At 44.6% G+C, this 129489-nt stretch overlaps 26 protein-coding genes across 26 annotated transcripts; 14 read left to right on the top strand and 12 right to left on the bottom strand.

Annotated features, from left to right (window-relative positions):
* Positions 1-404: 404 nt before the first annotated feature.
* MYCFIDRAFT_83245 (uncharacterized protein) lies at positions 405-1267 on the top strand (the record flags this gene model as incomplete). The annotated part of the gene is given in 5 exon segments (XM_007933880.1): positions 405-557; positions 677-806; positions 989-1012; positions 1242-1254; positions 1265-1267. Coding segments are annotated over 5 exon segments (323 nt in total), but the record flags the coding sequence as incomplete, so codon positions are not given.
* Positions 1268-6634: 5367 nt separating this feature from the next.
* MYCFIDRAFT_83246 (uncharacterized protein) lies at positions 6635-7353 on the bottom strand (the record flags this gene model as incomplete). The annotated part of the gene is made up of 3 exons (XM_007933881.1): positions 6635-7021; positions 7130-7215; positions 7266-7353. 3 exons carry the CDS (start codon positions 7351-7353, stop codon positions 6635-6637), a joined length of 561 nt encoding a protein of 186 aa, XP_007932072.1.
* A 501-nt stretch (positions 7354-7854) lies between these two features.
* Positions 7855-22704, bottom strand: MYCFIDRAFT_179882 (uncharacterized protein; the record flags this gene model as incomplete). The annotated part of the gene is made up of 6 exons (XM_007933882.1): positions 7855-7893; positions 7924-9557; positions 9594-9665; positions 9696-9770; positions 19295-19314; positions 22694-22704. 6 exons carry the CDS (start codon positions 22702-22704, stop codon positions 7855-7857), a joined length of 1851 nt encoding a protein of 616 aa, XP_007932073.1.
* Positions 22705-32469: 9765 nt separating this feature from the next.
* MYCFIDRAFT_146616 (uncharacterized protein) lies at positions 32470-34416 on the bottom strand (the record flags this gene model as incomplete). Its single annotated transcript, XM_007933883.1, is given in 6 exon segments — positions 32470-33820; positions 33880-33934; positions 33983-34027; positions 34066-34067; positions 34082-34222; positions 34274-34416. 6 exon segments carry the CDS (start codon positions 34414-34416, stop codon positions 32470-32472), a joined length of 1737 nt encoding a protein of 578 aa, XP_007932074.1.
* Positions 34417-35165: 749 nt separating this feature from the next.
* MYCFIDRAFT_42344 (uncharacterized protein) lies at positions 35166-36710 on the top strand (the record flags this gene model as incomplete). The annotated part of the gene is made up of 1 exon (XM_007933788.1): positions 35166-36710. One exon carries the CDS (start codon positions 35166-35168, stop codon positions 36708-36710), a length of 1545 nt encoding a protein of 514 aa, XP_007931979.1.
* A 17302-nt stretch (positions 36711-54012) lies between these two features.
* MYCFIDRAFT_53278 (uncharacterized protein) lies at positions 54013-55063 on the top strand. Its single transcript, XM_007933806.1, has 2 exons — positions 54013-54465; positions 54516-55063. Exons 1-2 carry the CDS (start codon positions 54098-54100, stop codon positions 54973-54975), a joined length of 828 nt encoding a protein of 275 aa, XP_007931997.1. The 5' UTR covers positions 54013-54097; the 3' UTR covers positions 54976-55063.
* Positions 54013-56310, top strand: MYCFIDRAFT_209314 (uncharacterized protein; the record flags this gene model as incomplete). Its single annotated transcript, XM_007933884.1, has 2 exons — positions 54013-54465; positions 54516-56310. Exon 2 carries the CDS (start codon positions 55003-55005, stop codon positions 56308-56310), a length of 1308 nt encoding a protein of 435 aa, XP_007932075.1. The 5' UTR covers positions 54013-54465; positions 54516-55002.
* A 5-nt stretch (positions 56311-56315) lies between these two features.
* MYCFIDRAFT_42149 (uncharacterized protein) lies at positions 56316-57343 on the bottom strand (the record flags this gene model as incomplete). Its single annotated transcript, XM_007933775.1, has 4 exons — positions 56316-56683; positions 56732-56944; positions 57052-57140; positions 57180-57343. The coding sequence occupies 4 exons, from the start codon at positions 57341-57343 to the stop codon at positions 56316-56318; spliced, it is 834 nt and encodes a 277-aa protein (XP_007931966.1).
* A 295-nt stretch (positions 57344-57638) lies between these two features.
* MYCFIDRAFT_83253 (uncharacterized protein) lies at positions 57639-58792 on the bottom strand (the record flags this gene model as incomplete). Its single annotated transcript, XM_007933885.1, has 2 exons — positions 57639-58449; positions 58599-58792. The coding sequence occupies 2 exons, from the start codon at positions 58790-58792 to the stop codon at positions 57639-57641; spliced, it is 1005 nt and encodes a 334-aa protein (XP_007932076.1).
* A 1065-nt stretch (positions 58793-59857) lies between these two features.
* On the top strand, positions 59858-61211 carry MYCFIDRAFT_90525 (uncharacterized protein; the record flags this gene model as incomplete). The annotated part of the gene is made up of 3 exons (XM_007933886.1): positions 59858-59868; positions 60125-60874; positions 60962-61211. 3 exons carry the CDS (start codon positions 59858-59860, stop codon positions 61209-61211), a joined length of 1011 nt encoding a protein of 336 aa, XP_007932077.1.
* A 398-nt stretch (positions 61212-61609) lies between these two features.
* On the top strand, positions 61610-63257 carry MYCFIDRAFT_83255 (uncharacterized protein; the record flags this gene model as incomplete). The annotated part of the gene is made up of 6 exons (XM_007933887.1): positions 61610-61690; positions 62036-62150; positions 62231-62297; positions 62481-62637; positions 62702-62879; positions 62956-63257. The coding sequence occupies 6 exons, from the start codon at positions 61610-61612 to the stop codon at positions 63255-63257; spliced, it is 900 nt and encodes a 299-aa protein (XP_007932078.1).
* A 617-nt stretch (positions 63258-63874) lies between these two features.
* MYCFIDRAFT_72425 (uncharacterized protein) lies at positions 63875-65463 on the top strand (the record flags this gene model as incomplete). The annotated part of the gene is made up of 3 exons (XM_007933820.1): positions 63875-63920; positions 64078-64694; positions 64765-65463. 3 exons carry the CDS (start codon positions 63875-63877, stop codon positions 65398-65400), a joined length of 1299 nt encoding a protein of 432 aa, XP_007932011.1. The 3' UTR covers positions 65401-65463.
* Positions 65464-65823: 360 nt separating this feature from the next.
* MYCFIDRAFT_212684 (uncharacterized protein) lies at positions 65824-66675 on the bottom strand. Its single transcript, XM_007933888.1, has 3 exons — positions 66477-66675; positions 66230-66428; positions 65824-66173 (listed from the first exon to the last, which is right to left on the bottom strand). Exons 1-3 carry the CDS (start codon positions 66667-66669, stop codon positions 66071-66073), a joined length of 495 nt encoding a protein of 164 aa, XP_007932079.1. The 5' UTR covers positions 66670-66675; the 3' UTR covers positions 65824-66070.
* Positions 66676-67305: 630 nt separating this feature from the next.
* MYCFIDRAFT_60126 (uncharacterized protein) lies at positions 67306-69235 on the bottom strand (the record flags this gene model as incomplete). The annotated part of the gene is made up of 8 exons (XM_007933815.1): positions 68962-69235; positions 68846-68866; positions 68661-68788; positions 68446-68604; positions 68091-68363; positions 67821-68032; positions 67586-67765; positions 67306-67527 (listed from the first exon to the last, which is right to left on the bottom strand). The coding sequence occupies exons 5-8, from the start codon at positions 68206-68208 to the stop codon at positions 67306-67308; spliced, it is 732 nt and encodes a 243-aa protein (XP_007932006.1). The 5' UTR covers positions 68209-68363; positions 68446-68604; positions 68661-68788; positions 68846-68866; positions 68962-69235.
* Positions 69236-69398: 163 nt separating this feature from the next.
* MYCFIDRAFT_205464 (uncharacterized protein) lies at positions 69399-73759 on the bottom strand (the record flags this gene model as incomplete). Its single annotated transcript, XM_007933889.1, has 1 exon — positions 69399-73759. One exon carries the CDS (start codon positions 73757-73759, stop codon positions 69443-69445), a length of 4317 nt encoding a protein of 1438 aa, XP_007932080.1. The 3' UTR covers positions 69399-69442.
* A 690-nt stretch (positions 73760-74449) lies between these two features.
* MYCFIDRAFT_191472 (uncharacterized protein) lies at positions 74450-75873 on the top strand (the record flags this gene model as incomplete). Its single annotated transcript, XM_007933890.1, has 3 exons — positions 74450-74711; positions 74765-75729; positions 75808-75873. The coding sequence occupies 3 exons, from the start codon at positions 74450-74452 to the stop codon at positions 75871-75873; spliced, it is 1293 nt and encodes a 430-aa protein (XP_007932081.1).
* A 976-nt stretch (positions 75874-76849) lies between these two features.
* On the top strand, positions 76850-79257 carry MYCFIDRAFT_158186 (uncharacterized protein; the record flags this gene model as incomplete). Its single annotated transcript, XM_007933891.1, has 2 exons — positions 76850-78253; positions 78383-79257. The coding sequence occupies 2 exons, from the start codon at positions 76850-76852 to the stop codon at positions 78683-78685; spliced, it is 1707 nt and encodes a 568-aa protein (XP_007932082.1). The 3' UTR covers positions 78686-79257.
* Positions 79258-79963: 706 nt separating this feature from the next.
* Positions 79964-80803, bottom strand: MYCFIDRAFT_83261 (uncharacterized protein; the record flags this gene model as incomplete). The annotated part of the gene is made up of 2 exons (XM_007933892.1): positions 79964-80410; positions 80504-80803. 2 exons carry the CDS (start codon positions 80801-80803, stop codon positions 79964-79966), a joined length of 747 nt encoding a protein of 248 aa, XP_007932083.1.
* A 1904-nt stretch (positions 80804-82707) lies between these two features.
* MYCFIDRAFT_83262 (uncharacterized protein) lies at positions 82708-83330 on the bottom strand (the record flags this gene model as incomplete). Its single annotated transcript, XM_007933893.1, has 2 exons — positions 82708-83210; positions 83297-83330. 2 exons carry the CDS (start codon positions 83328-83330, stop codon positions 82708-82710), a joined length of 537 nt encoding a protein of 178 aa, XP_007932084.1.
* Positions 83331-83695: 365 nt separating this feature from the next.
* On the top strand, positions 83696-84154 carry MYCFIDRAFT_83263 (uncharacterized protein; the record flags this gene model as incomplete). The annotated part of the gene is made up of 1 exon (XM_007933894.1): positions 83696-84154. One exon carries the CDS (start codon positions 83696-83698, stop codon positions 84152-84154), a length of 459 nt encoding a protein of 152 aa, XP_007932085.1.
* Positions 84155-84471: 317 nt separating this feature from the next.
* Positions 84472-85760, top strand: MYCFIDRAFT_53286 (uncharacterized protein). The gene is made up of 3 exons (XM_007933807.1): positions 84472-84766; positions 84822-85303; positions 85371-85760. The coding sequence occupies exons 1-3, from the start codon at positions 84530-84532 to the stop codon at positions 85639-85641; spliced, it is 990 nt and encodes a 329-aa protein (XP_007931998.1). The 5' UTR covers positions 84472-84529; the 3' UTR covers positions 85642-85760.
* Positions 85761-85923: 163 nt separating this feature from the next.
* MYCFIDRAFT_83266 (uncharacterized protein) lies at positions 85924-87018 on the top strand (the record flags this gene model as incomplete). The annotated part of the gene is made up of 1 exon (XM_007933895.1): positions 85924-87018. One exon carries the CDS (start codon positions 85924-85926, stop codon positions 87016-87018), a length of 1095 nt encoding a protein of 364 aa, XP_007932086.1.
* Positions 87019-88470: 1452 nt separating this feature from the next.
* MYCFIDRAFT_5699 (uncharacterized protein) lies at positions 88471-89340 on the top strand (the record flags this gene model as incomplete). Its single annotated transcript, XM_007933769.1, has 3 exons — positions 88471-88809; positions 88857-89123; positions 89174-89340. Coding segments are annotated over 3 exons (773 nt in total), but the record flags the coding sequence as incomplete, so codon positions are not given.
* A 392-nt stretch (positions 89341-89732) lies between these two features.
* Positions 89733-90494, bottom strand: MYCFIDRAFT_200624 (uncharacterized protein; the record flags this gene model as incomplete). Its single annotated transcript, XM_007933896.1, has 2 exons — positions 89733-90275; positions 90327-90494. 2 exons carry the CDS (start codon positions 90492-90494, stop codon positions 89733-89735), a joined length of 711 nt encoding a protein of 236 aa, XP_007932087.1.
* A 474-nt stretch (positions 90495-90968) lies between these two features.
* On the top strand, positions 90969-92218 carry MYCFIDRAFT_179898 (uncharacterized protein; the record flags this gene model as incomplete). The annotated part of the gene is made up of 3 exons (XM_007933897.1): positions 90969-91069; positions 91096-91300; positions 91328-92218. 3 exons carry the CDS (start codon positions 90969-90971, stop codon positions 92216-92218), a joined length of 1197 nt encoding a protein of 398 aa, XP_007932088.1.
* Positions 92219-92259: 41 nt separating this feature from the next.
* Positions 92260-92802, bottom strand: MYCFIDRAFT_179899 (uncharacterized protein; the record flags this gene model as incomplete). The annotated part of the gene is made up of 5 exons (XM_007933898.1): positions 92260-92341; positions 92378-92403; positions 92431-92483; positions 92512-92737; positions 92785-92802. The coding sequence occupies 5 exons, from the start codon at positions 92800-92802 to the stop codon at positions 92260-92262; spliced, it is 405 nt and encodes a 134-aa protein (XP_007932089.1).
* Positions 92803-129489: the final 36687 nt, after the last annotated feature.

Below are 129489 nucleotides of genomic sequence, written 5' to 3' on the forward strand. Positions count from 1 at the left end.
GCAATGGCACTGACGGCAGATGTCAACCGCCCAAGAAGATTCCCTACGTACACGTATCCTCAGGATGACCCGAGTCACCAGCACGAGCTAGCATCATTGGATCTGCCACTGCGTACTACCACCACTTCTCACGAGGCCCTACGAACGTACACCCCGACGGCCGAAAACAGCAGATTCACTTAATCCGAGGCAGCCCGAAACTATTCGCCTCTGCATCGGGCAAGAGTGGAGGGTTCGTTGCGGAGGATTGGTTCGGTCCAGCGACTGCTTCCCCAGGTGAGCTGACGTTTCGTCTGCACCAAGAGTTAGCGAGCGAGCATGATGGGTACAAGGATTGGGGATATGGTCGAAGCACAGGTACTAGCCTCGCTGTAAAAGACATCGGCGGCAAAAGCGAAGAATAGATGGATCAAGGCGGTCCTGGAGCACAAGTTGCTAGCAGCAAGGTGGAGCAATATACAGACGGCGTCAACCCTGCCTGGCTCAGAAAGCGCAACGGCGATAATATCGACGTGATCAGTGAGGACGTCGGTGTTGCTCAAGTTGATCCGTTGCTCGTGAGTCTATTCTTCCTGCGACAGAGCATTTTGCAAGGCGCTACTCTTCATCATCTGGCAAAGCCGATCTCACGAAGCATCGACGATCACCACAACTTCCCATAGCAGCCTTGGCATAGACACCGAAGGTCTTCAGCACTCTACTTCCTACCTCTGGTCTACGAGTGCCTGTCTCACCCTACGCCGTGCACAGCCTCGTTGTGAGGAGCCCGCTTTGGACGCAAGAAGCTGAGGCCAAGCATGGTCTAGGTACGTGACCATCATTCACTCCTGAAAGCCTCGGGTGTCGCGCTTGCACTTGCTGCTCTACTCTCGCCATATGCATGTGCATGTGCAGGGATGTGGGAAACTTTAAACTTTATTCCAAGTGAAGGTAGGAGGGCAGGACTTGGTGCATAGTTATTGATTGTTGATTAATCACAATCACATAGCGAATATTACAATCACAACTGATTGTGAGTGATTAACTATATAATCAAATCATACAATCAGTGCTAGTAGTAGTTATAGTTAAGAAGGAGGTATATTTATATGCTCTTAGCGTAGTTAACGATTAATACACTGTATCTAGCCGCTAGGTCGTTGTCTTCCGCCTCTTCTAATAATGCTAGCTCTTATAATAGTATATCTACAACGAGGCCTATTCTTAGCCAATTCTTTAAATACTTACTTATCCGAATATAGTTACTACTAAGTTGTAAGCGCTCCTATAATATAGTACGGCGGCTCTAACTAAAGGTCCGTTCTAACTCGGCTAACATACTAAAGGCTAACAATACATTAATAGCTAGTTGTACGAGCGCTCGGTTTGAAGGTCGTTATTACAGCTACTACTTAATAGCGGTTATATAGACTAGCCTGTTCTTGCTATCCTTGCCTATAATAGGTAATATAGTAGGTATCGCTTAAATAAAGGTCTCGAAGGGGTCTTTATTAGTAGCAACTAGGTTAGTTTAAGACTTAATTTGCTATCGCTCGAGAGCAGTAAGACCTTCTAAATTACCTTTAGAAGTAGACGGCTAAGGGCTTCTATAGCGGCTATTATAGTCTTTCTATAGCAACCTTCTAAGGTCTAATAAGGTCTCAATATCTACCTCCGAGCGCTTCTTAAGCTAGGTAAGTCGACGAGTTAGATATAGAAGTACTGCTATTGTATAGACGGCTGTCTGTTAGTTAAGACTGTAGTACTTGTTAAATAGCTGTCTTGTAAGGCGGATTAAGCGGACAAGAGGCTTACGCCGTACGTTGTATTCGGCTAATTGAGTAAGATAGCTTCTTATATATTCTATAGCTTCTTAATATAAATCTAGTATAACAGTATAGCCTTGTAGCTTAAGAGTAACCTCCTTAAAGGGCATAAGGAAGTTATAAGTATACTATAGAACCGAGTACTCGTCGCTAGTAAGCTAAGCCTCTCGTAGATACGGCATCCTATCGAAGAAGCTATTTAGAATTAGCCTTGTTTAAAGGGCTTCTTCTATTATAAGAAGCTATCTATTCTAGCGCGTCTCTCCTAGAATCTTAGGTGTTAAATAAGGCAGTTAAGGCTACGATTTACACACCTCCTTAAAGACGTTAAAGTTGTCGTTCGTCCGTAATAGCTTAGCGAGTGCGAATAGCCGTTATAATAGCCCTTATTTAGTAAAGGAGTCTACGTCTATATCTAACTACCTAGAAATAGACATAGTATTGCTGTCCTCTATTACTATCTAGTTAAACTCTTTACTCTTAGTAGACTCCTTGTCCTTAGCAAACATAAAGGCTTATATTATCCGATTAATAATATAGCTAATATAGCGGAGTTGACGGTCCTTCTAGTAGTTGAAGCTAGCCTGTCGTATATAGCCCTCGATGGATTTATAGAGCGTACTATTAGCAGAGGCATTGTTAGCAGTTAACTAGCTAATCTTGCTAGTTATACTAAAGACCTAGAAGCAAGGTATAATAAGCTAAGCGAGGAAGTTACCTATATATAAGCCGACCGGAAGTTGTAGCAAATCTGGTAGTACTTGAACGAGCCTGCCCTTCTTATCTATATACTAGCAATTAATAGCTTAGAAGTGCTTCTTGCCGTATTAAGCCTTCTATGTATTAGTACTAAAGTAGAGACAGCTTATAGCACTAAGAAGGCGCTGTTTAACTCGTTCTCGCTAGCTCTCGAAGTTGTAAAGAATATAGGTATATAGCGACGTATACGAGCGTAGAAGTGCGTAGTCGGCTTATAGATTAGCCGTTAGAATAAGGTCTCTAAACTCCTTAGAAACAAGGGCGTTATAAGAGATACTAAGTCCTATAGCAAAGCGAGCGAGGGCATAGCGGAAGGCCTTCTTATCGATAGCGTTCTTAAGGATATTAATCGTCTTCTAAGCCTCTATATCCTCGTTCTTCCGCTAGACAGACAAGAAGTTAAGCTATATCTGTTTCTTGCTATTGTCTTCCTTCTCTTTTATACGACTAACGATAATCTAATGCTTATAGAATAGGTGTTTAGCGGCGTTACTAGATTGTAACTAAAAGCGCTCTAGATCGTTGTCCGAATAGTGTCTATAATAGAATACCTTATAGCGGCTGTTCTTTAGTCTCTTAGGCTCCTTATCCTTTAGAGGCCGCGAATAAGACTATAACTCCGGATCGCGCCTATTGCTCGCTCTTTTCCTTTTTCTAATAGTATCGGGGTCGGTGTTAGCTATATAGGTATTACTAAGGACGATAATAACTATATAGGAAGGAATAATAGGTTAGGTATTAGTCGAGGTAGTAGTTGACTTAGTAGCGTAGGATTTAGTACCTCTCCGGCTTTATTATCTTCGAGGTCGCTAAGATCGCTAGAATCTTGTATAAATAGTATCCGTTGTCTATCGTGCGTTTCCCGTTATATTTCTTAGCTTTTACGGAAGTTTTCTAAGCGCCGCTATAAAGGCTTAGGGTTTTTGCGTATCTCTACTATAGTAAGGAAATAGTAGAAGTTATAAAAGAATAGAGGTTTGGAAAATTTAAGTTTAGCAGTGCTTACTAAGGTTCAAGGCGCGAGCCAAAGCCGCTCGGTTAGTAGACTCCGGAGGCTCCTATTAGGCTTCAAAGACCCTGAATAATATAATTAATAGGAACAGGCAACTAGAACACCGACAAGTCCTACTATTCTACTATTCTAATCCTTTATAATACCCTTAATACTACTATTACTACTACTAATACACTCCTTTCCGAAAGCTTCAATAGCTAAGGCATTACGAGTACGTTATATAGCGAGCTCGACCTTTAATTCGCATTCCTCGCCCGTACGTAGTATATACGACTAGCAAGCATAGGGGTTACTAAATCTGAAGTGCTTCGCCCTCTCTTCGACCCTCTATATACGCTTATAATAGACCTCGCAGCGACAGTCGGTTAGATATACGGCTATATAGTTGCCCTTCTTGCGGATATAATTATCGAAGGCTTCTTACTTCTTAGCAAAGACGTCGAGCTCGGCATTCTTCGTAATTAGTCGGTATTCTACGCCTTCGTATTCCTTTAGAATAAGGCGAGACTCTTATAATAACCCTTCTATAACCGTCTGCTAAGCCCCTATTTCCTTATACTATTAATCGAGCTAATCCTAACCTTTTACCGTCTTCTTAGGGTTCTAACGAAGCCTCTTAGTAACCGGTTGTTCTTGTTCTTTATTAGAAGCGCTAGATATACTATTAGCGATAGACGACTTCTCGATAGGCGGCTTGTTATCTACTAATTAAGTCTAAGTCTATAGCGGCGGTAGCGGTAGTAGCGACAATAAGGTATCTATAACCTCCGATTTAGGCTCGCTATCCGATAGCTATACGATTAGCTATAGTAATCGCTAGTATTCGCTATTTACCTACCTCGATTACTTCTATGCGCTTCTAACCTATCGTTAGTACGAGATTGTATAAGGAAAGAGGTAGAAATACGATAATTTGTAGGATCTATATACGCCGTAGTATTGCTATTCTCTCCCTAAGAAACACCGAGTAATTGACTGATTATAATCACAATCACATGCTTAGCAATCACATTCACAATTAATGTAATTGTAAGTGATTATGTGATTAATCCAATCAACAATCAACAACTATGACTTGGTGGGATTGCTTGCCGTCGCTTCTCTCTTCTCTCTCTATAAGGCACCGCAAGACGTCGCGCGACAACATCCAGGCCATCACAAAGCCAGCCATGTAAGTGCTGACTGCATTGACATGGACGGCACGACACGGCATGCTAACGTCCTGTAATCAGAGACCTCCAAACGAAGGTATGTATCCCAAGCCTACCTTACCATACTCACCGGCTGCATAGTCCACGCGTACGTTTCTTGGTTCATGCAATGTTTCATGCATAAGCTTACAGTGGGCTCTCCCAGAGCATCTCGTCAAGCAATGCCCGGTATGTGGGTCACTGTCTCTGCATGAGGCATGCTTACACGCTTCGTTCAGAAGGGCAGAGATCATGTAAGCGTGCTCGAAAATTCCGCTCGAGCTGGACCCTGACGTTGCCGTGTTGTAGCCAAAAATCGTTCAGCCAGCCCTCGCAAGTCTTGTCCTTACCCAATACCGCCGTCCCCCGGTGCCCAGAGCGCCACCCTCGTTGAGGCGACAATCGCTCTTGTCCGTGCTACTCAGTCAAGTGAGGCGTATATAGAGGAGTCGATTGAGAAAGTCCCCGCATCTACTTCGAACTCCTCCTCGAGCGAACTTTCGGGGCACCTACCTAGACAAGAAGCGCATCTTCCAGTCTGGCTCTTTTTCAGCCAGCTCAGAGACCATCTACCGTGTAACCAGAGCTAACGTCTGAACCATAGAAGAAGAAAAAGATCGAGTATCGTAGTCCGCTGCAGCTTTTTGTGGGAATTACTAACGCTATGGAGGAGCGAGGAGATGCCCAAGTGGGCCAAGTCGGAGGAAGGTTACCTCCGTGACTTGATCAAGGTCCTCGTATGTCACTCATGGATTGGGAGGTCTTGTGTTTGTCAGACAGGCTGATATTATAATATCTTTTTAGAAAGAGAGGGGCGCGCTGTGGGACGACAAGAGTATGGGCTTTGCTTCTCATAGTGGATCTTTACTGACTGCTCACCAGCCCAGCTTCTCTAGGACAATGGTATGGTCTCTTCCTGAGATTGCCCTTCGAGTTTGTGATAGCTGACTCAGTCGCAACGCTTTACAGCGAAGAAGGATGCAGAGCTTGGTATGCAATTGGTTCGATCACAGTCATTGCCTTTGGATGCTGACTATTTGCGCAGTCGACGTCAAGCGAGAGCTTGGTATGGCTTGTAGTATCGCGTTATCAACTTCTGCTGATTATGGACACAGCCACTCTTCGTGCCGAGATGGGTAAATGCGCAATGCAGATCACGTCTATAGTCAAAGTCCTATGCTAACACTGCTTAAGCTTCCCTCCAGGAGGAGCTCAGTACGTATCAAGACTCTACTGGTTCTATTTAGCAATGCTGTACTAATTGTATCGCAGACCTGCTAAGTTCGGTCAAGGTACATATCTGCTGTCGCCAGATCTTGCTCGCAGACTAACAGGCGTGATCTAGATTGAGACCTCTTAGGTCGCTTCGCCGTCCGTGACATGAGGCAGAGAGTGTGCCGTTCTTCTTTAACCTAGAAGTCTACTTCTCTATACTGACAAACTATGCAGCAAGAATCAATAGCGATATGGGCGCTGGTAAGTTGCTGCGATCCTTGTCGAGAATACTCTAGACTAACATCGAAAAGTGCCCTCAAATGCAAGCTCTTGGAAGACACTATCGCTTACTACCTTGATTCGTTCAGGTGCCACTAATCTGTTACTTAGGACACATTTATTTATGCCTTTTTCATCACTGTCGTAGCTACGTAGCATGGCGTGGAGATGACAGTATAATTCTCCCACTCAGCCTTCATTGGCACGCTCTACCACAATACGAAATCAACTTGCGAAGTGTGTTCTGATACATTCTCGAATATGACCGCAAAGCTTAAGGCTACTTTTGTCAATCACTCAATTCAAGCTGTCAACTTTCAAGTGCCTTCCAGTCTTCCTGCCTTTACAAACTTCCACCACGGCATCCCAATCTATGAGAAGCCTCGAGCATGGCTCCTCTTCGAGCTGTTCGAGCCCGCTAGGGTGAAATCGATACAGCTCTGATAAGTCTGGTCGACCGGCGGTGGAGCGTTCCAGTGCATCTGAATGACACACTCTCCTGCCGTGGCACATTTCCCGCCCAATGTATCCGGCATTGTGACCGTGAAATTTTGCCACTCAGCCTTCAGTGGCACGCTGGTAGAGGCATATTCGTCCCAGCTGGTCAAGTTGGCTGCTAGGATGCTGTTGGTTGCAGTGTCGACCACAGACACGTTGGCATAGCCAGTGTGTGGTGCGACGATTTGGAAGTACATGGGAATCTCTTCGCCGGCAGAGAATGAGTGGACAGTGGCAGTATTTTCATCGTATTCCATGCCCTATGTAATCTGATATTAGCATCTGAGGATTATTATTTGAGTGAGTTTGCTTGCCTTGCACATCCAAAGATTGCACTTGGAGGCATCATAGTCGTCTTGGTTAGCTACAAGTGATTCCAGTGCTTGGATATTGCCGTTGATGTCCGAGTTCATCATGTTGTAGGCTTGCTCGCCGCATGCAGCGGAATAGGCCTCTGATCGCGTTCAGTCATGATCTAAGGCTGTATTGCTGGACATGACTTACCGCCTGGTTTGCGAGGAGCTGGCGTCTGGTAGTACCCGTGAGCGGCCGCCAGGCCAACCAGGGCAGACACAACAGCAAAACTCTTCATGGCGCCGGTGGGATATGCAATTTCTGTATTTCTGAAATGGATGTGTGAGCAACCAGTGCTCGGTCAAAGCCGAATGTACAGAACGAAAGTGATGCTCGCGGAGCAGGAGGAAATGAGCGGTAAAAAGGAGTAGTAGGTCGACACTGAGAAATTCGGGAGGCGTCTATATATGCCCATTCCAAGGGTTCTTCTCGCGGACCACTATGCGGTCGATGTCTCACATAGACGTTCCTCGCGCCTCGTTGGTTCGATGGCGAGCGGATTAAAGGCCAAGGCGAGATGGTGTGCAGTAATCAGCCGCCATCATCTAATTTGCGATATAGCGGCTCATCAAGCATTCTTAAAATTTGATTAAGCATATATGATATAATCAAGTCGAAGTCGAACACGACGGCTCGGTGTGTCGTTGTATGTCAATCTGAAACATGTGCAAGCGAGCCCACCCTCCGTCTCTTGGCGGTATGACAAGTCAATTATCCGAGAACGAACTTTCATACGCATTTATTGGTGGTTCTTCCTTGGTCGGCTTCGGAATTGATTCTTCGAACATCAAAGCTTCAGGATGTCAACGCTTTTGGCCACAGCCTCCAGCTTAGGCCAGGTCTCCTTGATCATGTCTTTCATATCTTTCAGAAGGATGTCTGTATTTGCCATCGTCTGAGCGTACATGCTTTCAACGACTCGGCCAAAAGGTGACCCTTTGCCGTACGACTTCTCAATGTTGTCCCTGGTCTGGAACAGGAAGCCCGTGAAGACAACTCGAAGGTCGAGGCCTGACTTCATAGACTCCTGAAAGATCTCGCGAGCGTGAGGGTTGTTAGGATTGCAGAGCTGATTTGTGATGTTGGTCATTAACCAGAGATCCACTACGCGGTCGGGGTAAAATGACCGATTCTTGTAGAGGATTGGCGCGATCTCGAAGTACATCTTCAAGCCTAGACGCCATGCCTGATATGCTCTACCTGACGAGATGTTGCAGACCAGGAGTTGACGTAGCAAGTGTGGTACAGGTTGCCGGGTGATGGACCACAGACCCGAGTTTAGTGTGAGTTTGAGAGCATCCTTGATCTCATCCTCAGATGCCTCCTCGTTGCCTTTGTTGAAGTCGAAAGTGATACCCGAGACAGAGAATGCCTGTGCTTGGAGAGCAGCAGCTCGTCTTTGCGCAATCTCATCCGATATGGGAAGATAGAACTTGCTGAGTTGCTTCTCGTGCCTCTTGATCAGACCATCGGCAACTTTAACAAATTCGGGCGAAAGTTCCGTCGGCGACTTTAGAAATTTGTCTTCGTCAAAGATTGCGCCCTTCTTGCACTTGCTACACCGACATGAGAAGAAGTATGACTCCTTCAGCTCTGCTTGGCGCACCGAGAAAGGATTGCTGACGTCGATGTACTTCATAAAGATCTCCTCGCCTTTGCTGATCGATCTCAGGGCTCGAAGCACCAAACGCGGCTGGTTGAAGACGACAGCCGCGTTTGGATCGCAAGAGTGGTTCGAGGAATTCAAGATGGGGTCAAATCCGATACCGAGTTTAGTGTCGTCGATGGGATTGCTCAACTGCATAAGATTGCTGATCACATTGAAGAAGAATGCCTTTGCCGTTGCCTCTCCTGAGTTGCTGAGCTTTACACCAGGACTGTTCGGATGGGAGAACTCGGGCTCTCCTGCATACTTCCAAGCACCGTAGCCAAGCATATTGAAGTCCTCGAATCGTTGCGGATCGTGCTGCTTGATGAAGTCCAGAGCCTTGCTGTCGGCAGCGGGCTTAAATTGAAGGATTGAGAGGAGCAATTCATCCTTGCCCTCCGGATCGGCCTTGAGTCGCCCAAGCAGCTTGATGACAGCGCGGACACCGTGAGGAAGATCCGGCCTGTTCGGGTGCTTGAGTACATTGCACTCATATTTGTGTTCTCGTTTCCAGGATCTGGCTTGGCATGTTTTGGAGCAGTAACGAATCTTCTTGCAGCCAGCGCATGCCTTGGTGTCAATGACCGCGGACGGCAATCCCAGAGCAGCAGCTTTCTTGCGCTCTTCTGCACTCACCGCGCCCCTTTGGAAACACCAGGCGCAGGAATCATGCATGCGGTCGATGTCCAGCTCTGCGACATATGGCCTGTCTAACGTGAGGACGGCATCGCCAGGCTGGAAGTCCTTTTTGGCGAAAAGACCTCGACCGGCGCCATCGATTGCGGAATTCCGAACTTCAATGTCGGTGGCCATGGCCTATGAGGAAGGACGATGGGATGTGTTGATGATGTGGAGCTTGCGGGCTATGGCCATAAGTTTCGAGCTCTCTAGTACAAGGGGTACTTGATGTGTGTGTGGGGTGTCTCTATTACGTGCATAATGCCTGAGGCTGAAACTGCATACTTCATTTTTAGGCTTCCTATAGAAAAGCCTTCTTCTGAATTCATCTCAGTTGCAGCAAGTGGTTATAAGCCCCCTGCGTTTCTAATACGCATTTTAATACTTCTAGTAGGTAGTCTAACTACTACGTAGCTAGCGCTCGTTACTAAAAATTACGCTAATACTATTACTATCGCCGCTACCTTTACTACCGCCGTTAAGTATTCTAGTAGATACTAGCTCGAGTCGGCTACTATAATAATAGTATTAGCTATTCGCTATATAAATATAATATAGGCGCGCCTATTAGCGGCCTTTTAAACTAAGTCTATAGTCTCCTTTTATCGCTACTATTACTATCTATAATAGCTCCTTCTATAATATTAAACGCTTATATAAGTAACATTCCTAAGTTAAAGAAGAAGGAAAACTATCTAGTATAGGCCTATACTACTAAGGGTGCCCTTAAAGGTATATAGATATAGCGCTAGATCTAAGGGACCTATCTAAAGCCTAAAATTAAGTTCTCGTCTAAAACTTAGAAGGAGTTTAAAGACCGCTAAGATAAATTAGAGGTAAAAGACTAGTTAGCGCGTATATAGATATTTACTAACTATTTATCGGAGATCTAGTAGTCGTTATTTAGACTCGATACCTCTAAGGTAGTATATAATTACCTATATAAGAAATATACTAGCAAAGGTAGGTCTACTAAATTTATACTCTTCTAGGACTATACTACCCTTTGTTATAATAGCAAAGATATCGAGAAGTTCTATAATAAGTATAAGAAGAAGCTTAGTACCTTAAAGGAGACTAAATTAGCTATTAGCTAATATTAGGCTATCTATATGTTTATTACATAGATCGCTCTATTCTACGAGATATTCGTATAGATACGCTATAAGCAAATACGCGCCTCGGAATATATAATTAATAATAGTACCCTTAGTAATATTATTAGCGCGTTACTTAATAAGAATATAGCTTAATTAAACTAGGCCTAGTATAATAGCTTCTTTAGTCTTTAGCGCTAGCTACTATAGCAAGGCGGCAATAGTAATAGTAATAGTCGAGGTAACTCGAACTATAGCGGTCGTAGTAGCCGCGGAAATAATAGTAATAGTCGAGGCCGCGGTAGAAATAACTAGAATAGTTAAAATAGTTACTAATCTAACCGTAAGAAATGCGCCGATTATTAAGGCTCGTATCCTTCTAACCGCTACTATAATAAGTACCTATACCTAAAAGAGGAGGACTGTCTCTACCGTAAATAATAGAAGGCTAAGAAGAAGGGGGTATAGTAATAGCAATAGTAGTATAAGCGTAGGCTAATTACTTAGTAATAATAACCGCCCTAGCCTAGTATACTAGTATAGGGCCTATTTACTAAGAATATACTGCCCTTATTCTATAACAATCTACGTCCGGATTTAGCGCCGCTAGTATCTAATTCTAGTAGTAACTATAGCTTTACTATAATAGTTACTATTAGCGACTAGGTGTCTATAGCCCTTATAGCGGCGACTCGTACTACTAACTAGGTTATCGACCTAGAAATAAGTATATATATAGTTAATAACCCTATACTGCTAATAGAATATATAGGTTGCTATATTCCTATCTAGTTTAGAGGCAAGTAAGTATATAATCTACTTGTCTAACTAGTATAAGGTTGTCGCGTCTAAGGATATCTAGTTTATTAAAACAGCTAGTAAATCGTCGCTTCCGGAAGATATAAAGCTATATACTAATTCTAACTACCTATTATAGGTAAGTAACGCGTACGTAGATACTAGATATAAGACTTAATAGGTTCGATAAAGAGCTAAGTCTATCTACGTAAATCCGAATAGTTTTATACGGTACGCTAAGCGCTAAGTAGTAGGTTAGAGTCGCGTAGGCCGAATGCCTAAGGCTAGCGCTTTCTACCTAGGGCGTAGCCCTTTATATTATCCCCGTTCTCCTCCCCTTCCTTAGCGGGAATAGAAAGCCCTTCGTAGTTTCTATCGCTATTACTTTATCCGTTAGATCTGTACCTATCTAAGCTTCTCTAAAGCAACGCGCTTATAGTTTCCTTCTTTACAATCGGGGTTTCCGCTACTTTCCGGTCGGGGTTGCTATACCTAGGGCTTTAACGACTATAACTTTCTTCGCGACTACTAAACCGCGCTCTTTTACCTGCTTACCGCCTTCTAGAACGCGTCGTAACTGCGCTTTTAAACGCTTTACTTATAATCGCGCTTTCCCTTACTTTTGCGCCCTTTACTTCGGCGTCGCCTTCTAGGAGTATTAATATTTCCCTCTTCTTCTTCTTCTTCCTCTTTTCTTTATATATACCCCCTACTACTACTACTACTACTACTATAGCAAGTCCCTCTCTATACCCTATAATTTCCTTCGCAAAATTAACTTGTTCTAGATAGCCCGCCGAATCTACTATATTAGTTGCTATAACTCCGGCGAGGACTGCGTCGATTAATCTATAAGGTTCCCGCCCTATTTATCGTAGGGTCTGCTAACTTCTTTTTAGCCCGCTAGCTCGAGGGCCTACGCTAATTGCGCTCGTAAGAGAATCGCTTACGCTCTACTATAAGTTTTCGCGATTTTCGTACTAAAACCCTCGCTAACTATTTAGTCCTTAAATAGCCTACGTAGCCTACGCTAGCTATACCCGCGCGACCCGTAGTAACGTCGCCGAGAAGCACTCCGAGCTTCTTAAGGTTCTTAAGGTATAGAAAGCTCTTAAGTCTCTCTAGCCGTAGGGATTGCTATCTAGGTAGGATTTCCCGTTTCCCGCGATAAAACCCCCGCTAACTATTTCCTTTAGCGCTATCGCCTCGGAGGTAACGAATACCGTTACTAATGTCGTAGTATAACAAACTTAGACGTAAGTTTACCTCTATCCTTAGATTTTCTCTCGCTAATCTTCTTTTTCTTAGGAGTATTCCTACTACTCTCCGTCTCGGTACTAATCGTATTAGTCCGCCGGATTAGCTAGGTTAATAAGGGTTTCCGTAGGTTTTCTAGTAGGCTCTAGGTAGTTTCGGAGGTAATATTATATCCTTTTTTTTTCTAGTCCTAAGAGGACCTCTTAATTTCGGGCAGAGACCCGATACTTACTTATAAATACCTAAATAAAACTTTTTCTATCTTAAATTATATTCTCTAGTGTTTCTAGTAAACCCTAAATATATCGTAAACAAAAGCCCCTAAGTTAGTAAACAAACTCCTAAAGTTAGTAAAAATCCCTAAAGTCTATAGATTAACTACCGTTACTCCGCGGAAAAACTCTAGGCTACTACGTTATTTCCTCCGTTTCCCTTTCTTCTCCTAGTCTTTTAAAGGTCCGTCGTTCTCCTCGATTTATCCGTATCTCGCTTCGAAGTCGTTAAGTGCTAAGGTATCCGCAATATAGTCTAGGGGTTCCTACGTAGGTTTATAGTATCTGCGCTATTTTACGAGCGCTTCTCGTCCCCGGCCTCGCTTCCTTTTCTAAGTATATAAGATTTCTTCGACCTACTATTCTTTATACGTCTCGAATAAAATAGGGTCCGGCTATTCGTCGTCGATTACCTACCCTAGTAGGGGGTCTCTACTCGCAAGTCTTAGAAGGTCGGTATAGAATACTAGGTAAATATTACTAGGTATCCCCGAGAGTTATACTAAGATAGGCGATAATACCTCTTCGACCGTATACTTAGCGTATCTCGAGTCGAGGCTCTTCTTTAGTCTATCTGTCTAGTAATTCCTTAGGTTAAGCTAGACCTTGTCTCCGATATAGTATACCGGCGCCGGCGTCCTAGTCTTATTCGCGCTTTCCTCTTATTTCTATACTGCCTCCGCTATTTATACTTAGTATAGGTCTAAGATCTTCTTAATCTTGCCTACGAATTCCTCCGCTCGTTTCGCCGCGGTTAGCCGCCTATCGATAGCTAGGTCCTCTTCTAGCGGAACGGGGGAGGTAGATTCGTAGCCGTAGGTCGCGAAGAAAGAGCTTATTCCTAATCCCGCTTAGTATCTCCCGTTAAACGCGAGTTCTACCGTAGGAAGCTATTAGTTCTAGTCGGACTATATTTAGTTAATATAGTTCCGTAGGTACGCTTAAATATCTTAGTTTACGCGCTCCGGGCCTCGTCGGTTTATAGATAGTAAGCGGAGCTTAACCTCTGTTTTACGCTAAGTAGTCGATATATTTCCCTCTAGAAGGTACTTATCTAATTTATACCTCTATCGCTAGTAATAGTACGAGGCAGTCCGTAATGCCTAACCTAGTATTTTAGAAACAAAACTGCGTATTCCTCCGCTTTTATAGAGGGAGTACCGATAAGGGCAATCTACTTACTAAGGCGGTCTTTAATTACCTAAAGATATCGATTCCCGTCTAACTCCGGTAGGTTAGTTATAAAGTCTATCGAGATTTCCTAGAAGAAACGGTCGGGTACCGGTAGTAGCTTTAGGAGGCCGTATTTATACTCCCTCTATACTTTATTACGTCTATAATAGTTACAATTTCGTAGGAATTGTCGTACCTGCTTCGACTATAGCGGCTAGTAGAATTCGCGACCTAGTATAGAAGCGGTAGAATCCCGGCTAGGGTAACCGTAGAGCGGTAAGTCGTAGATCGATTAGATAATCTTCGTACGTAGTATATTCTATTATAGTTCTTCGGCTTCTATATCTTTATATTCGGCCTCCGTCGTAGCTCGGGCTCCTAGTACCTAGAGTTTGCCGCAATAGCGTAGGAACCCCTTAGGGTCTATTATACAATCCCCGATCTGAATTTTCGCTTTAATTTCCGGTTATAATATCCTATATCCCTTACGGACTTTCCGTAATACCGTCTAGTATACCGTATCCTTCTCGATAATGCCTTTCTATATTTCGTTTATCTCTAGGTTCTAGAATAGTTTAGCGCTTTCCGGCGGGGCTTACGCGGGTTCCGTCTCGTTCGCGAGTAAGGATAACGGGCCCGCCTTAGTAGTACGTAGGAAGCTACGGATCGTAGTACTAGAGATTTAGACGTTTTCCGGCTAGTTTAGAGAGAGGTCCGGATCTAGAAATCTCCGGAACCTCGAAAGCTTATCGTCTTAGCCTAACGTATCTTATTCTCTCCTCGATAAGGTATCTAGTAGGATAGCCTCGATTCCCGGCCGGTAGACTAGGGTAAACTAGTATTTTGCTAGTTCTTCCTACTATCGGATTTGTCTCTCGGATAGCTAGCGCTTAACTATAAAGTATTCTAGGTTCTTATAGTCCGTCTAAATTGTAAAGAGGCTATATAATTTTAGCTCGGAGTCCTAAAACTTAATACTAGATACGACCGCGAGTATTTCTTTATTATAGATATCGTAGTTAATCTCCGCCTTATTTAGTTTCTTCGAAAAGAAGCCTACTAGTCGACGGATCCCCTCCTTTTCTTAGATAAGAGCGCCCCTAATCGCGAACCTACTATAGTCCGTTTTAAGGAAGGTAGGAAGGGACGGGTCCTACTAGGCAAGTACCGGGGCGCGGTAGAATTTGTCCTTTAGCGTCTCGAACGCTTTGTCCTACTCTTCCCCCTAAGAGAATAGAGTTCCCTTACTAGTTAGCGCGGTTAATAGTGCGGAAATCTTAGAATAGTTCGGTACGAATATACGGTAATAGTTCGTAAATTCTAAGAAACGACGAACTTCCTTCTAGGTCTTAGGTACTACCTATTTCTATACGGCTTCTACCTTTTCGGGATCTACTAATACTCCCCCTCTATTAGCGTAGACGATAAATCCTAGGTACTTAATCTTTTTCTAGGCGAATTCGCTCTTTTTAATATTAAGGTAAAGGCCTCCGTCCTAAAGCTTCTTAAGAACGGCCCTTACCTTACGGAAATAGTCTTCCCTTATCCCGCTCGAGTAGATAACTACGTCGTCTATATATACTAACGCGAAATCGTCTAGATACTCCTATAGGAGAGTGTTAATATACCGTTAAAACGTAGCCGGGGCTCCGGACAAACCGAACGGGTATACTAGCTACTCGAACGAGCCTAGCCTAGTACGGAAGGCCGTTTTATACTCGTATCCTTTTGCTATTCTTATCTTATAAAAGGCCGAGACTACGTTAACCTTAGTTAACTATCGGGCCTCCGTTAGGTTCCTTATAGTATCCGGGATTAGTAGAAGGGGATATCGGTCTTGCTTCGTAAGGGCGTTAAGCGCCCTATAGTCGTAGTAGAACCGTAGTCCTCCCCTAGGTTTCTTAACGAATAGTACGGGCGCCGCCGCTTCGGAGTTCGTAGGTTTTATAAATCCCTTCTTTAAGAGCTCGTCTAGCGACTTCTATAAGACTAAGAGTTCTTATTTCGATATACTATAGAGCGGGCCCTAAAGGAGTTAAGGCTAGGATCTGTCTAGTTTCTTCCGGAGTTCTATTATATAGTCGATACTAGGACGATAGGGCGCTAACTTATTAGCTTCTCTTTAATAAAATAGCGCGGCTATATCGCGAACCTTCGGGGGCAATTTCTTCTTTAGCTCCTCGATCGTCGGGTATTCCTTCGTCTTTAGGGCCTTTTTAATATCCTCGGCAATTGTCGCGGTAAGTAGGCTTCTTACGGTATTAATCGTAGTAATGTTCCTATTCGTATCGACTTCTTAGTAATAGCGCCCTTCTTTAATCTAATACCGAGCCCTCTCGTAGTAGTACTATCGTTTCTCGGGCGCGGTCCTAACCTTATTATATACCTTCTATAGGTTCCCTAGGATAAGGGGAAAAGCTAATCCTAGTACGACGTAAGCGTATACCGTTTGTTAGAATCCGTTAATTTCTATCTAGAAGGCGACAACCCCTATAATTTTCGCGTCTTATATCGTAGACGACGCTCCTTTTACTTCTCGGGACTTACGGCTAATATAGCTAAGTCTAAGGCCTTTAGCTAGGCCTATATTAATTATAGCGTAATACTAGTATCCTTCGTCGATAAGAGTAGAAGTTCCGACGTTATTTTCGAGGACTATATCGGTATATATAAGATTCCCGTTTATATCCTTTTTAACTTCTTCTTATTTCTTTACCTATACTCTATCTACTCCTAACTCCTAACTACGAGTAAGAGTTACTCTTTTCCTAAGTCGGAACTACTTAAGTCCGACTATTCTTCCGTATTCTCTAGAATAGGTTATACGGAGGCGACGCTAATCTTAGTAGGCTAAGCTAGCGGGGTATACGGGCAATCTCGAATATAGTATCCGCTCGCTCTATAGTAGAAGTAGAGTCTTTTCTTCTTACGCTTCTCTCTTTCTATAGAGTCGACCTATTTAGCCCTAGGTTTCCCCGCCGTCGATTGTTAGCCTCTACGGTTCTTTCTATAGGAAGTATTAGTTTAAGCGGGGTTTATAACTACGTCTCTATTAGAGTCGACCTTCGGATTTACCGTAGAAGCTATATAGGGGGGGACGACGACCGTAGAACTCGCGGCTTCTTTCTTCCTTTCTTACTAGCGTTTCGCGGCCTATTTAAACTAATCTATCGACTCGAGGTTCGTTATAATCCGCTTAACCTCCTCTATATAGAAGTAGTAATCCTTAATCTTCGGTACGGCGGTAGTATAGGTTTTAGCCGCGTTCGAGAAGGTATTCTTTAAATACCTAATTTTCGTATCGTCGGTCTAACGGTCTCTACCTACGCTTAGTAGGAGGCTATCGAATTCTAGCTAGTAGTCGTACTAAGGTTATCCCTAGGAGTGCTTTAGGGCTTAGAGTTGCTCTAGCGCCTTTATAGCTTCGTTACTATCTACGAAGATATCCTCGAGTTACTAGAAGAAGGCTTCGGGGTCCTTTCCTTTTATAAAGCTTCCTCTTTCCTAGAAGTAGCGTATCCTAGCGCGTTCCTTTATTGGTAGGGTATCGTATACAGTATCCTAGTAGTAATCTTCGGAGAGCTTCGGTTTTAGCCTAGAACGAACTCGGTACGAACTTCTTAGTCGTAGTAGGTAGTCCCGGAACGACTCGGCTTTCCTATTCTACGATAGTAGCTTCTACTCGCGGGACGCCGTTACGTTTTAGCCGGTAGCCGAGAGAGTTTCTAGGAGTCCCTTTAGGATCTCGTTCGTAGACTAGTCTCGTACTAAACTAGCTTCGGGAGGCCCGGGCTAGCGAGACGCTTCCGTATATTAGAGCGTAGAGCGAGTAGCTTATAGCTAGGCTTCTATCGTCTACTATCTAGTATAGAGACTCTCGAAGGTACGATAAATCTCGTCCCTAGTTATCTCTAGTATAGTAGGGGTAGCGTTCCCCTAGCTATCTTACTCGGGTTCCTAATAAACCTTAGCGTTTCCTATATTAAAGATCGAACCTAATATTACGGGTAAGTAACGCGTACGTAGATACTAGATATAAGACTTAATAGGTTCGACAAAGAGCTAAGTCTATCTACGTAAATCCGAATAGTTTTATACGGTGCGCTAAGCGCTAAGTAGTAGGTTAGAGTCGCGTAGGCCGAATGCCTAAGGCTAGCGCTTTCTACCTAGGGCGTAGCCCTTTATAACTTATAATTGCGCCTTCCGTTACTTTCGCGACTTTTACTTCTATATCGCTTTCTAGGAGTATTAATATTTTCCTCTTCTTCTACTTCTTCTTCTTCTTCTTTTCTTTAAATATACCCCTATACTACTACTACTACTACTACTACTACTACTACTACTACTACTACTACTACTACTACTACTACTACTACTACTACTACTACTACTACTATAGTAAGTCCCTCTCTATCCTCCGCGATTTCGTTCGTAAAATTAACTTATCCTAGATAGCTCGTCGAATCTACTATATTAGTTGCTATAACCCTAGCGAGAACTACGTCGATTAATCTATAAGGTTCCCGCCTTATTTGTCGTAGAGTTCGCTAACTTTTCCCTAGCCCGCTAGTTCGAGGGCCTATATAAATTGCGCTCGTAAGAGAATCGCTTACGCTCTACTATAAGTTTTCGCGATTTCCGTACTAAAGCCCTCGCTAACTATTTAGTCCTTAAATAGCTTACGTAGCCTACGCTAGCTATACCCGCGCGATCCGCGGTACCGTCGCCGAGAAGCACTCCGAGCTTCTTAAGGTTCTTAAGGTATAGAAAGCTCTAAAGTCTCTCTAGCGGTAGGGATTATTATCTAAGTAAGATTTCCTGTTTCCTGCGATAAAACCCTCGCTAATTATTTCTTTTAGCGCTATCGCTTCGGAGGTAACGAATACCGTTGCTAATATCGTAGCTTAATAGACTTAGACGTAAGTTTATCTCTACCCTTCGATTTTCTCTCGCTAATCTTCTTTTTTAGGGATATTCCTACTACTCTCTATCTCGGTACTAATCGTCTAGGTCCGCCGGATTAGCTAGGTTAATAAGGGTTTCCGTAGGTTTTCTAGTAGGCTCTAGGTAGTTTCGGGGGTATTGTTATATTTTTTTTCTAGCCCTAAGGGGACCTCCTAACTTCGGGCGGAGATCCGATACTTACTTATAAATACCTAAATAAAATTTTTCTCTATCCTAAATTATATCTCCCTTCTCTAGTATTTCTAGTAAACTAAAATGTTTCGTAAACAAAACTAATAAGTTAGTAAAAACTCCGAAAGTTGGTAAAAATCCTTAAAATCTATAAATTAATAATCGTTACTCTACGGAACAACTCTAGGTTACCGCGTTATTTCCTTCGCTTTACTCTCTTCTCCTAGTCTCCTAGAGGTCTATCGTTCTCCTCGATTTGTCTATATTTCGCTTCGAAGTTATCTAGTACTAAGGTATCTACGATATAGTCTAGGGGTTCCTATATAGGTTTATAGTACCTACTCTATTTTACGAGCGCTTCTCGTCCTCTATTCTACTTTCTTTTCCGGATATATAGGATTTCTTCGACCTGCTATTCTTTATACGTCTCGAATAAAATAGGGTCCGGCTATTCGTCGTCGATTACCTACCCTAGTAGGGGGTCCCTAACTCGTAAGTCTTAGAAGGTCGGTATAGAATACTAGGTAAATATTACTAGGTATCCTAGAGAGTTATACTAAGATAGGCGACAATACCTCTTCGACTATATACTTAGCGTATTTCGAGTCGAGGCTCTTCTTTAGTCTATCGGTTTAGTAATTCCTTAGGTCGAGCTAGACCTTGTCTTCGATATAATATACCGGCGCTAGTGTCCTAGTCTTATTCGCGCTGTCCTCTTGTTTCTATACTACTTCCGCTATTTATACTTAGTATAGGTCTAAGATTTTCTTAATCTTATCTACGAATTCCTCCGCTCGTTTTGCCGCGGTTAGCTACCTATCGATAGCTAGGTCCTCTTCTAGCGTAATAGAGGAGGTAGATTCGTAACTATAAGTCGCGAAGAAAGAGCTTATTCCTAACCCCGCTTAGTATCTCCCGTTAAACGCTAGTTCCGCCGTAGGAAGCTATTAGTTCTAGTCGGACTATATTTAGTTAATATAGTTCCGTAGGTAAGCTTAAATATCTTAGTTAGCGCGCTCCGGACCTCTGTCGGTTTATAGGTAGTAAGCGGAGCTTAACCTCTACTTTACGCTAAGTAGTCGATATATCTCCCTCTAGAAAGTACTTATCTAATTCGTACCTCTATTGCTAGTAATAGTACGAGGCAGTCTATAATACCTAACCTAGTATTTTAGAAACAAAACTACGTATTCCTCCGCTTATATAGAGGGAGTACCGATAAGGGTAATCTATTTACTAAGGCGGTCTTTAATTACCTAAAGATATCGATTCCCGTCTAACTCTAGTAGGTTAGTTATAAAGTCTATCGAGATTTCCTAGAAGAAACGGTCGGGTACCGGTAGTAGTTTTAGGAGGCTATATTTATATTCTCTCTATACTTTATTGCGTCTATAATAGTTGTAATTCCGTAGGAATTGTCGTACCTGCTTCGACTATAGCGGCTAGTAGAAGTCGCGACCTAGTATAGAAGCGGTAGAATCCCGGCTAGGGTAACCGTAGAGCGGTAAGTCGTAGATCGATTAGATAATCTTCGTACGTAGTATATCCTACTATAGTTCTTTAGTCTCTATATCTTTGTATTCGGCTTCCGTCGTAGCTAGGGCTCCTAGAACCTAGAGCTTGCCGTAGTAGCGTAGGAACCTCTTAGGGTCTATCGTATAATTCCTAATCTAAATTTTCGCTTTAATTTCCGGTTATAATATCCTATATCCCTTACGGACTTTCCGTAATACCGTTTAGTATACTATATCCTTCTCGATAATGCTTTTCTATATATCGTTTATTTCTAGGTCCTAGAATAGTTTAGCGCTTTCCGGCGGGGGCTACGCGGGCTCCGTCTCGTTCGCGAGTAGAGATAATAGGCCTGCCTCGGTTATATATAGGAAGCTATAGATCGTAGTACTAGAGATTTAAACGTTTTCCGGCTAGTTTAGAGAGAGGTCCGGCTCTAGAAACCTCCGAAACCTCGAAAGCTTATCGTCTTAGCCTAACGTATCCTATTCTCTCCTCGATAAGGTATCTAGTAGGATAGCCTCGATTCCCGGCCGGTAGACTAGGGTAAACTAGTACTTAGCTAGTTCTTCCTACTATCGGATCTATCTCTCGGATAGCTAGCGCTTTACTATAAAGTATCCTAGGTTCTTATAGTCTATCTAAATCGTAAAGGGGCTATATAATTTTAGTAATGCTGTTACTATTAAAGATCGCTATATTCGTATTATAGAGGGAAAAAATGGTAGCGAACAATCAGAGACGAAGGGAAGATAGTTAAGAAGGAAGGGAGGACGAATAGAAAGCACTATATACTAGGGCAGAGGAGGTGCTAAAGGCGGAAGATAGAAGAACCCCTAAGAGGGCATACAGGATAATAATCTTAGAACTCCTTAGAGGACTGAAAGCAATCTATAACTAGGCAAGCTACGTTATCACAAAGGTAGCTAATACAGTCGCAGCAAAGATTACGAAGAAACAATAGGAGACAAGCCTAAACTACCGTACCTAGGCAGCAGTAGCTAGTTAGGAGGCGCTAAAACCCCCGAAGACAGTAGTTAGAGTCTACATTACGGACCTATAGGAGCAAAAGGAAATCTAAGGACTTATAGGGAAAGAGATTGTAGAAAGAATTATAGTTAAAGAGGTAATTAGGGCCAGGAACGAAGGTAAAGGGGTAATCAAGCTATTTATAGTATAAGAGCAGGACAAAAAGAAGCTAGAAACACAAAAAGAATAGATAACTAAGATAGGGAAAACAGTAAAGGTCTCCTAATAGCAATTTATAATTATAGCCTATAGTATAATAAGAAGCTTTAAGGAAGAATAGGATATTAAGAGCCTATAGAGACAAAACCAAGCTATATACCTAGGCCTTAAGATTACAAAAGTGGTATAGATTAAAAGGAAAATCGAAGAGACTAAGAAGCAGTCTTCCCTAATTATCTAGGTAGGGAGTGCAGAGTAAGCTAATATAGTGCTAGACTAGGGGTTGTTTTAGGACTTTAAAAGATTGGAAACAGAGATATATAGAAGCAACTATAGGATAATATAGTACTTCAAATATCAACACTATAGACACTTAGCAGCTAAGTATACAAAAACAACCAATACCTGCTCCTATTATATAGGGGATTACTAGGTCAAAGAATATAAAGCATACAAGGGAGAAGTAAGATGTATATACTATACCAAAAGACACCCCTCTTAGGCGAAGGAATGCCTAGTAAGAATATAGGCAGCTAGGAAGGTAAAGGAAGCTAGAATCAATATACTAAAAAGATATATAATAAGCTAGGGCAGCTAGGTACAGAAGCAACCTAGCTAAGTGCTACAAAAGAGGTCTAGACAAGATAATAGGTTCATATTTAGGGCCTTACTAGCACAAGAGAGTTACTAGCAACTAGGGAGACCAAGATACCTTAACATTATAGGAAAGGAAGCAGGGCAGACAAAGCTTAGTTAAATGTTAGTCTAAAGTAAGGGAAGACTAAAGGAAAACCTATAGGGAAATAATATAGATAAAACTCAATGAACATTACAACATTACTAAACATTATATAGTACAATATTAATAAGAGCAAAGATAAGGTATAGAGGAGCTTCCTTTAAGCACTGAACCTAAAAGAACATTACATTATTGCAATCTAAGAGCCCTAGCTTAACCTATATACAAAGAGACTAGCAACAGTTAAAGACCTAAGATACTACCTAATTATCTACAACTAGGGAGCCCTAAGGATATACATCTATATTAGTAAGGAGATAGATATAGAAACCTAGCAGGCTATACTATAGGAGGATAGGGACCTAATATTAGTTCAAGTAGAGACATCCTAAGGTACACTCTAAGTCTACTATATATACAACCTACTACTAGACTTAAGAAGCAGTACCTAACTAAAAACCCTAGAAAGACTACCTAGAGTTATCTAGGGGAATACCTACTAAATCCTACTTAGGGATTTCAACCTCTACTACCCCCTCTAGGGCTTAGACTTTACCCTAGCTTACTACTTCCTAGTAGGAAGACTAATTAACATATTAGAGAGGGAAGGAATAGAAATTGTTACCCTAAAGGGACTAATTACTTAGGAGGCAAGAGGAAGCAGCAGTATACTAGACCTATACTTTATATTACATTAGATTAGGAACAGGATTATAAGATACAGGGTTAACTAGGAACTAGAAGAATCATTAGACTACTTCCCGGTATAGATTAAGCTAAATGTCTAAGCTAATTAGGAAAGGGAACTAGAGGAGAAGCTTAACTAGAAGGGTACCTAGTAGGACAGGATTAGGGAGGAACTAGAAAGGGACCTAAAACTAGAGGAACTCTTAATAAAGTACCTACTAAGGCTAGAGGACATTAACGAGGCAGTAGAAGAACTAATAGGAATCCTAAAACAGGTAGCTAGAAAGCATACCTTAGTAAAGAAACATTTACTATACTAGTAACTATACTAGACTAGTAAGTATACAAGGAAAGTTAAAGTAGCAAGGAAGGCTAAGAGGCAGTAGATACAAACCTATACCTAGGAAGCATAGGATAACTATAACAAAGCCTACTAGGAAAAGAAGATCTAAATTAAGAAAGACAAGATATAAGAATAGAGATCTATAATAGGAATAATTACAAAGAAACTAGAGGAGATATAGAGGATAGCTAAATAGGTAAGGAGACCTAAACAGGATAAGGATATACTACTACAATTCCCGGACATTATAGACTAATAAGGACAAATGTAGACTATAATAGAAGGGAAAGTAAGAGCCCTAGGCTAACACTTCTTCTATAGAAAAGTATAAGTAGACCTATTAGACATAAAGGAGGAAGAATAAGAGACTCTACTACTAGGCATACTAAGAGACACCTAGGTTAAACCCGAAACTATTAAAAGGATCCTAAAGAAAATTCTAGGCAATAAGGTACTAGGAGAAGACAAGATCTACAACAAACTTCTAAAAGTATATAGGAAGGGGCTAGCCCTAGCACTCGCTAATATCTTTTTATAAAGCCTAGTACTAGGACACTACCTAAGACTATTTAGGAAGTCCCTAACAGTAGTGCTAAGGAAGCCCTAGAAGGAAGACTATATATAGCTTAAGGCCTACAGACTAATAGCCCTACTTAATATAATAGGTAAGGTACTAGAAAAAATTGTCGCTAAAAGGCTAATAACCTTTACCGAGGAAAGGAACATCCTTCCTAAAGGCTAGATAGAAGGAAGAAAGAAGAGGTTAACACTAACAGCTATAGAACTAATTATAGAATAGATCAAGCATATTTAGCACTATAGTTAAAACTAGGTAGCAACCCTTCTTTCCCTTAATATCTTAGGAGCCTTTAACAATATCTCCTATAAAAGGCTCCTATATATACTTAAACAGAAAGCTATACTAAACTAGATAGTCTAATTTATCTAGTCCTTCCTATAGGAAAGATTAATACAGCTCATTCTAGGCAAATTCAAATCAGACCTAATACTAACTAAAAAGGGAATCCCCTAAGGATTAATACTCTCCCTAATCCTCTTCCTTATCTTTATAGCAGACCTACTCCTACTCCTAGAATTAAAAAACACATTAGTATTAGGGTTTATAGATAATACAAACATCCTAGCCTAGTCTAAGACAATAGAAACTAACTATAAGATCCTAGAAGAGAAGCACTAGGAGTGTAAAAAATAGGTAAGGAGGTATAGAGCAAAATTCGCCCTAGAAAAGTATTAGCTTATCCACTTTAGCAAGGCTAAATCAACCTATAATATAAAGCAATCAATTACTATCTAAGGCTTTGAAACCTAACTATTAGCAGAGCTTAGGGTACTAGGGATCTAGCTAGATCCAAAACTGAATTAGGGACTATAAGTAAAAAAGGCAAAGCAGAGGGCAGATGCTAATATATAATCCATCAATAGGCTTATAGCCTCTATATAGAGGGCTATATTCGAGAAAGCTAAAGTTATATACAAAGCAATTGTCAAGCTAGCAATGCTATATAGAGCACAGATATAGACAGCCTAGGAGAAGACACTAAAGAGGATTAAGCAACTAGTTAGTAGGTCCTAAACCTAAAGCCTAAAGAAAATCCTAGGAGTATATAAAACTATACTAATAAGGGTAGTAGAGATAGAATTAGGGATCCTACTAGTTAAACAATACTTTAAGGGACTAAGACACTAATATACAGTAAAGACAATAGAATACCTAGCCTAATAGACTATCTAAAAGGCACTAGACAAGATAAAAGCCTAGTGCATTAGGACTAGGAGGCGAGATAGACTATAAATAACTCCCTAGAAAGTCAAAGACCTAGAGCAATATAGAGTCTTAATAGGAGAAATGCTAGAGAAAGAGCTTTAGGGACCAAATATAAGGCTAAAGGAAGATAAGCTAAAGGGAGAGAAACAAAGCCTAGTAGAATCAATTGCTAGACACCTATAGGAGTAGGAATAGAACAAAACACAAGTCAGACTAGGAACCCTAAAGGCACTAATCAAATTTAGTTAACATAACTACTAGCTCTATAAGGACCTAAATAGGGCCGAGGTAAGCCTAGCTATCTAAATCAGATCTAAACACATTAGACTTAGATCTTACCTGTTTAGAAGAAACGTCCTAGGAATTGAAAGTAGAGCTTGCTAATATAGCTACTAATCTTAGAACCCTAAGTATATACTGCTAGTCTACCCCTAATAGTTAGAAAGCAGAAGTAATTAGAGACTAAAAGCAATGGAAAGGGAATACGACAAGCTAATCTAGAGTAAAGAAGACTTAAAGAGGATAGTAAAGTAGATTATTAAATAGGGATTTGTACAACAATTCGTATTAGTAAGGGAAACTAAGGAGTAGATAAGAAGAAGGGAAGAAGAGGGGGAAAGAAGGGTAGGGCAGTAGGCAAGGTAGTTAGAGGGTAACAACTATAACACTAGTATACCCTAGAGGAAGGAAAACAAGAAAACGAGGAAGATTAATACTTATAAATAGGATAGGAGGGAGGTTTTTACTAACTAAGTTGGTTTCCTACCTAAAACAATACATAGAAACAGACCTGTATAGGCCGAAAGGCACTATAACAGGCAAATGAAATATCTATCTATCTATCTATATAATTTTAGCTCGGAGTCCTAAAACTTAATACTAGATACGACTACGAGTATTTCTTTATCGTAGATATCGTAGTTAATCTCCGCTTTATTTAGTTTCTTCGAAAAGAAGCCTACCGGTCGATAGATCCCTACCTTTTCTTAGATAAGGGCGCCCCTAATCGCGAACCTGCTATAATCTATTTTAAGGAAAGTAGGAAGAGATAGGTCCTACTAGGTAAGTACCGGGGTATAGTAGAATTTGTTCTTTAGCGTCTCGAACGCTTTATCCTACTCTTCTCCCTAGAAGAACGGGGTTCCTTTACCGGTTAGCGCGGTTAATAATACAGAGATCTTAGAATAGTTTAGCACGAATATATAGTAATAGTTCGTAAATCCTAAAAAACGACGAACTTCCTTTTAGGTCTTAGGTACTACCTATTTCTATACGGCTTCTACTTTTTCGGGATCTACTAATACTCCTCCTCTATCGGTATAGACGATAAATCCTAGGTACTTAATCTTTTTCTAGGCGAATTCGCTCTTTTTTATATTAAGGTAAAGGCCTCCGTTCTAAAGCTTCTTAAGAACGGTCCTTATCTTACGGAAATAGTCTTCCCTCGTTCCGCTCGAGTAGATAACTACGTCGTCTATATAAGCTAACGCGAAATTGTCTAGATACTCCTATAGGAGAGTATTAATATACCGTTAAAACGTAGCCGGGGCTCCGGATAAACCGAACGGATATACTAGCTACTCGAACGAGCCTAGCCTAGTACGGAAGGCCGTTTTATACTCGTATCCTTTTGCTATTCTTATCTTATAAAAGGCCGAGACTACGTTAACCTTAGTTAACTATCGGGCTTCCGTTAGGTTCCTTACAGTATCCGGGATTAGTAGAAGGGGATATCTATCTTACTTCGTAAGAGCGTTAAGCGCCCTATAGTCGTAGTAGAACCGGAGTCTACTACTAGGTTTCTTAATAAATAATACGGGCGTCGCCGCTTCGGAGTTTATAGGTCTTATAAACCTCTTCTTTAAGAGTTTGTTAAGTAACTTCCGTAAGACTAAGAGCTCCTATTTCGATATACTATAGAGCGGGCCCTAGAAGAGCTAGGGCTAGGATCTATCTAGGTTTTTATAGAGTTCTATCGTATAGTCGATACTAGGACAATAGGGCGCTAACTTATCGGCTTCCTTTTAATAAAATAGCGCAGCTATATCGCGAACCTCTAGAAGTAGTTTCTTCTTAAGCTCCTTAATCGTCGGGTATTTCTTTATCTTTAGGGCCTTTTTAATATCCTCGGCGATTATAGCGGTAAGTAGGCTTCTTATAGCGTCGATCGTAGCAATATTCCCGCTTATATCGAATTTACGGTAGTACCGCCTTTCTTTAACCTAATACCGAGCCCTCCTATAATAGTACTATCGCTTCTCGGGCGCGGTTCTAACCTTATTATATACCTTCTATAGGTTCCCTAGGATAAGAGGGAAAGCTAATCCCGGTACGACGTATATATATACTATTTATCGGAACCTGTTAATTTCTATCTAGAAGGCAACGACTCTAATAATTTTCGCGTCTTATATCGTAGACGACGCTCCTTTTACTTCTCGGGACTCTCGGCTAATATAGCTAAGCCCGAGGCCTTTAGCTAGGCCCGTATTAATTGTAGTATAGTACTAGTATCCTTCGTCGATAAGAGTAGAAGTTCCGACGTTATTTTCGAGGACTATATCGGTATATATAAGGTTCCCGTTTATATCCTTTTTAACTTCTTCCTATTTCTTTATCTATACTTTATCTACTCTCGACTCCTAACTATAAGCGAGAGTTACTCTTTTCCCGAGTCGGAACTACTTAAGTCCGACTAATCCTCCGCGTCTTCTAGAATAGGTTATATAGAGGTAACGCTAATCTTAGTAGGCTAAACCGGCGGTACGTATAGGTAGTCGCGAATATAGTACCCGCTCGCTCCGTAGCGGAAGTAGAGCCTTTTCTTCTTACGTTTCTCTCTCTTTATAGAGTCGATCTATTTAGCTCTAGGCTTCCCTACTATTCCTTATTAATCTCCGCGGTTCTTTCTACGAAAAGCATTCGTTTAAGTAGAGTTTATAACTACGTTTCTATCGGAGTCGACTTTCGAATTCGCTATAGGAGCCGTATAGAGTAGAATAACTACCGTAAGGCTCGCGGCCTCCTTCTTCCTTTCTTACTAGCGTTTCGTAGCCTATTTAAACTAGTCCGTCGTCTCGAGGTTCGTTATAATTCGCTCGACTTCCTCTATATAGAGGTAGTAATCCTTAATCTTTAGTATAGCGGCGGTATAGGTCTTAGCCGCGTTTAAGAAGGTATTTATTAAGTATCTAATTTTCGTATCGTCGGTCTAATAGTCTCTACCTACGCTTAGTAGGAGGCCGTCGAATTCTAGCTAGTAGTTATACTAAGGTTGTCCCTAAGTATATCTTAGGGCTTAGAGTTGCTCTAGCGCCTTAGTAGCTTCGTTACTATCTACGAAGACGTCCTCGAGTTACTAGAAGAAAGCCTCGGGGTTCTTTCCTTTCGTAAGGCTTCCTCTTTCCTAGAAGTAGCGTATCCTAGCGCGTTCCTTCGCCGGTAGGATATCGTAAATAGTATCCTAGTAATAGTCTTCGGAGAGCTACGGTTTCAATCTAGAACGAACTCGGTACGAACTTCTTAGTCGTAGTAAGTAGTTCTAGAACGTCTTAGCTTTTCCGTCCTACGATAGTAGCTTCTATTTACGTAACGCCGTTACGTTTTAGCTAGTAGCCGAAAGGGTTTCTAGGAGTCCTTTTAGGATCTCGTTCGTAGACTAGTCTCGTATCGCACTAGCTTTAGTAGACCCGGCCTAATAAGATACTTCCGCGTATTAGAGCGTAGAGCGCGTAGCTTATAGCTAGGCTTCTATTATCTATTACCTAGTATAGAGACTCTCGAAGGCGCGATAAATCTTATCCCTAGTTATCTCTAGCGTAGTAGGGGTAGCATTCTCCTAGCTATCTTACTTAGGTTCCTAATAAACCTTAGCGTTTCCTATAATAAAGATCGAACCTAATATTACGGGTAAGTAACGCGTACGTAGATACTAGATATAAGACTTAATAGGTTCGATAAAGAGCTAAGTCTATCTACGTGAATCTGAATAGTTTTGTATAGTACGCTAAGCGCTAAGTAGTAGGTTAGAGTCGCGTAGGCCGAATGCCTAAGGCTAGCGCTTTCTACCTAGGGCGTAGCCCTTTATACTACCTATCTAAGAACGAGTTTGTTACGCTTAAGTCTATTATGCTAGCTTTGTTTAATTCTATAAGTAACGAGGCTCTAATACTAGTAGAGGCTACTAGTATAGTCTATCTAGCTTAGTAGGAAGAACCTCTAGAAGAACCTACGTAGGGTATAGAATTAGCTAATAAGGCTATTAATCTATTACTAATCGAGGATAACCTTCTAGCTATTTAGCTTCCTTTAAGTAATAAAGATAGCTTCTAATTAGCTAAAGAAGAACAGCTAGTATACGATCTATAGGCTAAGAAGGGCGAGCCTAGCTAGTTACCTAAATTCGAGCGACCTAACTCTATTAGTAATCGTTCTATATATAAGATACGAAGTAATAAGAGCGCTTATAACCTATTACGTAGTTATCTAGTCGACTATAGCGTTAAGCGCTTAACTCGACAAATAATAGCTAATATATCGATAGCCTATATTAAGGGCTTTATACCCTCTAACTATATTGCTAAATAGGTAGCTAAAGAGAGTATTCTACTTCCGAAGAGCTATAAGGAGGCGACTTAGTCGCTATACTAGCTATAATAGAAGGAGGCCTATAAGCCTAAATATAAGTCCCTAATCGATAACTATATATAGATTTATGTTTCTTAACTAGAAGTACCTAAAGATCGTAAGGTTATTCGTAGCTAATAGGTATTTACTACTAAGCGAGATACTAATAGTAAGGTAAGCGGCTATAAGCCGATTTAAGACTCGATAGGTCGTCTATAGCTTTATATAGGTTAAAGGACAGGATTATAATAAGACCTATACGGCTATTACTAAGCTATGTATACTACGAGCCCTATTTAGTCTAATTGCTTATTACGACCTATAGGCTAAGTAGTATAATATTCTAACCGCCTTCCTTAATTCGCTAATTAGTAATAAGTAGAAGATCTACTTTAAACAACTATACGGCTTTAAGGGCCGCGGTAGTAGAAAGGGCATAGTTTGCCTATTACTAAAAGCACTATATAGTCTAAAGCAGTTACTAATGCTATAGTATAAATAGTCTAAAGCAGTTACTAATGCTATAGTATAAATAGCCTTAGAAGTACTTAAAGAGCCTAGACTTTATACTAATAGTAGCTAACTTATATGTGTTTAAACACGTCGTTAGTAGCTCTGTTATCGTTATCTACGTAGATAATATAATTATTATCGCCTATAGCCTATTAGTACTAGAAGCTATTACTTAGCTACTAAAGGAACGCTTTAGTATACGAGAACTAGGTAGCTTATACTACTATCTAGGTATACGGATTATCCGTAACCGTAACTAGCGCACTATATACGTTAATAGTAACGTTGTTTAGAATGTCTGTTTAAATAGGTATAGCGAGAAGTCTGAAGTACGGTATATAGGGCCGTATAGCATATACTATACTATTAGCGCCTCGTTACGTTAAGATATCGATTTAACGCGCACGTAAGGGCTATATAGCTAGTACTACCTTTACGACTTAGTATTAAGAAGGTGTTAGTAAAGCACTATAGCTAGCGATAATTACTCGACCTAATACTTACTATACCGTAGGCCTATTATTATAATTGATTTCTAATCCGACTAAGGAATACTATACCGCGCTTCTTTAGCTTATTAAGTACCTAGTTAGTACTCTTAGCCGTAGCTTGCGTTTCTAAGGAGGTATATAGAACGATAAGCTTAACTTTACTAGATACTATAACGCCTCGTAGGCTAATAATCTAGTTACTCGCTACTCTACTAGCGGCTTCTACTTTACTCTCGCTAGCGGACCTTTATTGTATAAATTAGGTCGCTAAATACTAGTTACTCTATCTTTTATAGAGGCTAAGTATATTTAGTTAATAACTAGCGCTAAGAAAGCTATTACTCTAGCTCTATTATTAGAAGAGATTAGTTATAAGGGCACTATTAAGCCTATTACGCTATACGAAGATAATTAATTAGCTATCGCTATTACTTAATCGATAAGTATTAATAGCTATACTAAGTATATAGATACTAGAGTTTACTATATCTATAAAAAGATTACTAATAGTACTATTATATTTACTTAGATTAGTATATACGATTAGATCGCTAATAGTTTTACTAAGCTACTAGATAAGCTTAGGTATAGTCGCTTTGTTTAATAGTAAAACGTAGTAGACTATAAGGCCGCTATTAAGAGCGCCGCTTAGCCTACTACTAAGTATTACTAAATAGATTAAAGATATAGGTTATTATTAAGTTTAACTACTTATTTGCTTTATTTTAAATAACTAGAGAGTAGTCTAGTTACTTCTACTTACTTTGTTTAGATAATATAACTTATATAAGAGTAGTCTAGTTCTAATGCCTTTTTATTTGCTTTATTTAGCTATATATACGCGATAAGGGGGTAACTTAATATATGTGTATAGTGTCTCTATCACGTGCATGATGCCTAAGGCTGAAACTGCACACTTCATCTTTAGGCTTCCTATAGAATAGCCTTCTTCTGAATTCATCTCAGTTACAGCAAGTGGGGTTTTTCGACCCGGGATGCCAGCCACCAGCCACTCTCCACATCTTCCTTCTGAGCGTGATTCAACCTCTTTTCTCCAAGCACCTCACAACAATCATTGTCACTGAAGGAATACATGCTTCGAGTTATGATCTGAGCTTGTAGGCCGACGCTTGAAGCACACTTTTGCAGCAGTGTGAACGGTATGCAGAAGAACTCTTGTTTCGGCGCCCCATATCGTAGTCATCTGGATTACAACTCAAGAAGGCGTATCTATCTTGCGCTCAATTTTCAACCTGAGAGCTTGAATGACAAGACAACCGGCAGGCACAATGCCAGCATACCAGCATACCAGCACGCGCACCGCAGCCGCACTTTCACCCAACAGGAAACCTGGAATACATGAGCTGTTCAAGCTACGCGAAGACACGCCGAAATTGTGTCATCCGGCCATCAGGACACTCTGGGCTTCACAATCCTCTTCCTCTTCTTTGTCCTAGGCTTCGTACCATTGCACGCCAACACAGGCCCATCAATGCTAGGATCATTAGTAGCATTCGTCGGCACCACCTTAAATTGCACAGTAGCATTACCCTCCCGATATTCGCTCTTCGCCGTCCCAATACTCTTATACCCGCAACCCTTCTGCACCGGAATCTTCCCAGTGGCAATATCCAAACCATTGATCGCCCGCTCAAACAACTCCAGCGAAGCTAGAGGCTGATAGAACGGAACCTCATGGCCAGAGTCATAGATCCTCCCATACGCAAAGTTCGCAGACTGCTTGACTTGACCATGGACAACCTTGTCAGAAGTGCTGATGTTGACATACCCTGCCTGATGGAACCCTGGTGCCTCGACATGCCGGGAAACGACTTCACCACCGCGCCAGTTACAAATATAATCCGCATCTCCTGCGTAGAGAACAACATAAACACTTTGATCTACCAACTTCCTGACATCTTCGACGATGTTGAGCTCGCTCGCGTCATCTCCAACAGAATTGAAAGCATTTCCAACCGTATTGCTAGATTCCGAGAAATTCGTGTACGCGCCGATCGCTTTCTGGAGTTTTGGGGTGTTCAGGTAATCGACGTAGAATTCCGGTAGGAAAGAGTCGGGAATCAGTTTCCGAATATCATACCCGTCCCTGCCCAAGATCTCATCGTAGGGGGCCTCGGCCTCGCTGGTGCAGAATTGACTTGCGTCTCCACAGACAGCTTTATCGCCGCTCGTGTTGCATTTCACAACTTTATCGTGACAGTTTCCTGGACCCCATGCGGCATTGAGCCACTGGTCGCGGATACTCTGGGTGCCAACTGGAACATCGTAGGTGTTATTGACGGTGAAGTTGTAGTAGGTCGGATATTGAATGCGAGCGTCAAACCAGCCATTCCCTATCAGGACTGTTTTTAAGTTGATATGCTTAGCGCCGGGTAATGTCTGCTTCTGAATCAAAGCGTTCTGAGATTCGATGTAGGCATTGAAGACTGGACCGTAATGACCACCGTAGCTTTCCGTAGCGAAGTTGAACTCGGTCTTCGAATACTGCGGAAAAGCTCCCATGAAGCCTTGGAGGGCTTTCCATAGACCTGGTGCAGCATTTTGCGTGGAGTTTGCCGTCCACGAGGGGTCGGGATACGAGTATGTGCCGCAGGTACCAGTTCTGGCAGCGTAATCTGGACACTCATTCTTTGGCAGTTGGATGATGTCTCCAGAGTCCGATTGGTAGCCAGAGATGGGTCGTGAGTACGAAAAGCCGACTTGGGCTGGCTGATCGATGAAGATCACGTTTGAAACATTGCTGAGGAATTTCAAGTCAGTCTCATTGATGATCATTCGTCGGATCACTGGATCTCTCACTTCCAAGCATATGGGTTGTCGACGACTTCACCATCCTCATTGACACGACAAGGACCTTTCGCAAATCAATATTTTGTCAAGCAGCCGAAGAATGCAAGCTTACCCAGTTCTTGGAATAGACCGATCATTGAGGAACTCCCAGGTCCACCTTGATTGACTGTTAGCAGGATCTCATAGCACTGCCACTGCTTCAAGCTGATACATTCCATTGATCCATACTGTAAGCTCAGCATCCTCTGGCTTCTTGTTGCGTGCTTCGAAGAACCAGAAAAAGATGTGTTGGTCACTCGCTATGTCGACGTATCCGCTGTATGACTTGACGTTGGGATTGAGCTCGCATGTTCTGACAAGACTTAGCATCAACAAAGGGCGAATGATTGCTAGACTGATTCACCCTATTGGGACCTCTTTCCATCGGACGGGTAAGTTGAGATATCCTCTGCTAGTCTTTAAATCGGTAGGCGGCGAGATGAATTGTCCCTTTGCAGCACCCAAAAGAGTGTGAAGCAACACAATGGAACTTGGCAACGATCGCATGGCATATGGCTTGTGCTCCCAGCTTGAAGCCAAGATGAGACAGTTCATGGACAGAAAGGACTTGTACCTGACGTGGATTTACCTTGATATCTCTTGGCTTCTCTGGACCATGGTTCTACGACCTTGCGATGTAACGTGACCTCGAGTGAGGCCTCTTCTCAAGACGTGATAGAACTAGAAACTAGTTCTAGTGCATCCCGAGCCCGCATCTGCCACCTTACCTGCAAAGTCTATTGACTCGCGGACAATATTGCTCGATGTGGCAGGTGGGCGGGTTCAGTATGCTTGCTAGTGCAGATGTAGCATCACACAACGTGTCTACTGAGCCAGATGTGGTGAAACGGACTACTGTATGGTCTGATAAAGAATGTTGCCATCCAAGACCGCCGTCGCCGCGCGTGGCCGTCGACTTCCCGACTGACGTCATCGCCGCATACTGTAGCTGCTGACTTCCCGCTCAGGCAGCTTCAACAAAGATCATGTCCATCAACCACCATCTCTTGGACCTGATATCATGTATATCCTAGCGCGACATGCCACAGTCCACTCCCTATCATGACGATTTTGAGCTAGAGCCTTTCGACGATGACTTTGTTGACTTCCCTGACGATCCGGATGCACCCCTGCCCGAGCCGAGTGACAACCGTTCCAGCATAGATCACGGCACAGCATCACTATCCGCACAGCCAAGGTGGCTTCAGCGCGCCTCGCCCTGGACTAAATCGTGGCTGCGGAGAGCTAACCACACAATGGAGACCCTGAGACCCAGATGGCTTGTTCAAAATCAACAGTCCTGGACAAGAACATGGACGGAGAAAGCAATTGTTTCGATCCGACCCAGGCTTACCGTTGGCTATATACTCTGTTCCGCCATCGCCATCTACATTCTTTACTGCTACGTCGTATGGTCACCTCTCTTCGCCTCGAAGCTCCCAAAATACACGGGAACTTACGGCGTTGGGGCTATCGACGTTGAAGTTCCTGTTCAGGAGCCTCGCCAAGTCGTCGACGCAGTCTTCAAGAAAGATAAAACTCCTGCTTTTCAACTGGATACTGTACTCTTTACGCTGTACTATCCTGTCGAAAAACGAGTCAAGAGTGCCAAGGCCAACCATAAGTGGTTCCCGAAGCCTCTTAGTCTCATTGCGGAAGGCTATGCCACCGCTGCCCATTTCAATAACTTCCTCTCGAGGCCACTGTTTACTGCTGTGCTTTGGTGCTTAGCAGGGTCGATCGACATTCCTGCCAAGGTTGATGTACCTTTAATGCGCTCAGGAGATGAAAAGGTAAAGCAGTATCCGCTTGTAGTGTTCTCTCATGGCGATGTCAGTTCTCGCACAGACTACACAGCATACTGCGGTGAGCTTGCAAGTCGTGGAGTCGTTGTTGCGGCCATAGAGCACAGAGATGGCAGTTGTCCAGGTTCCATCGTGCATTTACCAGATGGCAAAAAGAGGAATGTCTTGCTGTTCGGCGCCGACAAATTGCAAGCCGAGACGCCAGATGCGGAGGTCTCGAATGATGACTGGAGGTTTAAGAAGCTTGCATTCCGAGACGCTGAGATCGAGGAAACAGTTTCGATCTTGCGAGGGCTGAATTCTGGAAAAGGCAGCGAGATCTTCAGCAAGAACTACAGGAAGGAGGGCAAGGATCTCCAGGCGTGGGCAGATCGTCTAGACCTATCCCAAGTCGCGATTGCAGGCCATTCTTTTGGGGCGACTGGGGCGCTCCAAGCACTAAAAAGTGCCAACAAGACGTCGTCTGCCAGATCGTGGAACAACCCAGCCATTGGAGGCATCATTTTGGACCCCGGAAAGGAGAGCGGCAAGCTCAATACCGACATAGATGTGCCTCTGCTTATTGTACATTCTGACTCCTGGTCCAAAGCCCATACCATCTTCTACGGAAGGCCACACTTCGACACTGTTAGGGACATTGCCATCGATATGCTGAACAGATGTGGCTCGACCTGGTTCATGACTAGCTTGAAGACGTCACATCCTTCTATTACGGATGCGCCATTAATTGAGCCTTTACTGCTGTCTTGGACGACCGGGGCAACGATCAATGTCAAAGAGGGCCTGCGGGAGTACGTGAGAGTGAGCATGGGGTTTCTCAAATACCTCAGAGATGGTAGTAGACAAGGTGTCCTCAATGTCGGTGTTACACACCAAGAGTACGGCAAAGATTCGAGGTCGGGTAAGCAAAAAGAGAAGATGGAGAAAGGCATCACCAAGTATTGGCAAGTGCATGTTGCGCCGCCAGCGACCTTCTCGAAGGACAATGATGGATGATTTCTTAGCAAATTTCGCGCAGAGGAGAGGAAGAGGAAGCAGGACGCGTCGCGTCCCTCGAGGCTAAACCGAGCCCCAGCTACCCGCCCGAGCCCCAGCATACCCCGAGATTACGAGATCGGCTGTTCTATACATAATCGCGTGTAGAAGCGGATAATCGCGTCGCTGCAGGCCCCGCCAGCCGGGCAACCACTACAATACTACTGCTAGCAGCTATAAAGCCAAAGTTTGTTAGCAAATTAGTAGTATAGCAAAACTAAAGGTATTGTTAGTTATTAGCTATCTACTTAGGCCTAAGCGGATTGCGACCTACCGCCTTATAACTACGCGAGGCTATATATACTAGCTTATACTAGTCTCTTAGTTACTAACTAGCATACTGCTATTACTAACTAGTATACTACTATTGCTAACTAGTATACTACTATTACTAAGTAAACTAATAGTGCTATTGCTATAGCACCTAGTAATAAAGCGGCCTTCCTACTAGCTATATAAGCGACTACTAGTGCTATTACTAAGCAGCCTATCGTTATTATTGCTTATATAATGCCGCCTACTAGCGGTTATAGTCTGCTTGCTATCTCGTACGTTATTCTTCTATCTATAATCGAGCGTTCTCGCGTACTCGGAGGTCTTTAATCTCTCGGCGGAGTAAATCTAGCTTAGAAGGAGGTTCTAGTACTATTAGAAGTAAAGACTCGACTCGTAGATTATAGCACTCGAAGCCGCTTAGATAGTAAGCAGAGCTATACGCACGATTAGCCTTCTAGTAAGGGCATTATTAAGTGCGGCACTAGCTCTTAACACACTTATAGTACTTAATAGTCGTCCTTAGCTAAGTAAGTAATACGCTAGGCTCGAGTGTAAAGTCGGTCGTTCTAGCTATTACTATCTTCTATCGCTTAGCGACTACTGTCTTATTTAGGTCGTCTAATTCGCGTGCTATTATAGCGCGCTTTGTTATATACAGTATAGCTCCGCTAGTAAGAGGTTTGCGGTTGCTAAAGATTACCTCTAGCTCTTATAGATTAACCGTTCTACGGAAGTTAATTAGCTAGTGTCTATAGAAGTAACTCGGCAGTAGTATAGTACGGCTTCCGCCTATCTTAAGAAGCTTTATAATGCCGTATTTATAAGGATAACTATAGGTCTTGCTTAGGTAGTCGTTATAGCGGTAGTATAGGTAGGAATACGAGTACGCCGAGTGCTTAATCTCGTTGCCGTTATCGTTAGTCGTAGTACGAAGGAGGTCGTTAGCACGTTAGTATTAAATCCTTACTTTAAGAAGGCAGTAATCGCTTATAACTCGAGAAACGCTCGCCTAAAACGGTCTAGTAAGTGCCTTGTTATACCTCTTTAGGTTCTTAGTAAGGCAGATACGGCAGCGGTTATGCCCTTCGTTCTACTAGTTAAGAAGGCTCTTAAATAACGTAAAGATGTCGTAGCGGCTGCTATAGTTAAGCTAGCGTTTAATACGTCTATGCGTAGCCTTAACCCGAGAGGTTGTCTTATAGCTAAAGTATAGAACTTAGTTAGTCTAGTAGTCGACAATATAGGTCTTATATCGCTACTAGTTGTTATAAAGATAGGCCTTAAACATAGGGTATACGTTGTCTAATTTCCGTACGTTCTCGTTAAACTCGGCCTCGCTTTAACTATAGATAGTATAGGTAAATAGCTATAGAAACTTGCTGGTTTAAGGACTATTAGTCTAGCAACCGTTAGCGCCCTTTACTTGTCTATACTCGCTACGTTCTTTACGGACACGCGTTAGTATATCCTGCTATAGATGCTAGTTATAAACGATATTAGTAGCCTTAGGTATAACCTCCTTAATAGCGTAGATTAGTAACTCTTTACGATTAGTACTAATAACGAAGGGCATACTATAGTCGGCTTGTTCGAGGCCCTTCCGTAGTAACTATAGTAACCTTACAAACTCCGCTTTCTCCGGCTTCGGTTTAATAAGACTAATACTAAGCTTAATAGTATCGTTTATAGGTCTAGTAGCGACAATATCTATAAGCTCGAGGTTATAGATGTTAGTAGAGTATATAGTGTTAATAATTAGTGTATATAGTATCTTCTTAAAGGCCTCGATTAACTTAGGGTAGAGGGCAACTATACTACGAATTGCACCGTTATAGGGGTTAGTATAAATGTCGTAGAATATGCTATTATCGTCTAGCAGTTTAACTAGGCACTAAGCCTAGTTTATCTCCTATCGAGCGACAATATTACGAGTTATAGCAACGTTCCGTATATCCTTTAGTTTAAGCACTATACTACTACGACCGCGGAAGTAGGCTATAATCTTCGAGGTTAGTATTCGCGCCTATTATAAGCGCTCTAGTTATTCTAGGAACTACGTAGTTCTCGAGCGCCGCCTATATATAGTAAGAGCGACAATATCGTCCTTCTCGTAGTTATAGAAACAGTAATCTTCTTTAGTAGAATACCGGATTACTTATTAACTATCGGGTTATACTAGATTAACCGTAACTACGTAGAAGAAGAACTTATAGCCTATCTTCTCCGAAGTCGACTTCTGCTTTATCGACTCGTTGTTCTTATCCTACTTCTACGTACGCTTATCTAGTAAGCCGAAGCAACTATAGACCTATCGGTAGCGATATTTAATACCGTTCTTGTTCTTCTACGGCTTATATTGCTTAAACTCGTACCTAGTAGACTTACCGAATGCGTAGACGTATAACTCTAAGGCTCTATAAGACGGAAACTCCGATTCTCGCGGTATAGGACTACGATAGCGCGCCTTTAGCGAGAATAGGTACTTCTAAGGGCGCGGTAATACTAATCTATTATTAGGCAGCGATATACGCTTGCGAGGCAGCGATAGTAAGCGATAGCGACCTCGAATACGCGTCTCCGAGACTAATTAAACCTCCTTCTATAACTCGATATCTACTACCGCTATATCTATCGATTGCGCGTCTTCCGCCGCCGCCGCCGCCGCTATCTCTTCTACTACTATATCTATCGATTGCGTGTCTTCCGCTGCCGCCGCCGCCGCTATCTCTTCTACTACTATATCTATCGATTACGCGTCTTCCGCCGCCGCCGCTACCGCCGCTATCTCTTCTACTACTAGATCTATCGATTACGCGTCTTCGCTACCGCCGCCGGCGATAAGATTATCGAGAAACTCGTCGTATAATAGAGATTTAGCTATTTTTAATAGTTACTAGGCAATCTACTATAAAAGAGGGAAGAAATACGAATTTAGGGTCTACGGTAGAATCGAGTAGAATTCTTTCCTAGGTAACGCGCTACGCGCCCGTTAACTATACTAACTAAGAACGGAAATAGCCTATATTAGGTAGAAAGAGCACGTAATTCTATATAGGGCGATTCTATAATAGTACTAGCATCGGGGTATACTAGGGCTCGGGTAGGTAGCTAGGGCTCGGTTTAGCCTCGAGGCGTCGCGTCTTTCGGCTAGCTTTACTAGAGACCTTTTGCCGGCGGATTAGTAGTTATAACGGAAGGGCATAAGGCTTAATAAGGCAACCCCTAGACCTCTTTTAAACGCTTATAACAACCTAGACTGTATAGTAGTTACAACTGTTATGCCCTAGTTACTACGCGTAGTAACCTAGCTACTACTATTATAACGGTCCTATAGTAGTATAGCGGGTGTTATAGTTTGCTAAATAAGACGGTAGATCTAACTTCTTCGAGTGCTAAACGCGTCTTCTAATCGCGTAGATTATATCTCTTTCTTATACTAATTGTTATATCTTCTTAAGCGCCTAACTTCTACACTTAAACGCCCTTATTTCGAGCCTCTTAGGTAGACCCCGTAGTGGTTCGGGTTGGTTTGGTTTGGTTTGCTAAGCCGAAACTCTAGTTTGGTTTAGGTTGGTTTGCTAAGCAACTATATAAGTAGCTAGTTCGAACTATATAATTTATCGGTTTTTAAGAAGTGTACGAATGTATACGTAGCTTTAAGCAAGCCCTTTGTAAGACTTAGCAGTATAGCCGGCAGCGTAGCCGGCATTTTTAGTCCTTAGTACTTATAGAATTTTCGAATCCTACTTAGGCTACGTAGTTGTATAAAGGTACTTATATAACCTTAAATCTATAGACAATCAGCTAAGGGTACTAACTAATCAAAAGCATATACACATATATATAAGGCATTATAGTTCAGTTCGGAAACTGCACTCCTTAGGTATGAATTTTATCCTTTCGTTTACGGTTCAATTCCCTAACTACTTAGCAGAATATCTTTATCTAGATCTAGGCAGAACTCATCGATTTCCGTCGAAGCTCTCTATAAGAAGTTTATACACTTTCCTACTGAACTATACTCTAATATTAAGTACTAGGATAGCTCCTCCCTCGATATCGGCACTATATACGAAACAGCTATAAGGCAGCTCTATAGGGCGTTCCACTAGTTACTCGCTATACTACGGCCGAATACTAGTTCGTTCCTTAGAACTCTAGGTTATTTAGCAGATATTAAGGATAGGGCAGGCAGTAACTTCGTATTATATAAGGAAGTAGAGGCTGCTATAGAGGAGTCCTTTAACCTATAGAAGATAGTAAAAGATATAGAGGCAGCTATAGGTCTAGGTACCTAGTTAAATTTCTAGTAGGTAGAGTATAAGGATATTTAGTAGGAGTATTAGGTAGAGTTGCGAAAGCAGGTATATAATATAGTCTAGAGAACAGGGATAATGCCTATAACTATAAGTATTAGGTTCTTTAATCTTCTTCCTTTTTTCCTTGTTTTCTTTTTCTAAAAATCCAAACTAATACAAATTAACTAGAATGTCTATCTTCTTTTAGTTCTTTGTAAGACCTAGCAGCGTAGCCGGCAGCGTAGCCGGCAGCGTAGCCGGCCTTTTAACTCCTTAGTACTAACGGGATTTTCGAAGACTTCTATTCCGTACGGCTAATAAAGCATACTATACTATATACATATACTTAGAGAGTATTTAGAGCGCGGTATGTAGGGCCGTATAATAGCGGCTCATTTCGTATATAGAAAAGCTTATAGATAATACTACGAACATCCTTCCTACTAGAATATCTATCCTACCTAGCACCGTCTCGAATGTAGACATTCTAGCCTTTTAGAATCTAATCGAGTGCTTTGAAATCCTTGTCTATAATCGTTATACGCTTCGCGTAGATAGCTATAAGGTTAACCGCTAAAATAGTATTAGTATAGTCCGAAAAGAGGTAGAAGAGAAACATACATTCGAAGATACGAACTAGGTAGGCTTCTATAGCCTCTTAAAGGGCGCCTATCGCGGAGGCTTAGAAGCGAAGGTCCGTTCTATAATTCTAAGCAATTTCGCGAACAAGTCGTTAGAAAGGAGCTTTACGGATTAGGAGCTTAGAACTCTTCTAATACTACCGAATCTAACGGAGGGCTACGGCTAAAGAAGGATTAGTAAAAAGACAGTAAGAATGCCGGCTACGCTGCCGGCTATAAATAGGACTTACTTCCTAGGCGCTATCGACGCTTCGTACGATTACTACTAGTAGCAGAAGCGCTAGTTATCGTCTTGCGTAGAGCCTTGCCCGCCGTTGTCTTATATAGAGCCTTACTCGCGACGCCCTTTCTAGCACCGGAGCTAGCGGCAGTAGCAGTAGCCCTCTTACGTTAATATACTATGCTCGTTCTACTATTTCCGGTCTTATTGCGACTCGTAGAAGCACTAGGTCCCTTCTTACGAGGCGTCGTAACTTAGTTAAGTAGACTCGCTATTATAAAAGTCGTCGAATTGAGGAAAAAAGTACGTTACGAAGGTATACGAAGGCGCGCGCGGAGCGAGGGTATTACGGAGGTAGTAGATATAGAGCGTAGAGGTATAGGTATCGATACGAAGGTTGAATATAGCGGTAGTATCGCGGTATCGCTAGGCAATAGAGTAAGCTTCGCGCAAACCTATATTATAGTAACGTTAGAGCAAGGAAAGAAGGCAGGTACGGCTAAAAAAGGCAGTACGGCTAAAAAAGGCAGGTACGGCAGACTTTGAAATATAGCCGGCATATATAGCCGGCATAGTAATAGGCGAAAGCCTCCTTTTAATAAATAGCCGGCGTAATAATAGTATCCTACTATAGTATAGATATTCTTTAGTAATGCCTTTACTAGCTATAGTAATCTTATAAGTAACCTAGGCCTATTGCTAGCAAATATAAGAAATATCAGGTAGGCTATACTAAACAAGCTAGTTATTTAGTAGGAAAAGGCCTACTACCGTCTCTATATGCCGGCTACGAGTGCCGGCTATCGCTCCAAATTCAACTCCGCCCTATCTCGGAGGCTAAGGTACCGAGCGGAAACCCTATAGCTTATATTCACTCGGTTATCGCGGAGCGCTTATAGGTAAGGTATTAGAAAAGAGTATAAAAAGTACGAGAAGAGTATCCTAGGATATAGGTCGTAAGTAAATAAGAGTAGCACGCCTAGTTATTTATATAGTACGTTACTCTGTGCGACTAAGAGCCTATATTATCTTATGCTTCGCTTATAAGACCTCGACTCTATTAGTATACTATCGATCTCCTCCTCGGTCGCTAATACGCTATCTCAATTCTTCTTCGAGTTGCCGGACTTAGTACGCATCTATAGCTATGCAATAGCGCTACGTATTGTAGAGAATTGGCTCCGCCGTATCTCGAAGGCTAAGGTACCGAGCGGAAATCCTATAGCTTATATTTACTCGGTTGTCGCGGAGCGATTATAGGTAAGGTATTAGAAAAGAGTATAAAAAGTACGAGAAGAGTATCCTAGGATATAGGTCGTAAGTGAATAAGAGTAGTACGCCTAGTTATTTATATAGTACGTTACTCTATACGACTAAGAGCCTATATTATCTTATACTTCGCTTATAAGACCTCGACTCTACTAGTATACTATCGATCTCTTCCTCGGTCGCTAATACGCTGTCTTAATTCTTCTTCGAGTTGCCGGACTTAGTACGTATCTATAGCTATACAATAGCGCTACGTATTATAGAGAATTTCTCGTTAAAGTTTCTCTCTTATAGGCTTGCTATCTGCCTCGCAGTATAGAGGATCAAAGTACTAATACTAAAGAATCTCCTTATAGTTAGAATGCTAGGGCTCCTTAGGACCTTTGTATTTTAGGTCTAAATAGAGACGTATTATAAACGTTCTATCGCCCTTTCGCTTACTACCCGCTAGGTCGCGATATACGAAGAAACTAATCTAAATATAGCTCGTCTCTATAATAGCCGGGTAAATATAGAGCGCTAGGTTTCTACTTCGTACCTTAGATTTAGGGACGGCGCGGAGATAAAATCAGAAATATAGCCGGCACCTATAGCCGGCAAAAGGATACGAAAATAGGCCTCCTCCTAGGTTAATCTAACGACTAAATACAATTTCCAACTAATCCGCTATAAACCGACGCCGAATTTTAGCTAGAAGCTATATATCTTTATTTTAAAGAGTAACCCGCTTCGTATAGATAGTAAGGAGGTTTAAAAGCTTAAGCTCGGTTACGAGAAATACCTCCGTAGCTTCCTAAAGAGTACTAATCGCTTTAGCCGTAAATCGTATACTAGACCGAAAATCTAATATAATTTCTCGGACGAGTCGCTAGAAGGGAGTCTTAGGGATTAAAAGCTCGGTCCCTCTTTTGTTTTAGAAAAGCCGGATCTAGCGAAGGGCAATAGTACCTAGTTTAAAGCGCCGCTTCTTTATCGTCGAGTCCTGCCTTATTCCCTTTCTTTTAATAGAAAGATAACTTTTCTTCGCGATAGTCTTCGTCCGCCTACTCTTTTTAGCCTTCTCCTATCTACCTATAGCCTTCTTATTTTTCGGTACTATTTTCCGAGGAACCCCCTTCCTTCGTATATACTACGGAGAGCCTTACTCTTCCGATATCTCGTTCTCGCTATAGTCTCCCTATACTTAGCTTGCTTTACCCTTACCCTTTAGCCTCTAAAGATATTTATCTACGCGTTTAGGCGACGAGGGCATATCGGTAGGACCTAGAAAATTAATAAGTATATAATCGTAAGGAGACATTAATGCTTCTTGCCTTCTAGAACAAATAGTCTTCTATTAAACCGCCTTAGTAGGTTATCGTTAGATTCGAATAAAGGATAGTAGCTTAAGGAAGGGAAAGTAGCCGGCTTAGGAAGGCCCGAAGAGCCGAATCCTTAAGGTATATTTATCTTTAAGAATATAGGGAAAGGGAAGAAGGAGAGGAAGAGCGAATAGAGAATTAGAAATAGTCCGTAGGTAAGCGGGGTCGGTTGCTATAGCAACTAGTCTGTTTGGGTCCTAGGAATTCGAAATATATTTCGGATATATGCCGGCTATATACGCCGGCTATATTACCTTATACGTAAACGCTTCGTCTCTTTAAAGCTACTCTAAGCCTATATACGTTTCCGCTTCTCGACCCGGTATCGCCTTCTACCTCCGCCCTCCTCCTCTTCGTTATCGCTAATTAGGGTTTCGCTTAGACTAAATTTCGTATTCTCTTCGCGCTCCTAGGTTTCTTCGATCTTAAGGTTTTCTAATTCCTCGATTAACTCCTTTAATATAATCTTTAGTAATCTACCTTAGCGATTCTAGTAGAGGAGATAGTATCGGAATACTATAATAGATTCGAAGGTAGTAGGCGAGTATATTCGATTAAAGCGGCCCTAGTAACGAGCGATACTAAAAGATCTCTTATAGCCTATACCTACGCTTAGGATAGCGAGGACGTCCCGAGCGACCGACGCTATCGTTAGAAACTTAGGCTCTAACCGCTGCTATATAGCGAGAATATCGTCTCCGAATTCGTCTAGAAGAGCGGTAAAATCTAGAGATTATTAGCCCTCTTTCCGAGCCTATAGGTTTATACTTACTCGCGCGCCGATAGAGATCGAACTCTTCTTTATTTACTTTAGTAGTTGCTTCCTCTTCTGCCTCTACTTCCTACCTACGAAATAGATATAATATCGGAGCCTTCTAAACCTTCTTTTTCTTTATAGGAGCTGCATTTAGACTAGTTTCTTTCCGACGCTCGTAGAATATCTTTTCTAGAACAGTCTAGTAATGCTTCGGCTATACCTCGTCCGCCTTCTATTCCGGCCTCTACTAGTATATATCCTTTTCTACTAGGTTAAGCAAGTACGCAACGCTATAGATATCCCCGAACGAGTTAAAGGTAGTACTATAATATTTATATAACTTAGTATAGAAGGTGTCTATAGCTTTCGTTATAGCTACTTTCTAGGGAACGCTCTTCTTAGCTAGCTTAGCTACGGTTTCCTCGAGCTCGTTAAAGAGCTAGTTATAGTACGTAAAGATAAGGTAGATCGTCGGTCCTCGGGTTCTTCTAATCGTAGTAGTAACCTTCGCGTAATGCTTACTAATATCGACGAGATACTCTGCTTAGCGCTATTCGGCGGCGGTAAGGCCGAGCTACTTAATACCCTCGGAACTCTAATAGATCTCGAGAGCGGTACGTAAAGTATATCCCCTCGTAACTATATAGAAAGTCGAATCGAACCGGGTCTTAACGTCTTAGGTAAAACGGAGTAGGCGCTAAGGAGGCCGCTTTTACTATCGCTTATTCTATACGATATTCTAGGCATCGGTTTTAGGGCGCTCGATTAGGTTCTTTTAAATAGCCTCGAATCGGTTATATCTCTATAAGCTCGAGTTCGTATATATTGCTAGACGACGAAGCTAGAGAAAAAGAGTTAGAACTATACTAGGTTGCCGGCTATAGGTACCGGCTACGGACAAAAGTTATACCTTATATAAAACGAGAGCGAGGCTCTCTACCTTATCCCGTCTTATTGCTATAATAAGTTTCTCGACTTTCGACTTTGCTTTATCCTTATCTAGGATCTTCTATTAGTCGTCGTTTAATAGTGCAATTTTAAGTATCTTAAAGAGGGCTCGGATCGCGATTTGAACTATATAAGCGAGGTAGGGAAACTTCTATAGGGATATAACTAGTAACGACGTCGGCTCCGATTTAATAGGGCTAGGGCTATTAATAGGCTCCTCTTTATCGTTATTATCGTACGTATTATCGTACGTATCCGGAATCGTAGCGAGCTTAATATTCGGAAGATTAAGCTAGATTGTAGACCTTATAATCTCCTCTACGTACTCGACCCTATCGATACAATTAGTAATTTTAAAGATATATACGAGTGAATTGTATATATAACGCCTTATACAATATTCGATTATTACTAGCGTTATCCGTAGTAATCGAGATTAGTTTCGTTGTTACGCTAACCCTATCTATTACCGTATAGATAAGCTTCGCTATATCCTTACTAGTATAGGAACCTAGAATTTTAGGGAATCCGATTATAAGTTCCTAGAGTTTCTAATCCGAATTAATAAAGTATAGTATAATCGAGAGGAAGGAGGCTCTTATAGTCCGGCTTAACTAGCTATCGATAGTAATAGCTACTCGGCGAGTATTACGGAGGATCTCCCGAATGTCGTCTAACGTAGCCTCTTTATTCTTTTCGAATATAATACGCTAGGTTGTCGCGCCGAGAAATAGGGGAGGGTAGTTTGTAAGATATAGGTATATCTTCTATATAGACTCCCTTTCGTAGAAGTCTTTCGGAAGACCGTTTATAGCTAGCATTTCGTTTGCTAGTTACTTAAAGTCTTCGGGGGAGAAATCGGTAGCCTTTAATCCTAGAGCTTCCTTAAGCGTAGCCTATAATAATTAGCTAGACCTCTACGGTTAATTTAGGTAGCCGGAATCTATAGCCGGAATCTGTAGCCGGTAGCTATAGCCGGCAGCTATAGCCGGCAGCTATAGCCGGTATTTTAGAAGACGTACCTCTTTCTAGAACGCTGTATCTATATTAACTCTCCTCTCTCCTTAAGATTCCCGATACCGTTTAGAATAGAGATAGTTCGTAGGCGATAAGTTCCTATCCCCTAGTTTCGGGTGTTTTAAGATTAAACCGTAGAAGTTATAGACAATTACTAGTTAACCTTTAAGTCGAGAAGTCGTATAACGGTATAATGCCCCCTCTATAAAGAACTTCTAGAATGTATCCGTTCGCTCCTTACTCCCCTATCGCATCGAGTACTTCCGGAGTTTACACTCCTTTAAACGTAAGTATAAAGAGAACTATATCTTATAGACCTATTAATTGAACTGCTTTATATACTCGGGTTTCTAAAGATACGCCTAGCTAGCCTTTTCGAAGATTTCCGGGTTAATACTCGATATTCTTATATCTCCGAACAACCTTCTACTTAGACTCCGTAAAGGTAAGGACTAGGTAGTAGTACCCTATAATAAATTCCTACTACTAGGATTCGGAGAGGATAAATCTAGCCCTAATCGTCGTCTAGGACTCGATAGGCTCGAAGGTAAGTATACGACCTCCTCTCGACGTTATCGCAATCTCGCTCGTATACTAGACTATTTCGACTATCGTCTCGTTATTACCCTTCCTAGTATAGCGCCTAGTGTATATACAATATCGGTCGGTATGTTTTAAGGTTTCGTATAGTAAGGTAAGGACTTAGGAGTAGTAGATATATACTAGTAGCTATAGGGAAACACCCTTTCTTTTATAGTATCGTATCGTTAGGAATAGCTAGGCAGTAAATAGCTAGCTACCTTTTTTTTTGTTTCCTAGCTACCTAACTACTAGATTTTTTTTCCTAGCTACCCTAGCTAGCCTAACTACTAGAATTTCTTTCCTAGCTACCCTAACTACCTGAATTTTGCCTTCTATACGGCGGCTCTCTCCTATTAACGGAACCGAGCTACTATACCTAACGAATCTAAGCTCGTTTTTAGTCTTAATCTATCCTCTTTCGGTATAAGACACTCGATAAGCAAATGCTTAGGCCGAGTCTAACTACGAAACCTAAGACTAACTAACAGCTCTATTAACTAATCCTAATCCTCGAACTCCTTCCGCTTCTTAGTAAAGACCTTAAAGAGCGCTCGAGCTTCTTCGGGTGCCTACGGAGTAGTCGAGATAAAGCCGTATCGCTAAAATAGGTAATCCTTCGGAGGCTTATATAGAGATTTAGAGAATTCTAACGCTAACCTATCCTACTAGTAGCTTAGATTCCGGATATAAGCCCTCTCTGCCTTAGTAAAGATTTTATATAGTAGTAGCACTCTGCCTTCGAGAAACGCTTTCTATTTAACTGTTAGTATCTACCGGCTACGAACGCCGGCTATATATACCGAGTATAGAATAATTACCTATACCCCTTCCTCCTATAGTAACACTTCTGCCGTCCCTAGATACCTAGCCCTAATTGTATTAATCGTAAGCTACTTTGCCTTTATAGATATAAAGGCTTCGCTCTAATACTAATAAAGAAACTTCTACTCTATATCGAGGATATAAAGACGACTAGTCTCGATTCCAATCCTTACTAGCTTTTCGTAGTAGCTTTAACTATAATTTTCTAGATTAATAGGACTTATACCTTGGCCCTTTACTAGTATCTCGTCTCTTTAACTGTACTCGATCTACTCCTAGCGCTTATCGTCTATAGCGTTAGGCCCTAAGACTGTACCTGTTACTAGATCGACGTATAGTATCTCCTCGCTTTTTTCAGTTCCTTTATTCGTAGCATTAAGCTCTGTCGCGGCATCCTAAACTCTAGCATTATTGTTCTCGGCTATCTAAATATCTCCGTTACTATCGGTCGTATCGATAGAGGTAGCGGCTATAGGTCTAAATACTATTAGTTAACGTATTAAAGAAAAATATGCCGGCTATAGCTACCGGCTACGGCTGCCGGCTATAGCTGCTAGCTACGGCCGCTAGCTAGATTAACTTACGCTACTAGAACTTTACGCTCGAAAACTAGCCGCAATTCTTTCCTCCTCTTAGCCTTCTCTTAGATTGTCTTCTTATTCTAACCTTTACTTTTTTCTATAGGCGCTAGCTATCGATAGAATGCCTTATTCCGCGCCTTTCTTCTTTTATCCTTAGCTCTTTTATCCTTATCTATCTTATCCTTTCTCTCGCGGTCTCGTACGGAATTCTTCTTCGTAGAGTACTCCTCTTTAGTCTTACGCTTTTTATTTAGACGCTTAGGCAAAACAAACTCGCGGTCTTTAGTTCTATCTTCTATTTAGCGCGCGGCGCGCTTCTCTCTTAGTATTATAAGGGAAAGGGGCGGGGGCGTAGCGTATAGTAGTTATTATCGGTATAGGTATAAAGGAAGAAGTTGAAAGTATAAGAATATCGCGAAGCCCTAATTATTGCCGCCTACGTAACGTTATATAGGTAAGCTTTCGCAACTACGGTAACTACGCCCCGGCAATAGCAACTACGCCCTAGTAACGGCAACTACGCACTAGCAACGGCAACTACGCCCTAGTAACGGTAATAAAGCGTAGTAAATACAACCTAGTAACTATTATAGCCGGCAATCGTAGCCGGTAGTCGAATAAGAGTGTCCTTATAGCAAAACTACGCCCTAGTAACAGCAACTACGCCCTAGCAACGATAACTACGCCCTAGTAACGGCAAAAGAGCGTAGTAAATATAACAGAGTTACTATTATAGCCGGCAATCGTAGCCGGCAGTCGAATAAGAGTGTCCTTATAGTAAAACTAATACAGTCTCTAGTTCAAACTAGGAATCTATATAGTTCGAAAAAACCAAACCGGAACTAGGGAGCTAGTTCGCCGCTAAGAAACTAAACTATATACGTTTGGTAGTTCGGAAACCGAACTACTGCAGGGTCTACTCTTAGGTACCTATAGATGTCGACTCGTAGGCGCTAAGCGAGGCCGTAGATAACGAGTTAAAGCGTAATAATGCGGCGGTATAGAGAGGCAATAGGGTAAAGGACTTACTACGTAAAATAGCTACTAATACTAGCGGAGCCGTAGACACTTCGGATATAGCGATTAAGGCGGCGAAGAAGAAGAATCGGCGTAGTTAATCTAAGGATAATAAGAAGGCGCTTATTCGAATAGCGTATAACTATAAGGCCTCGTATAGCACTGCTAGATAGTAGGACCTTATAACCGCTAAGTACTATAGAAGTACTAGTATTTAGTATATGTCGCTCGACCGTATAATATAGGGGCTCGAGAAGGAGTAGTTTCCTAAATTCAACGTTAAAGAGAGCGGTAATAGTACTAGTAAGGAAGAAGACGAGCCTAGCTCGATATAGGCGGAAATGCGTACCTAGTATAGATATCGAGAGGTATATAAGGCCGCTAAGGAGGCTACTATTATTATATAGCGGCGCGAAGAATTAGACGCCGCTACGAGCTATCGCGATAAGTATAATATACTAAGTTTATAGTCGAAGAAGTAGCGTACTCCGGACGCTAATCGCTAGTTTATTAAGGAGCAAGAAATACTAGATTCGCTAGTAATAAGTGAAGATAAAGGCCCGGGCGTAGATAAAGGTAATAACGAGGTAGAAGTTAAGGTTAATAATAGTATAACGGGTAAGGGCGGCAATAACGACGAGGACGCGCCTAGCTACGAAGAAGAGCTAGAATAAGACGAGGAGATTAAGCGTAAGCGCCGCTATATCGCTAATCTCGAAGCTATACCGCCGCCGTCTAGAAATAATACTAGACCGTTAGTTAAGGTTATTATCGGTAACTAGGTTAGCTCTAGAAGTGTATCTAGTAAGCGTACTTAATCCGTACGTACTACTTCTCGTCTAGCATCTCTAGTAACCCCTTCTTCTCGTAGATCTACTATACCTTCTCGCACTCGTAGATAACGCGAGTCTTCTATTTAATCTAAGCGTGCTTAAAGTAAATATCGCGGCGGAGTCTTAAACGACGATATACGGCAGTAGGACTATAATATACGCTCGTAGGTAGGAGAGTTGTTTATAGTGCTAGCTATTAAGCTAAAGAGAGATATAGAGCGAGAAGATAACGACAATAATAGTAGTAAGAGCCGTATAGTAAAGCGTCGAAGACAAGAGATAGAAGAAGATATATTAGCGATTAAGGATAACCTAGAAACGTTTAAGAAGGAGGTTAGAGTAGACGTTATATCTATTAAGAACGAGGTTAGGTCTCTGAATTCTACCGTATCTTCTATACGGAGCACTAGCGATAAGACTAATAGCCTTTTAAAGAGCTTTTTATTAAAGTAAGGTATACAATTTAATTTAGCGCAATCGCCTAGTATACTAACTCCGCTCCCCTCGAGAGATCTAGTAGAATTAAGTCTTAATAGCGAGTTTCCGGACCTATAAATAGCGTTCTTCGATAGAGCTAGCTAGTTACTTCGAGCGAGATTTAGTCGCTAGCGTCGGCGCCTATTATAATACTAAATATTGCTTAAATTGAATACTTTTTATATGCTATTATAGCTACTAATTAGGTAAACAACCTTATATAATTTGTTTATATATAACGAGCATATAATAGTGTTGTTTAGGGGGGTTAGGGGTATAGGTAAATTAAGCTCGAAGTAAGGGGAGCCTTAGCGGAGAACGCCGAACCTCCGAGACTAACCTATTCCCTATTCTAGTGCTAACACCCTCTCTTAGAAGATCTCGGTCCCCTTCGGTAATAGTCTAGTAAGCTCAAATAATTTAGAAACTACTAGATTTTAGCCTTCTAAGCTTACGCTTTTATCGTCTAAGAGGTCCGAACGGGGCCGTAAGAGGTAGTCTTATAAATCTAGAGGCTTAAGTCTAAATCGCTTACTTGTTTAATTGTATCTACGAAGGCAGATATAATAGTTAGTAAGCAGTGCTACTACTATAAAATAGGCTCTAATAGGCTATTGTCTTAACCTTAATTGCTTCGAGAATACGTTATAAGACTATAGCCGTATAGTGTATCTAAATAGGTATTTAACCTCGATCCGGATACTAGACAGCTTCTTATTAAATGCTTATTACTAAGGCGTTAAGTAAGACTGTCTAAGATAATGCTTATAAGGAGCTATAATGCCGAAGTTGCTATAGTATGCCGGGTCGCTATAGAGATATAGAATACGCCTATCTCTTATAATCCTTCGTAGGCGGTGTTTAACGCCGGAGAGTTGCTATATTCGCTAGTTATTATCTCTACTATTAAATAGTCTAATAAGTAAGGAAATAAGACCGTCTAGTATTACTATAGCCTAGAATTTGCAGCCGTATACACTATAGTATCTACTATAGATACGTCGTTAATCTTTGCTTAGTCTATAGAACCTACTAAAATGCCCGTCGATAAATCTCTATATAAATCCTCGTATTCTACGCTTCTAAGTAGCAAGAGCGAATATCTTTAGTCGACGATAGCTATTAAGGCGTAGATGCTATACTATTATCTTCGCAAATTGCTAATATATCTATAGGATAATATCGTTAAAGACAAGACTATAATAGGACTCGTATTTGCCGAATTTAGTAGAAGTATCGAACTAGCGAGAAGGGAACGATATTCGCTATAGAACGAGGCATAGAGCGAGCTCTAAGTTAGGTTTATTGCTATTCCGCTATTCGTAACCCTTAATATCGAATACTATAATAAGTTATCGTATTTCTAGCTTCGTAAACGTATATAAGAGATTAATACTATACTAGACCGTAGGTATAGCGGAAACTCCCGAGGGCAGTAATATATAGGCGCTAACCTCGCTTTTGCAACTTAAACCTCTATATTAGCCTTACTGTCGACACTTACCTTATATAACGCTCTACCTACTCGTCTAGCTAGGTATCTAGCGTCTATATAAATAGTTAGAATAGTATAGGCGGCGGCTTTAACCTAGCGCGCTCGAGAAAGCTATATTCTTCGCAGACGGCGATTACGAGTCTAGCAACTATTATATTATCGTCCAATATATTACCTACTATCGAGGCGCTCGAGAAATACGACTTCTACGCGATAAGAGGTAGATTTACGTACTCGTAACTATATACGGACAATACGGAAGATTTAATAACTTAGCAAGAGCCTAAGGCAAGAGCGCTATACTATATTGAGCCTTATATCCACGGTTATAACTACGGTTGTGACTATAGGTTGTAACCCTCTTCCGCCGGCAAAAGGTCTCTACTCAGCCTTGGCGCCGGGGGCGCGGACCGTTTTCTCCGTCTTCGCAGCATGAGTGATCTTTGACATTTCACAAGACTCTACCATTTCTAAGTTGACATTACACCTCGTCTGTTGATCTGAACAAATAGTATGAGTGTCGTCAGATAGAAATGGAAGAGTCAGGCTAAAGCACGACTTATCTCCGTAGAGGTCAATCACAACATCCATGTCATTAACCTCGGCATAAACAAGGCCATTCACCCTTCATCCAAACCTAACAAAACATCATCAAGAACACATGCTACTCCGACATCTCCGGTCAACAGCACGATCGCTCACATTCCGATCTCCGCATCTCTACCACTTGGCCAGACTCCGGTGGCAATCCACAATGCCCTCGCCACCGAAACTAGACCACATAGCAGTCTCAGTGGATTCGCAATCGCCATCAATAGCAATCATCAAGTTCAATCGGCCCAAATCCGCAAATGCAATCAACACAGATAGTGTAAAACAATTCCTCACAGCACTGGAGTGGGCGGAAACCGAATCACAGATCCGGATAATCTTGACGACTGGCGAAGGCAAATTCTACACCGCAGGTCTCGATCTGCTGGATCCTTCTGTCAAGCAAGAAGGCGCAACCATTTCCGACGAGTTTATTGATACCATCGGAGCGATTCATGAACATTTGATCAAGACGAATAAGTTGGTTGTTAGTGCTGTCAATGGACCGGCGCCAGGATGGGGAACGACCAGGTAAGGTCTTTCTTTCCGAACCAGACATGTCTTGTAACTGACTGGTACAGTATCGCACTTTCCGATCTAGTCTATGCAGCCTCAAATGCCATCTTCTTCACGCCATTCGTCCAATGGGGACTATGCGCAGAAGGCTGCTCCAGCTTAACTATGACCCGTTTAATGGGAAGACAAAAGGCTTCCGCGCTAATCTTGGCTGGAGCGAGATTCAATGCTCAGGAAGCTGAGTCTGCCGGGCTTGTCACCAAGATTCTTGGGCAAGAGGGCTTTGGTGATGAGGTATTGAAGATCGTGAGAGGAATTGCGAAATTGCCGCCTGCGAGTCTGAAGGTCAACAAAGATCTGCTGATGAGAACGCAGAGAGCGGGATTGCTGGAGGCGAATAAGGTCGAGTTGAGAACGCTGAAGGATCAGGTTCGTCAGAATGAGTCGCTTGATGCAATTGCTGGATTCGCTGAGGAGACTGAGAGGAAGAAGAAGAAGGAGAAAGCTAGCAAGTCCAAGTTATGAGCTTGGCCGCTACAATGCTTGCCTGCGATGCTGTTCACCGTGATTGATACAGGCTCGCCAATAACCCATCAAAAGTTGATTAGGATTGAGTTCAGCATGACGTTGGGGCGTGTTTCATCTCGCGTCTTCGCGTCTTCGTCTTCGTCTTCATGCTATTCACTCAGAAAGTCAAGCGTTCGATGGGGAGAGACAAATTCAACGTCCATCATGAGTGCCACCCAATTACAAGCACTCTTGCGCTTTCTGACAACAGATGCGAAAGTGCCTCTTGCGACGGCAATCAGCAAAGCGAGAGAACTTCAAGCAGCACAGCTCGATTCGGCCGAAGCAATCGCCAAGGTCAAGGCAGAAGCTTTACAGAACACCTTCCCCGATGCAAAGATGGCGAAACAAATCATTTCTGCTGCAAAACGGGTATCAAAGAAACGAGCAGCCGGAGACGAAAGCACTTCGCCACCGAAGAAGAAACGAAAAGAGGGTCTGTTTTCAGACGAACCACTTCCACCAGCAGAGTTAGAGAAGTCTTTAGAGCTTCCCAGCAGTGATGCAAGTGAGGGAGAATTGCGAAAGACGGTTCTGTTCACTAATCGTGCGCCCCTTGTGCTGGCGTTTTTAGTAATTTTGCTCAAGCACACTATGCCCGAGCAGCCGCTGTCAAGTAGACTAAGCCTATCGCAGGCGTATGTGAGCATTACGAGCAGGTCACGAGCGGTGTATCTCGGTCTCGAGAATGGTAAGAGTGCTGAGGATGAGGGGTTCGGACAAGGCCAGCCTACGGTCGTTGTCGGCGAGAAGGCGATCAAGGTTATTCGGAGGTGGGGATATGAGTGGAGGAATGAGAGCAGCAGCGATGTGAAGGTGAAGACGGAAGAGGCGTTGACGAATGATCAGACAGAAAGTTTGGAGTCGGTTGAAGAACAGCCGGCACTTTGGGCACTAGATCTCGAAGCTCTCAAGAAATCTGGGAACGAGAGACAGCCTGCGATGGTTCAGATTGGCAACAACAGCAATTTGCCTGTCTATACTCCGCAGTCTGCCCGAGCGTATTTGTTCAAATCATTCGACACAGCGCCGGGATCTGATGCTTCCACTTCGAAGAAGCTGACTGGCGTCGCAAAGGCAGCAGAGAAGGAGCAGAATCTCGGCAAGCTTCTTCGCGCTCTTGACATCCTCTACGAAGCCTGGGCGGCCAAGCTTACACCTGATGAGCTTGATAGTAGGACGTGGAATTGGTATGTCAAAGTCAGGCCCGCGGTGGCTGACGGCGCTGCTGGATGGGGTGGCAAGAACGAATTGAAGCTTGCCGATATTTTGAACTTGCGTCCAGACCCATGAGAACTTCATTTGGGCGGCATCCATTGCGCCAGCTTCTCAAGACTGCTGAAGCCAACAGCTTTGGCTGTTTTGAAAACTTCATACAGACTTCCGACGGGCTCATCCTCCAGCCACATCAAATCCTTCCGCTCACCAGGAATTTCGCGATCGATCAGGACGGCGTTCCAACCGGCATTCAACGACGCCGTAATGTCTTTGTCGAATTCGTCACCGATATAGACTTTGTTCCATTGCTTCGGATCATGAATCCCCCCATTGCCTTCATGCTTGACCAGACCTTCAAGCATCTCCTCCGCGGCCTCGAAGATCCTCTTATCCGGCTTCTCATATCCGACATCATACGACATGACCGAGAAATCCACATCATATCCAGCTCCCACATTGACCACATCCGAAGGAGTCGAACCATACCGGAACGGACTGACTCGTAACCCGAACGAGGAGAGAATATCCGGAGCGCGATCATCCGAGTTCGTAATGACTCCAATCACAACCTTGGAATCATTGGCTCGATGCGCCTGCCGCAATTTCGAAATCAGAGGTTGTACATCTGGGAAAAGCGTGTAACCCTCATCACACCAAAATCTATGCAAGAGCGTATTTACCATGCCACTTGGCAAGGGCAAGGGCTGGTCTCCAGATTTGTTGACTAGAGGTTTGAAAGTATTGTTGATAATCTGTGAAAAGAAAATCAGCTTCCCTTGACACAAAATACTTTGCTGGTATATGTGTTCAGCGGACGTACATTCGTCCACCAAATCCCAGCATTCAGACCATTCGCCTTCCCGTAATTCGGATTCCTTTTCGATTCTTCTTTGAATGCTGTCGAGCTTCAAATCAGCCTTTGGCACGCAGAGAATCGTGTCAACTCACCGATGTTGAAAGCTTTGCCAACATCTTCGCTTGTAAATCCACTCAAACCATAGGATCGTGCCACATCGCTATACTGTTGCATTATGGGAAGTCTGGGTTTGAAAAGTGTTCCGAAGGCATCGAAGCAGAGTAAGAGGTTTCGTGGCTGGGGTGGCGGCATTTTGTCGCTGTCTTCTAACATTGGATTCGAGTCGAGATAAGAAAAAGTCAAGACGGTGCAAAGGCTTGGGGGCGTTGTTGTGCGGACATGTTCTTGATGGAATTGTGGCCGATTTGATGCAGATAGTTGCGTTCACTTTGAGATGCGGCCGCTGCTGCTGGACCCACTTGAGCGGGGCTCGCTTGGTGGTCTATGCTCAATTGACATGGCACTGGGCAGGTGGTGGATGAGAGACTTGGGACTTGGGACAGACAGGCGTTGTATTAATTGAACAGTAATTACGATATAAAGCTTGTTAAGCCCATGTTATGGTGGTGGTGGTATCAGCGGCGGGCACTGTCTGGGCAGGTAGCTCCCCACTGTTCCGTTTGCGCTCCAATTCTTGCTCCTCCATCGAAGAAACCCATGCACGCCAGCGAGCCTCCAGCTCCGGGGTCGTGAGACTTCGCCCCATACCCTGGCGATACTCGGTCAAGATTTGAGGAATCTTTCGCTGCCATTTTTCAAGAGACATCCGGACGTCATGAGCATCTGACTTCAAGTCGTCAAGCTGGCGTTCGTGCTTGAGAAGATCTGCATCTCTAAGGAACCCGTGCGGGTTAATCGTGTCGCATTCGTCTTGGGCGTCTTGATCACGACCATCCTGCGGTTTGATTTCGTAATCCCGAACACATGCTTCGTGTGCAGCACTCTCGACTTCCTCTACCGACCGAGTGAAATTAAGCTTGTATGCCTGCCATAAAAGAGCCGCGTCCCATTCAACATCGACCGACGCCCACCAGAGTTCGTTAACGACATTGGACTGCAATTTCAAGAACTCGTAGATGCCGTCAAAGATATTCTGTCGTAGTTCTTCTTGCGCCGGGAGTCCTAGTCCAGCTTTACGCCAACCCTCTTCGCTCCATCTGCCATACCAGGTCTTTGCTTGTTGCGAGCTGACTAGATATCTTGTGAGGTCCCATCTGAGAGCCTTCAAGTCGCTGCTTGCTCGAAGAAAGACATCTTGCTTGATTCTGTGCTCGATGGAAGCGGAATGGTTCCTGAAGTCTGCGCAGAAGCGAAGGAGCTCACGACTGTCCGTGTACGCTTGGGGAAGGACAGCCCTCCTATGATGTATTAGCACTGTGGCGATGTGAATGGTGGAGATGGTACAACTCACAAGCTGGGAGGAGTAAATTCCATAACTTTAGATTCCGATTTACGGGTAGCAAGCTGACGGTCCAGAAGCGTCGCATCCTTCTCCAGCTGTCTGACAAACCTGCCTCCATTTTCAAGGGCAGCGATAGCATGGTCCATCTCAACGTAGAATTGTGCTGGAATGGGAATGAACCACTCTTCGGCAACATGGCCGAGACTCCATACGACTGAGTCGTCCTGTGCCGGTGGTCCTGGGTCAGGAGTAAAGGCGCCCAGAAGCCAGAAAAGAAATATGGACAGAACGACTAGCATAGCATTTTGCTTGTGACTTGGTGGTCCGAAGCCTGGTATGTATTCCAAGACTTCGGCAAAGAAGTTGCTCTGGGGACCTTTGGGTGGCCTAGATCGAGACCGAGGTGGAGGGCGAGATGGAGGGCGAGATGGAGGGCGAGATGGAGGGCGGGATCTCGCCATGAACTCCAGCTTATTGAGAGCAGCCTGGTAGGTGGGGTACGAATGAGTTGGGGTCCGATGTTGTGGCGACTCAAGCTGGGCTCTTGGGGTAATGCTCCTGCCTGGGGTGCTGCTTCTGGATCGGATAGGTGATCTGTAGGGTAAGCTTGGGTTCCTGAGACGGCTTTGCTCATACTGGGATCTGTGGCTCTCAAATCCGGTGGGTACATGTTTCTGAGGTTGCCGTTCAGGACTCTCAAATCTGTTGGACGTCGGCTGCGGACGATTTCCAGGGCTTGCTATGCTGCGAGCTGGCCTCAGAGCTCGGCGGCCTCGCGACTGTGTGGGAGTTGATGGCCATTCTTGCTCTTCGTATTCATGCTGTAGACGCTGATCGAGGAGGTCAAGTTCCTCTTGAAGATTGAGCCTGTTTCTACTACTAGCCCGACTCCATGCGCTCCGAGGTGATCGGGAGGTCGAACGATACGTGCGTGGGGGCGTCATAGGCGGCGATGCCATGACTTAGTCTGTGTAATACATTTGCACATGTCGGCGTCTGGGCGCAGTGAGTCTCAGGTTTATTGGCACTGATTTACATCAACAATGGCGCACAAAAGACAAAGACTTCATGGCCGGATTCAGCTGTGCCGCCCATTATTACAGGCTGCTGCGAGCATGCAGCACGGGAGCACAAAGTCGCTAGGTGCCATGATGGATTCTCAGTGAAGTGTTCACGAGATGAACGAATAATGAAATGTGATGGAGGTCGTACCTGTGTGTCGATGTTGTTGCTGAAGTTGCTGTGGAGGAGATCTAGCCCGAGGCCCGAGCGTCGAATTGACGTTTGTCACCACTTTGTTCATCATCGGCTCGTCATTCTTGCAACACTGCGAACATTCTTGGTCGAAGGCGGCTGGTACATGTATGCTTCAACGGTAAGTCCAAAAACACTCGGTCTCTTCCGATACTCAACTCCCTTCTCACCCACACACACTCTCTCTGTGTACACAACTTCGAAACGTACAGCTGCATCAACATAGTCGCCATGTTCGGCCCCAGAGCTACGACCCGCGCATCGCGGGCTATTCGCAGCACAACGACTAGATCAGCACTTAGACAACCCACAAGACTGACATATGCCACCGAGCCAGTCACAGCAAGCACCACCGGCGGTAGCTCCACATCCTCAAGTGCTGCTGGTGGCTCTGCATTGACAGGAGGCCTGATCGGAGGTGGTGTAGTGTTCGCCGCTGGTTATGCCTACTACCACTTCTCCGGCGCGAAGACCCTTGTACAGACGTCTGCAAGCGCCAAGCAGTATGCCGACCAGGTCGCCGAGCAAGTCAAGTCACAGCTCAAAGAGCTCAAGCCTACGGATTCCGGAAACGCTCTCAACGAGATCAAGAGCTTTGCACAGAAATACGCTACTTGGGTACCCGGTGGGAAAGAGTTCATTGATAAATCTTTCAAGGATCTCGAGGACATCCAGCAGAAGCATGGCGATGAGGTCAACGACCTTGCAAAGAAGACATATGATGAGTTGAAGGAGGTTGCAGACAAGAAGGGTGCCAGCTTGGAAGTCATCAACGATGTGTGGCAGATCCTGTCCAAGCGCCTGCAAGAACTGTCGTCCATCGCTGGCGACGCAGGCCAGCAGATACTGGACAATCATCCTGAGGCGAAGGAAAAGCTGGGCGGCTCATTTGACCAGCTGAAGCAGCTGGGTGATCGCCTAGGACCGGAAGCCAAGAAGCAAGTCGATGAGACATTCAAAGAAGCATCGGACATCGCCAAGGCAGGCTTCAGCGCAGACTCGGCAAACCGCATCTACAAATTGGTGCAGGACAAGGCGGAGCAGCTCAAGAAGACTGCCGATCAGTCATGGCAGAGCGGGCTGGAACAGATCAAGCCGATGCTCGAGAAGAATCCAAAGGTCAAGGAGTTCGTCGAGGAGAACATGGACACGCTCAAGCAAGGTCACGTCACCGATGCTGTTGAGAAGATCAGATCAGCTATATCGAATGGTAGCACGGAAAGCCTCGAGCGATACGTCAAGCAGACCAAGCAAAAAGCAGATCAGTACACAAGTGGAGGGCTCTCCACTTGGCTTGGTGCCATCGGAGGAGGCTCCCAAATTATACCCCAGCTGCAGAAGCTGAAGGAAGCGGCAGACCAGAAGGGGCCCGAGGCTCAGCAGCTGGCGAAGAATACGATACACGACATTTCGAAGGTGCTTGAAGATCGCGCCAAGCAAGCAGAGGAGCTGTTGAAGAAGTAACGGTCGGGGCATCTGGTCCCGAAAAGCTCTATGCTATTCTGTGTACATTAGATTCCCACGATGCATAAGGACAGCACAGACATGAATCAGCGTAAGTGTAATGACAGTGGTATGGGCAAAGAAAGAAAGCAAGGCTTCTGCATATTTTCTTTTCGAGCGCATGAAGGGCTCAATATAATGTGTAAAGGTCGGCACTACTAAAAGTACTGTCTGTAGCAGGGAGGTCGCGATCCTATCAAACTCAATTCCGAAGCTTGAAGACGCGGGCGACGCGAACCCCGGTCAGCAACAACATTGAAATACGCCGCGGTGAGCGGTGAGCGGACTGTTTTGCCTTCTCAATATTTCCTCAAATCTAACAGACGTCGATGGTATTGTGATTGCTGCGACACGTCAGCATGTTTCCCAGGCTCCCAGAAGAGCTCAACGAGCTGATCGTGTCGTTCCTGGACCTCGACGACCGAAAAACACTGGCAGCAGTATGTTGGACCAACAGGCTCGGCAGGAGGCTCGCAACACCATCACTGTACCGCCATGTCGACGTCGCTGAGCATCGAACGGGCTGCAGCAAAGTGTTTGTGTGTCGGACCCTCCTGGAGAATCACCAGCTCTGTCAGTATGTCGAGAAAATCAACCTTCGCGTGGACTGTTCAGACTGGAAACCATCTTGTCCATCTCTCAATGCCGATTTGAGCAAGCTGCTACTGGATCTTTACACACGCTCAAACTTTGCTTCGCATAAGCAATTGTCAGAACTGTTGTCTAATGGCTTCGAAATGAAAGTTTACGCTGTGCTTCTCATGGTGCTGTGCTACAATGCACAGGTGCTTCACATCCGTGAGAGTCAACGGTTTCTTACATGGCAGAAATTGCTTGACGGGATCATTAAGGAAGCCGTCGAGGCAGAAGAGACAAGTGCTACGGCGCCCAGTTTTATTGGTAGGTGTAGATGGCGAAGCAGAGATATTTGGTAGTCACCGCTTCAACTTGGAGGCCTTGCTGATTTTCACGTGTGATAGGCTTAGCGAAGATCCACACAGTCATGCTCAACGACCATGCTGCACCGCTGCCTGATGTGAGAGACTTGTGCGTCTTGCTCGCCTTGCCTGCCCTGCAGACTTTGGAGACGGATTCACTTGCCGCTTCGCCAGACATGCATCTAGGCCTGGAAACTCGTGGGCCTAGCACGCTACAGAAACTTGTCATCCGGGATTGTCGCGCCAAAGCAGATGTTCTGACAGGTTTATTCCGCCTGACACCTCGTCTCAGACACCTGAGCATTCGATGGTCGTCGCGTCACAACAACTATTGGAGGACTGATTGGAGGCGCATTGGTCGTGCTCTGACCACGCTCACACTGGAATTGGAGCATCTCGAGTTCACTCATCCCATTGACGAAGATTTCGGCGTTGAACAGCGGGAGTCGGTATGTATCAGCGACCTCAGCTTCACCTCCGTGCAGCACAGGCTTCAGAGCTGACTTGTCCCAGCAAGGACTTGCCCCTAGTGGTGACCTCGATGCAACTCTTGCACCGCTCGGCTCTCTGAAACCGCTCAAGTCCCTGCGGACTTTGACATTGTCCACGATTGCACTCTTCGGCCAACACCAGGCTGAAGATTGGCCCAAGCTGGAGACATTGCTGCCGGAGACGATCGAAAAACTCGAATGTAAGTCGCAGCTTTCCTGATGAAGGAGTCCCGTGCTAACCAGAACAAGTGCTCGCGAAAGACCTTTATCTTATAGGCAACGACCGGGTTATCGCAGTGGATCCATTCATCTCGCGGCTTCAGAAATTCGTAATCTATAATTGTCAAAGAAATCGCTGGATCTCGAAAGAAGGTGAAGGTGCCTTACCTCCGAAGCCGCCCAGGGGAACACGGTACGTGTGGCGCTTCGAGGAAGCAATGCTGAGGGAGATTATCGCGCTCCCACCAGGACAACGTGAGATGGGGATGGAGCGATTACTGGAGATGACTAGTGATCACCACGGTCCTGTAGTGGCGGCACACCTGGCGCAGGTGTTGGACCGCATGATCGCCGAGTGATGGCCTTGAAGCAGTCTTGGTCGCCTTATCGAGACCTGCGTTTCTCCAAGGCATCAAGGACTGCGCACGGGGTCGTGATGCATCTAGCCATCCATGTATGCATCGGATAATATCTGGCGAAGAGCCGAATCTGTTCTGGGATAGGATATTCGGCCTTTTCAATCTCGCGACATGAAGAACGGCCGCGTGCATGCACGCCGATTGTGCAGTGCATTTGTCTGATGCGATTAGGATGCCTGTCCAAAGCCCAGCACTGTGAGGAGAAATGATTCGGGTCGGAACGCCTGCTCGACATCGGACTTCGGATCGGCAAGTGGCCGGAACTTGCTGAGTTGTCAGCCACACTAACAGACGTCTAGGTTGATGCCGACGCCCATGACCTTGACAACTTCGGGCAACTGGTGTGCAGAGGCCAGCGAGTGAGGAGATCTAAGTGAAGTTAGATAGGAATAATTCCCATTTCTAGTCCGCACATCTAGAAGCCGAGATGCAGATGCAGAGATCTCGTTGATCATCTATAGATCCATGACGCCCATACATACTATCGCCCATACTCACGCTTGATCGACGCAGTGCGACCTTGATTTGCTCCAGAGTGGCGGCCAACAGTCCTTATCATGGCACAAACAAGCAAGAAGTTCGAAGTCGCGATTATTGGAGGAGGTAAGTCTGCGAAAAGAGCATAACCATATCAAGCAGAAAGAAAGAAGCTCTCTCAGCAAGCCGCCACGCCCAGATTTTAAGCAATTGCTGTTTCACAGCTTCCACACATCACACGCCCCGAAGAACGACACACAGCTTACATGACCAAAAACCCCAGGCATCTCCGGCCTCACCCTAGGCATAGCCCTCCACCACCGCGGCATCCCAACCCGCATCTACGAACAAGCGCCCGAATTCGCCGAAATCGGGGCAGGAGTATCATTCCGCGAAAATGCAATCCAAGCCATGGAACACTGCCACCCCGGCATCTTCGAGGCCTTCGAAAAAGTCCGAGTCAGCAATCTGTGGCCCAGCAAAAAAACCGTCTGGTTCGATTACCACGACGGATACCACGACAAAAGTTCCTCGGAAACGTTCGCGTTCTCGATCCGCACGAAACTGGGACAGGCGGGGGTGCATCGGGCGCATTTCTTGAATGAATTGGTGGGGTTGTTTCCTGCGGAACGGAGTCATTTTGGGAAGAGGTTGGAGGGACTGGAGAGGGAAGAAGATGGGAGGTGGAGGTTGAGATTTGTGGATGGGTCGAGTGCGGTTGCGGATGCGGTGATTGGATGTGATGGGATTAAGTCGAAAGTGAGGGTTTTGATGTTTGGGGAGGAGCATCCGTGTGCGAGGCCGACGTATACGCATAAGTATGCGTATCGGGGCTTGACGGATATGGAGGATGCTGTGAAGGCTGTTGGGGAGGAGAAGGCTAAGACGGCTTGTATGCATGTAAGTTCGAAGCACAACCCACGCCTTTCGAAGAGCTCTTACTAACATCTTCCTCCTCCTCCTCCCCTAGATGGGACCAGGTGGCCATTTACTCACCTTCCCGGTCAACAAAGGCAAAACCGTAAACATCGTAGCCTTCAAAACCAACCCCGAAGACTGGCCTGACCACGACCGTCTAGTCCGCCGCGCAAACCGGGACGACGCACTCCGAGATTTCCAAGACTATGGGCACGACGTCCTCAGCCTGTTGAAACTCTGCAAACCCGATCTCGACGTCTGGGGAATTTTTCACCTCGCGGATCACCCAGTCCCCTCTTTCGCCAAAGGATCCATCTGTCTCGTCGGCGACGCGGCACACGCGACATCACCCCACCACGGTGCCGGAGCAGGTTTCTGTATCGAAGATGCCGCTATCCTCGCGGATCTCCTGGCGGATAAGAGAGTGAAAACTCGAGAACATGTGGAAGCGGTGTTTGCGGCTTTTGATGATGTGAGGAGGGACCGTGGACAATGGTTGCCTCCCAGTTCGCAGCATATTGGGAATTGCTATGAATGGATTGCGGAGGGGGTAGGGGAGGATTTTGAAAAGATTGAGACTGAGATTAACGTGAGGAATGGGATTATTGCGGATGTGGATATTCCGGGTATGTGTCGGGATGCGAGGGAGTGTTTGACGCAGAGATTGCAGGCGAGTGGGAGGTTGTAGGAGAAGAAGTCGTTTGCTTTGATGATAAGGATCTATCCATAGGTGTTTAAACTGTTTTGACGTACCCTTCTACATTTCTATACCAAGTAGCTGACATCTCGGGTTAGACTGCAAGAATCATATAGTATCCAGTATCAATTACCGACTGTACGGTTAGGGATAGCCCGGCTTAACAGCTCGCATAATTAGACTATACAATATCCCGAAGATCGTATGAACTCATGACTTTCCCAAACGGAATTCATCCAGGCATAAAGCTCCACAGTCTTAGTCATCTGGGTCCCGTCAGTCTCGTGGAGAGAGTTGCACGGATATCGGCTCGGAAGTATCGTAAACATTGCACCACGCGCTCTACTCGAAAAGCAACTCACTCCTAATACCGGAACATAATTAAGTGAGTGCAAAGGCATCGGAAGAGGCAGGCATTGGCAGGTATCGATGCCTGTCCCATACCTCTAAACCCAAGTAAGCTCGGACGAAACAACCTTGCGCGCGACCGCACATGTTTCGTATGATTGCCCAGAAGGGAGGATACGAGCTGCTTACGACTCAGATCTATGATTCTGAGAGCGACGACTATCTCGACAATGATTCCGTCTTTGCAGTAAAGGTGCGCATCCTCATCTCGTCTCTTCCTGTCATGTTGACATCAAACAGAATTCTCTTGTCGTCAAGTTTGACCCGCGACCAAATGATCCACAAGCCAGTTGGGAGTTTCGTTTGGCACCCTCGGACCCAGCGAAGTCGCGCCTTTGAAGTCGTCAGAGAAGAGGCTGGTGCACCCATTAGTCGGATCAATAATTAGCGTTATGCTTTGCTTCACCCGTACAGGTTCGGTATTTCCAGCCAATCCAAATTCACCAACTGCTGTCCGTACCATGCCTCTGCGATGTTGTCGGTGCTGAAAAGCTCGGGATCGTCGAGTGATAGCTGAGGGTACATCTCGGCGGTAGGAATGCCAGCATTGACCTCGGCAGGTAACCTCATATTCGACTCGACTCTCTGCTGTTCACTGGATCCTTGCATTGCTAGCCTTCGTTAGCCATCGTCTTTGAAGAGCTCCTGAAGTTACTCACCATTCGCGCGTGATGTGTTCCAGATCTGAGCCTTAATCGTCTTAAGAATCTTGACCGCGTGATCTGCGGAGTGGATTTGTTCGACATAGTGGTCCAGGATCGCTAGACACCGCACCCAAGACGTTTCTCGTTCGTCCATCTCAGTACCAGGAGTATGATCGTCATCGCTTTGCCAGGATGCTAATAGCACCATTGCCGACGAAAAAGTGAAGTACACGGAATGCCATCCTGATGCTCGGTACAGTGTGCCGATGTTGTCGTAAAGCGTGTCAATGAGTCTTCGTGCGGTCATCACGCAGCGATTGCAGCAGGCCAGGACAACCTCGTCGTCCAGAGTATGCTTCGATGAAGTTCTTTGCTCACGCTTCGTCGCGAGAAGAAGCAGAGGTCGCAGAGACAGCAGCCTGACGTATAGAAATCGGCAATAGAGAACTTGCTGCTGGAGCTGAACATGGTCCTCATTTCGGCCGTTGATAGAGCCTTGGTCGAAAACACGTAAGTAGGCGGATACGCTCTGCTCGAATACATCCAGTCTTCGGTTGAGGTCCAGCACAGGCCCAACAATGTCGGCAGGTGTGTCTGTTCCACTCGCTTGCTTCTGCGAAGGTGCCTCACGGTAGAAGCGCTCCAGGACTTCTTCGAGTAGCTCGAAGAGGCGACAGGAAGAAACGAATAGACCAAGTCGTGATGGAACGTTTGCGGGCTGAGTAGTACCTGTGCCGCGGTCTGCGAGGTACTCATCGTCGATCGCCTCGGGTATGGGCACGTCACTGATACTGCCAAGCATTGAGGGTCGGCCGAAGGTCATAGCAAGTAGTCTAGCCAGGCATCAGTAATGAACACTACGTTTGAGAAGGATGGCGCACCGATCGAGGCTGACGCAAGTATGCCATATTCGGCGCCTCATCTGCAGTTCAACCTGCGACATGCTATGCCGGCCGTTGTGGTCCACATGCAAGCCAAGACACTGAGCCATTCGAATAGCAAGTCCAATTGAGTTCCAGCACCGGCTCGCATGTTGCGTGGATTGCAAATAGACCCCAGTCAGGACCTGGAAAGCGAATTCAGCGTCGCAATGCATGCATGCAATTGCGTGGAAAGGTACGTACCAGCATTTGAACAACGGAAATCGAGTTGGAATCCAGCACATCGAAGGGATATGCTTGGCGTGACTTTTGGAAGAAGTCTTCGGCGACACTCTGCTTCTGAGCAGGCTCAACGAGGCCACTGAATTTGCAGCCGATTGCGAAGACGAGATTCAGCGTAGACATGAAAGCAGCTTCTTCTGCCTGGAGCATCAAGTCAGCAAGCCAGCGCCACATCGAATCAAAAGGTCAGGCCAACCTCTGTGTCGTGCTCTCGCTGAATCATCTCACTGTCAAGCCATAGCGCCTCGTATTTGCGCGTGAATGTGGGCTTGTGGAGGACAGGAAAGAGAGGATGGATGAACTCCCAATAGCACAGCAGGAAGTTGTCGGCTTGACGTCGTCTGGGTAGAACAGCAAGGCCGTCGTTTCGTGGAAGGACGCGCTCCGGCAGTGGAGCAGCGCTACGAGCTGGGTAATAAATGGTAAGTGAAGGTCTCCAAGCGCAATAACATAAGCTTCAACGTACGCCTTGGCTCAGAATTGATACTCCTACTGTCGAGGGCACCGGAATCAGGCGGCGTTGCCGTGCCTTGCTTGGGCATGACATGGCGTAAGAATGCTACGGTTGATGATGGACCATACATGCAGCGGTCGTTTCCAGAAGCAATAGTAGCGAGGCCATCTGCTTTGGCTGCGGGCCAATCGCCGGGTGTTCGTCCAGCACTTGCCGCGCCTGAAGACGCGTGAAAGCCATTTATGGAGGGGGTTGCTGCTTGCGCTGCACTACTTGGCCGGCGATCTGTTGCAGTCAGCGTGAGGCTGTGAAGCTGCCTGAGCAGTGTTACAGCCTGGCATCAGCATGTATCAATCAATACACATACCGGTATCATTCGATGGCCGTGGTCGGGCAATACCAAGGTCGCTCAATGCTTGAGCGGCATTGCGCTCGGGATCGGCAGGTCGGAATGTGGTGCTTTCGGGACGGGTGGTGGGCTGCGGAGCAGAGTGCGAAAGGCGACTGCGGCGCTGTCTTCGAACGTCTGAAGCTTGAGTGTGAGCCGCCGCCTGTTCGCTCTTCACGTGACCTTCTACTTACAATCGTAGTTGCACGTCGATGCCACGCCTCTGGTCTCGCCTGCTGACGTCAGCGGCCAGTCTTGGCATCAATCGGACCGTGGGACGTGCATGCTATGCAGACCGGCTGTCGGCCATCGCATCGCGTCTCTGTGGTGTCGGCAATCAGCTTGGTTGTGTGTGTGCAGAGGGTGAAGTTGGGCATACTGCGAGATCTGCAAGGTCCACCTAATAATAAGCGACAGGTCAGTGTCAACGACCATTGCGGATGCACAGGAAGGATGTTGTCGGCTCGGAGAGGATTCGGACAACTGATCACTCACATGCTTCGGATACCCTCTGCCTGCATGTATCGGACTCCAGAGTCAGTGGGAGGCGCTTCATTCAGGCAGGCTCGCTCTCGGCTGTCTTACCGCTTGGCCGGCGGCGGTCCATCGCGCATGTCATCAGGCTGTTGTTGGTGTTGCTGGGCGCTGCCGCTGCCGCTGCCGCTGCCGCTGCCGTCCATCATCGTCATATCAGCCATCATAGCGTAGTCCGATAGAGCAGACGCGTCTGGCAGATGTCAGGTGTCTGGTGTCGTCACCGTCATCGTCACGCCGCCTGCTATCCGTCGTGTATGGCCGTCCCCGGGCGCAATGTTTGGGTCGCGGAGCTCCGAATCCACCGAAACTCAAAGCCCCACACAGCCCGATTGCTCCGAATGGCACCTAGGCAGAAACATTCTGAATATTCGTCACCGTGCTCTATACCAAACAAACATGCTATGGATGCATCTCTTCCGTCTTGATCTACCGTCACATGTCAAATGCTAGCTCTTCTCGGAGCCATTGTCCTCCTCAAATTCCGCTTGTCATCCGTCTCTGCATTCCCCCGCACATCCAGATCAGCCAGGAATTTCTTCCCGTACTCGTATCCCACCTGATAGATCTCATCGAATTTCCCAAAGTCCAGAGTGCCATACGTCTCGATGGGAGGCCGCATGTATCGACAACCAGGGATGTTCTTCGCACGCGCGAGATTGTCCACCGAGCTCACGTATGCGAGTCGCGCTTGGATCTCCGACAGCGTCGGTGGATTGGGGTGCGAGGAGAAGGGATTCCAGCGATTCACAGCCGCCCAAAGTCCTGACAGGCTGTCGCCATATGCTTGGGGAGTGTCGTCATCAAGAGCGCCCACGTCGACAGCGAAGATCTGGTCTGCCCCGAGCGCTTTCATGTGCGACACCGTCAGGTTGTCCGTGTATCCTCCATCCAGCAGCATGTGCCCATCGTCGCACATCGGCGGCAAAAGACCTGCAAGCGACATGGATGCTCGCACATATCGCCACACATAGCCGCTGGTGTGGATCTCGGGTCTGGACTTCGAAATGTTCGTCGAGTTGCAGTAGTACGACAGCCAAAAATCTTCGATCTGGCTGTCACCAAAGATCTTGAAGATGCCGCGGTTGAACTCATGCCCCGTCGTGTACGAAGCGGAGGGATACGTGACATCGAGCGCGAATCGCCACATGCTGCCCATGCGACCTGCGAACTTCTTCACCCGACCGTACATCGGCACCACCTCTGCATCCTGCGCATATACTCCTCCAACAAGAGCACCTATCGACGTGCCACCGACGATGTCGATCGGCAGTCCCGCCTCTTCGAGAGCCCGAATGATGCCTACGTGCGCAAGACCGCGAGCACCGCCGCCGCCAAGCACCAGCCCAACAGTCTTGCCGCACAGTCTTCGTGCGAGCCGATGGAAGTCTCCTTTGAACGGCGTCTCAGCAGAGAATAATGGCGTCTGTCGCACTCTCCGAGATGTATATTTGTGGAGCTCTGCTTGCAGTACTTGTACTCGCTGCTTGATGGCATTGCCGAATCGCTTTCCAGCCGGATGCGCATGAACGGGCTCGGGTGCTGTGCGGAATGCCATCTGGACATGATGATGGCCCCCGTTGATCCAAGGTCTGTTTCTCAGCCACGCTCTCGTCGTGCCTGAAGGGCAATATCGCTCACTGTGCAGCAGGATAAGCTCTTTCCGAGCCGTCGTCTTGGTAGTCAGCAAGAAGCGCTCATACTCGCCAATCGCTGGAGTCCCCTCAGCGAGCCCAACCAGATATATGCAGTCGGCTTGGCTGATACATGTCTGTGTCCAAGGAGATTTGACACTCGTGTCTGCCACGTATATCACTATGCCGTACTTCTCCTCGAGGTCTGCCAGATATTGCGAAAGCTTGAGCTTGCCCATCCTACTGAACGCATGCCTCCCCAGATGATTGAGAATGCTCGTCTGAGTGAGCACTGACACTCCATTCGGCGTGCCAATCTGCCTTAAAGCGTCGTGCAATTTGTTGCCAAACTCCACAACGGGCACTCCAACCGTGCATGGGATCACTGCGACTGTTCTCAGGTTCGTCGTTGACGCCACCTTTGGTCGTTCCATGGCCAGTGTGTTGTAATGCTCTGCTTCGTTCATTGGATTCTCGATTAATGCCCGCATACGCGACGCAATAATCTTGGACACCTTGATCGTGATGCCCGGATGTTCTTGAGCGAGACTGTTGAACAATGTCTTGGGAAATTTGGCAAGTTCTGTATCGCGAATGGCGTGAAGTGAGCCAGGTCGAGATGACTCTGTCAAGACCTCAAGCTCTCCGACACTGTCACCCTGCCCGTACTCCCCGATGACTTTCATGTCATCGCCATCCTCGCTCTCTTGGATTGCCCGCAGCCGACCGTTGAGCACAATGTAGATGGCGTCACTCTCCTCTTTTTGATGGTATATTGCCTGGCCGGCATTGACCTGCACCCATTCGAGGGCAAAGTCAATGTGAAGGATTAGACGTGGTAGCAGACTTGTCATGCGTTTTGCCATGGTCAGTAGAACAACGGGATGCCTTTCCACGATTCGTTCAATTGCCATCCGAGGCAAGAAGCCGACATAGACATCGGTCTTGGCGGTGATGGTGATTAATGAGCGGTAGGAGGAGATCGTGCCGAGATATCCTGCCAGTCCACCTGGTTTGATGAGAAACAGACTCTTGCGTACATAGCCAGATTTCTTTCGTCTATGATGCTCTGAGAGACCCGCGGATGAGGCTCTTTTGTTGTCCGATTTTCTTCGCGCGGCCGAAGTTGCAAACTCTGGAATCTCCAACCCTTCTGGCCTCGCCATGGTTCCTAGCACATTGCTGTGCGCCTCTTGCTCCTCTACAGACGCGCTAACGTCAAGAAAGCCATCTATCACGTAGTAGATCCCAGGATTACGCTCCCCTTCTTCGACTAGCACAGAGTCCTTGGGGAAGTAGACTATCTCGACTTCAGTTTTCAGATCTTCCATGATGTTTGCCGAACCACCGACGCTGAACGCAGATGCTGATGCGACAGAGTCGCCGTCTTCCTGAGAGCCATCATACGGGTCCATAAATCCAAAAGCATTGTTGAAGACGGCACTTTGCTTTTTCGAGTCGTATGAAACCAGTCGCGGAGACTGCGCGACAGATTCAGCTCGACGAGTGGTATGAGAATTCGTGAGACCAATAGCCTTTGCCATGCATTCCATGATTGACTCTCTGAACATCAGATCTTCATCTATGGATTCCTGCCGATGCATCATGGGTCGTGGATCTATGACTGGACTGTAAAAGTCCTTCTTACGTGATTCAATTGACTGAAGGTTGCCAATGGAGTTCTTCGGGGCAACGTAAGGCTGCGAAAAGCTGCCTGGTTGACTTCTGCGACCATTTGGTGACCTCGCAGCATGGATGTTGGTAAGCAGATCTCCTGCACTCATGCCACATCTGTCACCATTATCGACAGTGCTCGAATGAAGGCTTCCGTTGCCTACGCTCATCCGCGCTCGCACAGCGGCTTCCCGCTGAAGACTACTGCTAGTCCGTTTGTGCTGAGCAGTACGTGGGTTGTGGAGTGCAATGCCTTTCATGCCTTCTTCAAGCCCAATTCGCTCCTGGTCTTTCCGGAACTTATCCTTTAAGCGTTCTAGTGCCTCGCCTCGCAGGAAGTCAGGAAGATCATAGCTTGTGTACCTGTCCATCAGCCTTTCCGTGCGCAGCACTTCGCTAGTGAGACCAAGGTAAGAATTCGCAGTTGCCAGCGTCACTCGCTGCAGCCTCGTCAGGATGACTTGTACGATGTGTGCAGTCGCCTTGGGATATATCCTTGTTATTCTGTGAAAGGCGCTGGCCGGTATGATTGCAATCGTGGTGTCCACGGTCGCTCGTGCCACGATATCTGGATGAGCTGAAGCCTGCTGCTTCGACTTTCGCTGCTGTCTGGTGCTTTTTCCCTGTGTGAAACTTGGCCGCCTGCTATGCTGTTGTTGCTGACTCTCATCTGTGCCACTGCCGTCGAGAGTAAGAGGCGGAGGGTCCCGTGCTGCGTAAACGCCGTGCATATGCGCATTCGAATGTGCTCGTTGTCGTGAGACTGGGCGTGACGAGCCCGGACCGGTCCATTGTATGGGGCTGTTGGTACCAGAGGCTGCAACTCCATCCTCGAGATGTGGCGCCATCCTCAGCTGCTGCTTCAAATTGCCACTGGACCCACTCGAAGTGAGGTGTTCATCTTCTTCGTCAAATCTCAGCTTGACGTTCTCTGTGAACAGCGCCAAAATTGAAAAGAGGGACGACATTGGAGCACCATTTTTGACTTCGGTCAAGAGTTGATAGCTGCCGTGCGAGCCTGTGCGATCTTCGACCTGATCGTCGTCTGCGACTGCAAGCTCGCCCGAGCAATCCATGTCTTGAGCACGATTCGACTTGACAAAGATCTGCACTAAGCCGTCCACGACCAAGCAAAATCCCTTTTCTTCTTCGAGCAGCAGAGTCTCTCCAGCGATCAGTTTCCGGGTCTGCATGGTCCTAGTAAGCTCGTGGAAGACTGGTCGCTCCAGATATCCAAAAACCTTGATCGCGCTAAGAAATTCATCAAAGTAATTGGCCAAGCCTGGCTTCGAGTCGGTCTCTTGAGACTCTGGAAAGATCTCTATTTGCGGCTCCTTCCGTTGCGGCTCTGGTGGCAGGCGAGAGTAGACATTGAGAAACCTGTATCTCACGAACCAGCTGAGCGTGGAGCCGATCACCAGCAGGAGCAGCAGCAGGGTAGTCATGTTCATGGTGAAAGTCAGGCTCGTCGACAAGAAGGTAAATAGCCATGTTGGCAGCGTGATGGAGACGAATGTGATGGTCCAGTAGAGAAGGCTCGGTACTATGGTGAAGATGCCCAAGAAGAGGCCGCCCAGCATGCTCAGAGTAGAGCGAGCAGCTGCGGGTGCATCGGCCGGGGTCTGGGAGGTGATGTTGGCCACGAGCGTGGTGACTTGTGCAGCAGCAGCTCTGGACAGCGAAAGACTGGCCGACGGTGCGGCATTCCCAGCCATAATAATGCACGTGGGTGGCTGCGACAGCGACGGTCGAATCATTCATCCACGTTGGGCATGATGCCGAGCTTGGATGCAGGAAGTCCTGGTATGGAGAGCGATGATTGTCGGTCTTGTCGAGGAGTGGTTATCTTTCTGGCGGATGTTGCCGATGGGAGAGCAGAAGCAGCAAGACGGCCAGCCGAAGATATGGTTGACGTCCGGGTCGAGTGTGTGTGTGGCAGCTCTGCAGGTTGACAGTGAGTGTCGCGTGCCCCGTGCCCCGTGTTTTGTCGCTCAACTTCCTGCGACACGTCTCTTCGCGATCGGACACATGAAATCAACACCAACATTCTACCCACCGCGCACCCTCATCTGGCCCTCGCAAAAGTCGAGCGCAGCCATCTCTAACCATCATACACGACTGCCTTCAGAACAGTCGCCAGGATGAGCCAGCGGCCAGGCGAAAAGGTCGTCCACCAGGACTACATTGCGCGCATCAGATACTCCAATGCTCTACCGCCTCCGCCGAACCCACCGAAGCTCCTCGATATCCCAGGCACAGGTCTTGCAGGCGGGCAGTATACGAGCGCAGGATATGCATCGCGCTTGGCGAGGGATCAGCCTCTCAACATCGAGGCAGATGCGGAGCTGGGCATGCCCATAGATCTGATTGGCATTCCCGGCATATTTGATGGCGATGAGCGAGGTGAGTCGCATATCAGTCTGTGGTCTCTAGGGGATCAATCTAACGATGACCAGCAATCATGGCGCGGTCTGGACCTCAGACGCTGCATCCGACCGACAAGAAACTCCTGACACCACTCAACTCGCTAGGCAAGCCAAATGCAGCATTGGGTCAGGTATCGTTCCTCCGAAGAACAGAATACACATCATCGCAGCAGACGCAGCACTTCTCCTCATCGACCTCGAAAGACTTGTTGCGCATGCGTAATGACAAGAGACGGAAACCAAGTCTGAACAAAGAGGATCCGATCAACATCATGCGACATATCGTGAAGGGATTTGACATCGCATACCCTAGAGACGCATACAAAGGCGAAGACAACGTGAGCAATCTGCGAGGAGCGCAGGTCACGGACGCAGAGCTGAAGGCATGGTCAAACCCAAAACACCCTACCAATCCTGACCTCAAACTGCTCGATTCGTACCCGGTGCTTCCGGACCTCGACGCGATACCGTCGCTGGGCTTCTACATGGTCATGAAGTTCCAGTCGAACCCAGTTCCAGCGGGAAATACATACGATGAACGGATAGATACTGCGATCGTGCGGCCTGTGCCTGACGAGCAAGCTGGGGAAGAATTTCAAGAACGACTGCGCGAGTGGCAGGAATCTGGCTCGACGAAACCTGAGCCTATTCGCGAATACGACTACGATTACTACCTGCCAGAAGATCCGGCTGCGGTGCATGGACTCAAGCGAAAACTGAATGTGAATGATCCTGAGAATGATGACCCAGCGCTCTACACCGATGACAATGGCGAAGGCCAGCCCGCTTTTAGGTTCAAGCGATTGCGCACATACGAGACTTACAATCAACATGGTGATTCGAGGAATATGTACAACGACTCTGTGGCATTGGCATTGCACGACCCGGAGACAGAGGTGGGTGTGACTCCCGGTGCTGCGAAGAGACTGCAGAAAGGCGCGTACTTCTACCCAATCATCCAGAGAACAGCAGTCAGGCCGAAGCGACCTGTCATGGCCCGCAGGGCATTTGAGGAAGAGCAGAAGATTGACCAGATTAACGTCATGATCGGTGAACCAAGTGAGGGCGTACAGGCAGCACAGATGGAGAAACGAGCAGAGTGTGACCCAGCGTTACGGACGGCGGAAGTTGCAGGATGAAGAACGTACGAGGGTGGAATCATGGAATAATTGCCGAGCATTCAAGTCAGTCATGCGTCTATGGGCGAGGCAAGCTTTGAACTAGAGATGGGTACGGCCAAGCGAGCGCCACTCAATGAGCGTCGGGGCAAGACTCTATCTGCGCGTTTGTAGCTCTTCCATAGCTTGAGAGCAGGCCTCGTTTGAAAGGAGATACTGACAGGCGCTAGGCGCACGCCAAGAGACTGAAAAAAGGGTCAGCCGGCCGCGAGACGGCAGGTAGGAGGGAAGAGAAAGGGGAAAGTGGCAGAGCTTGTGGCAGGATGAGAACAGACCTAGATATCAGACGGGAATCCATCCTTCACAAGCACGAGCCAGTCTTGGCGGCCCGGCTTCGGCCTCAGGCATCAGGTGAGATGCGGCCGAAGCGCGTTATCATTTATGTGAAGTTGTGAACTTCTTCCACCTCCGACTGTCAGCGTGACTTAGACAAGCCTGACCACGGAGGTGTGAAGAGGCACTCACGGCCGGTACTGCTTCGTTCGTTGTATCACACCTAGAGCTTGCGAGGCGGAGTTCGCATGAAGAGCCGCTTGGTCGAGCTACGCTACGATACTGCGATAGGCGGCAGACGGCACTTTGTGCAGCTCTGCGCTGCTCTGCTCTTCTCCGCACCCAATTGCAGGCGGATGTGCAGCATGGAAGTACAGCCAATTGAATGATTGCATTCGACTAAGCTTCACGAGACACACGTGAACACGAGCAGCGCGACCAGAGAACGACGACGACACTCTTCGTGCATCCTGGTAGTTCTAAAGAAAGCAGCGCCGCGCCGCCGCAGAAACACGTCTTCCCGCGCAGAAACACCAACAACTCCAAGCGATTAGCAGTAGCTCGGTAGCAGCAGCACCACCACCACCCCCAGCACCACCACCGCCGCCGCCAGCAGAACCACTAACACCGCGCATCTGGTCCGACTCGGCTCCCAGACCGCAAGATGCCTTGTTTCAAAGGCCTTGCGGTCAGCATCCACACCCCCGATGGCCCCATTGCAGAGCACTCCATCCAGAGGCAGACGCGCGCCAACCGCATATCTGCCTACATACCCGTCCCGCCAGCAAAAGTCCCTCCCGGCGGCGGCAAGCCTGAGCAGTCTACCTTTGCCATATCCATCACCCTTCTGACGCCAGGACTGAACGTGCCATACTCCACACCCAAACCCACCCCAGACGACCCATACCCACGACCGAGAATAGTCGGTGGCCTTCCCGGCTATGGCAATGAGCGAGGAAAGTACCAGCCTTCCGTCCCACCATACATTCCGCGGACAGCCAATCCCAACGAGACTATTGCGGCCTACATTTACTTTGACGGCCGAGTAAAAGAGGAAGTTGCGACGCTCCTGAGGAGGGGCGAAGAGACGTGGGTGAACTCGCGTTGGGTCAGTGTGCCTGAGTCAGAAGGTGGTGGTCTGGCAGAACGCGAATTCTTGTTCAGAGAAGTCGGCCTGGAGCGATGGCTGAACGGGCTCGATCTTCAAGGCAGCAACAAGGAAAAGGAGGAGCGAATCGCGCGGCGCCAGCGACGACTGGAGAAGAAGCGCCGGAAACACAAGGAGCAGAGCATGGACGATAGCGACAACGATGCTGGGAAAGAGTCCAAGACTCCTGCGCGAAATGGCGTGCTCCGATATGGTGGAGAGGACGGCTCTCCAGTGGAAGATCTACCTGCTGAGGACGCCTTGTTCTCCTCCGACTCGGATTCGGAGGATGAGCCGCCGCAACCAGAAGCCGCAGGACAGATCAAGGTGGCTCTCTTTCGAGTTCTGGCAAGCGGCGAGATCAAGAGAGGAGAATACTCGCCACAATTTGACGCGCACGACGACGATATGGAAGGTGGCGGTGATGGCGGCGACGATGATGTTGACCATACCACGAGCTTCGCCAAACCCAAGACACTTGACCCAAAAACTATCAGCACGCAGACAGTGACTGGTCTGGATCCACCAGAATCGCCGTACGCCGTCTTCACATTCTTCTACCGAGGCGAGAAGCAGCTTAAGAAGATGGGCATCGTGAATGACCCCGAAAAGCAGAAAGCCCAGCAGAGCAGTCGAAGAAAGTCTTCTGGACCAGACTTCTCCAAATTCGGTCCATTGAAGTCTGAAGGCACTGTTGGCTTCTCTGGCTATCGGGATCCTGCCAATGGAAAGCGCAAATCAAATGCGAAGGACAACGATGTGGACGCCATGGACAGCGATGCCGACGACGAAGACGAGCAAAGACTTCCTGATGATCCCGACGATGAGGGCGATATAAAGCAAGAGAACGGCAACACCCACCTGTCTCCAGAAGACGCGAAGCGTACCAATGAGGTCGCTGAGGGTGTGCAGAAGATTAAGGTAGGCGACACCGCAGATCGTTTGACGTGATATGCTAATTCCTCCTTCCAGCTCAAGAGACAGCACTCCGCGGAGCCACTCAGCGAGAGCAGTGCCACCCGTAAATCGCCACATCTGAAGAACGAGGAGTCGCCGACCGCTGGTACTCCTCAGTCTGTCAATTCTGTGGCGGCCAATGCAGGCACGCCACCTGAAGGCCTTACGCCTTTGCCTGTAGAAATCAGTGATGCTGTTGCTAGCCCCTTCAAGCGCCAGCGAGCGAGTCTGCCGGGTGTCAGCGGCAGCCTCTTTACCAGCGAAGCGGGCTTCTTGCCTTCGTCGTCCTTATCGAACCCAGCGATCAAGCCGGACGATAGCCAACGAGCTGCCAGTACACCCGACATTAAAGCCACAACAGCAGCGAAGCAGGAAGACTCTGATGAAGAGTTGTAACTGCGGTGCCTCATCTCATTGCCAGAGACACGTCTGCCAACACTTGTTGATCGGTGGTTAATACTCTGCTTTGGTAGCCATCCGAACGATAGCGTCTTCGCGGCGAACATAGTCGCCATGTCGAGACCGCAGCCGGCGATTATCATCGCCCTCAAGCATACTTTCTCGAAGCAAAGCAGCAAATTCATTCTCGATCAAGACATTTTCCGCGGATGTGAATGGCACTATCGGCGTATGCCTTGAGGACGAAAATTGAATTAGCTCTCACCGGCTCACACGCGCTTGTATCGCCCTCATCTTTTTGTGTCATGTTGCATGTTAGCGTTGGGCAGGCGGAAGATCTGACAAGGGGACAAGGGAGAGGTCGTGAAGAATCAGGATAATGGGCGAAGTCGCCATAGATCGCGTGCTTGTGCTATACATGGAAAGATGCGAAGGCATAAGAGGCAGCTTCTTGTATGCGCAGAGAGCTTGGTGCAGATGCCGCTCTCCACTGTTTGTATGTACTACTCACTCCGAAGAGGCGCCTGCTGATGTGCAGATGAATTAAATGGAAAATGTCGCATCGACAGCTCCTTTACGAGCAGCTGTTCCACGCTCGTACAGCGGTTGCTCTGGCATCTGCTTGGTCGCAAGGAAGCTTGAAGACTAGGAGCATTCACAGCACTGCGAGATGTAGCCGCAATGGCACGCGCACCCGCTGAACCGTCGCAGATATCATGCTTGAGCATGACCATTCTTGCGTCCGGTTGGAAGGAGACGATAGATCGCCTTGTTTGGTGCCACGGCCCACATAAACACAATGATGCCGGGCCCGACCAAACGAAGCATCCTAGACCCCCGACCTCTGACCTCCATCACTAGCTGTTTATCCTTCTTTCTTCCTGAATCCTCTTCATCTTCGCAATTTCCGATCGGGACGGAGAAGCCATCATGCCGCGGGGCCTTCCACTTACTCACGCACAGCGTGAACTCGCCGCTTTTCGATTAAGAGGTCGGGCGACTGCTATCGCCACCGACGCAGGCATCGTCAGTGTTGCCCTACAAATTGTTGAAAAAGGCTCATTGACAGCAGGCCGGCGATCATGATAGTGAGATCGCACACACAACCAGGCTGCTCGATGCCCACTCTTCACCCACCAGATTGTCACTGTCGCTGAATCGGACTCTACCGTAACAAGAAAGCATAAGGGTTTTCGTATCGAGACGAGCTAATTTCGAACAGTTCCTCAACCAAGAAACGCCATCAACGATGCAATCCGAGTCCGGTATTCGATCTCACAACACCATGTCCCCCGTCCACGACAATGTGCATATCGCCGTAGTCAGGCGATAGACAGCCCTGAGCCGGATTCTCACAATCCCACACGAAAAGAAAAATATCATCACAACCTGCACAGCTGCCAACCCAAACTTTCCATCCCGAGATCCATCCACAGCGTCATCTGCGTCCTGAACATGGCCTGCAATCTCCGCTCTAACACCACGAGTGTAGAACCAGAGAGCTGCAGCTGTCCCAAGGAGCTTGGCGAGTGGTTCATGAGGTTCTGCACCGAGGTACAAACTTTCAAGAATGAGTGCAACCTCAAGGATGAGCTCTAGGAGAGCGCCATAGGCATAGAATTTCATGAAAAATCGACTGGTGTTCACGAGTGACTTGAGGATGTAGAAGAGCGGGCCTCGAGTGTAGAGTTGGGTTCGACAGAGGGGGCAGTGGCTCAGGCGCTGTAGCATGATGTGGAGACAATCGTGGCAGAAAGAGTGGCCGCATGGAAGGTGACGGGGATCTGTTGATAGTCAGTCGGTCAGGTCTCTCACATGGGCGTGGTACGAACTCTCGAAGGCGTCGCGACAGATTCCGCACAGTTCATCCTGATCGAGGCTCGTCGACGGTGGCAAAGATGAGAGCAAAGCCGCCTTCGTCGGAAGTTTTCGTTGTTTGGAGAGGAAATTTGGATGGCGTAGAGCTGCGAGTAGCAGGAGGACCGAGAATGCTGTCGCTGCTGGAGCTGTTGCGCACACGGAGAATAGGATGAGATGCTCGACATAGTAGAGGACAAGCGAAGGTTCGAGTCGACCGCGGAGGTAGTCAATGAGAGCCTCCCAGAGTTCGTTCATGTTGGGGACTGCTTAGTGATGGTAGCGTTGGTTGGAGGAGCAGAGGTGCGTGTGCTAGGACGACTCTTGTGAGAAGCTCGGTCATGCTGGATGGCGCAAGGAGACAGTTGGCGTGCTTATCAATTCGCGATAGCTAAATTTTCTGCCTGAAACGCCTAGCTCGCAACTGACACTGCTGTAAGTGAATGAGCTGAGACTGTCTCGCCTTGAGGCAAGACAGGCCTTCGAAGTCTGACTGGCCTTTGAGATGACCAAGACTGCTGCGCTCCACGTTTCAACATCCATCGAAGCCATACTTTCTGAGCCATTATTCACATCCTTCGCTAACCGGGCTCATGCCTCAGTGTCCACTTCCTGCATAGTACTGCCTCCATATGCTCAGTGTCGTTGATGTAAATAACTTTTGAATGTAGTAAAACATTATGGAAATCATCACGAAGTCCATGACTACCCTGATGGTGATTTCCGAGAGCAAGGTTATATCGTTCCACGCCTGCAGGTCATCTTCCATTTGCTTGAACCTCTGGGCCGCGGCGGATGTCATGTGACCTTCGAAAAAAACGCTGGCGTAGAAAATGAGCAGGCACTGCTTCAGGCTTGCGATGCCCAGTAGCCACAGCAACAGACATACAACGCCCACGACCCGACTGGCGTGGTGCAAGATGGTCCAGAAAGACTCGTTTGCCCTCAATAACGACAACAGGGCAAGGGACAGCGCGGTGCGAGCGACAATTTGCTGCCCGCAGCGAGGGCATGCGGTGGCGTGCTCCAGAAGTGACTGGAGGCAGTTTCTGCACAGAATATGACTGCAAGGCAGTTGCGCTATGTGGATGTCAGTCATGCCATAAATCACTGACACCCGGGCAAACCTTGACTGTTGTCGCTGCAGTTAACGCATGTCTTGTCGCTGTGAACGGTTGCGGGAGCGAGAACGTGTGTAAGAAGGGTGCGGAATTCCGTAGACCGGCTGCTCTTCAGGAGTGCGCTCTTGCTTGGAAGCTCGGGCTCCGTGACCATCACGTTGTAGAATTGGGAAGCTGCGTGGACGACGAAGCCCGCGTACCAAGCCTTGACCGAGATGAATCTCGAAGTGAGCAGAAGCACCAAGCTCACGTATTTGCATATCAGCGCAGGGAGCGTGGGTGGTCTCCTTCCGGCGCCGCTTTCTCCAGTGGGTGCAGCGGGCGGCGCCATCTTTCAGGCTTTGCGCAAGAGGCAGGACGGGCGAACTGAAGGAGTGGTACGTCAGGTGCTCAGGCACTGGTCAGAGGGTGTAGTGTCGCGGAGAAGATCGGCCGGTCGTGCGATGTTACATGGCCAGTGAAGGGCTCAACGAAGCGGAGCGGAGCGTTGTGGAAGACGTTGTGGCGCCGTCAGCGCCTCTTTCCTTACGCGCTGTTAGTGACGCACTCTGGCAAGAACCTCACGTCGCTTCTTCACGAGCTCTAAACTGCTCCTTCAAACGTCCACAGCGAATTTCCAGTCATTGTCCCTCCTGCTCGACGTCTTCTATATCGACATTCACCGCAGCTCACCAGGTTCTTGCAGGTAGCAGACGCCCATGAGTAGTAGCACCGTCAGGAGACAAGCGGCGTTTCTCTCCATTGCCCAAGGAATCGCAGCTTGAAGTGTCAAAAGTGCGTGTTCAAGGCGAGGGAAGTGCTGAACGGGGGTGGCCAGTTCGGCATAGTCCGTGCGCAACTCCGCCTCGAGTGAGTGAATCTTGATAAAATCCACCTGTGACGCCGTTGTTTATCCTCGTCGCCTTGAGCACGGTATTGATCAGGCTCCATGTCCAGGCAAGGCAGACACATGGCACCTAATCCTATAGCTTTTGCATATGCTACCCATCGTGCGCCGCGTTTGGCCTTGGTGTAAGTTGTGCAGAGCAATATAATTCCTCCTCACTTCTGCTTGGAAGCTTGCCACTTCTGCATCTCTTCATCGGTCCACACAGCTTTCATCCTCTCCGGAAAGTCATCGGGCAATCCTGTGTCGCCCTTCGCCTGTCCCTTCAACATGAGCTTCACCGTCCCAGCTTTAGTCTTGTCCAGCAGCCCAAGCCCAGCACCTGTCCGCTTGTCCATCAACCACCGCTCTGCCCCAATAGAAACATCGTAATCTTCTCTTATCGAGTTTCCCATCACGTTGCATGGGAAGCTTGGCACGTATAACACGTTCCGTAGGGTGATCTTGGAGTTCTTCGGACCTTTGTTCCGTTTTGCTGCCTCCCCATAGAGCTTTCTCACTTCGAGCTCGACAGAACCAATGCCCTCGACCACTGCGCTACCATTGTCGCTAATGATCTCGGAGGTGATGGGCGAGAAGCTGGTGAACCAGTCGCGGTGGTTGGCAATATGCACGTTCGATTCGAAGGACCAGACCCAGTCGATGTTGTAGGCCGAATCTGTAGGTGGCATTGTGCTTGCAGTGCCGTGAATACTCGCTGAGCCTACTCGCTGCTCCTCCTCGTGACGACTGCCTACAACTCACTTTCAGAGAAGCTCTCAAGTTTCATGCAGCTCATGATGGCCAAGACGGGGAAGCACGGGAGGCGCTTGAGAAACTCAAATCAGATTCATTCCTCAACTATCAACTTTCACCTCTTTTGAATGCAATAGAGTCCGTCACGGCATCATCAGCTGCTCATTGCATTCGAGCGAAACCTAGTGCAAGAGGTGCCCCAGGTAGCCAGTACACCAGATGAGAGAGTACCCGAAAGACTTGCACATTGCCGGCAAATACTTCATCCAGAAAACGCGCTACAGCATTTGCTGAGGGATAAGACTCTTGCCCTTCTGACTGACCTTCGCACGGCTTTTACCATATAGTTGGCCTTCTGACAATAGTGATCTAGTATCCTGATACACTCTTGCACCTCCAACAGCAAGAATGGGCAAAGCCATACTGCTTATCAACGGACCAAACCTGAATCTTTTGGGCACGCGAGAGCCACACATTTACGGCAGTACCACATTGGCAGATGTACAGTCAGCAGCAGTCAAGCAGGCAGAAGATCTCGGTATCACACTTCACGACTTCCAGTCAAATCACGAGGGAGCCATCATCGACCGCATACACGAGGCACGAGGCAATGTCGATTTCGTAGTCATCAATCCTGGAGCTTTGACGCACACCTCAGTCGCCCTGAGAGATGCGCTGCTCGGCTGCGATTTGCCATTCGTGGAGATTCACGTCACAAACGTCCATGCTCGTGAGCCTTTTCGACATCACAGCTACTTGAGCGACAAGGCTGTGGCGGTCATCTGCGGATTGGGTGTGTACGGCTATCGAGCAGCAATTGAATTTGCTTCTCAGCAGATCGAAAAGAAAGCTGCTTTGAAGCCCTGATCGTCATTACGGAAATCGGCTTCTTCAATTATGAGCAACGGGATTCACTGAGATCATTAGCTTCGTAATGACGTCTGTCTTGGATTCTCTGCTGATGTCGGACCGGTTTCAGTTATTGTATGCAGGCCAGGCTGGTGAAAACAACAGCAACAACACGATCAGCCGAGAGAAGCTCCCGCGCGGCAGTTGCGGGAACCCAATTTCGAGTTTCAAAGCATGGCGGGGTCCATTCCGTGACCAACGACGTCCAATGTTTTAACAAAAGACAGCTCGTGAGACGGCAAGCCTGCGCTGCTATCCAGTTGTTCAGGTCCATACACAAAATAACTTGTTTTGGACTTCTTCATCTTCCAATCCCTCTTTCAACATTCCGCCATGGATGCTTCACAAGTGGACGTCCCTCCTCTCAAGGATCTCACCATTGACAACATCACAGACAATGTCAAGCTAATCAACTCGAGATGCCCAAATCCACGATTGAAATACATACTAGAACGAATAGTACAACACCTCCACGACTTCGCAAGAGAAACTCGTCTCAGTCATGAAGAATGGATGACAGGTCTACTCTTTCTCACATCAGTTGGCCAGATCTGCACCGATGTCAGACAGGTTCGTGAAGATAGAATTCAAATTACGTCAAACAGTTCATGCTAACCTGCACCAGGAGTTTATCCTCCTCTCCGACATCCTCGGCCTCTCCCTCCTCGTCGACTCAATCGATCACCCCAAACCCCCCTCCAGCACCGAAGGCACAGTCCTCGGTCCTTTCCACTCGCACGAAGCCGAGACGCAACCAAATGGCTCCATCATAGCCCATGACCCCGACGGCGAACCCTGTCTCGTCGTATGCACAATAAAAGACACCGCGGGCAAGCCGATCGAAGGCGTAAAGATCGATATTTGGGAAACAGACTCCAAAGGCTTCTACGATGTACAATACCCGGGTCGTGAAGGACCCGATCAAAGAGCAGTGATGCATTCTGACAAGGATGGGGTATTTTGGTTCAACGCCATCACGCCTGTGCCTTACCCGATTTCTCATGATGGACCTGTGGGGAAATTGTTGGTGCAGTTGAAGAGGCATTGTTACAGGCCTAGTCATATGCATTTCATGTTTGAGAAGGAGGGTTATGATCATTTGATAACGTGAGTTGTTGGGGATTTGGCAAAGTCGTGATGTTGTTGTATTCTCATGCTGATTATATTTCTGCAGAGCTCTTTACCTACGCGGCGACCCTTACGAGACGTCCGATGCGGTCTTTGGTGTGAAAGAGAGTTTGCTCATTGATTTGAAGACGGTCTCGGAAGAGCATGTGAAGGAATATGGTGTGAAGGCTGGGACGAGTTTGATCACGTACGATTTCGTGCTTGTGACGGATGAGGAGTCGAGAAAACTACGAGAAAAGAATGCGATGGATGCTATGAAGGAGCTTGGCATCAAGGCAAAGCTTTGGAATGGATTGCCTGTGCCGGACGTAGACTGAGTACGTACAGTACAGTAAGTGACTCCAGACTTCTCATGGAGCGAGATCAAAAAGCGTGTTGGTTCGTCTATCGGTGTTACTAGGTCCGAACAATGAATGTCACTTGAGATGCTATAGCCAAAAGATTGCGCTGCTATCTTACCAGGTGCGTCGCCGGATCCGGAAAGACAAAGCGCTCGACTGCAGCGCTCGCTCTGTTCGACAAAGAGTACACCCTTCGCATTTTTGCACTACAGCCAGGCTGTTCATTCTCTGTAATCTTCTTAATCACTATTCGAAACCATGGCAAAGTTATGCAAACACAAATGCAAGGACAAAAGGAACTGTAGCCACCCGGTCTGCTGTAAGCAACATCTGGGCTTGACGCCTGCGAGCACCGGTCCGGCTCCAGGTCCTACAAGCACTCCGGCAACGGCATCTCGACGGCGACGAAAAGCTCCGGCATCTGAAGCGTATGTAGGGCCGCTACGATTCCTTTACGAGTGGCCCGGCGCCGAGGAAGTAATCAACACCAATGAGCTGCTCGAGCTGGTAATTACATTCCTTGCGCCGCATGAAATCATTCGCTGTAGACAGGTCGATCGGCACTGGCAAGCCGTCATTGACAATGCCGAGTCCAAGGAGATGCGTACGGCGTTGTTCTTGGAAGCAGAACCATATAATGGCAAAACAGTCAGAGCAGACCCAGAAGATGCACGCGAGGGTAAACTGCTTTTGACCGACGTGTTTCCCAACACAGCTCTCTTCCAAGGCGTGTACAAGAACAAGGACAGCAAAAATTTAGAGAAGCTCAGATTCAAGTACAGTCCAGATACATTCTCAGAAGACGAACCAATGCTAGATATGTTCCTCACTCAGCCACCAGTCCGGACCATGCAAGGATCCTGGCAATTCTACAAATTCTCACATCCCAATGGTCCGCGTGAAGCTCGCTTGGACAAATACAGTAACAACACGAACCGGTGGTATCGGGAAGACGGACGATGGCCTTTCAGAAACGATCGTGGTCTGCGCTATCGAGATGTTGTAAATTATCTCAACGCATTCGCTACTAAGGGACTTGGTGAAGGGTATGGGACAGATCTCTGGAGAACTTTCCTCTTCAGTCGACCAGAGACGGGGATTGTGGTTCCGAGAGTGCCAGGCTGGATCAAGCGTCGAACCGAGACGTGGGAGGACGATGATGCGTGGAGGAAGTTTCAGAAGAGGCATAAACGGGACTGGACGGCGGCAGAGCGAGCGAGGCAAGGGCTGCCACCGCCGTCGCGCAAGAGGAAACGAAAGACAGAGGAAGAAGACGAGGTGGAGGAGGTGGAGGAGGAGCAGCAAGTGGTCGCTGAAGACGTTGAAGAGGACGACTTCAACGAGGGAGATTGAAGCGCCATGGTCTCCTCACATTAGCATGTGCTCCGGCCGTATCGAAATTGTAGAACTAACACATGCAACCAAGTGGTTTGCTTGTCCCATTTAATTGTCTAGGCGGGTAAGCATGGCTTGAAGGTTTGCTCATGAGCAGCAAACGAGTGAGGCGCCTTGTTATCACGCACATTTCCGTTGAATCGCGCTTTCCAGCTCGCTGTATTCCATTAGTCCCGGGATTGATCTCGTCCTACCTTCTCCGCCATCGACTTCGGGAATTCCGTCATACGTCCATAGGCTTCGAAACGAGAGATGAGTTCGGACTCCGGAGCTAACGACAAGGCTGCAATGATTATGCATGATGCTCGTATCATATGCGCTTGTGTCGGTCATTGATCAGAGTGCTTTCCCATACGGTATACCACGGAAAATCGCAGAAAATCGTGACCTTCATTCGTCGAGGACCTCCCGGCTACGACATTTTTCATCGAAGTACGATTGATTTGATGACAGCCCGAGCAAAATATAAACATGAAAGAACTAAGCTTCGGCGCTTGACATGGGTCGGCATGTTGGTATCTCGTTCATGCAAGTTGCAAGCACACGTGCGAATCGGCTCTGGTTCCGTACTGCCAGAACTGCAGCATCGCATTCGCACCGCTCTCCAAGGCTATTGGAAAGGAGGAAGACCATTCCATGTGTCTTGTCATAATGACCAGCCTGCTTTGGTATGCCCAGTCCTGCTTTGCGGGGTTTGGTGACCTGGGCGTGGTCGTCAGCAACCCTGTTTCGAAGGTGACATTGTGTGTACCTCACGGCTAAGCGCCGAGGGATCGTGAGGCGCTGAAGGAGCTGGCTATGAAGAACGAAGTCGTGGTAGTCGCGTGTGGTCGAGCCCCGCTTGCCGTTTGCAGGCCGCTTGTCACAGGACGCTCGCTATACGGAAGAGACATCCGTGCTCTTTGGATCACAAGCAAGTCTTCACGAGCTAAACGCATGAGTGAACACGCAAGCAAGCGGAATCGACCGCTTCACTCACGCGCAGGGGCTTATTCCATGAAAACTTACCAACTGCGCCATTCTTAAAAGAGCATTTTCAACCTTGCAGGTACTTGGACACAACCATCCGCACCTCCAGCTGCCACCAAACTTAACCACATTCGACCCTCGAAATCCCAATACTGTACACATCAAGATAGGCGTACCGCGACCATGAGTAGCGCTAGACTCTCGACCCTTGGCCTGCGGATTACGCTCCGGTCCAGTAAGACGGCTGGCACTGCACCATCGCGGCTCTTGAATCGTCGAGCACCGCAATGGCCAATCACTTCCGCATATCTTCTCTCAGCCACAGAGAAGTCTTACTCAACTAACCCTCGACCAATCAACGCGCCGTCGTCCTTTACCAACCAGCGCAAAGACTCGAAGATTGCCTTGTCTAAGGCACCAAATTCGCCTGCGCCACCTGGATTCGATGTCACAGGAAGAGTGTATGCTGTTACCGGCGGGGGTAGAGGCCTCGGACTGACTATCGCCTCTTACCTTGCGAAACTAGGCGCGCACGTATACTGTCTTGATGTACTCCACATCCCTGCGGCTGAGTTCTTCGAGACGAAGGAGCTGGTCGATAATTCTGCCGGCTGCGGTAGCCTGAATTACCATCATCTGGATGTCCGCGATGCTCAGGAGCAGGAAAAGGTCTTCGCCGAGATTGCGGACCAGCATCAACGCTTCGATGGTCTTGTAGCTGCAGCGGCAATCCAGCACATCTGTCGGGCTTTGGAGTATCCGCCGGAGAAGATCACTGAGGTAGGTATGTGAGAACATGTGCTGATCGCGACTAACGCGCTTCTCAGATGCTGGAAGTCAACGTCAAGGGAGTCCACCTTACCGCTACAGCTGCCGCCAAGCAGATGATTAAGTATGACTGCCCAGGCTCGATCGTACTCGTAGCATCCATGAGCGGCTTCATCTCGAACAAGGGCCTCTCGTGCAGCGTCTACAATGCATCCAAGGCCGCTGTCATCTCCCTCGGGCGCAGCTTTGCCGACCAGTGGTCTAAGGCTGTCGGTGGCAAGCCAATTCGGGTGAACAGCTTGTGTCCAGGGAATATCATGACTCCGGTATGGACCCTTGGATGGAAAGGTCGAACTATTGCTGACCCTGCGAATAGATGGTTCAAAAGAATATCGAGGATGAGCCGCATCTCAAGAAGCTCTGGGAGGAAAGCAATATGTTGGGCCGCATCTCCCAGCCAGAAGAGTTCACTGGTGCGGTTTTGTTCATGCTCTCTGATGCGTCCTCTTTCATGACCGGCGCCTCTCTCTTGGTCGATGGTAAGCCTTGCAGAAGCCCTTGCCGATTTCTCGCTGCTAACGCAATCGTGCAGCCGGCTACACCGCGTGGTAAACAGACTCCTCCACGATCTGCAAATCTTTCATTTTGTGAGAGCGCGGTATGTGTATGGCCCTGTGTCTTCTTCGACTTCTTTCTACGCATTTTCAGGCGCAATCCCGACACGGCTGGGTATATGAGGATTGGATTCGAGCATCACGGCGCTGACAGGAAGATGGAGCAGTGAGGTCTCCTGTCGAAAGGACTGAGAGTCATGATTCGTTGAAACATTTATAGTTTGGCGCTTTCTACTTTGGAAGCTAGCGCCAAGATGATTGTCTTGGTCCGAGGTCTTCATTCCCATCACACTTTTCGCTTTTCATCCTTCTCCACCGACGTCAACGATCACGCAGCGTGCGGTAGAGGACAGAATCAACCAAGAGATCCGGAACAGGCAAATTTAGCAGGTCCACCGCCGAGAATGTGTAGTTCGAGCATGCGTATCCTGCATCTCGGGCCGGATCGCCTTGGTGGAAGCTCATGCTATTGTTCATGTTCGGGATATAGGTGACATCGTAGTCGAACTCCTGAGTCTGGCCATCAATAAGATCTCCGGTTGGCTTACACTGTGCCTTCACGGTGATCTTGCAGTCTCCAGGGACGGCCTGGGGTGCGAGCGCTGAGGAATTGCGCACCGTGCAACCATAGTGGAAGGAGTACAGATTGCCGAATGGGTACTGTGCTGGTGGACCGGGGGCAACACCGTCCGAGTATCCAAAGGTAACGATTCCTGATTTCCCAGCGCCGACACTGGCGTCGTTCGGCTTGGAGAATGGCTCGACGTGTGGCAGCGGTGATGGCCCGCCTGCAACAACAGTGAAGCCTTGCCATTTGGCAGACTTGTAGATCCCTACAGGCTGGCCAGCCTGGATTTCATCGAACTGGGAAATGTCAGTGGGTTGTAGCGAAGACATCTGGGGATGCGGTCTTACTGTGGCATTGAGCGGCGAGCATTGGACTGGACCGGTGCTGGAGATCTCGCCTCCGCAGACATCGCATTGCCACTGAGGGATGTTGAATTCCTGGCAGTAACTCTGAGCTTCTGCAGTCGACAGTACGCCGATGCTCAGCAGAGCGAGAAGGTTCTTGAGGTCTTTCATGATGAGTGCGTTCTGTGCTCCGTTGACCCTCTAAGCAGCTGCGAACGAAAGACATATTATAGAGGCATTGATGCCTCGGAGCGCTCGGTATTCTATCACTTACTGATTTTGCTTTGCTAGTTACAACTATAGCAGTGTGCCTGCATCCAAAACTACCAGAAGAGGCATATAGTTTCTTCTAGCTGGAGATCGACACTTTTGGTTGTACCCGCCAGCAAAGCCTTAAATTCGAACCCGAGAGACATGCCGAGGCTGCTCAGATTTACACAGATGCCTTCTCAGCGATCACCTGCCGGAAAATGATTCTGTGTTCACTGCCATGGCCTAGGTTTGGCGATGCAAAGCTGTGCATGCACCTTCTGCAGGACTCTTCCAGGTTGAGGTCGGGAAGCCAAAGACCTATTCTCGACGTGACTCTGGAGCACGACAGGTCATTTGCTGGACAGTATTAGTCTCACATTGATATTGCAAAACATGTGCTTTGTCCTGCTTCCGTGGGCAACGATATCGAAGCTGCGTAATGAAGGCAAGTTACATGTAAGCTTCTCATATTCGATGGTTCACACGACTCCCACGTGGACAGTCGCAAGTTGCAAACGAGCCATGTGCGGATGCGGGTCGCCGAGTATCACGAACGGAGGCCTGCATTCGGCGCAAACGAGACCCCAAGCACAACGAGATGTGTTGAAAATGACAAGTCAAAGAGGCCCGTCAACTTGTATACATCTTTCTCAGCATATCGCCTGCCTTGCTTCCTTCCTTTGCGATCTCCGAAAGCAAATTCCCACCGCGGTTCCTCTGACTTTGTCATTTAACTTCCTCTGGTGAACAAGATGGCATTCAGAGTCTCCTCCAAGAAGCCAGCCATGCGATTCCAAAACGCTGCCCGACAACAGCGGAGTCTGCCCAGCGTACATCACCACAAGACTAGTGGTAAAGTCAAGAACCACAAGCCAAAGGCGGACAAAGGAGTTCTGTATCTCCGGCAAGGAGAGGGCGGTATCTTTACTCTTCCAGTAAAATGCGAGTCGGAGGAAGGTCAGATTTTCAACACGACCAAGATTGGCACGACTGGCTGCATCACATGCGTAGGCGTCTACATACCGATCGACGAAAATCGCTGCTTCGCCGCTCACCTTGATGGCCGCCTCGAGTTACCCGACAGGATGACGGAAATGAAGATGTTCCAGGTGCCAAACAATTTTGAAGTCTCATGCAGGAACGCGGTTCGATGGTGCCTGGACCGAACATTTGAAGGCATGCAAGGAGATGTTGAGACAATCCGTACAAGGCAAGATCTGAAAGACAGAGCAATCGTGATCTGTCCATGGCAAACAGTCGGAGGTCAGAAAGCAACGGGTCACCATTTCATCAAAGCGCTCTGCGAGTATTTCCTTCTGGACGAGACCAAGGTCGTGAATAAGCAACTATGTCATGGCTTCGTCGTCGACCACACGGATCACTCGACGCAAAGCGTACAGTTTCTGGGATGGAATCGTCCCGGTCCAAGCGAGAGCGATTTCGACAACATGGTCGAGATCGCGAGCAAAATTACCAAGTCCACATTCCATGAGAACTGGCGCAAAGTCTTCCGTGTGACGTGGGAGTACGTTATGCCAGATACTCTGGGATGGATGCTGGGTATACAGCAAGACGGATCGGACGGAGTGCCTTGGCAAATCACTGGATACGAAGGCGGAAAGTGGACGAGAGGCGTACCATAACCACGGCAATACGCGGCTCGACAGACATGGCCGTCATGGCGTCAGGTCAGTACGGACTGTGACTCCTCATTACCATCGCTCTGCTTATTCGAATAAGAACAGCATGGCAATCTAAGACCAGGTCTTTACAGTTGGAGTGTATCGACTACTCGCCTGTACGCCAGCTCCCTAAACTTTCCGTCATACTGCAACACTTGCAGACCGACCTGCACGGCATTGAAGCGAAAATTCCGTCGAAGTGGCTGTAGCTGGCCACTTCGAGTAGCTTAGCCTCATTTTAGGCTTGGCGTCACCATGATTGGACAGCTTGACACGACACGAGACCCTATCGCAGCCGGCCGACATCGCCTTCAAAGGCCGAATCAAACTACTGCTATCGACAAGCTTGATGTATTGTAGTACATCCACCACAGCAGGAATATTCCTCCATCTGCTTTGTCCGCGTTGCTCACTTCCAGAACTGCAGAGTCTGTCAAGATGGAAGCTCAAGTCTGCACCCCAGATGCCGCTTAAGATGCACTTAATGCTGCAATTAAGGCTATTCTAGCCGAAGAAATCGATGCAACGTTCAAATCCAGCAGCATTGGTACTTTAGAGTCGTATTTCAAGCCCCTAGATCCCCTAGTGCTAACTCTACAGACCTTATAAACCTCTAGTAGTTCGGTTTAGAACTAGAAAAGTAGATATAGTTTAGTTCTAAAGTAGGGAAACTAGTTCCTAGTTCCGGTTCGGTTTCTCGGAACTATATAGAAAACTAGTTCGAACTAGGAAATTTGCCGGTTCCTCTATATATACTACTCTTAATAACTACTAGCTATACCTACTAGCTATATAGACTAGTCTACTATCTACTACTATATCGCAGTTACTCTAGTAATAGCCTATAGCTATTACCTAGCTATAGTTACTATACTAAATAATAAAAGCTTACCTACGTAACGTTATCTATCTAGCAACTTACAAATCTTATCTAAGACGTCGTACTCTTCTAACGTCCTATTCTTCGTAATATACTTCCCTACTAAGCCCTTCTATATTAAGAATTACTATCTAAGACTACGACTATAGCTCCTATAAAGCGTAAGAGACTTAATAATAGTAGTAAAGAAAGCGACTTACTAGTACTTACTAGCTCTAGTAAGAAGTAGAAAGCGTAGACCTCCTAGTAGTTCGGTTCGGTTTAGTTTAGTTCTAAAAGCCGGAACCGGAACTAGCCGTACGGTTCTAATACTAAGGAACTAGTTTTAGTTATAGTTCGAACTATAAAATCTACTAGTTTAGGAGATATAGAGAATAGTAGGAATTACGATAGAGAACACTACTTCTATACGTTTATATAGACTCGTAGAGTCTTCTTTACTTAAGATCTTAAATACTAACTATATAGGGCTACTATTGTTTCTTTCTATTAAGACCTAGCCTTTCGAAACCCCTTCTCTTATACCTAAACAAAGATACTAAAGTACGATAGAACCTGTCTTAAGACTTTAATATCCTTGTCCTCTAGAGTAATACGCTTTACGTAGATAGCGTAGAGGTTTATAGCTATAAAAAAGTTAGTAGATGTATATAGTATAGGGATGTAGGAAAGTACCTAAAAGGACTATAACTAGGAAGGCCTTAGTAGCCTCTTAAAGTGCCTTAGGTATGCCCTTCTATAGGCGAAGGTCTACTACTATATCCTAAGTAAGCTCGCGAACGAGACGAGAAAAAGGAGCTTTTAGAATAGGAAGGTCTACTGTATATTAGTACCTTCGGATCTAACGTAGAGCGGTAGCTAGGAAACTATTAGTAGATAGTATTAGGTCTATCGGCTACGTATACCGGCTATAGGGTTCCCTAAAGGATAGAATAAAGCGGTCCCCGAGATCTATACTTTCGAGGCGTTAAGCTTCGTTAGCAAGATTAGAGATAGGGTATATATATAAAGAGATAGGCGATAGAGGGAAAGAGAAGTTAAAGGCTTTATCTTCGTCCTCCTTGTTATCGTTAAAGGTTTTAGCTTAAGCGAGTTGTCCGATATACTAGTAGGCGAAGGAGTCTCGAGTACTAGATTAGTCGACTAGGTTAATAGAATCGAATGCTTATAAGTTAATTATAGTTACTTGTCGTCGACTAGCTCTTTCGGATAATTCTACTACTATAGCTACCGCTAGGGTCTTTTCGCTACTATTCGAGGGAGACTTATTAGTAGTATTAATAAGTTTACCTTAAGTCGAATTAATCTTACGTCGAGGCACTTTAGCCTATAGTATAGCTTTCTTAGTATCGACCGCGGAGTAATTAATAGGGACCGTAGGAAGAGTTTGTAAAGCTTAAGCGGACGACGAGGCTTATATAAATATAAGTACTAATACTTTGCTTAGACCTACTTTAGGCTATTACGGTCTCGAAGGTCTACTGCCTAATAAAGGTTATAGATTTCCTTAGAAGAAAGCAGATTCTCTGTTCCTATTAGTAAAGTGCTTATACGAGATTGTACTAGCGCTATCTATAAATCTAGATAGAGAGGAAGCTAAGTATAAAGGATAAAAATAGTATGTTTTTTCTTTCTTTCCGGCTATTAAGAACCGATATTCTAGATCCTGCTTTATCTAACCTTACTAGCAGAGATTACCGTATTATAGTATACCTACAAAACCCGAGTCTCTACAAAGTCGCTAAAAGGGATCGACTTTATAAGAATAAGCACGAGTTATATAAAGAAAGAAAGAAAGTAGTAAAGGGTAAAAAATTTGCGTTTTATCGAGATAGAAGGTACGAACCGCTCCGCTAACGGATCTGCGATTTTCCGGATAAGGATATAAATATATACGTCCCGATCTCTAATACTTAAGGAAGTAAAAAGCTATCGTAGCCTTCTTAACAATTCTACTAAAATAATAACGAAAAGATCTATTATTACGCTTTACCCTTTAGGTATAAGTATATTAACTGAGACAAGGGTACAGATCGCGCCGCTATAGCGGCTAGGTTTGTAAGGCCGCTTAACTACTTCTATAGTTATTAATAGGCTATATATAGACCGCTAAGAGGTCTAATTTAGAGCTAATTTAAAGCCTTATAATTGTATAGTATAGGCCTATAAATAAGGAAGCTAAACTAGACCTTATATAGCGGCTATTTCTACTTCTTATTTATCGACCTATTCTACCTCTTGCTTGCGTTACGTATCGCGCTTGTTTTAACCTTACTATCGCTAATTCTACGCTCTTTATAATAGCCAAGCTATCGTACGCTAAATACCTATCTCCTAAGGATATTAAGTTATTACTTAGTAAGCTAGAAGTAGAGCGGCCGGTACGTACTATAGACCGTATTATAACTAAGTAGATTATAACCGAGTAGATTATAACTAAGTAGATTGTTACTATAGTTTAAGAGCCTGTTTCTACTAAATCTATATAATCGAAGGCGCCTATTCTTCTACCCTATAGGTAGTAAGAACGGTATTTATCGAGTAGAAGGCTTCGAATACGACGAATACCGCTATTTCGTATCGAATATATAGTATTATAAAGATCGACCTAGGAAGTTATTAGTAGACTACGATAATAACCGCCTATATCGACGATTAAGCCTTAAATATCGTATTTATAAGCGCTATATAGACTATAACCGCGTAGACCGTAAACAGCGCGCTTCTAAGGCTTCTAAGGCTTCTAAGGGTATAGTCGTTACTAAGCCTAGTAGAAAACGTATCGCGCGAACGAAGCCCTTAGACGACTACCGTACGAAGTTATCTATTATTAAGGTCTACGAGAAGCGGCCTAAGGCCTATTTAGGCGAGTTTCTCGATAACTACGTACCGAAGGCTCTACCTACTAATTTAACGGTTATTAGGCCGCTCTACGTCGAGCTAGAATCGCTAAAGGAAGGTTATTCGTATAGTCTCGAGTTTGTAGATAGATTAGCGACTAACGACGGTATAAAGGCCGTTTAGAAGGACCTACTAGATTCTCGAGGTAGTTAGTATTATAGAGTAAGCTCTTAGCACTAAATACTAACTATTCTAGTAGGCCTATAAACTATCGCTTAGCTAGTTAGCGATATAAGACGACCTAAATAGTAGCAAGTATAGCACGACGCTAGAGCCGTTATTATTACTTAAGACCGTATTAGTAGCGTTAACCGCGAAGCCCTAGAAGTCTTCTCTACCTGCCGTATAGCCCCGCCTATCGCATGCCTCGATTTAACTTTCTCGAAAGTCGGCCTTCTATTTTCTAACAACTATAACTATAGATATAGACTAGCAATATTAGCGTATAATAGCTAATTTAAAAGAGCAGAAGAAGCCGAATATTTCTACTACTATAAGGAAGCATGCTATATTCTGTTAAGCGTATAAAGTTAAGCAAGCTATAGAATAGCAAAGCTAGAACTAAGTAGTAGCAGTATAAAGAACAGCAATTACTAATACTATAATAAGAACAAACCCTCTGCGATTATATTAATATTCTTACTAAGTTAGCCCTCCCTCCGACCGCCGTAATAATACGCAATTTCGCCTACGAAATCTGTAGTAATATACCTAGAAAGAACTAGCCTACTCGCTTTAAATACCGGTAGAGGGAATACCTAGATTTAGCATAAATTAGCAACTTAGATAAGGCTCGTAAGAAGGCGGATAGCTATCTCTCCTATACTTAGTACTTCGAGAAGTTATAAGCGGCTATTAATAAGTACGATATTAAGCTAAAGAATATTATAAATATAGACGAGAAGGGCTTTATAATTAGGGTCTTAAGCAAGGCAATAAGATACTTCTTAAAGAACGTAGTTAAGAGTAGATAGCTTATAGGACACCTATAGGATAGTAATAGAGAGTAGATAACCTATATTGTAGCTATTTCCGCTAACCTTATAAGCCTTCCGCCTATACTAATCTATAAGGCTTAACCTAGCAATCTTTAGGATACCTAGGTAGAAGATATAGACCTAGACAAGTATATAGCCTTCTTTATAACCTCTCTAATAGGCTAGACTTTAGATAAACTCGGCTTCAAATAGTTAACTAAAGTATACGACCGTTTTAAAAAGAAGAAGGCTTGTAATAGTCGCGATTAGAGGCTACTTATAGTTAATAGACACGGCTCTTATTTAACTATAAAGTTTATTAACTAGGCTCTTAAAAGGAAGATATTAGTAGGCGTATATCCGCCTTATTTAATATACCGGCTATAACTACTAGATATAGCTATATTCGTACCCCTTGCCTCGCAGTATTTAACCGCTTTAAACGCCTATCTATATAGGTTATAAGCAATATAAGGTATTATAAAGAGGGCCTTCTTTATACTCTTCTAGCAAGCCTAGATACTAGCACTAACACCTTATAATATTAAGTCTGCTTTTAAGAAGACTAGTATTTATCTATTTAATCCGGAAGTAGTCCTATCTAAGCTACTATTGCCGAAGCTATAAAGCGATTCAAACCTACTATTAAGGCCTTCTATAGGTTCTAGGCCTTCTACGAGTAGCTTACTTACTATATAAGACTATCGGAAGATAAGTGCGTTAATCTATAAGGAGGTAAAGCATAAAGATACTAATAAGATCCTTAGCCTACTTAGCAAAGTTAGTACCTTAGCAGCTAAGAATTTATTGCTTCTTGCTTAAGTTAATAGTCTTAGATAGGCCCTATATGTTATGCATCTGTGTTATAAAGGTTAATAATTATTCTAAGTCTATCTACGCTTAGAGAAGTATATACTATAGGAGCTTGTAGTAGGAGCCTAGGGAACTATCTTACCTTCGTAATAGAATCCCCCCGTTACGAAATGTCCGCGACTACGCGGACGTAGACTTAGTATTATACATTATGCATTATAAAAGAAAACTCACACTTTTAATATCCTATTTCCTCGAGCTAGGTAGCTATAGCGCGAGAGTATAGGAAGCACTACTATTCGCTAATTATAGGGTCTCTAGGGTGCTTATTGTTAGGTTCCTACTTCTAAAGAGGGCGCAATTCTAGAAAGCGAATACCTTTCTTCTTATTAGTAGGATATAGACTATTAAAAGCTACTAAGATAAATTTTCCGAGCGCCTTATAAGGGGCCTTATCGCCGCTTGCCCGTACTAATCTATAGAGCGTAGCTAGCAGTTTAAAGAGATCGCCTTTATCTTGCTTTAAGAACTATAGTAGCGGCAGGTCTTTTATCGCCTTAATCGCATTCGTAGCGGAGTTAGGCTCTTTAGATATACGCTAGACGGCGTCGATAGTTAATAATAGACTTAGGGTTAGTTTGTCTTCGTAATCGTAGTTAATCGTACTATCTTCTTCCTAGAAATTAGCGAGTATACTTATAAATTCTATAATGTCCTTAATATCGTTAAGGTTGAATTTTCCTTCCTAAGCGGTATTTTCCTAGTCGAATTAGTTGCTATAAGTTATAAGCTCTTATTAGTTTTCCTTTAGTAGCTAGCCGAACGCGGTACTAAACGTCTTATATAATTTAATGCATTTTTCGTACTACTCTTTACCGTCGGCGTCTAATTTAGCGAGTTCTTCCTTATCTAGGATTTAATTGTAACCGCTATCCTCGAGCGCGTCGCCGATAGCTCTAGCGAGGAGGCCGACGAATTGCTTAAATTCTTATAGATCGGTATCCTCCTACTAATTCCCTTATAGCGAGGCTAAAGCCTCTTAGACGGGGAGGTCGTCCTATCCGTAATCTAGTAGCGCCTTAATCGGTAGAGGGCGGCGCTTGTCGTCGTTATTGTTATCGCTATCTTCGTCGATAGACGTAGCCTTCGGCAGAGTTTCGTAAGTTTCGCTTAGTTCTAAGAAATATAACTATTTTACAGCTATAAGTTTATCGCAGGAGTTTTCCTTAGGAAACCGGCAAACCTTAGTTATCGTAAACCTAGAGTATCCGCCTATACTAGCCGAGACTATCTATAGCGGCTACTTATACCGCATATTACCGCTTCGGTCGTCGAGTTCTTATCTAAAGCATCTAAGTAGCTATTTAACGTCGTCGTCCTCGGAATAGTAGGAAATACTAAAGCGGGGCATAGGCTAGATGTCCTTATTTCTATCTATTAAGACGACCGTTCTTATCTAGTATCGGAGGATAGCGGCCTTTAGTATTAAGGGTACCGTAGATATAAGGAGTTTACCTATTAGGTAAATAATTAAGCGGTCGCTTTTTTCCTAAATAACGAGTATTATCTACTTAGGCGCGTAATTTAGCATCTAGTCCGTCTAATCGTAGAAAACGTTTGTATCTACGTCCCTATCGTCTTTTAATATACTAGCTATTATTAGCTAGTAACCGGCCCTATACACCTAGGCCGAGTTTTAAGCCTATATAAGAGGCCCCCTTCTATAGTATAGACAGATTATTAACCTCGTATAGCATATTGTTTACGTTACACTTCTATAATGCCTATATTGTAGGGCCCTAGTTACTAGCCTAAGCGACTTGTTTGTTATCCTATTATACTAAACATAGCTGCCTATTTTGCTATAGGTTATATTACCCTCGGTTGCCTATACCGTTACTACTAGTAGTAGTAGTAGTATTAGTTTCCGTCCTTTATTAGAGCCGAAGGTAGGGCTATCTCTTTATATCTAATAGGTTCGGGTATGTCGAAGGTAGTCCTAGGGTACGAATAGCTATAATAGGAGCGAGGGCACGATAAGAGCCTATAGTATAGACGATATAGAAGTATCTCGAGGGGCTACTACGACAAGCGAAGAAACCTCTTAACGAGGGTATCTCTTTAACCCCGAAAAGCTACAAACCCTTAGGACTGTTATAGCTTAGGGCCTAGTCCGTAACTATAGCTAGCTTCTAAGGACTCGGCTCTAGGTCGAAGACCTATTTAGTACCGCTTGCTCGAGACAAGCCCCGCCTAAGGAAGAGACAGACTAATTACCTATCAGCCTTGCTTGGTTTGCTAAGACTATTAATAGATAGCAAATTCTAGATTGTAGGTCGGATAGCCGGGGAGTCCCCTATTAATCGGGTAGATCCTTTCCTAGGATTCGTAGCCTCGCTCGTATAGTGCTTAGCCTTCTACTAGGAATAGAAGGCTACCGCCCCCTACCTAGCTAAAGGAGATATTAAGAGCTAGTTTCTAGGATTTAGGTATAAATAGAGATTGTAGTCTCTTCCTCCGAGCGGCTTTTGTATTTACTAAGTTAAGCTCCTAGAGGTAGTTAGGCGACCCCTAGGAGGCTAAATACTAATAATACCCTAGGGGTAGCATTAGGGGAAAAACAGCCTAACATACTATTCTCTCGCGTAGCAATATTATAACAAACTAAACAAACCAAAGTATACTAAAAACACCTTTATATAGTATTTATTTTATATAGCATTTCATTTTAGCTATTTTATAAACAATCGAATAAGCTCTAGCAAAAGCGAGCATTAAGAATTAGCGGAATCCTCTAAATCCGAAAACGTTCCTAATCCTATTAACGAGGAAATTAGGCGGCGACTAGTTAATATAAGTAAGCCTCCTACGCCCTCTACGCTAGAGGCGCTCTATAATGTCCTTATAAAGATAATAGAGAAGTAAACTAAGCTTCTTCGTTAAAACAGGCGTCGCCCGCCTAAACTAGGAAGTAGTACAAACCCTTTATTCGAAGGGTAGAACGCTATAGCGTATATAGAGCGTTTTAAGGAAGGCCTAATTAAATATAAGCTCGATAGGGAATCTAACTAGACCCCGCAGTAGTTCGGTTTCCGAACTACTAAACGTATATAGTTTGGTTTCTTAGCGGCGAACTAGCTCCCTAGTTCTAGTTTGGTTTTTTCGAACTATATAGATTCCTAGTTTAAACTAGAGACTGTATTGGTTTTACTATAAGGACACTCTTATTCGACTGCCGGCTACGATTGCCGGCTATAATAGTAACTCTGTTACATTTACTACGCTCTTTTGCCGTTGCTAAGGCGTAGTTGCCGTTACTAGGGCGTAGTTGCCGTTACTAGGGCGTAGTTTTGCTATAAGGACACTCTTATTCGACTGCCGGCTACGATTGCCGGCTATAATAGTTACTAGGTTGTATTTACTACGCTTTATTACCGTTGCTAGGGCGTAGTTGCCGTTGCTAGGGCGTAGTTGCCGTTGCTAGGGCGTAGTTACTATTGCCGGGGCGTAGTTGCCGTAGTTGCGAAAGCTTACCTATATAACGTTACGTAGGCGGCAACAATTAGGGCTTCGCGATATTCTTACACTTTTAACTTCTTCCTCTATACCTATACCGACAACAACTACTATACGCTACGCCCCCGCCCCTTTTCCTTATAATAGCAAGAGAGAAGCGCGCCGCGCGCTAAACAGAAGATAGAACTAAAGACCGCGAGTTTAGACCCCGTAGTAGTTCGGGTTGGTTTGGTTTGGTTTGCTAAGCCGAAACTCTAGTTTAGTTTGGGTTGGTTTGCTAAGCAACTATATAAGTAGCTAGTTCGAACCATATAATTTATCGGTTTTTAAGAAGTGTATAAATGTATACGTAGCTTCAAACAAGCCCTTTGTAAGACTTAGCAGTATAGCCGGTAGCGTAGCCGGCATTTTTAGTCCTTAGTACTTATAGAATTTTCGAATCCTACTTAGGCTACGTAGTTGTATAAAGGTACTTATATAACCTCAAATCTATAGACAATCAGCTAAGGGCACTAACTAATCAAAAGCACACACATATATAAGGCATTATAGTTCAGTTCGGAAACTGCACTCCTTAGGTATAAATTTCATCCTTTCGTTTACGGTTTAATTCCCTAACTGCTTAGCAGAATATCTTTATCTAGATCTAGGCAGAACTCATCGATTTCCCTAGAAGTCCTCCTCCTTAAGAAGTTTATGCACTTTCCTACCGAACTATTCGATAATATTAAGTACTAGGATAGCTCCTCCCTCGGTATCGGTATAGTATATAAAAGAGCTATAAGGCAGCTCTATAGAACGTTCTACTAGTTACTCGCTATACTAAGGCCGAATGCTAGTTCGTTCCTTAGAACTCTTAGTTATTTAGGAGATATAAAGGGTAGGGCAGGTAGTAACTTCGTATTGTATAAGGAGGTAGAGGCTGCTATAGAAGAGGCCTTTAATCTATAGAAGATAGTAAAAGATATAGAGGCAGCTATAGGTCTAGGTACCTAGTTGAATTTCTAGTAGGTAGAGTATAAGGATATTTAGAGGGAGTATTAGGTAGAGTTGCGAAGGCAGGTATATAATATGCTCTAGAAAACAGGTATAGTGCCTATAACTATAACTATTAGGCTCTTCAACCTTCCTTATTTTTCCCTGTTTTCTTTTTATAAAAATCTAAACTAATACAAATCAACCGGAATGTCTATCTTCTTTTAGTTCTTTAAAAAACCTAGCAGCGTAGCTAGTAGCGTAGCCGGCAGCGTAGCCGGCAGCGTAGCCGGCCTTTTTACTCCTTAGTACTAACGGGATTTTAGGAGACTTCTATTCCGTACGGCTAATAAAGTATACTATACTATATATATATACTTAGAGAGTATTCAGAGCGCGGTATATAGCGCCGTATAATAGCGGCTTATTTCGTATATAGAAAAGCTTGTAGACGATACTACGAACATCCTTCCTACTAGTATATCTATCCTATCTAGCACTATCTCGAATGTAGACATTCTAGCCTTTTAGGATCTAATCGAGTGCTTTGAAATCCTTATCTATAATCGTTATACGCTTCGCGTAGATAGCTATAAGGTTGACCGCTAAAATAGTATTAGTATAGTCCGAAAAGAGGTAGAAGAGAAATATACATTCGAAGATACGAACTAGGTAGGCTTCTATAGCCTCTTAAAGGGCGCCTATCGCGGAGGCTTAGAAGCGAAGGTCTATTCTATAATCCTAGGCAATTTCGCGAATAAGTCGTTAGAAAGGAGTTTTACGGATTAGGAGCTTAGAACTCTTCTAATACTACCGAATCTTACGGAGGGCTACGGCTAAAGAAGGATTAGTAAAAAGACAGTAAGAATACCGGCTACGCTGCCGGCTACGCTACCGGCTACGCTACCGGCTATAAATAGGACTTACTTCCTAGGCGCTATCGACGCTTCGTACGATTACTACTAGTAGTAGAAGCGCTAGTTGTCGTCTTACGTAGAGCCTTGCCCGCCGTTGTCTTACGCGGAGCCTTACTCGCGACGCCCTTTCTAGTACCGGAGCTAGCGGTAGTAGTAGCAGCTATCTTACGTTAATGTACTATACTCGTTCCTTTATTTCCGATCTTATTACGACCCGCAGAAGTAGTAGGTCCCTTCTTACGAGGCGTCGTAACTTAGTTAAGTAGATTCGCTATTATAAAAGTCGTCGAATTGAGGAAAAAAGTGCGTTACGAAGGTATACGAAGGCGCGCGCGGAGCGAGGGTGTTACGGAGGTAGTAGATATAGAGCGTAGAGGTATAGGTATCGATACGAAGGTTAAATATAGCGAGAGAGGTAGTATCGCGGTATCGCTAGGCAATAGAGTAAGCTTCGCGTAAGCCTATATTATAGTAACGTTAGAGTAAGGAAAGAAGGTAGGTACGGCTAAAAAAGGCAGGTACGGCAGACTTTAAAATATAGCCGGCATATATAGCCGGTATAGTAATAGGCGAAAGCCTCCTTTTAATAAATAGCCGGCGTAATAATAGTATCCTACTATAGTATAGATATTCTTTAGTAATGCCTTTACTAGCTATAGTAATCTTATAAGTAACCTAGGCCTATTGCTAGTAAATATAAGAAATATTAGGTAGGCTATACTAAACAAGCTAGTTATTTAGTAGAAAAAGGCCTACTACCGTCTCTATATGCCGGCTACGGGTACCGACTATCGCTCTAAATTCAACTCCGCCCTATCTCGGAGGCTAAGGTACCGAGCGGAAACCCTATAGCTTATATTTACTCGGTTGTCGCGGAGCGCTTATAGGTAAGGTATTAGAAAAGAGTATAAAAAGTACGAGAAGAGTATCCTAGGATATAGGTCGTAAGTGAATAAGAGTAGTACGCCTAGTTATTTATATAGTACGTTACTCTATACGACTAAGAGCCTATATTATCTTATACTTCGCTTATAAGACCTCGACTCTACTAGTATACTATCGATCTCCTCCTCGGTCGCTAATACGCTATCTTAATTCTTCTTCGAGTTGCCGGACTTAGTGCGCATCTATAGCTATGTAATAGCGCTACGTATTATAGAGAATCAACTCCGCCGTATCTCGAAGGCTAAGGTACCGAGCGGAAACCCGATAGCTTATATTTACTCGGTTGTCGCGGAGCGCTTATAGGTAAGGTATTAGAAAAGAGTATAAAAAGTACGAGAAGAGCATCCTAGGATATAGGTCGTAAGTAAATAAGAGTAGTATACCTAGTTATTTATATAGTACGTTACTCTATACGACTAAGAGCCTATATTATCTTATACTTCGCTTATAAGACCTCGACTCTACTAGTATACTATCGATCTCCTCCTCGGTCGCTAATACGCTATCTTAATTCTTCTTCGAGTTGCCGGACTTAGTGCGTATCTATAGCTATGCAATAGCGCTACGCATTATAGAGAATTTCTCGTTAAAGTTTCTCTCTCGTAGGCTTACTATCTACCTCGTAGTATAGAGGATCAAAGTGCTAATACTAAAGAATCTCCTTATAGTTAGGATACTAGGGCTCCTTAGGACCTTTATGTTTTAGATCTAAATAGAGACGTATTATAAACGTTCTATCGCCCTTTCGCTTACTACCCGCTAGGTCGCGATATACGAAGAAACTAATCTAAATATAGCTCGTCTCTATAATAGCCGGGTAAATATAGAGCGCTAGGTTTCTACTTCGTACCTTAGATTTAGGGACGGCGCGGAGATAAAATTAGAAATATAGCCGGTACCTATAGCCGGTAAAACGATGCGAAAATGGGCCTCCTCCTAGGTTAATCTAACGACTAAATACAATTTCTAACTAATCCGCTATAAACCGACGCCGAATTTTAGCTAGAAGCTATATATCTTTATTTTAAAGAGTAACCCGCTTCGTATAGATAGCAAGGAGGTTTAAAAGCTTAAGCTCGGTTACGAGAAATGCCTCCGTAGCTTCCTAAAAAGTACTAATCGCCTTAGCCGTAAATCGTATACTAGACCGAAAATCTAATATAATTTCTCGGACGAGTCGCTAGAAGGGAGTCTTAGGGATTAAAAGCTCGGTCCCTCTTTTATTTTAGAAAAGCCGGATCTAGCGAAGGGTAATAGTACCTAGTTTAAAGCGCCGCTTCTTTGTCGTCGAGTCCTGCCTTGTTCCCTTTCTTTTAATAGAAAGATAACTTTTCTTCGCGATAGTCTTTGTCCGCCTACTCTTTTTAGCCTTCTCCTATCTACCTATAGCCTTCTTATTTTTCGGTACTATTTTCCGAGGAACCCCCTTCCTTTATATATACTATAGAGAGCCTTACTCTTCCGATATCTCGTTCTCGCTATAGTCTCCCTATGCTTAGCTTACTTTACCCTTGCCCTTTAGCCTCTAAAGATATTTATCTACGCGTTTAGGCGACGAGGGTATATCGGTAGGACCTAGAAATTAATAAGTATATAATCGTAAGGAGACATTAATGCTTCTTACCTTCTAGAACAAATAGTCTTCTATTAAATCGCCTTATTAGGTTATCGTTAGATTCGAATAAAGGATAGTAGCTTAAGGAAGGGGAGGTAGCCGGCTTAGGAAGGCCCGAAGAGCCGAATCCTTAAGGTATATTTATCTTTAAGAATATAGGGAAAGGGAAGAAGGAGAAGAAGAGCGAATAGAGAATTAGAAATAGTCCGCAGGTAAGCGGGGTCGGTTGCTATAGCAACTAGTCTATTTAGGTCCTAGGAATTCGAAACACATTTCGGATATATACCGGCTATATATGCCGGCTATATTACCTTATACGTAAACGCTTCGTCTCCTTAAAGCTGCTCTAAGCCTATATACGTTTCCGCTTCTCGACCCGGTATCGCCTTCTACCTCCGCCCTCCTCCTCTTTGTTATCGCTAATTAGGGTTTCGCTTAGACTAAATTTCGTATTCTCTTCGCGCTCCTAGGTTTCTTCGATCTTAAGGTTTTCTAATTCCTCGATTAACTCCTTTAGTATAATCTTTAGTAACCTACCTTAGCGATTCTAGTAGAGGAGATAGTATCGGAATACTATAATAGATTCGAAGGTAGTAGGCGAGTATATTCGATTAAAGCGGCCCTAGTAACGAGCGATACTAAAAGACCTCTTATAGCCTATACCTACGCTCGGGATAGCGAGGACGTCCCGAGCGACCGACGCTATCGTTAGAAACTTAGGCTCTAACCGCTACTATATAGCGAGAATATCGTCTCCGAATTCGTCTAGAAGACCGGTAAGATCTAGAGATTATTAGCCCTCTTTCCGAGCCTACGGGTTTATACTTACTCGCGCGCCGATAGAGATCGAACTCTTCTTTATTTACTTTAGTAGTTGCTTCCTCTTCTGCCTCTACTTCCTACCTACGAAATAGGTATAATGTCGGAGCCTTCTAAACCTTCTTTTTCTTTATAGGAGCTGTATTTAAACTAGTTTCTTTCCGACGCTCGTAAAACATCTTTTCTAGAATAGTCTAGTAATGCTTCGGCTATACCTCGTCCGCCTTCTATTCCGGCCTCTACTAGTATATATCCTTTTCTACCGGGTTAAGTAAGTACGCAACGCTATAGATATCCCCGAACGAGTTAAAGGTAATACTGTAATATTTATATAACTTAGTATAGGAGGTATCTATAGCTTTCGTTATAGCTACTTTCTAGGGAACGCTCTTCCTAGCTAGCTTAGCTACGGTTTCCTCGAGCTCGTTAAAGAGCTAGTTATAGTACGTAAAGATAAGGTAGATCGTCGGTCCTCGGATTCTTCTAATCGTAGTAGTAACCTTCGCGTAATGCTTACTAATATCGACGAGATACTCTACTTAGCGCTATTCGGCGGCGGTAAGGCCGAGCTACTTAATACCCTCGGAACTCTAATAGATCTCGAGAGCGGTACGTAAAGTATATCCCCTCGTAACTATATAGAAAGTCGAATCGAACCGGGTCTTAACGTCTTAGGTAAAACGGAGTAGGCGCTAAGGAGGCCGCTTTTACTATCGCTTATTCTATACGATATTCTAGGTATCGGTTTTAGGGCGCTCGATTAGGTTCTTTTAAATAGCCTCGAATCGGTTATATCTCTATAAGCTCGAGTTCGTATATATTACTAGACGACGAAGCTAGAGAAAAAGAGTTAGAACTATACTAGGTTGCCGGCTATAGGTGCCGGCTACGGATAAAAGTTATACCTTATATAAAACGAGAGCGAGGCTCTCTACCTTATCCCGTCTTATTGCTATAATAAGTTTCTCGACTTTCGACTTTGCTTTATCCTTATTTAGGATCTTCTATTAGTCGTCGTTTAATAGTACAATTTTAAGCGTCTTAAAGAGGGCTCGGATCGCGATTTAAACTATATAAGCGAGGTAGGGAAACTTCTATAGGGATGCAACTAGCAACGACGTCGGCTCCGATTCAATAGGGCTAGGGCTATTAATAGGCTCCTCTTTATCGTTATTATCGTACGTATTATCGTACGTATCCGGAATCGTAGCGAGCTTAATATTCGGAAGATTAAGCTAGATTGTAGACCTTATAATCTCCTCTACGTACTCGACCCTATTAATATAATTAGTAATTTTAAAGACATATACGAGTAAATTGTATATATAACGCCTTATACAATATTCGATTATTACTAGCGTTATCCGCAGTAATCGAGATTAGTTTCGTTATTACGCTAACCCTATCTATTACCGTATAGATAAGCTTCGCTATATCCTTACTAGTATAGGAACCTAGAATTTCAGGGAATCCGATTATAAGTTCCTAGAGTTTCTAATCCGAATTAATAAAGTATAGTATAATCGAGAGGAAAGAGGCTCTTATAGTCCGGCTTAACTAGCTATCGATAGTAATAGCTACTCGGCGAGTATTACGGAGGATCTCCCGAATGTCGTCTAACGTAGCCTCTTTATTCTTTTCGAATATAATACGCTAGGTTATCGCGCCGAGAAATAGGGGAGGGTAGTTTATAAGATATAGGTATATCTTCTATATAGACTTCCTTTCGTAGAAGTCTTCCGGAAGACCGTTTATAGCTAGCATTTCGTTTACTAGTTGCTTAAAGTCTTCGGGGGAGAAATCGGTAGCCTTTAATCCTAGAGCTTCCTTAAGCGTAGCCTATAATAATTAGCTAGATCTCTACGGTTGATTTAGGTAGCCGGAATCTATAGCCGGCAGCTATAGCCGGCAGCTATAGCCGGCAGCTATAGCCGGTATTTTAGAAGATATACCTCTTTCTAGAACGCTATATCTATATTAACTCTCCTCTCTCCTTAAGATTCCCGATACTATTTAGAATAGAGATAGTTCGTAGGCGATAAGTTCCTATCCCCTAGTTTCGGGTATTTTAAGATTAAACCGTAGAAGTTATAGACAATTACTAGTTAACCTTTAAGTCGAGAAGTCGTATAACGGTACAATGCCCCCTCTATAAAGAACTTCTAGAATATGTCCGTTCGCTCCTTACTCCCCTATCGCATCGAGTACTTCCGGAGTTTACACTCCTTCGAACGTAAGTATAAAGGGAACTATATCTTATAGACCTATTAATTGAACTGCTCTATATACTCGGGTTTCTAAAGATACGCCTAGCTAGCCTTTTCGAAGATTTCCGGGTTAATACTCGATATTCTTATATCTCCGAACAACCTTCTACTTAGACTCCGTAAAGGTAAGGACTAGGTAGTAGTACCCTATAATGAATTCTTACTACTAGGATTCGGAGAGGATAAATCTAGCCCTAATCGTAGTCTAGGACTCGATAGGCTCGAAGGTAAGTATACGACCTCCTCTCGACGTTATCGCAATCTCGCTCGTATACTAGACTATTTCGACTATCGTCTCGTTATTACCCTTCCTAGTATAGCGCCTAGTATATATACAATGTCGGTCGGCATATTTTAAGGTTTCGTACGGTAAGGTAAGGACTTAGGAGTAGTAGATATATACTAGTAGCTATAGAGAAACACCCTTTCTTTTATAGCATCGTATCGTTAAGAATAGCTAGGTAGTAAATAGCTAGCTACCTTTTTTTTTTGTTTCCTAGCTACCTAATTACTAGATTTTTTTTCCTAGCTACCCTAGCTAGCCTAACTACTAGAATTTCTTTCCTAGCTACCCTAACTACCTAAATTTTGCCTTCTATACGGCGGCTCTTTCCTACTAACGGAACCGAGCTACTATACCTAACGAATCTAAGCTCGTTTTTAGTCTTAATCTATCCTCTTTCGGTATAAGACACTCGATAAGCAAATGCTTAGGCCGAGTCTAACTACGAAACCTAAGACTAACTAATAGCTCTATTAACTAATCCTAATCCTCGAACTCCTTCCGCTTCTTAGTAAAGACCTTAAAGAGCGCTCGAGCTTCTTCGGGTACCTACGGAGTAGTCGAGATAAAGCCGTATCGCTAAAATAGATAATCCTTCGGAGGCTTATATAGAGATTTAGAGAATTCTAACGCTAACCTATCCTACTAGTAGCTTAGATTCCGGATATAAGCCCTCTCTGCCTTAGTAAAGATTTTATATAGTAGTAGCACTCTGCCTTCGAGAAACGCTTTCTATTTAACTGTTAGTATCTACCGGCTACGAACGCCGGCTATATATACCGAGTATAGAATAATTACCTATACCCCTTCTTCCTATAGTAACACTTCTACCGTCCCTAGATACCTAGCCCCGATCGTATTAATCGCAAGCTACTTTGCCTTTATAGACGTAAAGGCTTCGCTCTAATACTAATAAAGAAACTTCTACTCTATATCGAGGATATAAAGACGACTAGTCTCGATTCTAATCCTTACTAGCTTTTCGTAGTAGCTTTAACTATAATTTTCTAAATTAATAGGACTTATACCTTAGCCCTTTACTAGTATCTCGTCTCTTTAACTATACTCGATCTACTCCTAGCGCTTATCGTCTATAGCGTTAAGCCCTAAGACTATACCTATTACTAGATCGACGTATAGTATCTCCTCGCTTTTTTTAGTTCCTTTATTCGTAGTATTAAGCTCTATCGCGGTATCCTAAACTCTAGTATTATTGTTCTCGGCTATCTAAACATCTCCGTTACTATCGGTCGTATCGATAGAGGTAGCGACTATAGGTCTAAATGCTATTAGTTAACGTATTAAAGAAAAATATACCGGCTATAGCTACCGGCTACGGCTGCCGGCTATAGCTACTAGCTACGGCCGCTAGCTAGATTAACTTACGCTATTAGAACTTTACGCTCGAAAACTAGCCGTAATTCTTTCCTCCTCTTAGCCTTCTCTTAGGTTGTCTTCTTATTCTAACCTTTACTTTTTTCTATAGGCGCTAGCTATCGATAGAATGCCTTATTCCGCGCCTTTCTTCTCTTATCCTTAGCTCTTTTATCCTTATCTATCTTGTCCTTTCTCTCGCGGTCTCGTACGGAATTCTTCTTCGTAGAGTACTCCTCTTTAGTCTTACGCTTTTTAGTTAGACGCTTAGGCAAAACAAACTCGCGGTCTTTAGTTCTATCTTCTATTTAGCGCGCGGCGCGCTTCTCTCTTACTATTGTAAGGGAAAGGGGCGGGGGCGTAGCGTATAGTAGTTATTATCGGTATAGGTATAGAGGAAGAAGTTAAAAGTATAAGAATATCGCGAAGCCCTAATTGTTACCGCCTATGTAACGTTATATAGGTAAGCTTTCGCAACTACGGCAACTACGCCCCGGCAATAGCAACTACGCCCTAGTAACGGCAACTACGCCCTAGTAACGGCAACCACGCCCTAGCAACGGTAATAAAGCGTAGTAAATACAACCTAGTAACTATTATAGCCGGCAATCGTAGCCGGCAGTCGAATAAGAGTGTCCTTATAGCAAAACTACGCCCTAGCAACGGTAACTACGCCCTAGCAACGGCAACTACGCCCTAGTAACGGCAAAAGAGCGTAGTAAATGTAACAGAGTTACTATTATAGCCGGCAATCGTAGCCGGCAGTCGAATAAGAGTGTCCTTATAGTAAAACTAATACAGTCTCTAGTTCAAACTAGGAATCTATATAGTTCGAAAAAACCAAACCGGAACTAGGGAGCTAGTTCGCCGCTAAGAAACCAAACTATATACGTTTAGTGGTTCGGAAACCGAACTACTACGGGGTCTACGCGAGTTTGTTTTGCCTAAGCGTCTAACTAAAAAGCGTAAGACTAAAGAGGAGTACTCTACGAAGAAGAATTCCGTACGAGACCGCGAGAGAAAGGATAAGATAGATAAGGATAAAAGAGCTAAAGATAAGAGAAGAAAGGCGCGGAATAAGGTATTCTATCGATAGCTAGCGCCTATAGAAAAAAGTAAAGGTTAGAATAAGAAGATAACCTAAGAGAAGGCTAAAAAGAGGAAAGAATTACGGCTAGTTTTCGAGCGTAAAGTTCTAGTAGCGTAAGTTAATCTAGCTAGCGGCCGTAGCTAGTAGCTATAGCCGGCAGCCGTAGCCGGCAGCTATAGCCGGTATATTTTTCTTTAATACGTTAACTAATAGCATTTAGACCTATAGCCGCTACCTCTATCGATACGACCGATAGTAACGGAGATATTTAGATAGCCGAGAATAACAATACTAGAGTTTAGGATACCGCGATAGAGCTTAATACTACGAATAAAGGAACTAAAAAAAGCGAGGAGATACTATACGTCGATCTAGTAATAGGTATAGTCTTAGGGCCTAACGCTATAGACGATAAGCGCTAGGAGTAGATCGAGTATAGTTAAAGAGACGAGATACTAGTAAAGGGCTAAGGTATAAGTCCTATTAATCTAGAAAATTATAGTTCAAGCTACTACGTTGAGCTAGTACAGGCACTAGAATCGAGACTAGTCGTCTTATATCCTCGATATAGAGTAGAAGTTTCTTTATTAGTATTAGAGCGAAGCCTTTACGTCTATAAAGGTAAAGTAGCTTGCGATTAATGCGATCGGGGCTAGGTATCTAGGGACGGCAGAAGTGTTACTATAGGAGGAAGGGGTATAGGTAATTATTCTATACTCGGTATATATAGCCGGCGTTCGTAGCCGGTAGATACTAATAGTTAAATAGAAAGCGTTTCTTAAAGGTAGAGTGCTACTGCTATATAAAATCTTTACTAAGGTAGAGAGGGCTTATATCTAGAATCTAAGCTACTAGTAGGATAGGTTAGCGTTAGAATTCTCTAAATCTCTATATAAGCCTCCGAAGGATTACCTATTTTAGCGATACGGCTTTATCTCGACTACTCCGTAGGTACCCGAAGAAGCTCGAGCGCTCTTTAAGGTCTTTACTAAGAAGCGGAAGGAGTTCGAGGATTAGGATTAGTTAATAGAGCTATTAGTTAGTCTTAGATTTCGTAGTTAGACTCGGCCTAAGTATTTGCTTATCGAGTATCTTATACCGAAAGAGGATAGATTAAGACTAAAAACGAGCTTAGATTCGTTAGGTATAGTAGCTCGGTTCCGTTAGTAGGAGAGAGCCGCCGTATAGAAGGCAAAATTCAGGTAGTTAGGGTAGCTAGGAAAGAAATTCTAGTAGTTAGGCTAGCTAGGGTAGCTAGGAAAAAAAATCTAGTAGTTAGGTAGCTAGGAAACAAAAAAAAAGGTAGCTAGCTATTTACTACCTAGCTATTCCTAACGATACGATACTATAAAAGAAAGGGTATTTCTCTATAGCTACTAGTATATATCTACTACTCCTAAGTCCTTACCTTACCGTACGAAACCTTAAAACATACCGACCGATATTGTATATATACTAGGCGCTATACTAGGAAGGGTAATAACGAGACGATAGTCGAAATAGTCTAGTATACGAGCGAGATTACGACAACGTCGAGAGGAGGTTGTATACTTACCTTCGAGCCTATCGAGTCCTAGACTACGATTAGGGCTAGATTTATCCTCTCCGAATCCTAGTAGTAGGAATTTATTATAGGGTACTACTACCTAGTCCTTACCTTTATAGAGTCTAAGTAGAAGGTTATTCGGAGATATAAGAATATCGAGTATTAATCCGGAAATCTTCGAAAAGGCTAGCTAGGCGTATCTTTAGAAACCCGAGTATATAGAGCAGTTTAATTAATAGGTCTATAAGATATAGTTCCCTTTATACTTACGTTCGAAGGAGTATAAACTCCGGAAGTACTCGATACGATAGGGGAGTAAGGAGCGAACGGACATATTCTAGAAGTTCTTTATAGAGGAGGCATTATACCGTTATACGACTTCTCGACTTAAAGGTTAACTAGTAATTGTCTATAACTTCTACGGTTTAATCTTAAAATACCCGAAACTAGGGGATAGGAACTTATCGCCTACGAACTATCTCTATTCTAAATAGTATCGGGAATCTTAAAGAGAGAGGAGAGTTAATATAGATATAGCGTTCTAGAAAGAGGTATATCTTCTAAAATACCGGCTATAGCTGCCGGCTATAGCTACCGGCTATAGATTCCGGCTACCTAAATCAACCGTAGAGATCTAGCTAATTATTATAGGCTACGCTTAAGGAAGCTCTAGGATTAAAGGCTACCGATTTCTCTCCCGAAGACTTTAAGTAACTAGTAAACGAAATGCTAGCTATAAACGGTCTTCCGGAAGACTTCTACGAAAGGGAGTCTATATAGAAGATATACCTATATCTTATAAACTACCCTCCCCTATTTCTCGGCGCGATAACCTAGCGTATTATATTCGAAAAGAACAAAGAGGCTGTATTAGACGACATTCGGGAGATCCTCCGTAATACTCGCCGAGTAGCTATTACTATCGATAGCTAGTTAAGCCGGACTATAAGAGCCTCCTTCCTCTCGATTATACTATACTTTATTAATTCGGATTAGAAACTCTAGGAACTTATAATCGGATTCCCTAAAATTCTAGGTTCCTATACTAGTAAGGATATAGCGAAGCTTATCTATACGGTAATAGATAGGGTTAGCGTAATAACGAAACTAATCTCGATTACTACGGACAACGCTAATAATAATCGAATATTGTATAAGGCGTTATATATACAATTCACTCGTATATATCTTTAAAATTACTAATTATATCGATAGGGTCGAGTACGTAGAGGAGATTATAAGGTCTATAATCTAGCTTAATCTTCCGAATGTTAAGCTCGCTACGATTCCGGATACGTACGATAATACGTACGATAATAACGATAAAGAGGAGCCTATTAATAGCCCTAGCCCTATTAAATCGGAGCCGACGTCGTTGCTAGTTATATCCCTATAGAAGTTTCCCTACCTCGCTTATATAGTTTAAATCGCGATCCGAGCCCTCTTCAAAACGCTTAAAATTGTACTATTAAACGACGACTAATAGAAGATCCTAAATAAGGATAAAGCAAAGTCGAAAGTCGAGAAACTTATTATAGTAATAAGACGGGATAAGGTAGAGAGCCTCGCTCTCGTTTTATATAAGGTATAACTTTTGTCCGTAGCCGGCACCTATAGCCGGCAACCTAGTATAGTTCTAACTCTTTTTCTCTAGCTTCGTCGTCTAGTAATATATACGAACTCGAGCTTATAGAGATATAACCGATTCGAGGCTATTTAAAAGAACCTAATCGAGCGCCCTAAAACCGATACCTAGAATATCGTATAGAATAAGCGATAGCAAAAGCGGCCTCCTTAGCGCCTACTCCGTTTTACCTAAGACGTTAAGACCCGGTTCGATTCGACTTTCTATATAGTTACGAGGGGATATACTTTATATACCGCTCTCGAGATCTATTAGAGTTCCGAGGGTATTAAGTAGCTCGGCCTTACCGCTACCGAATAGCGCTAAGCAGAGTATCTCGTCGATATTAGTAAGCATTACGCGAAGGTTACTACTACGATTAGAAGAACCCGAGGACCGACGATCTACCTTATCTTTACGTACTATAACTAGCTCTTTAACGAGCTCGAGGAAACCGTAGCTAAGCTAGCTAAGAAGAGCGTTCCCTAGAAAATAGCTATAACGAAAGCTATAGACACCTCCTATACTAAGTTGTATAAATATTATAGTACTACCTTTAACTCGTTCGGGGATATCTATAGCGTTACGTACTTACTTAACCCGGTAGAAAAGGATATATACTAGTAGAGGCCGGAATAGAAGGCGGACGAGGTATAGCCGAAGCATTACTAGACTATTCTAGAAAAGATATTCTACGAGCGTCGGAAAGAAACTAGTCTAAATATAGCTCCTATAAAGAAAAAGAAAGTTTAGAAGGCTCCGATATTATACCTATTTCGTAGGTAGGAAGTAGAGGCAGAAGAGGAAGCAACTACTAAAGTAAATAAAAAAGAGTTCGATCTCTATCGGCGCGCGAGTAAGTATAAACCCGTAGGCTCGGAAAGAGGGCTAATAATCTCTAGATCTTACCGGTCTTCTAGACGAATTCGGAGACGATATTCTCGCTATATAGCAGCGGTTAGAGCCTAAGTTTCTAACGATAGCGTCGGTCGCTCGGGACGTCCTCGCTATCCCGAGCGTAGGTATAGGCTATAAGAGGTCTTTTAGTATCGCTCGTTACTAGGGCCGCTTTAATCGAATATACTCGCCTACTACCTTCGAATCTATTATAGTATTCCGATACTATCTCCTCTACTAGAATCGCTAAGGTAGGTTACTAAAGATTATACTAAAGGAGTTGATCGAGGAATTAGAAAACCTTAAGATCGAAGAAACCTAGGAGCGCGAAGAGAATGCGAAATTTAGTCTAAGCGAAACCCTAATTAGCGATAACGAAGAGGAGGAGGGCGGAAGTAGAAGGCGATACCAGGTCGAGAAGCGGAAACGTATATAGGCTTAGAGCAGCTTTAAGGAGACGAAGCGTTTACGTATAAGGTAATATAGCCGGCATATATAGCCGATATATATCCGAAATGTGTTTCGAATTCCTAGGACCTAAATAGACTAGTTGCTATAGCAACCGACCCCGCTTACCTGCGGACTATTTCTAATTCTCTATTCGCTCTTCTTCTCCTTCTTCCCTTTCCCTATATTCTTAAAGATAAATATACCTTAAGGATTCGGCTCTTCGGGCCTTCCTAAGCCGGCTACCTCCCCTTCCTTAAGCTACTATCCTTTATTCGAATCTAACGATAACCTAATAAGGCGGTTTAATAGAAGACTATTTATTCTAGAAGGTAAGAAGCATTAATGTCTCCTTACGATTATATGCTTATTAATTTCTAGGTCCTACCGATATACCCTCGTCGCCTAAACGCGTAGATAAATATCTTTAAAGGCTAAAGGGCAAGGGTAAAGTAAGCTAAGTATAGGGAGACCGTAGCGAGAACGAGATATCGGAAGAGTAAGGCTCTCCGTAGTATATACGAAGGAAGGGGGTTCCTCGGAAAATAGTACCGAAAAATAAGAAGGCTATAGATAGATAGGAGAAGGCTAAAAAGAGTAGGCGGATAAAGACTATCGCGAAGAAAAGTTATCTTTCTATTAAAAGAAAGGGAACAAGGTAGGACTCGACGATAAAGAAGCGGCGCTTTAAACTAGGTACTATTACCCTTCGCTAGATCCGGCTTTTCTAAAACAAAAGAGGGACCGAGCTTTTAATCCCTAAGACTCCCTTCTAGCGACTCGTCCGAGAAATTACATTAGATTTTCGGTCTAGTATACGATTTACGGCTAAGGCGATTAGTACTCTTTAGGAAGCTACGGAGGCATTTCTCGTAACCGAGCTTAAGCTTTTAAACCTCCTTACTATCTATACGAAGCGGGTTACTCTTTAAAATAAAGATATATAGCTTCTAGCTAAAATTCGGCGTCGGTTTATAGCGGATTAGTTAGAAATTGTATTTAGTCGTTAGATTAACCTAGGAGGAGGCCCATTTTCGCATCGTTTTACCGGCTATAGGTACCGGCTATATTTCTAATTTTATCTCCGCGCCGTCCCTAAATCTAAGGTACGAAGTAGAAACCTAGCGCTCTATATTTACCCGGCTATTATAGAGACGAGCTATATTTAGATTAGTTTCTTCGTATATCGCGACCTAGCGGGTAGTAAGCGAAAGGGCGATAGAACGTTTATAATACGTCTCTATTTAGATCTAAAACATAAAGGTCCTAAGGAGCCCTAGTATCCTAACTATAAGGAGATTCTTTAGTATTAGCACTTTGATCCTCTATACTACGAGGTAGATAGTAAGCCTACGAGAGAGAAACTTTAACGAGAAATTCTCTATAATGCGTAGCGCTATTATATAGCTATAGATACGTACTAAGTCCGGCAACTCGAAGAAGAATTAAGATAGCGTATTAGCGACCGAGGAGGAGATCGATAGTATACTAGTAGAGTCGAGGTCTTATAAGCGAAGTATAAGATAATATAGGCTCTTAGTCGTATAGAGTAACGTACTATATAAATAACTAGGCGTACTACTCTTATTCACTTACGACCTATATCCTAGGATGCTCTTCTCGTACTTTTTATACTCTTTTCGAATACCTTACCTATAAGCGCTCCGCGACAACCGAGTAAATATAAGCTATCGGGTTTCCGCTCGGTACCTTAGCCTTCGAGATACGGCGGAGTTGATTCTCTATAATACGTAGCGCTATTATATAGCTATAGATACGTACTAAGTCCGGCAACTCGAAGAAGAATTAAGATAGCGTATTAGCGACCGAGGAGGAGATCGATAGTATACTAGTAGAGTCGAGGTCTTATAAGCGAAGTATAAGATAATATAGGCTCTTAGTCGTATAGAGTAACGTACTATATAAATAACTAGGCGTACTACTCTTATTCACTTACGACCTATATCCTAGGATACTCTTCTCGTACTTTTTATACTCTTTTCTAATACCTTACCTATAAGCGCTCCGCGACAACCGAGTGAATATAAGCTATAGGGTTTCCGCTCGGTACCTTAGCCTCCGAGATAGGGCGGAGTTGAATTTAGAGCGATAGTCGGTACCCGTAGCCGGTATATAGAGACGGTAGTAGGCCTTTTTCTGCTAAATAACTAGCTTGTTTAGTATAGCCTACCTAATATTTCTTATATTTACTAGCAATAGGCCTAGGTTACTTATAAGATTACTATAGCTAGTAAAGGCATTACTAAAGAATATCTATACTATAGTAGGATACTATTATTACGCCGGCTATTTATTAAAAGGAGGCTTTCGCCTATTACTATACCGGCTATATATACCGGCTATATTTCAAAGTCTGCCGTACCTGCCTTTTTTAGCCGTACCTGCCTTCTTTCTTTACTCTAACGTTACTATAATATAGGCTTGCGCGAAGCTTACTCTATTGCCTAGCGATACCGCGACACTACCTCTCTCGCTATATTTAACCTTCGTATCGATACCTATACCTCTACGCTCTATATCTACTATCTCCGCAATACCCTCGCTCCGCGCGCGCCTTCGTATACCTTCGCAACGTACTTTTTTCCTCAATTCGACGACTTTTATAATAGCGAATCTACTTAACTAAGTTACGACGCCTCGTAAGAAGGGACCTACTACTTCTACGGGTCGTAATAAGATCGGAAATAAAGGAACGAGTATAGTACATTAACGCAAGATAGCTACTACTACTACCGCTAGCTCCGGTACTAGAAAGGGCGTCGCGAGTAAGGCTCCGCGTAAGACAACGGCGGGCAAGGCTCTACGTAAGACGATAACTAGCGCTTCTACTACTAGTAGCAATCGTACGAAGCGTCGATAGCGCCTAGGAAGTAAGTCCTATTTATAGCCGGCAGCGTAGCCGGTAGCGTAGCCGGTAGCGTAGCCGGCATTCTTACTGTCTTTTTACTAATCCTTCTTTAGCCGTAACCCTCCGTAAGATTCGGTAGTATTAGAAGAGTTCTAAGCTCCTAATCCGCAAAACTCCTTTCTAACGACTTATTCGCGAAATTGCCTAGGATTATAGAATAGACCTTCGCTTCTAAGCCTCCGCGATAGGCGCCCTTTAAGAGGCTATAGAAGCCTACCTAGTTCGTATCTTCGAATATATATTTCTCTTCTACCTCTTTTCGGACTATACTAATACTATTTTAGCGGTTAACCTTATAGCTATCTACGCGAAGCGTATAACGATTATAGATAAGGATTTCAAAGCACTCGATTAGATCCTAAAAGGCTAGAATGTCTATATTCGAGATAGTACTAGATAGGATAGATATACTAGTAGGAAGGATGTTCGTAGTATCGTCTGCAAGCTTTTCTATATACGAAATAAGCCGCTGTTATACGGCGCTATATACCGCGCTCTAAATACTCTCTAAGTATATATATATAGTATAGTATGCTTTATTAGCCGTACGGAATAGAAGTCTCCTAAAATCCCGTTAGTACTAAGGAGTAAAAAGGCCGGCTACGCTGCCGGCTACGCTGCCGGCTACGCTGCTAGCTACGCTGCTAGGTTTTTCAAAGAACTAAAAGAAGATAGACATTCCGGTTAATTTGTATTAGTTTAGATTTTTATAAAAAGAAAACAGGGAAAAATAAGGAAGGTTGAAGAGCCTAATAGTTATAGTTATAGGCACTATCCCTGTTTTCTAGAGCATATTATACACCTGCCTTTGCAACTCTACCTAATACTCCCTCTAAATATCCTTATACTCTACCTACTAGAAATTTAACTAGGTACCTAGACCTGTAGCTGCCTCTATATCTTTTACTATCTTCTATAGGTTAAAGGCCTCTTCTATAGCAGCTTCTACCTCTTTATACAATACGAAGTTACTACCTACCCTACCCTTTATATCTCCTAAATAACTAAGAGTTCTAAGGAACGAACTAGCATTCGGCCTTAGTATAGCGAGTAACTAGTAGAACTTTCTATAGAGCTGCCTTATAGCTCTTTTATATACTATACCGATACCGAGGGAGGAGCTATCCTAGTACTTAATATTGTCGAATAGTTCGGTAGGAAAGTATATAAACTTCTTAAGGAGGAGGACTTCTAGGGAAATCGATAAGTTCTGCCTAGATCTAGATAAAGACATTCTACTAAGCAGTTAGGGAATTGAACCGTAAACGAAAGGATAAAATTCATACCTAAGGAGTGCAGTTTCCGAACTAAACTATAATGCCTTGTATATATATATATATACTTTTGATTAGTTAGTGCCCTTAGCTAATTGTCTATAGATTTGAGGTTATATAAGTACCTTTATATAACTACGTAGCCTAAGTAGGATTCGAAAATTCTATAAGTACTAAGGACTAAAAATACCGGCCACGCTGCCGGCTATACTGCTAAGTCTTATAAAGGGCTTGCTTAAAGCTACGTATACATTCGTACACTTCTTAAAAACCGATAAATTATATAGTTCGAACTAGCTACTTATATAGTTGCTTAGCAAACCAACCCAAACCAAACTAGAGTTTCGGCTTAGCAAACCAAACCAAACCAACCCGAACTACTACGGGGTCTAAATCTAACTAGTACAAGATCCGGTCCCTTACGAGGACTACTACTACTAAGCTTTACCGAACCCTTAGAATCCTAGTTAGCTACCTAGAAAAGGACGACAAGTCTAATACTAACTAGGAGACCTTTAAGCTAGCCTTTTTAAGGGAGTATCGGAAGCGCGATAGCCGCTATATTAAAGGCAGTCGCGTATAGCTCGAGGCCCTCTACTTAGTAAGGCGTACTAAGGATAACGACCTAAAGGGGTATATCCGTAAATTTGTCGAGTTAGCGGACGGTATCGAATAGAGTAACCTCGAAAACTCTTAGAGGACGAGGCTACTCCTCTAGGGGTTGCTATAGCCTATAGCTTAACGTATCTTCCGTCGCTATAAGCTTAGCGAGGCCGATCCTAAGAGTTTTAGGAAATACAAAGAGGTCCTAGTATGTATTAAGAGCGATATTAATAGCTCCGCCGATATAAGGAAGTTTATCTACGGCGAGGATAGGAATAACCTAGCGTAGGTTAGGAAAGAAGCTATAGGAAGTAGGGGACCTAAATTCCTTCCCAAATCGCAAAGTAGTCCTAAGACCGTAACTCCTACTATTACTAAGCACTCTCAAGACGTTGCGGACTTAGCTAAATCCCTATTCCGACTTAACCTAAATGCGAAGGCATTATAGCGAGTTAGGGAAGTTATCGATACTACTATACTAGGCGATATACCGCTAGTCTACTAGGTTTTAGATCCTAACTATCCTAAAGCCCCTTTAGTAGATGTCTACGCTATACGGAAGATCTATTCTAACTTAGATAGCAAGTACTAGATATATAGTAGTTTTAAATATATCTAATCGTCTTGCCCTATCTAGAAAGAGCTTCTTAATAGAAAGCTTGTTATATAAGTAAATAGTCGGTTCTACTATATAGACACCGGCGACAAGATTAACTTCGAATAGGATCGAAGAGCCCCGAAGCTACCTTAACTAAAAGCCCTTCTAGAAAGGAAGTATAGCGGCAAGATCGAGTTTAAGGAGACTAGGAACAGTACCCTCGCCGCTATCGCTAAACGGGAAACTTAGAAGGTTAGGGCTAAATAGGTTAAGGAGCGAAGTAGTAATAGTACTACTAAGCCCGTTAAAGTTAACTTTGTTTCTTAGGACCCAGACGCAGTTACTAATGTTTACGCGGTTACTAAGAATAGTATAGATGTCTACGCTGCTATAAGGTCCTAAACCTAGTCCTAGAACAAGGGTAAGAGCCCGCAAAATCCTACTTGCCCTAGTACGGCAGCCCCTACTAAGGTACTAAAGAATAAGGCGGCCGATAAGGCTAAGCAATAGCGAGAGTCAACCGCTAAAACTAAGACTCTCTAGACAGCTATAGACCGTGCTACCCGAGCTAGCACTACGCCTATAGAGAGCCTAGTTATTCCGGAGACTCTAGAGGTCGAAATAGAAGATAATACTACCGACATTAGTAGTACCCTAGGTCTAACTAACCTACTAGCCTATAAGCGGAAGTTAGCCGATCTAAAGAGCTTTCGCTTTAATAGGTACATAAACAAGTATAGTGCTAGTCTAGCTAACTCCTTAGATACTAAGGCAAACGCTCTCTTCTAGGCTTTATAGTTCCTAGACCTTAAGTCTAATATGTCTATAGGGGAGCTACTAGTATACGGTTTGCCTACTAACCTGTTCTAGAGTCGAATCCCTAACGATGCTACCTTTATAAAGGATCTCGCTACCTTTTAAAGGAAATAGGGGCGAGAGGACTATATCGATATCTCTTCCCTATAGTTCCTTCCTAAATTTTTAGGTACCTACGAGTCCGTAGAAGGCGAATCGGTAACCTACGAGACTATCGATAATACTAACGAAGAGGGGGATAAGGAGATAGGCCGAGGGGATAGTAATAATGCTAACTCTGCTTTAGTTTTAGTTTCTATTAAGGCTATCCGATTTACTAGCTAATAAATCGGTCGGGTAGGCCCTCCTCGACCTAAGGAACTTTACTCTATCCCTAATAATATAGACCTTTCTGTAGTTACCCGTTCCTTCGCTATCGTTTCCGCTATCTATATTTAAGTTACTATTAGAAGCTATAGTTAGCAGTTGCTAGCAATGCTTAATAATAGTTCGAAGTTACTTATTATAAGTAAGCTTTAGGCTAAGTAGCTTAGGCTGCTAATAAATAGAGACATCTCCCTCGGTATATAGGGAGTAAATAGGGAGGTTGCGCTAGTAGGTGCCTACTATAATGTTATAGTAGACGCCTTCGGCATATGCTTTTCCTTTACCTTCTAGATTGCCGCCGACCTAAACACGCTAATTATCCTAGGTCGGCTATAGTCTCGTATAACCCGGGGTATCTAGCGTAACTGCGACGATAGCTCCTAGGAAGGAACTATCGCTAACTAGAAAAGTAACCGAGTCGTATTTACTAGTTATATCGGAAACACTAGCTACAAGTCCTACGAGGATATCCTTGCTGCTTCTAAACGGTCTTCGGAAAACGCTACGGCGCGGTTGTAAGACCGGCAATCTGCGCTATAAGTTAGTATAGCTTAAATAGGTTATATCTAGAAGTGCGCCGCTCCGTACGTTAAGGCAAGTTTCTAGGTTCTATACTAAAGAGACGAGTATACGAGGCGATAGCGAGTATAATACGACGACTACCTAGTATACGAGTTAAGGTAATAATACTGTCGTATATATCGTCGCTAGAGGCGGGTCTACCCGAACTAACTAATTAGAGCGCGAGTCTAATACTACCCCCGGGGTGTTATTCTAAATCTAACGTTTTCGCCGGTATTACAAATTAGTACTACTAGCTATATACCTATCGACTTAGGGAGACTTCTAAAGAGGTCTACGCGCTGTTTTGTTGCGCTAATCTCTAAGCCTAGCGACAAAGAGAGAGAGCTTAGGTTCTATAAGCGATTAGTATATATACCCTATATAAGAGGGTAGCTAATAAGATTAAGCCCGTTAAAGGTAGCGTGCATATAACTAATAGGTCTAATCCTAGCGGAAATCCTAACTAGCGACAAAAGTGCCTTAATTAGGAGGCGACACTACTACCTAGGGATAGTCCGTACGACTAGAAATATATTACTAAGAAGTTCTCTACTATTCCTAGGGGTTTAAGACTAATAGAGGAGAGGCTTACAAAGATTAAACCTAGTATAGAACTTTCGGATCGTAAGCTTAACCCGCTATACGAGCTTCTATACAACCGCGAAGCCGTATTAGTATATAACTTCACTTACCTAGGTAGAATAAACCCGGAGGTTGCCCCTCTATAGAGGATCCGAACGATCGAGTATAAGCCTTAGGCCTACCTAGGTTTTAAGCTAAACCTAAGCCTACGAGGTATAGTTAAAGATATAATACGACAGCGTATAAAGGCCGGTACACTAGAGCCTTCCTATGCCTCGTACCGGAATCTATACTTCCTAGTTTAAAAGAAGATAGCTCCTAGGGAGCTAAAGAAGTACCGGCTAATTAATACTACGCAGAAGTTTAATATAGTTACAATTAGAGATGCTAACCTTCCCCCGGAGACTAATAGGTTCTTAGAAGCCTTTGCTAATTGTATTATAGCCTTACTAGTTAACGTGTTCTCGGGCTACGACTAGATCCCTCTCTACCCCGATAGCCGAGACCTTACTAGCTTCGAAACGCCTCTTAGGCTATACCGATAGACTACCCTTCCTTAAGGAGCGACTAACTTAGTTGCCTAGTTTGTTCGTATTATAAACTAAGTCCTCGCGGCCTATATCTCCTATATAGCAATACCTTTCCTCGACGATATCGGCATTAAGGGCCCTAAAACTAGGTACGACAATAAAGAAGTAGAGCCTAGCGTCCGTAGGTTCTTTCTCGAATATATCTAGAACCTCGATAGTATCCTTTACGACCTAGAGCGAGCTAACCTAACGGTCTATAGGGAAAAGCTTTAGCTCCTATACAAACGAATAAACATTGTTAGGTTTGTAACCGATAAAAACGGCCGCTATCCTAATAATGTACGGGTCCTAAAGATAGTGTCCTAGCCGGATCCTACCTATTAGAAGGATGTCCGAACCTAGCTTAGAGTAGTCTCCTACTTCCGTATCTAGGTCGAGAACTTTGTATTAGTATATAAGCCCTTATACGCCTTGCTTAAGAAGGATACTAAGTTCGAATAGACTTCCGTTTACTAAGTAGCTAAGGATAAGGTAACTAAGGCGCTCGTTAGCGTACCTATACTTACGTCTATTAACTACTTAGAGGGTATAGGCTTACTAATTGTTGCTATCGACTCGAGCGGGGAAGGCTATAGCGAGATACTAATGCAGTATAATCGTAAAGAGCTATCTTTACGTTACCCTATCCGGTATAACTTAGGGCTATAGAAACTAATCGAGGCCCGATATAACGCCGGCAAGCGAGAGTGCCTTAGAGTCTATAAGGCTCTAAAGAAGTTCCAACTATAGCTCTTTAGTATATTCTTTCGCCTAGAGATCGATACTTAGACGCTAGTCTATTAGCTTAACCGTATAGCCTCCGACCTACCTAACTCTACGACAGCTCGGTAGGTTGCCTAGATCTATCTATTTAATTTCGACGTCTTCTACGTTCCTAGGAAGAAGTATACTAGACCGGATAGCCTTTCTAGGAGGCCTACTATAGAAGAGGATATCGCCGAAATAATAGAAGAAGAGGATGTCGACGCGGTTATTAACCGTACCTTCTTTACGGCCTTCTATATTAATGCTATGCCGGCAATTACTAGATCCGATAACTAATCTAGTAACTAACCTAACGAACCTAGCGAGTAGCCTAAGAGGTAGGCTAACGAGGACCCTACTACTAACGGCGACTAGGCTAAAGATAGAGCGGATAAATTAGATAGGGATAATATCCTTAATAGGGTCTACTCCGACGACTCCTATTATATCGCCTACTTCCTAACCTATACGAAGAAAGTACCTAGTCTATTAAAGAGTTAATACCGTCGGGTTATTCGCTATTCTCGACGCTTCCTTATTAAAGATCGTATCCTTTAGCGATAAGCAATAATTAATACACCCCTCTAGCGTGTTACTAATAATCCTATAGCAAGACAAGAAATTCTTCGTTTAGTTTACGACGATCTTAGCTACTAGGTAGTAGAGGGCACCTTCGACGTCCTTCGTCGACGATACTAGTAGGATAGCGTATAGGCTAATGTCTCTCGCTACTATAAGAGCTGTCCTAAGTGCAATTTTAGGAATAGCTACCGTCGACTAGGCGAGCTGCGTATCCCTACTACCTAGTTAGTTAGGGAACGATAGTACGGTAATAGGGTTTATCTAAGCCGGAACAATAGCCTCTATATTATTCGAGAAGGTCTTTCTCGGTAGCTCGAAGCCTATTATTACCGCAAGGGCTATAGTGCTATTACCGCCTATAATATAGCTACCTTCCTATTTAAGGACCTATTCTATCGATAGGGCACGCCCTACGAAGTTATCTTAGATAATACTACGACTAATATAGCTAAAGAAGTATAGGCGCTGCTTCTTTTATATAGGGCGAAGAACGTTCGTATCTCTCCGTACTATCCGCAAGCTAATAGTATCGTTAAGCGTAGCTATCGGTCTTTAATTAATGCCTTGTCTAAATTAACTAATAGTAGTAATAGATTAGTCGCGATCTCTACTCGTGTCCTAGCCGTTCTCTAGGCCGACTAAACGACCGTTATCGATACTACTAGGCTTATACTAGTAGAGGTTATAATTAGACGAGACGCTATTCTTCTAATTAAATTGTCGTACCGTATATATAGCGTTTACGACTAGGGATCTGTTCGCACTCGAGCGGATCTTCTTACTCTATAGGCTAAGGCTCTTAAGGAAATAACTACTACTTCTTAAGAGGGACTTACTCGACAACGTCGCCTTCGTAAAGAGGCTAAGCAGTATTTCGATAACTATAATACTATTAATTAGGAGCCTCTAAAGGTTAGCGATATAGTTCTCCTATACCATTCCGAGCTAGAGTATAGTTACTTCTATAAGCTAGCCTTTAAATAGAAAGGGCCTTATAGAGTATAGGAGGTCCTTTACGACGGTTCTGCGTATCGTCTTTAGGAACTTAATAGTGCTACGTTAAAGCACTCGTACCCTCGGGCTAACCTAAAGAAGATCGTCGAATTTAGAGAACCTACCCGCCCTCCGCTAACCGAGGAGGAAGTTAGTACCTCTATAGACCCTCTACCGACCTTAGATGCCTATCGAGAGGAGGATCCTACCGCGATTATAGATCCTGTTCTACCTAACAACTATGCCTATCCCTAGATACGTCTTAGTAAGCTATTAGGAATAACTTATAAACAAAGGGAGGGTTATATACGTATTAATTGCATATAGAGCATTTCCGATATTAAATCCGATAGTAAACTAGACTTCTAGCTATCTAACTCTAACTCCGAGGAGGAACTCGACTAGTCTAGCGACGAAGATCGCCTAGAATTATAGATAGAGACTAAATAATTGCTTGCTCTTCCTTGCCTCTACTACGTTACTTCCTTACTCTTATTAATCGTTCTCCGCGCTGTTAATGTAGTGCCGCCCTATACCTTTAGTCCTTACTGCCCTACTATCTGTTCCTACTAATGCTTATACTCTTATTTGTTATTTGTTTAGCTTATCTTGTTATTGCCTTTTACTCTTGCTTTTACCTTCGATAGATATTGCTATAACTTTATTCCTTTGCTCTTGTTTTCTTAGAAAGAACTATACGAGGCATAACTTCCTAATAATACCCTAGGGGTAGTATTAGGAAAATAGCCGAACCTAACCCCTCTATACTTCTAGGACTACTTCCCTCTAGTTTTCTAGACTCTAGTAACTACCTTCAGGTAGCAACGACGACAAGATGCTCTACTAGAGACTGTTCCTGCCCTAGTTAGCACTAGTTATACAGGATACTAAGAAAGGGAGGTTCCCTACCCCTTTCCCTTCCTACCGCTTAGATAGACATAGCAACCTAGGTCTATATCCTCTAAGAATAGAGACCTTAGGCTATTAAGCTTAGTATTTAGAAGAAGGAAGAAGGTAAACGCACAGACTACCTTTACGTGCTTGCTGATATAAAAGGTAATACTATATCTATAACGGCAGTGCTATAGGCCGATATACTAACGAATTAGCTACGCTAGGCCTAGGCGACTTGCTCCTCGTTGCCGAGCATCTCTAGGAAAAGCTAACGCTACCCCGGGGGTGTTATTAGTCCCGCTAGCCTTACTACTATAGATTCCTACTAGGGACTCGAACTAACTAGTTATATTTCGAGCGTACGAGAACCTACGATAGCTAAAGGTTAACAAAGGCGCGTCGTCGCCGCTAGCAATTAGCTAGATCGATTATTAAACTTTAGCCTGCCTTAATAATAAAGAGGTCTCGTATATAGCTTTACTTTTATATATAGCTGTTATCTGTTTGCTTTACTAGAATATACGGACTACGTTACCTTCGTATACTATTTAAAGCGAGCTTCCTAAGCTTCTTCTTCTACTCGAATACTAACTAACTCGCTACCGCCTAAGACCCCCCCTTTCTATCTAAGCCCTTTAACTATTATTATTAAGTAACGAACACGTTTTGCAAACTCGTTTCTAACCTACTTCCGCTTCGGTCGACTAGATATCTTCTAGCGCCTCGAACCCGCTAGGCGCTAGTAGCAGTAGCGCTTCTACTAACCTAAACCTAGCCGCCCTAGTCCTAATCGAAGCCCTATCTAATAGCGCCTTAGCTACTATAACTAGTCTCAAGTACTGCTTCTAGATCGTTACCGCCCTTTAAGATCCTTAAGAGAAGATCGAGAACGCTCGTACCCTACTACGCATTATTAATAGAAGCATTAAGAAGGCTACTATCTTAGTAGCGTACGGTATAAACAATTTACGCTAGTCTATTAGTAAGCGTATCTTTAAGCGCGACGTTCTTAACGATACAGATATTTAATAAGCCTTTCCTATCGTCTATAGCCTCGAGATAGCTAGTACCTAGATCCGCTTGCGCTTTAAGACCCTCGATTAGGCCTTCGAATATTAGGGAGGTCCGAGTAGTCTTCCTAAGAGCCTTATTAACTTCGCCTACGGTAGATAAGAGCGTACTAAGCAGGTTTCTTCGTTCGTTAACAAGTATCTAGTCTGTCGCTAAGGCGCTAAGTACCTTTCTTATACGATAATCTATCGTATATCTACCGCTAGTAAGAAGGTAGGCAAGCAGTTACTCAACTTGTCCTTTATACTTAACGACTTTACGATAGCCTATTAGAAGCGGTATAACGATGCGATTATCTAGATCGACCTTAACGTATAGACTACTAAGGATCTACTAAAAGAGAAGGGCTATCGTATTAATAGTATAGGCTTTATTGTTAAAGGTTAAGAGGCTCCTATCGTTAATGTTCTTAAACGTAAGGTTCTTCGCCTAGAGATAGAGGCCGATACGGCTACTAGTCTTGCGCTCGCTATAGAGATATAGGCTAAAGATCGTCGCTCGACCCGCAACTATAAGGTCTGTTAAGAAGTTTAAGACGAGCGCGCTAAGGCCGAGGCAGCGCGTTAGAAGGCACTATACGCTCGCTAGGCCCTCCGTAAGGCTAGCAAGAAGTCTAACACGCCTTCTAGTACTAACTATAGTAACTCGGATATTAATATACTAGATACGCCGCTAGAAGACGTCTCCTCCGAAGGCTCCTTTAGCGAGCGTAGAGATAGAGGCCTCTCGCCGATCCTGTA

This window comes from Pseudocercospora fijiensis, assembly GCF_000340215.1.
Source record: "Pseudocercospora fijiensis CIRAD86 unplaced genomic scaffold MYCFIscaffold_12, whole genome shotgun sequence".
NCBI classification, from domain to species: Eukaryota; Fungi; Ascomycota; class Dothideomycetes; order Mycosphaerellales; family Mycosphaerellaceae; genus Pseudocercospora; species Pseudocercospora fijiensis.

Bases quoted from the DNA above. Each gene is read 5' to 3' on its own strand.
- MYCFIDRAFT_212684 (XM_007933888.1), bottom strand. From the start codon at position 66,669: ATGGTGCTATTAGCATCCTGGCAAAGCGATGACGATCATACTCCTGGT. The intron at 66,429-66,476 runs GTGAGTAACTTC...AACGAAGGCTAG, and splicing joins GAACACATCACGCGCGAATG to CAATGCAAGGATCCAGTGAA. The intron at 66,174-66,229 runs GTACGGGTGAAG...TGGGTGCACCAG, and splicing joins TGGCTGGAAATACCGAACCT to CCTCTTCTCTGACGACTTCA.
- MYCFIDRAFT_53278 (XM_007933806.1), top strand. From the start codon at position 54,098: ATGCCCTCGCCACCGAAACTAGACCACATAGCAGTCTCAGTGGATTCG. The intron at 54,466-54,515 runs GTAAGGTCTTTC...TGACTGGTACAG, and splicing joins CCAGGATGGGGAACGACCAG to TATCGCACTTTCCGATCTAG.
- MYCFIDRAFT_53286 (XM_007933807.1), top strand. From the start codon at position 84,530: ATGGATGCTTCACAAGTGGACGTCCCTCCTCTCAAGGATCTCACCATT. The intron at 84,767-84,821 runs GTTCGTGAAGAT...AACCTGCACCAG, and splicing joins TCTGCACCGATGTCAGACAG to GAGTTTATCCTCCTCTCCGA. The intron at 85,304-85,370 runs GTGAGTTGTTGG...ATATTTCTGCAG, and splicing joins GGTTATGATCATTTGATAAC to AGCTCTTTACCTACGCGGCG.